This window comes from Haliotis cracherodii, unplaced genomic scaffold (genome assembly GCF_022045235.1).
Source record: "Haliotis cracherodii isolate W230 unplaced genomic scaffold, xgHalCrac1.p SCAF_1, whole genome shotgun sequence".
NCBI classification, from domain to species: Eukaryota; Metazoa; Mollusca; class Gastropoda; order Lepetellida; family Haliotidae; genus Haliotis; species Haliotis cracherodii.
This window is the reverse complement of record NW_027266264.1, coordinates 68,914,730-69,058,908: the sequence shown is the minus strand read 5'-3', so window position 1 is coordinate 69,058,908 and position 144,179 is coordinate 68,914,730. Positions and strand designations below refer to the sequence as shown.

General features: G+C 40.8%; 5 protein-coding genes across 7 annotated transcripts; all 5 read right to left on the bottom strand.

Moving 5' to 3' along the window:
* Positions 1 to 67,675: 67,675 nt before the first annotated feature.
* LOC139464740 (cadherin-related family member 2-like) lies at positions 67,676 to 82,187 on the bottom strand. 2 transcript variants are annotated; one of them, XM_071246362.1, is made up of 13 exons: positions 81,929 to 82,187; positions 81,028 to 81,217; positions 79,664 to 79,828; positions 77,335 to 77,481; positions 75,444 to 75,569; positions 75,049 to 75,219; positions 73,649 to 73,842; positions 72,256 to 72,955; positions 71,710 to 71,884; positions 71,152 to 71,172; positions 70,799 to 70,861; positions 70,356 to 70,411; positions 67,676 to 69,341 (listed from the first exon to the last, which is right to left on the bottom strand). In XM_071246362.1, coding segments are annotated over exons 1-13 (2,067 nt in total). In that variant the 5' UTR covers positions 81,986 to 82,187; the 3' UTR covers positions 67,676 to 69,339. The 2 variants fall into 2 exon arrangements, with proteins under 2 accessions (XP_071102463.1, XP_071102385.1); XM_071246284.1 differs by having other exon boundaries at positions 70,365 to 70,411.
* A 4,477-nt stretch (positions 82,188 to 86,664) lies between these two features.
* LOC139464635 (protocadherin-like protein) lies at positions 86,665 to 98,033 on the bottom strand. The gene is made up of 12 exons (XM_071246191.1): positions 97,794 to 98,033; positions 95,964 to 96,150; positions 95,390 to 95,557; positions 94,810 to 94,959; positions 92,721 to 92,849; positions 92,410 to 92,583; positions 91,589 to 91,785; positions 91,082 to 91,365; positions 89,338 to 89,850; positions 88,880 to 88,903; positions 88,453 to 88,505; positions 86,665 to 88,332 (listed from the first exon to the last, which is right to left on the bottom strand). The coding sequence occupies exons 1-12, from the start codon at positions 97,863 to 97,865 to the stop codon at positions 88,031 to 88,033; spliced, it is 2,253 nt and encodes a 750-aa protein (XP_071102292.1). The 5' UTR covers positions 97,866 to 98,033; the 3' UTR covers positions 86,665 to 88,030.
* Positions 98,034 to 99,739: 1,706 nt separating this feature from the next.
* Positions 99,740 to 108,509, bottom strand: LOC139467868 (cadherin-99C-like). The gene is made up of 9 exons (XM_071249384.1): positions 108,302 to 108,509; positions 106,663 to 106,855; positions 106,151 to 106,318; positions 105,651 to 105,800; positions 104,774 to 104,902; positions 104,282 to 104,455; positions 103,307 to 103,503; positions 102,145 to 102,425; positions 99,740 to 101,491 (listed from the first exon to the last, which is right to left on the bottom strand). Exons 1-9 carry the CDS (start codon positions 108,392 to 108,394, stop codon positions 101,053 to 101,055), a joined length of 1,824 nt encoding a protein of 607 aa, XP_071105485.1. The 5' UTR covers positions 108,395 to 108,509; the 3' UTR covers positions 99,740 to 101,052.
* A 3,347-nt stretch (positions 108,510 to 111,856) lies between these two features.
* Positions 111,857 to 127,193, bottom strand: LOC139467855 (cadherin-13-like). Of its 2 annotated transcripts, XM_071249363.1 has the most exons (13): positions 127,024 to 127,193; positions 125,147 to 125,339; positions 124,420 to 124,596; positions 123,700 to 123,846; positions 121,470 to 121,598; positions 119,934 to 120,110; positions 118,931 to 119,133; positions 117,690 to 117,973; positions 115,392 to 115,979; positions 114,874 to 114,912; positions 114,653 to 114,699; positions 114,145 to 114,445; positions 111,857 to 112,508 (listed from the first exon to the last, which is right to left on the bottom strand). In XM_071249363.1, coding segments are annotated over exons 1-13 (2,352 nt in total). In that variant the 5' UTR covers positions 127,090 to 127,193; the 3' UTR covers positions 111,857 to 112,507. The 2 variants fall into 2 exon arrangements, with proteins under 2 accessions (XP_071105464.1, XP_071105471.1); XM_071249370.1 differs by lacking the exon at positions 111,857 to 112,508 and having other exon boundaries at positions 114,144 to 114,445.
* A 2,831-nt stretch (positions 127,194 to 130,024) lies between these two features.
* On the bottom strand, positions 130,025 to 141,763 carry LOC139467847 (cadherin-1-like). Its single transcript, XM_071249351.1, has 12 exons — positions 141,704 to 141,763; positions 138,336 to 138,519; positions 137,440 to 137,604; positions 136,545 to 136,691; positions 135,638 to 135,766; positions 135,059 to 135,223; positions 134,286 to 134,473; positions 133,067 to 133,523; positions 132,153 to 132,434; positions 131,454 to 131,577; positions 131,174 to 131,266; positions 130,025 to 130,064 (listed from the first exon to the last, which is right to left on the bottom strand). Exons 1-12 carry the CDS (start codon positions 141,761 to 141,763, stop codon positions 130,025 to 130,027), a joined length of 2,034 nt encoding a protein of 677 aa, XP_071105452.1.
* Positions 141,764 to 144,179: the final 2,416 nt, after the last annotated feature.

Sequence of the window (144,179 nt, the reverse complement as noted above, 5' to 3'; positions counted from 1 at the left end):
TGTTGATTTCGTTGAGTATTGATTAATCAATGTCCAAAACATTTTACAATCCCGCTATTCTGCCGCTTAAGCAATCTTTTTGCTGATGGTTCTTCTGTTGTAGGCTTGCTTTGTTCTGCATAGATTTAAAAAAAGATTTCTAGCTACTCTTAAATAGTCAAAGTTCTGTCGTAATGATAATCTTCTAAAACATTTAAACATCTGTATTTTCGACTTTTGGCTTCTTCACATTCAATATCAAACCATAAAGGCTGCTTCCGAACATAATTATAAGTAACAACCTTCAGATGTGAGCCACAGTATCTACAAATGTTAACTAAACAATTAATAGCATCATCAATATTTTTATGTAGAGAAACCATAACATTACCAAGCATGTCTTTTGTATGTTCATCGTCAAAACACTCAATACAATTGTCACTTTTATCTTAATGCTATATATATTTAGCTCTATCATTAAGCTGCGATGAATCAACTGTAGGTTTAACACTACACTCGGGGAGGTTATATATATATATATATATATATATATATATGTAATTGATAGTAGTATATAATCCTTGTGGTGTATTATCTATTTACATATTAACAAGTATGTACAAAGAGAGATATACTAGTATTGCTGGGTCTAGCAAATGTACCACAAAATGCCTGTCTCAAGACTAACCATAATCCTTAATACAATCAAGGAAGGACTTTCTTTATATTTACACAAAGTATTTGAGACAAATGGAATTAATACCATGTGGATTCTCAAAAACTCAAAGAATCTGTTTGACTTTTTGCAATCTCAGAAAAGATTCAAGTTCCATTTTGTCCAACCATTTGATTTTTCAACTTCGTACACAACTATCCCACATGCCAAACTTAAGGAAAAACTTCATTACTTGATCCATGGGGCTTTTGTTACAAAACGTAGTGAACACAGATACAGTTACGTTTCTATATTCAGAGGTTCAGGACAACTTGGGAAAAATGAAAGCAAACGCCATCTGAAATTTACTTAGAAAACAATATGGAAATGTTGGACTTCCGCATTGGGTAAGACGTTTAGGCAAGAAGTAGGCATATCCATGGGCACCAATTGTGCTCCCCTTCTTGCGGATCTGTTTCTTTATGCATATGAGTCCGAATTTCTACTCGGATTGGTAAATTCAAAACAAGGTAATTTGGTGAAGACGTTTAACTTAAGCTTCAGGTATATCATATATATGATATCGTTCAAAAACAATGAAATAGCCAATTGCCTTCCACTGATTTACCCACGTGAACTAGAAATAAAGAAGACCAATGAGACCTCCCCATATTTAGATCTATGTATAAAGATTCAGAGTGACAAAACATGCTCCACAAGACTGTATGACAAGAGAGATGACTTCAACTATCCAAAAAGTCAAATTTCCCTATATGTCGAGCAATATTCAAGCAGCTCAAGCCTTTCATATTTTCATGTCACAACTTTTTGTGATACAATCGAGCATGCTCTTTCTACCAAGATTTCAAAGAACGTCATACGACTATTGACGTTGTTTGATCAAAGTTACAACATTCAAGGCCTCAGTGACCCGCAAAGATCCGGGGTAAAATAGGTCTTCAGCAACCCATGCTTCCCATAAAAGGCGACTATGCTTGTCGTAAGAGGCGACTAACGGGATCGGGCGATCGAGCTCACTGACTTGGTTGCCGTATGTCATCGTATCCTAATTGGGTGGATCGATGCTCATGACATCAATCACTGGATTGTCTGGTCCTTACTCGATTATTTACAGACCGCCGTCATATAGCTGGAATATTGCTGAGTGCGGCGTTAAACAACATACAAATAAACAAACAAACAAATGAAGGCCTCAATTAAGCTTCTAAAACGTTTTATGTTGAACATGTTGAGGACATTTCCAAATTTGACGCATCAGAGACAAATATGATGTCCGATGAAATTCCCTCACTATATGTTCCCGTGTTTTTTTCAGGTGAACAAGTGACTTAACTTTGCATATGCTTGTGACAGTTGCCAGCAGTGGGGCAGGACACACTCATCGTTTCGCGAACACCTGGTATCCTTACTTTTTGATGGCGATTCATAAACACATGCTCATGATAAAGTCGGAATCGTACAATCGAATCTGCTTTGTGCAGCGATATATATTGGATATAGAAAGGGTTTTGTCGATGTATTCACAAATGTATTTACCCAACACAGTCGTCGCACTAGACAGAGAGGTATCGACATAAGACATATTGTGAATGAAGACATTAACTAACACGTTCCAGTAAAAGAATTGGAAGTCCTTAAAATAACTAACTCACATCCTCTTTACACTGGCGAGACACAGAGGCTACAATGTACATGTACATGTACACATAGTTTAGTTAACTTGGAAGACGACCTTGATGCTAAAGAAATCTTGCACAAGCATGCTGGTTAGACTTGTTATTTGTTATTTAACCCATAAATAGTATCATCAGCAAATAAACCTGTCAGTCATTTGTCACTGTATTCATAACTAGTTATATGACGTGAATATATCATATAAAGTTATATTTATACTAACGTTGGAATGAACAAGTGTTGTTAGGAGTGGAGACGCAAATAACATGTCAAGTAAATGCTATGCCACTACGCGCGCATGGTCTTACTTCCGGAGGACCTATTGCTACACTACCGAGTCTGGTTCTATTAAAGTCAATAGTGAACGAAAACAGTCTCTGTTGTGGTCTAATTTGGTTAAAGTCAGTTCGATGCCGTTATGGACCCACTCGCCAGGACCAGACGCTACATTTTGCTGGCACGGCGAGGTCGTGCAGTAGTTCGATAAGATGGCTTTTTTCTTTTTCCGTCTGAACCTTTCAACACAACCTTGTGAAAGACATCATTTGCTTCGCCTTCTTCATACATTTCAGTCAATATGAAGCTTAATCCTTTTAATTTTTTAAATTACATAACATCTCGTCAGATTTTAGTAGATTCGAAAAACAATAAAAAAATTGTTGCTTTATTGTTGGAGCTGATGTTCATCAATTTCAATCAGAAATCTTTCACTCTTACTTCGTGTTATTTCTGTTATTAAGCTAGAGGAGCATAGACAAATACATTCCATAATGGCAAAACATGGTCCAAATGGATGAATGAAGATTCCAACAAGCTTCGTCCCCTCTAGCCACATGCATGGCAAAAATGAGAAATGGGAAAACGAGCTTTGATGGGGACTCCGGAACCTGGATTACAGATAGCTTTCATCTCTCTTAGCGGCTTGTTAACTTACCACAATACCCCAATCACACGACCCCATGACATACAATTCTACGCACTCCCGCAATCACTTGACTCCATGGTGTATAATGTAACACACTCCCACAATCACTTGACTCCACGGTATATAATGTAACACACTCCCGCAATTACTTGACTCCACGGTATATAATGTAACACACTCCCCCAATCACTTGACTCCACGGTATATAATGTAACACACTCCCACAATCACTTGACTCCACGGTATATAATGTAACACACTCCCACAATCACTTGACTCCAAGGTATATAATGTAACACACTCCCACAATCACTTGACTCCAAGGTATATAATGTAACACACTCCCACAATCACTTGACTCCAAGGTATATAATGTAACAAACTCCCGCAATCACTTGACTCCACGGTATATAATGTAACAAACTCCCGCAATCACTTGACTCCACGGTGTATAATGTAACACACTCCCACAATCACTTGACTCCACGGTATATAATGTAACACACTCCCACAATCACTTGACTTCACGGTATATAATGTAATACACTCCCACAATCACCTGACTCCACGGTATTTATTGTAACACACTCTCACAATCACTTGACTCCACGGTATGTAATGTAACACGCTTCCACAATCACTTGACTCAAGGTATATCATACTACGTTACACAATCACGCAATCACTTGACCCTACTTCATACAATGTTACACGCCCTCGCAATCACTTGACACTACGACATGCGTTGTTACACACTCCCGCCATCACACAATCCCACTCCGTACAATGTTACACGCCCCCGCAATCACGTGACACTACGACATTCAATCAATTGAACTACGACGTTGCTGTTGAGAAGAAACACTCAAAGGATAAAGTTATTATTATAATAATTAAAGATTAAAACGATAACACTTTGATTCTAACGATATACGCTGCATCGCTTACAGAAGCTTACCCCTCTAATTGTGTACACAACAAAACACAGTTTCGTGATGCCGGATTCAAGAAAAAAAAGCTCTCCAATGCTACGTCCTTCTAGAAAGTGACAATACGACAAAAGAAACAGGATCACGCTTGTGATTTGTGTCTATGCATGTTGTTAAACGCCGCTCCAGCAATATTAATATTACAGATGTATGATGGCTTTCTATAAATAACCGAGCCTGGACCAGGCAATCAAGTGATTGATATCATTAGCATCAATCTACGCAGTTGGAATACGATGACAGGCATAATCCAAGTCACCGAGTCTGACCACCCGATCCATCTCGTAGCCTCTAACGACCAGCAGAGATTCATGGTAACCTAGAGTCTTACCCGGAATCCCCAAGGATCGACAAGCTCGTGAGTTACCTGTGCCCTTCAGTATGTTTGGTTTTAATCATCCCAGTTGATGACACATGGGTCCACATGAAATAGGAGTAACCCAGCAGATAGCACGGTCAATAATATCGGATATACAGAATATGACGACGGTATGATGACTTTTGAAAAATGTAAATGCCAGTAAACTAATTTCGACAGAACAGTTGTTTCCTCTGCACGTTGCCCTGTATCATCGTTGATGTCTGCCTGAGCCTGGTTCACATTTCTGAAATAAGTATCACATTTGCTGAATAATGTTTGTTTTATACGTAGGCGAATGTAATAACAGAAATGCTATGATAGAAATAATTTTGTTTGTTTGTTTCTTTTTCAACGTCGCATTCAGGAAAATTACTGCTATATGACGGCGGTCTGTAAATAACCAGACAATCCACTGAAGAAATACCGCATAAATATCCAGTGTTGGCCTCTCACATTTTATGGTAAGGAAGAAATCTAGTATGAAATTGTTCTCTCCAGTATTTGTCAGGCATGTGAATAATGTGTTGTTATTTCATAGCTGAGGGTGATTGTTGTGAATACTTTATGTGAATTAATTAACCACCTCGGACCACTCACACAATTAGTCTGAGGACTGCTTCTGACTCAAGCTCTTTAAAAGTGGAAGGCTGTACGAACATTGATTTATGGGCGCGGAGCTCTGAGCAGAAGTAATTCTGAACTGACAAGTCCTGTCAGAGAGGAGAGGGCCCTCACTTCATTATTTTTTTACGTGAAACACTCGACTTCGAAGCGGGGTAGAGATAATTCTGTAGATTCCGATATTGCCCATCTCTCAGAATGTTGATTTTGGTGATCTTGGCAATGATGATCCTGTTCTATTTGCTTTCATTATTTAGAACACACAGTTGCCACCTGAGGATGTGTGTCGTGTCAGCGGAGAGGTGTGACGGAATCACGTGTTTGGCAGGATGACGGAAGTCATGGCAACCATGTTCAAAGTGAATAACATACGTGGATCTGCAAAGGTCAACCATTTTCCGAAAAATACCTGTTCCCATAATTGGCAACGAAAGAAGAATTTCTTTTAGGTCCATCGTCTTCTGCAACACTTTGCAGCTACTTTCATCGTCCTTCCAGAGAACGTGTATTTTGACTGTGAATAATGTAGGAACATGGACCACCACTCTCTCCCAAAGAGTCGTCTAAAGTTTACTCATTCAGCTGTCTATATGAATCAGATCATCTGAGTACGCCTTGATGCAACTCACGTTCCGTGTACCTCAAAGCCACAATTAACCGAGCATGTAAGAACATGGCTATATCCTAATACCCATGGAACTACTCATTAACCAATTTTCGCATATTATTACCCCTTTAGTTCACTATATCTAGAGAAGCCTTTGGATGGTTATAAAAGCGACAAAACCTTCAACAATCATAAAAAAATCGTTGCTAAAAGCAGTCCTTTCATGAGCATGTGTTTACAATTCACTATCAATAGTGATGATACCAGGTGTTCGCGAAATGCTGAGCGTATCTTCCGCAACTCGTGGCACCTGTTACAAACACACGCAATGTGAGTCAATTATTGACTTGACAAAAGATGGAAACAAATGGTACAAGACAAAATTTGGGAATTGCATCGGACATTTTTTTAAGTGGTGTCAGATATGTGACTGAAGTTATATGCAATGGTGTTAGGTGCAGTGAAGCTCTGGTATTCTGGACCTCGTTGATCAAGAAAACCCGACTTACGGACGATTACTATTCCGTCTACACAAAAACAATGAACGACCATTATTCGTTAATCCGGAAATTCTGTAGTACGGACAACTTAACATAAGCGCTGCTCTCCGGATTGATAGTATTTCATTGTACTTGTAACTGTAACCTTCAAAATATTGAAAAATAGATTAAAATCTTGAATATTGCAAATGGTTAAAGTTTGCGAATGTTGTAATTGACGAACAATTATTTATTACTCTAACTGTTTCAAGAGTTGATATTGCGGAACGCCAAGACGTGAGTTTTTTTGTAACTAATGCAGCTGTAACAACATCACACAATATTCATGATATTTTTTTGTTCAGTATAATGTGAATTAAACGGATAGATAATAATGTATATCCACAGACACCCCAGGACTTCACCAGATGTATCCAAAAACTTCTTCGACTGCTGTCTTTTTCGTGTATGTAATAGTTAGTTATTTCAGTTTGGGACGAGTAAGATGTATTCATTCAATACACTGTAAAAGCCGTGTGTATTTTAAAGATGGGAGTTACGGTAGTGTAAGCATGAAGATCAGTTTGTGGCACGGGTGTGATGTTCATCGCCTGTATGTGTCATTGTGGAGGGGATAAGGCTATCTAACTTTGAAGAGCAGTGATCTTTACTGGCTGTTAATGGTTATAAGGTAACGGCCGGTTGATCACTTCAACACACGAAAAGCTTAGCGTTGTCAGCGAATGCGAGACGGGGTAAAGCTGAGCTGGCACATTTGGGCAGAGCCGCTGCAACAAGCTTGAAGTGTCTGTGGATAATTGCCTCAATAAAGCTCAACTGGCTGAGTGGCAGATCTATATTTCCGATAAGATAGCGATTGTGGAGAGTGGTCTTGGATAAGCGTGACAGGCGGAGAGAGAGAGAGAGAGAGAGAGAGAGAGAGAGAGAGAGAGAGAGAGAGAGAGAGAGAGAGAGAGAGAGAGAGAGAGAGAGAGAGAGACGTTTCTTGTAAAAGGTCATGCAACATGCGACAGTACTAAACACAATTTACCCGTGTAGGTGTACATATACGATCAACGTTGCAAAATGTGGCTGTGCATGGCATAGGGACGTGACCTCTACATTGAACAGACATTTAAGTCAATTGCGATACTTGCCTTGTACAGAGAGATTAGAATGTGTGGTGCGATTAGCAAACAACGAGTGAGAGGCATATGACAGTAGTGGAGAAAGTGAGAGAACGACGGAGTGCGAGCGGAAGGTAGGAAGACGTGTGCCGATCTTGAATCTGGGTGTATCGGATGTTTATTCTGCATTCTGGTCAACGCAAGGTGCCAACTGGACACCGACAGTATCCCCCTGGACCTCCCCTCCACAACACACTGTGTTAACCTGACGTCAATACACTGAGGTAACGCCAAAAGGATGGACCCTGTCCCTTCACCCTGCAAGATTACATTTAACTAGGGCCTGCTTCGTGTACTGCATGGATCTATTTTCGAAAGTCCTGATTAGATCTTATCACATTGAGTACACGTACGTCTTTATATCACACTCTGTGATTAACCGTAGGGGTGATGTCCACGGCACAGGATAAGTAAAGTAAATGTGGAATGGACAACGTTAAAATTAGTACTAAAACACCAAATTGATAGTGCTTGGACTACTGACGACTTTGCACTTAAGTTTCTCACTTCAAGCAGTTAATTCATTCCCGCAACTGACAGCTTTGACATTCGTAAGCGTCTGATATGTGAACTTTAAATGAAAACTCATCAAAAACACTGTTGTGTCGAATTCGATGTAAATTAATCAACGTTCGACACATCTGGGGTGAGCCATTTTTAAATACGTGTGCCATGTTAACAAGATGAAACATCCTTGTGTCTCCGATCGATATGAACTTTGAGTCTGTCGGCGTTTTGTGCTCAGGATTGAGTTTGTGAGTATATTTCAACATGGCATTAATGCAAAAGTCCAGTAACATCAGGGGAAGATGAGAACGGGTTTGACACATTGTACGTCCTGTATATTAAACACTGAGGCTTCGGTGTTACGAACCGCCGCTTAAGCTTACAAACTGAAACATATCATATCACGTTTGTGTTCGTGTGTATGTGCGTATGCGAGCGTGTGTTCGTGTGTGTGCGTGCTTGCGTGTGTACGAGTATGCATACGTGCGTGTGCTTGTGTGTGTACGTGCGTGCGTACGTGTGCGTGCGTGCGTGCGTGCGTGCGTGCGTGCGTGCGTGAGTATTTACAAGAAATGCCAAACCAGGTACCGAGCACTAAAAATAAAACATTCTTTTAAAGGTATGATTTCGTCAATATTTAGTATTTCTACCCATCATTACTCCATAAACGCCCTCAATCAGCTGCCCTGTATATCGCTATTTACATCTATTTACATTATGTCTACTTTCTGATAGCAATTCATAACACAAGCTTATAAATATCGTCGAATAGGAAAATGGAGATTTCTTATGCTTATGGTAACGGTTTTGTCACTCTTGTTCACATCTCCAGGCAGCTAATTGATCAACGGTACGAAGATGACTATCCACAATTGTTTTCATTTAACTTGAATCAGGGGCAGATCAAAATATCATTGTTAACTGTAGTTTCGACTTAACATTTCCTCCATTTATCTGAGTCTGTGACGTTTAGCCTGAAGGTTTCAACGATGAAAGATATATAAGCAGTATCGCTTCCGGTCTTGAGTCTATCTCAATTGTGATTCAAAGTATTTAATGTTTCTGTGTTTAATTTGTCAGGACACGTGCTCGTGGACCTTCACTACTTCGGGCTTTCCTCCCACTTTAAGCTGACCCGCCGTAAAATAACTGTAATGCTGTTCAAGGCGGCGTACAACTCACTCACTTCCCTTTTTTCGGAGTATTTGAGACACAATATTCTTCGACATACACAAAAATGAAAATGAAAAATATGTCATTCGGATTCAGTAATTTTTGGAACAAAAATCGGCAAAATAATAATCATGGAAATAATAAATTACACGATAGTTGTCCTAATGGCAATGGGCTTGTAGTGCATGCTATTATCAACCCGTTCTGGTACATCTACATCTAAATGGCTTGACTCCCCGGGGATTACTCTCGCGATTAACATGTAAAGAATTAAAAGCTCCTTCTTGTTTAGAAATCCTGCTGCTTTGATTGACATATGATGGGTTTGTGTAGCATATTTGCCGCACAAGAGGTGCAATCCAATCACCGAAGTGGGGGAACATAAGTGTACCATTATTAAATAACTCGAAAAGCGAGACCACCATCTATGAATCGCATCATCTCCTCGGTCTGACTCCACTCAGAACAAGGTCAACCTGACATGACGTAAGCCCTTGTTGTAACCACGGGTTGTGACTAGCTCCGAGCGTTTGTCGGTGGTTCGATCCCCGGCCGCGTCCTACCATGCTACGTTAAAAGATGGTACTTCTTGTTTTCCCGCCTGGCACTTGGAGTTTAAGAGCTAAAACAAAGACTGACCGGCACAGATTCCATATACTGTGTCTGAGTGGGGTATCCATGTTAAACTGTGGCATGGTGTCTCAGTGGGCCAGCACTATAAAACCGGCGTTAGCTTGGACTAGTTCTAGCAGCCACACACACATCGCATGTGCATGAACATTGCTGAGGGTAATTATCGTGAACGCGATCCCCATTTTACCTCTCTTGTTTGTGTGTACAATCTGTCGGTGCGGGTTCTCTTATTGTGCCAGTGGTGAAACACCCAAACTCTACTCGTTACTGAACTGTTAGTCTTATAGGAATGAAACGTGAAGTTGTTAGATATCAAGCTGTTGTTCGTACAACGCTCCCAGATTTGGTTTTGGCTTTGCGTCAGTGTTCCGTTTTTAATCCATAACAAGCACTAGTTTACCGGTCTGGATTAATTGGTTTCTGTTGTACCATTGAATTGTAACTATTTTTGCACTAAATTATGTAGTTAACTCAACATACAACCATGACATTTTAGAATCCTGCACTCTTTTTGGTCAGCCATCTGTATCAAAATTACTTATTTCTTTTTGTGTCCTTTCTTGTGGCCGGGGAAAGGGTCTGTCTCTTTTATTCTACTCCACAAGAAAGCAATTTTAAATACTGCTTTCATTAAACAATCGTGGAGAAAAACAGTGTTCACCTGTACTAGATCTTAGCGTTGCTAGTTGATTTAAATATCATTGAGTAAATTATAGTTTCAGTTTGTAAAAGCAATTGAAACATACGCGGATGAAAAGCAGTCGTCACTGACGCCTGAATTTGACCATTCAACCTACTGTAAATATAAGAGACTCAGCCCATGATGTCTCATCACTCAACACTTTCATTATTACAAATGAATTCAAATGTATTTTGTCATTTTGTCATTTTTGGATAATTTTAGCGGTTTCGATACTCAACACTAATCTGATTTTGAAACCACTAAATGGAAACCACAGATGATTCATCTTCGTTTCCAATACCTGTGGCGATCTGCCCACTTTGCTGTACTTTACTTTGCTGTAACCGAGCTTTATGGTAGCCTGGTAGTTTAAACATTCACTCCTCACGCCGAAAGCCCGGATTCGGTTCGACAATTGAGTATTACGTATGTCCCCTGATACTTCTGAATATTGCTATAAGCGACGTAAAACCTAAATTACTCCCTAAAAGGATGATGATAGTTATCTCCCCTGACTCATGGTTATCATAAGCTAGCGAGCATTCATTCAATTTGGTTGAGGTGATAGATAGGATATGATATGATTGCGTATGTGGTCTTATTGACAGTGAGACCAGTACTTTTAACCCTCTGGTGCCCATGGGAGAATTTCTATTTCATATAATTGAAATAGACGTATTCAATCAAAATGACATCTGAAATGCCTCAACACTAAAATCACCAAGGACGTTTAAAGGTGTGACATTCATTAAGTTAAACTGGACATGTCTATCAAATTCGCCCTCTTAATACGATCTAATTATTTTAAACAAAATACACGACGTCGTCTAAAGGTAGATAACAGTCTCCAACTCAAAGAAGACAAAGCTGATGTCTCTAAATTAAATTTCATATGCATTCCATCAGAAATATGTCATCTTTTCTGGATATGTGATTTCAGAATTCCAACTTAAAACGATCAACTTAATCCTATCAGATTGAATCTCCTACTTCGGTGTTGCTGGCTGGTGTCATCTGGAACCGAAATGCAACCAAGGATAACGTGTTATCGATAATAAGGATAACAGCTGGAACGACGCCAGAAGAGCATACAGTAGGGATCAGCAAGGCTAAGGAATGAAATATATCATTGTACTGTGAGGGTATCAGTGACTGTACTAGTTTTGGGTTCTTGTTTGAGCGTGGGTTGCACCTCCTTAGAGATGAATGGGCTTCGAGGATTGTTTTGAATGGGAGCTCCTTTGAGATTCCGGGGCATAATAGGTTCCATGTGCCGCATGCTTGTCGTGAGAGTCGGGTTGGTTTTGGATCGGTAGTAACCCGGTGTTGTCTTCCTGGTTATTTGTAGTCATTCTCCTAACGTGCTTATTTATCGTGCGGTATACCACTGATCGCTGGTTATTTAAGGTTGTGGAATATCGCTAGTATATTGTTATACGACCGTACACTTAGTGTCAAGTGGTGTCATGTGGTGTCAGATAGTGTCATGTGGTGTCAGATAGTGTCAGGTGGTGTCAGATAGAGTCAGGTGGTATTATGTGGTGTCAGATAGTATCGCATAGTGTCAGGTGTTATCAGATGCACCATGTGGTGGTGGTGTCAGTGTCAGGTGGTGTCAGATAGTGTCATGTAGTGTCAGGTGGTGTCAGATAGTGTCATGTAGTGTCAGGTGGTGTCAGATAGTGTCATGTAGTGTCAGGTGGTGTCAGATAGTGTCATGTAGTGTCAGGTGGTGTCAGATAGTGTCATGTAGTGTCAGGTGGTGTCAGATAGTGTCATGTAGTGTCAGGTGGTGTCAGATAGTGTCATGTAGTGTCAGGTGGTGTCAGATAGTGTCATGTAGTGTCAGGTAGTGTCAGATAGGGTCATGTAGTGTCGGGTGGTGTCAGATAGTGTCATGTAGTGTCAGGTGGTTTCAGATAGCGTCAGGTGGTATTATGTTGTGTCAGATAGTATCACATAGTGTCAGGTGGTATCAGGTGCATCATGTGGTGGTGGTGTCAGTGTCAGGTGGTGACAGATAGTGTCATGTTGTGTCAGGTGGTGTCAGATAGTGTCAGGTGGTGTCAGATAGTGTCAGGTGGTATTATGTGGTGTCAGATAGTATCACATAGTGTCAGGTGGTATTATGTGGTGTCAGATAGTATCACATAGTGTCAGGTGTTATCAGGTGCATCATGTGGTGGTGGTGTCAGTGTCAGGTGGTGACAGATAGTGTCATGTTGTGTCAGGTAGTGTCAGATAGTGTCATGTAGTGTCAGGTGGTGTCAGATAGTGTCAGGTGGTGTCAGATAGTGTCAGGTGGTATTATGTGGTGTCAGATAGTATCACATAGTGTCAGGTGTTATCAGGTGCATCATGTGGTGGTGGTGTCAGTGTCAGGTGGTGACAGATAGTGTCATGTTGTGTCAGGTAGTGTCATGTGGTGTAAGGCAGTAGTTTCTAATTTCCTGAATAGTTGATGAAGATGCCGCCTATCTGTTCTGCGAACCAATCTTAGAACAACTGCCATCAAGTATTACGACCTATTAGAACATAACACTCATGACATCATGAACTAAAACATATTATCACATAGCATCACAAGTACCGTACAGCAGAGTAGGGGATGCCCTGGGTAGCAATATATCCTGCTCCGTTATCCTCTCCTATGCCGCTCTTACACCTGCCTGTTAAAGACCACACCTTAACAGGACTGCAACCTACAAGATCAGGGTCTTCTGTGAACGCCACTCATCACAATTGTGTAGCATAATGACTAATGGCCCATCAAGACAAGGGTCAGACCACGGGGCGCAGTGTCTGATAGTGTTGATTATTGTCTAGAAAATGAGAGGAGGTGATTATCCCACGTGACAGGAATACACTTCTCAGCTTACTAATTCTACCAATAATATCCACGGAGATCGTTCTTAAATACAGGATGGGCTCAGTTACAAATGATGATAAATGAACAGAAAAGATATATCGGTTAATGTCTTTATTCGCAAACACCCTGTTTATCATCGACTATGAAGTGAGGTGTTTATTTGATTCATGTGTGTTTTCGTTCGTACAAGAACATGTCCGTGGATTTGTGCGTTTCTGGCCACGTCCCACGTCGATCTTGGCACTGCGTAGGTCAGTGTTAAAGAGCATCATATACGACTCTTGCTTAGAAGTTGTTTGATCAAGGTTACAACATTCTAGGCCTCAGTAATTTTTGTCAGTGATACGTCAAATTTGGAAGTGTCGCCACATGTCTACCATAAAGTTTCTGGAATGTTGTAATCTTGTAAAACAACTTCTGAGCAAGAGTCGTATGACGCTCTTTAAAAACTTGGTAGATTGTACCGCAAAATTGTGAAATGTAAACACCAAGGGCTGGAGCTGCTGGAATATTGTTCGACATTCAGGGAAAGTTGACTGTTGGAAAGTTGAAGTCATCCTTCTTGTCATACAGTCTTGTGGAGAGTGTTTTGTCACTCTGAATCGTATTTATGGATCTAATGTGAAACAGATGAGGCGGTGTCACTGGTCACCTTTATTTCGTGTGTAAATCAGTGGAAGGGAATTGGCTATTTGGTGGTTATTGACCGATAGCAGATCATTGATATCCCTGAAACTGAAGTGTAACATATTGGCCAAATTACCATGTGCGTTACAGTGTCGATGGATGAAAGTCTTCGACAGACATAACTCCAATTGACGTATGGGGTTATTGCCGTGATTAGTTCCAGTGGTTAGCCATCAGGAATAGACATTCAAGGCTTTCCAGCAAATTTATCATTCCAAACGTGGGACATTCGATCACTAGTTCGTCTCGTCCAGACTGACTTATTTACAAGCTGCTGGAATATACATCTGGAATATTGTTCAGTGTGATGTTTTCGTGAACACCTGGCACCATCACTATTTGCTCATGATGTAGTTTACCCGTGAGGACCCGTGTTAGAATAGGTCGTCAGCAACCCATGCTTGCTGTAAGAGGCGACTATGCTTGTCGTAAGAGGCGACGAACGGGGTCGGGTGGTCAGTCTCGGTGACTCGTGATGTCCATCACTGGATTATCTGGTCCAGACTCGATTTTTTATCGTTCTCTGTCAGTTATAAATAGTAACCACGTGTTCATTTTAACACGAAATAGAATTGAATAAAAGTCAGTTGGTATAAAGATCGCGACACCAAATGGAAACATTTACTTTAAAAAAATAATTATGATACATTCTGATATCATATGATGTGACGTCCGATCAGATGTGAATTATTGAAGATGCTTTAACATAATCAACTTAAAGTTAATTTAGTAACACTATAAGACAGTGTCGAACGTTTTCAAAAGAAAAATATAATTCCATTACTCTTATCAGAAAATGTTTCCATAACATGGCGCAGAAGACTTCGATGTCTGGCAACTCCTTTAAGTATTTACACTAATGTGAGTTGTTTACCATAATGTTCCAACACCATGTTACAAACCACCTCTATTGTAGTTCACTGGTGTAAATAAAATGACTAAACCCTTTCCATAATCATAAAAAAGTCTCTGCCAAAAGCACAGTCCATTGTGTGATTCCGGCAATATGATGAGCAAGTGTTTATGAATCACCTGAAAATAGTGATGATACCAGATGTTCGAAAACAGGTGAGCGTATCTTGCCATTGGGGACACAAATACGTGCAAAGGCATGTCAATGTTTCACCTGTAAAACACGGGGAAATGTAAAAGTTCAAAATGGGGAAGATATTGTCTCTAGTTGAACAGCACACGTATTCTTCGTGGTTTATTTCGTTGATCCGAGTTTTTTAATGCATTTGAGTATCCATAACACTGCGAATGCATGCTTCAATATTTCATACGCAGGAATTTATATAGGGTATACTAGTCTTAATCCCAAACAAGGATATTGTCACTGCCCAGGAGGTATCACAATATTAAAAATGATTTATAAAACAATAACTATCACTGCAGAATGTTTGCATCATTGTTATATATCACCGAGTGACATGCTCGCGGTTGCACAATATTCTCATCTACAGTGCCCATGCAGATTGTGGTAAATGATTTTCATACGGCATGCGTTCATACGCCGCCAATAGCGCTGTATGAGCCATAATGCAGAAAATTTGTGGAAACAAATTGCAGAATTTTCTTTTCAGCTCTATTGTGTTTTCAAACAACGCACCGAAAAATAACACGAAATATTTAGGCTAAGACCTGTAAAGAAGAAACGAAGGTAATGGAATTTAATAATTGAACGTAATTCACCATAAATATGGAGCCAGTATTAACGAATATTGACTGAATCTGCCCATTTGTAGATCGCATTATTTCTTCTCAACATAATCGCCTCTGCTAATCGACAGCAAAACAATCCTTTGTTATTATACAATCTTAAGATGAAAACCATTTGTTATGGAAACGTCAAAAAGGGTTTATAAAATAAACAAATGTTTCCGTTGAATGCTTGGACAGGATCTAATTTAGAATCGGGCGGTTGGAAAGTTGATACTTTAACTAATAATCGGTAGCCATACTTTAGGCACACTGCTAATAGAATACAGGCTCTAGGCTACCGGCAGTGAGTGAGTGAGTGAGTGAGTTTGGTCTTAACGCCGCTTTTAACAGTATTCCGGTTATTTAGCGGCGTGTCAGCTTCATGAGATGCGAACCTTACGTTTACCACTTTGATGAAACCCACGAGCACGGGTAACATGACAAACCACTGACCTTCCAATCTTCGTGTAGCAAACAGCTGAAGGGATCGAGTACATAAAACGGCTGAAACACTCACTAATCTTGGACTGCTATTCAACTAATCTAACAGCTATAGGAGGCCAATGGCCAATTGTCAATATTTTATCACTCCTGCTTTCTTGATATGGGGTGTGTTGGGCTATCTATGGGTAGTTTGTTCCTTCGTCACGTCAAATACCCAGATCTGAATCCACACATTGGTATAATATGGGAAGCCCATTGTTTGGGTTCCCCGTAGATATATCATCTGAATAATGCTGAAACGGCTGAACACAAAACTCACTCACTAATCTGGGACTGCCATTCCACTAATCTAACACCAATACCCTCGGGAGATGTCGTCCGGATTGCCCGAATATGAAGAAACAGACACAAGGTAGTCGTAAAAGCCTTTTGATACCTTGAACCTCTCCACGGACGCCAAGAAAATAACATGCGCTGAAAGGAATACCAGGAAACTCTGGTGAATTACAACCGGTCTTAGCTAAATCTCTGGAGTTTATCACAGATAATTGTTGTCTGAGATCGCCGGAGCCACTGCAATGTCTGTTCGAAAGGTAAATAAGTTTTCTTCCGCCAATCAAAACAAGCCACCAGTACTTCCTGCACTGCACATCGCATTTTCGAGCTTGTCATTCCTCAAACATAGCAAGCCATTTAATGCTGGCCTGAATCCGTGACATAAATAATTGTGTGCGTGCGTTCATGCGTTCGTTCGTGCGTGCGTGCGTGCGTGCGTACGTGCGAGAACATAAATAGCAATTCAGAATTTGAAATACATATTCCGACAAATACCTCAATGACTTATTTAAAGTTCTGTTTTGCTTGAGATCTAAAGAGGTCCGCGTGTTGGTTATTAGTTATTGTGGTGTTCATGCATGTACATTGTGAATATGACTTTAATGATTCATACTGACTTTTCTGACCATCTATCGCCCACTTTGTGCCCGATATTAATATGTTCAGGAAACAAGATACAGGCTCTAAACAACTTCAATAAAATTACGATAGTATAGCTTGTACCCTAATATGCATATGCAGAGGTGACGAGGAGGTGTTTTACGTCGGATTTTTGTATCCATAATGAGAAACGCCCAATATATTGATGAAAAAAGGTTACCGCCAATATTTTTTATGCAAATCTTTATCTGTTATCAGATCCGAACCTGACATGTAGGTGACAATTCCCAGGACATTCCTATCACTTTTATAACCAAACAAGCCAAACAAAGTTGTGTTTGAGTATGACCTGTCCTGCAGTTTTCACGAGGTGTGCACCTCATGGGTATGCCATGTCACATTCATAACACAATTAATGTGTTCGTGATAGTGATATGTTCGTGCCTATACTGCTCACACACGGCATTCAATATTACAGGGAAGCCATGTATTAATTCACTAAGAAAATGAGCGAATTAGTCGTTTTAAAGGTGCTGCATTTAACAGTATTCCAGTTACATCACAGCGTGTCATCTTAATGTGGAGGGAAAGCCCGAAGTGATGCAGATCTCAGACGTTTACCACTTCAGTGAAACCCACCACCGGTATGGTGCTGACAAACATAGAAACATAAAATCAATGGTTTCTGGCGGTTCCAAGGGACGCATGTCTGCATTGCGGCGCCTTAGTCGACTGGGCCACCCCTGTCACAACGTGGTTTGGGCATGTCATGTCGTATTTGACGACATAAGGTGTTCACGATATATTGAAGCTGTGATAAGATCCCCTCCCTCCTCATAAACACCAGGTGTCCAAGGGTTCAGTCTGTGTTATTACGTGCTCCGTAATGTTTACTATAAGAACAGCTACATAATATGCGATGAATGTGCATTTCATTCTCGGAGGATGTTTGGAGAAACCACTTCGTCTTGAAATAAAGCGCAGAGAAAACACTGCGCCCTGAAAACGTCTTGTTTCCCTGTAATAGATACTGCCCTGTCTGCCACACATGTTACGCCTGTCCATCACTGCCGGCATAAAGTGTTCCCCTCACAGGGAGAATGGTACGGTGCCCTGGTTTTAAGTCGTATATTTCTCACGGTGCGTGGCAGTTTCAGTTTCATCTTTGGAATGGTATGGAACTGTCTGATGTGTTGGGCGTTGTCTTTTCTTTCAACTTTCACTTTTCCCTTCCATATGCGTATCAGAGTCTAAACCAGTTTACATTCTTTCTTTGGAGCACTAATGACTCAAACATATACTACTTTATATAGTTTATTTATTATGATATTGTTAACATGGAAACCCCTCATATATATTTATCATTAGCATTAATGTTTGATATACTGGTATTTTAATCTAGCCAATGACATAACATCCGACGAAAATGATGCTCGGTTCCACTGTGTGCCAATGTAAGCCTTACGTGAGCTGGTCAAAAACTTATAAACCTAACAAACAAAACCAACAATTGTGAAAGTGTTTTTAATTCTATTTTCAACATAATCTCCCTGCTTTTCAATACACTTCTCATATCAAAAGCGCAGCTTTTCAATTCCAGTCAGGAAGAAGTTTTCTTTTCTTTTACAGAATCTCTCAGACGATGAAGCAAATCGTCATAGTAGGCACCGGTAATCGGCTTTCGACTTTCTAAGTAATCAGCAAAGATCACACGCTTTGCATCCCACAATACAGTGGCCATAACTTTCTTCACTGATCTTGAAGAATTGAATTTCTTTGGTGCCGGAGAAGTGGAATTGTGCCGTTCTGTGGATTGACGTTTTCACTCGGGATCATAGTGGTAGACCCATGTTTTAGCACCCGTTACCAATCTCTTTTTACGAAATCCTCCTCAGTTAGCTCTGAATTTTCTCTGGCAATATCAGTTATTTTTTCCTTAAGATCAGAATTTAGAAACTTTGGCACCCAACGAGCAGATATCGCATTCATCGGTAAATGTTCAGGAATAACAATGGATCCATGGCTTAGACCTGTGTCTGCCACAAGTTCAGCAATGTTTAGACGTCTATTTCATATTATACATTTTTCTATCTCCTTGATTAACTGATGAAAGTTGAGGGACCTTGGGTCATTATCAAGGCTTGTTTTCCTAGCCTTAAACATCGCTGTCCAACGTTTAACAGTGGAATAGCTAGGTCACTTATCTCGATTCATTTGTGACAAACGGTCATGAATTTCTTGGTTAGTACTTTTCTCTAAAGTCAAAAACTTGATGACTGCTCGGTACTCGTTCTTTTCCATTTCTGTGTCTATTTAGACCCCTCTCACGTTCAACTGCTGTCATTAATATACAAACGGCCTCAACAGACCAAATACACTTGCAAAGAACCACTAAAACAATGTACTACATGGACTAGTTGACTTTGTTATGGCCCACCGTTGAAAGTTAGTCATGCTTACAACATTTTGACCAGCCCTCATACACAGTCACCGGATACACCAGAGCTTACGGTCTCGGTAAGCGTGATCAGACATCTGCGAGGCGGTGGCTCTATATCAAACCTACAATATACTTCAAATAACAAAATGCTACATAAAACACAACAGAGAAACCTCTGCACATATGAGTTTATTCACACACGATCCCACGCATAGAGATTTGTCAATTTACAGCAACCACGTGGAATCATGGCCCTCGTCATGGAAAGCCCAACCCAACCATTTGTACACACCAATGCGACACCGACTGGAACAAGGTATACAGAAGGAGGTAATGTCACACCGGCACACTCAACACAACGAGATGAGGTGAGGTGAAAATGGGGTATAACGTCGCGTCCAAGATTATTGCACTTATATAGCGACGTGCTTGTGTGTTTGTGTGGCTGCTTGTGCAAGTCCGAACTGATGCCGATATATAGTGCTAGCTCACTGAGATACTATGCCGCAGTTTAACATGAATACCCCACTCAGACACAGTATACTGACTCCGAGCCGACCAGTCCTTGTTTTAGCCCCTTAATGCCGAGCGCCAGACAGGGTAACAACAAGTACCATCATTTAACGTCTTTTGGTATGACGCGGTCGGGGATCGAACCCCGGACCTTCCGCTCCCCGGGCGGACGCTCTACCACTAGACCACGGAGGCGTTCTTCAACACAACGAGCCACAACAGTGTACGTACGTATTTTCAATAATGATACCATGAACATTAGCATTGACCGCCTAGGTGAAAAACCAGGCTGGCTTGAAACATGACAACAACAAAGTCAACGACAGTAAATCCTACATCTGCTCTACAATTAGCACTAGAGAACAGCTAAACCGAATGACACCATAATTACCTTACAGGCCCCGATACATTCGGCTGTCGACCCCAATGTGTGTTTGTGTCTCCGGACGGCAAGCGTCTGTGAGACTGTCGTAAAGAAAGCGGTCGGCCCATTACAAAGTATACCGGGGAGGTAACTCTACATCATTCGGAAACTGATGTGTTTGGCACAACGGTCCCCAAACAAATCATCGGAAACAGACGTGCGCGGACGAGTTGTGATTGGCTAATCATTTGATGAGCAAGCTACCATCGAACAGTAACAGGAAAGACCTTTTTAGGTGTACTCGTGTCATGTGTTTTCTTCACAGGCGCCAGAATACAACATAAAGGAGAATTTTATGAAGAAGTGGCTTTTTCAAATAACAATGCAGTATTTGTGTTAAAAACGAGTCTGAGATGTTGAAATATCACTCATTGTAAATCGCCCTCCATCATATTGTCTACATAGTAACCGGTGCTCTATAATGAACAAGTGATCAATGCAGAGAAAAGAACAAAAGCACAGCAAAATAGCAAAACAAGATGCTCTTCCCGTCATGAATGATTCATTTAGAAAAAAAAAACATTACGTCTCCAATGACTTGACAGTGATATATATTTTACGAATCAGAATAATGACCATCTATATGCAAACAAATGGACAGTTTACCTTAAAAAGTAAGTCTGTGTGGACAGCATATGTCAGTTGTGGATAACAGAGGGTTATCTTCTCCAGGATATGTTTGGCGGGAACTGCCATAGTTATGTTAGTATTGTTTGTCATTATTGAAAAGGGGCGGTCGGATAGCCCAGTGGTTAAAGCGTTCGCTCGTCACGCCTAAGACCCGGGTTCGATTCCCGACATGGGTTTAATGTGTGAAGCCCATTTCTTGTGTTCCCCGCCGTGATATTGCTGGAATATTTCTAAAAGCGGCGTAAAACCTCACTCATTCCATCACTCATTCTTGAAAGCGTAAATGAGTGAGTGGATATTTCAGAAACATCACGGCGTGTGGGAGGAAGGCAGGTTGCAGGTTGCACACTATTACCACTATATAGTAAAGCCCTTGAGCACGGGTATGGTGCAAACAAAGCAACGATCATAAACAGAGGAAATCCTGTATTCAAAGGTCTTAAAGTACAGGCATATCGCCGTCCTTATCAGTCTATCATTGAGAGGGATGTCGGCTCTCGCTTTGATGGTTATTTGCAATGTTGTCTGACATAGACAGGGATTGTGGATGTATCTTAAATATAGCAGATCATATGTAGCTTGGTGCTTTCTTATGTGCACTTGTAACATTCCTGAGCCATACTTATGTCCCGTATCACAACATCAGACGTGTTGAAGAGGTGGTTTAGCTTGTTGGCTCGATAAGCTGATAAGTCTTAAGGGAAATAGAATGATGCTCGTTCGCTGTGTCCCCTGTGGTAACACACCGACGTAAAAACCGATTGTATCATCATAAACATTTTTGTGAGTCGGGAGTGTGATTAATGATAACAAACGACATACCCTTAACGATTTGTGGTCATTAAATATGAGACAACATTCTTTATATAATCATAATAATCATATAATCATTGCACGATTTTCCCAGGTCCCGCCCCTTAAGACAGACATGGGGTACCTGATTTCAGTTTATTGCGCAGTAAGACTACACCACAGTAGTGAACTATGCCTGACCATGTTTCATTCTGAATGATGAGTGAGTGAATAATTTATATGTGAGTGACATTCTTCCCGCACCAATCTGACACGGCCTAATATAAATTGTTCATAGCCGTCCAATTTGTATATATTACTAAGTGTGACACCCGAGGTATTTTCAAGAACGCAAGTGATATGTTTACAGGGTTTAGTAGGTCCCCATTTCAGTTGCATAGAACGGGACACTGGGTGGTTTGAGGTCCGGAGGTAAATTAAAAGTCATTCATAACAGACTGACTTCATACCCCACGTGGACATTGGCGTCATTGGCGAGATTATTTTCTGTCAATTTATTTTAATTGTGCGATAACTACATACTAACAGTATGATCTAATTTTCCAGATAATATATGGCACAGCATGTGCACTGCATCTCAGATCAGCCTCTTTATCATCGGTTGCCGGAGTGCGGGCTGTGGGGTAGTACAGCGCAATGTAATGTCTGCATAGACAGACGGATCGCAGATCTGTATCAGTTTGGCTGGAGCATCCATCAGTTCCGGCGATGCATACAACGGTAACGTTGAAATGCTAGCTGGAAGATCTGTTGGAGATCTGGTTGAATGGTACATAACAATTACAATAGCACAAGGGATGTGTCAAGTGAATAGAGTTATAATGGTATGATGCTTTCCCAGGTGTTCAGAAATGTGTAAGTGTTAGTTTCATTTGGCGGAGTAGGTTGGAAAGAGTATGCTTAATATGATTATTAAGAACATGATTACATTCTTCAGCTTATGGCTTTGAATTGGAATCTAAAGGTGTTAAGGTGCGTTCATGTTTTTTTAATGAGTAAATATTTAGATTGAACGGATGTCATGCAAAATAATCACGGTTGTCATGGCGTCAGTTTATTAAAATTCGAATTTTCATTATTTTGTTAAGATGTTCTCACTTGTGAAATATATTATCAAAGGAACCGATATAAAATGACGTTATTAAGGATTGGTTATTAATAGATATAAATCATGCGTAACATGACACGACTTCATTTTTGAACGATATGTGACGTACAAGTGGATCTGTGTAGGTCTGCCCTATCGTTGTTGCGCTGATATGTGTTTGAAATATGCCAGTACTGACAATAATCACAAAGATAAGCTGATCCAAATTCTAATGATTTCTCGCAAAATATATCAAAGAAGATATTATCTATGATATTCGTACCTGTAACATACAACTTCATATGATGTAAAACCTTAATTGTATTTAATTGTGTGTGCGCGTGGTGCCTTTATACCTGGACACATGATGACAACCTGTATGGAAAGAGGTATGGCTTCAGCTTTTCAATAGATAAATAGGTAAATTAGTGGAAGGGAATTTGATGGATATTGAACAATGTCAGATCATCGCTATATCTGAAGCTTAAGTTAAACTTCTTTGCCATATTACCTTGGTCAAATTAACTTTTTTCCACTTCGCCAATATGAACAGATATTCCGATTGAAATACATAAAGAAACAGATCAGCAAAAAGGGGAGAACGATCGGTGCCAGCAGGGAGGCCTACTTCTTGTCGAAATGTAACACCCACAAAGTATACATAGTTATCAATGGGTAAGTCAGCACTTAACATATTGTTTTCTCAATAAACTTAAGATGGCATTTATTTTCACTTTTGACAAATTACCAAGAAACCCGAAGATAGATATGTAACTGTATCTATGTTCACAACATTTTGTTACAAAAGCCCAATGAATGAAGGAATTAAGTGTTTCCTTGCCATGCGAGATTGTGGTGTACAAAGCTGTAAAATGAAATGTTTCGATACTTGCAAATCTTTTGTGTTTTTGGGAATCAACGTGGTATTGATTCCACTCGTCTCGAACACTTTCTGTGAATATACAGAAAGTCCTTCCTTGATTGTATTAATGATTATCTTTGAGACAGGGATTTTGGTGGTACATTTACTGGACCCAACAATTTATCTATCGGTGTTTGAAGGAGTTTTGAAATACAGTACAAAAGAGGAATGGACACTTGTCTTCAGGTTGTAAAGTCAAGCCATGAACATTCTTTCAAGTTGTAAAGTTCTTCCTCATGATCAGTTAACATACTGGCCTTATGTGTGGCATTATTTGATAAGTCACTTTTTCCAGGTTCTTTGATCTAACAATTATTGTAGTGATGCTTACATAGAATGGCCATGTTATTTGAGACCTTGTCAGTGGGAACAACTACAAACTTTCAGATGTTGGATGGCAACTGGCTGGTACAGAACGGTTTCCTCTTTTTCGGTTTGTGCATTCTACTTATGACAATATAACGCACTGACTCTGAAAGACATTCAACTGGTTGCTTTTTTGGCGCATCTTTTGGCATGTATTTCGGCAGCATCCATGATGATTCTGAAGCTGTGATCCGAATTTGTAGGAATCTGCTCGTGATGGCCTGGTCCATATTTGAAAAGCAGACGGTTGTTATTGTCAACAAAGTCACCTTTGATTACATGACCAGCAGGCTTTGTCAAGTCCACGTTCTGCCACACGTTCCTTGTACTGAAAACCAGGATGAAATGGGAAAATTGGAAAATGAAATCGTTGGTGTTTTCTAAATTTGAAATATTCTGGGACATTTTGGGAAAATGATTTTTTCCTGAGAATGTTACTTAAACTTAAGGCAACACTTCTCTTGTTTGCAAATTTCAAATTCATGTGTTGAATGCAGTCTGATTTAGTGGTGTCTAAATCTGATTTGGCACAAACGTTTCAAAGGAACATCAAAACCTTTTTATATTTACTAGAATGTACTGTGGGCTGTACAGTCGATTCATTTACGTTGGATGTTCGTTGGTTAGAAAGACTGCAAGCCTCTTTTACTTTGTCATCATACCCTTGTCTTCACAAACCATCTTATTTATGCATGTGTTCAAAGACGTTAAGTGTCACTGTCGACCAATCCAGGAATCAATCGACTTCCTTTCATCATGTATTGCTGATGATAATCAGTCCGAAACATGCTTTGAAGCCAGTGACATGCTTACAGAATTTAAAGACTAATGAATGAGTCATTTCTGCATGGCGCATCGATGGTCTCCAGAATACTAGTCTCTAATCTTTCTTGTGATCGCCTGACCTCGCTGATACTGGGGTCAACAGTCAACGCATGTACTGGTTAGTACTTAATGTAGAAACAAGAGTCAACACAAGAACAACGTAACTGACCATAAATCACTACTTCACTGATGGACATCCAAATCACTTTCTAACATAACGAGAAAGTATGTTAGAAACATGATTACCTGTTTGGGAAAGGCTCATTGGATGTCCCAGCTCTCATGTTTTAATGTGTTATACATGTACATGATGAGAAGAAACCAAACAAGGCTCAATTGTAAACGATAACTTTTAGGTTCTGCAGTTTGATTCTTGAGTCTGACCAAGAAGATAACTGATATAGAATGGAAGAAAAAGATCTCGTCTCATGTTTAAAAAGGAAATGGAATGATCACTCATTCAGAATTTCCTTACAAGGACATTTGTATATCCAACTGTAGTATGATTTGCGTTGGGTTCTAAGCACAGTCCGGAATAGTATGTTCCGGATGAATAGCTGGATAAACGATATTCATGGAAGTTGTATCGACATGAACATGACCATATGCATGGAAGTACAAAACGTCAACACCATATAAAAATCAACCGCGATTATCTGCGGAAAAAGATTACAAAAAGGTGTAAAAGGCAAATTATGATGAAACTTGTAGAAATGGATCCCTGAAATTCAGAGATGACTTCAGGTGTAAAAGGGCAAGCATGTCGTGCTCCACCAGTAGACACAACTCACGCAATGTTCATGATGGTATGCCACCCAGAGTTACTGTTTCCCAGATCTATGCGCAGCTACCCAGCAGTAACACAGCAGTCCCTTTGCTCATCCAGTGTAAGTCTTTGGCCGCGAACTAATAATTACTGGTTCTATATGTCGGGCCTGCTTGATGAATTAATCTCACTGAGTTTGTAATATGCTCGTCATTTCATGATTAAGCTGCCGTGAGAAAACATGAAAGGGAATATTTTCGCATTTTCCTCCCAGTTTTTTCCATGTAGCCTTCGGTGAACATTACCTTTCATGTGTATGCGTGTCAGGTATCTTTTTTCAGCATTTTTCCGGGTGTCAGGAAGCAACTGCAGATTTTGAAATAATACCATTCAGAGTGATGCATCCTTTAATGGTCAGAGTAGGCGATGGTCTATGAGATGAAATAAAATGACACTGGCGTGAAAGTTATAATGTCGGGAGAACGTATTGATCGTAGAATAAAAGAGCAAAAAGCATGATGATACCTCTTGAATTAATGGACAGAATCCTAGATTCATGTTATAGCAAACTACAAAACATCTACACTGTCAGGGGAGCTTATACACAATGCAAATACATGGATACTTTAAACAAAATTTCATTGTACCTGTCTTGTATCTCAATTTTGTATCACAGAGTGTTACCAAGGATATGTACCTTGGGAATAAATAAATCAGTTCATCGTTGGTCATTCTGAAAGAGTGAGTGAGTGAGTTGGGTTTTACTTTGAACAGTATTCCAGTTAGCGTACTGAAAGAGGAATCCATAAAGTGATGCAGGTTTAGTCCTTACCACCTTGGCGAAGTCCACGGCCATGCTTTTGGTGCTGACGCCTTGTATCTCAAACCAATCTGTTCATCGAATTTTGACATAAGGCGTGTTCAAGGATTTGTGTGGTGGATCGATCGATTGAACTATAAATCATGTAACGGGAAACTCATTCGTAGAGGGAACTCTTCATAGAGCTTTAACACTTAGGCCTCTGGTCCATCTGTGTCTCTGGTTCTGAAAGAGGTTACCAAGAAAGTTACACCAAGGTTCAAGAACCACCCTTCTCCGTCCATCATTCACAGAGGTGTCAACACAAACTATCCCGCTAATTTGTAATCTTAGCCGATACAGACATAAACTGAGGCTTCGGTTGAAATACCAGAACTCATGGAGCTTGATGTATTCTTGTATGTACATGTAACATACCAGGCATACGGACCTCCAGTAATGTAGAAGGAAACCCCACCGTGATGCAGGTCAGATCTTTATCACTTTGATGAAGCCCACTTGGACGTCGCCAAATGCTTAGGCCACTGGACACCACATGCAACCAAATCTGACATTGTACGTATTTGAGCGTTATGATGTAACCAGTTGGATCTTACGTCCGACTGATAGGTTATAGCGAGTGAGTGCGATTTTAACAGCATTCCAGTCACATCACAGCGTGTCAGCTTAATGTGAGTAGAAAGCCCGAGGTGATGCAAATCTCAGGGGGGAGGGGTGATTGTAGAGTATTTTATGATATATCAAATAAAGTATCCAACTATATGATATCACAAAATACATTCAAAGATGGGAACTAGATCCTGGTCTTAACATGACGGAAAATTTTTTGCAAACGTAGCCCCCACAGATATATTGTCCTGAAAACTAATATGGTTCCAATGCAGTATTATTCATAGAATTATACCATCAAACGAGTTACTGACGGTACAAAATGGGATATAAAGAATCATTTCTTTGCAATTTTCGTTAACGAGAGGACAAACCTTAGTGCACATGTTCCTTACAAAATGAATCAAAGACAAAACTGGAATAGAACTAGAATTTTCAAAATTGACAATTTGATTAGGGTACCAACAAAAACGAAATGATGTATTAAATCATATTATAACTGTAACAAAGCAAAACATATTCAAATCAAACATTTCCGACCCCATACAAAATTACCCACACATCAAACAAGAAATAACCGATTCATATTACTGAAATAAATCATATTTACAATGTAAATACACACATTTCATGAGATTTTGGTCTCTCTGTCACCAACTATTCGTTTAAATCCACGAACTTGCACAATCCAACAATATGACACTGCAATATTTTTTGTTTGTTATCATCTATAGATATACTTTGTAACTTGTATGTATTTATGATTGCATGTGAACTATATTCTGTAAAATTATTGTTTGTGTACCCCAAAAAGAAATAAAATCATAAAAAAGAAACTCTTTGATGGTGATTCATAAACACATGTTCATGATACAGTCGGAATCGTACAATCGACTCTGTTTTATGCAGAGATTTCTATTTGATTTGAAAAGGATTTTGTCGCTTTATTTAGATTTGCGCTACTATTTGTTGATAATGTATACTCTTTAAAAGTAGACGATATTCAGTTTCGTTAAAGACATGTGGGAGAATACACAGAAAATATTTCAAGATGGATTGTATGGGAGATAAAGTGTCACGCAAAGTATAATATTTAGTGTATGAGGCAGAACACATCAGAACCCTTAAGCAAATTACACGACCTTGCGACATTGATATATAGCCAGTGGTCCTATTACTTATTGTTGGTGTCTTATAACTCCAATGTGTCTTATTGAGACACAATCTGATGATCAAACCCTAACTACTTCACGGATCTTCCGACATTGATATATTTTCACCAGACCTATTACATATTGTCGTGAGTCTCTTTTGTCTAAATGAAAACGTCAGTAAACGGTTTTCCAGAGAGTAGTAGATCCCGATCGCCATTTCTAAACTGCTATCGATTGGCGAACTTAGTGGCATGGAATGGTATTTTAAGGGAAATCTGTCGGACTTTATAGCCCACATAGACTTTAATTATTTGTGCAATATCACGGCGAGGGACATCAGAAATAGGTTTCATACATTTTACCAATATGGGGCATCGAATCTGGGCCTTCGGTGTTGACGAGCAAACACTTTATCTACTAGGCCACCACCGACCAACATGAATGTAGTCAACCAACAGGGTAACCAACCCTGATATTATTCTGGACAGCGGATTCATCATCCGTTGCCCGTTTGCTTACAGCCGCCTGTTGGGTAGTACTGGCAGGTTGATGTCTTCAAAGACAGATCTATCTTGACTCATAGCATTTTGAACACTGACACCTCACAGGTCAAATGAATCAGCAAATAGTTAAGGTGATGAATTCAACGTTACAATGACGGGCATGGAGCTTTGTTGTTGATTAGGTGACATGTTTTTTTCTGAACGGGTTTCCGCAGTGCATAATTCCCTGGTTATAATGCCATCCTGGTTATAATGCCAATGTATTTTAAGAACAAGTGTTCCAATTCCTGATTATAATTTCATTTTATTTAAATTTTGCACTAAACAATCTGCAATGTAGTTAATCAGTTGAGAAAATTCCATGTTCTAAATCAGCAAACAAATTCCTAAGTACGTTTTCACAGTTAATTCTCACACAGAGAATTATTCACTTTATTAAAAAAACAAAAACAAATTAGTTTGATGTTAATGGTAATATCCTTTCCTGTAAGCCTAAATATATTGGCATTTAGTCTTTTAAATATCATGTTAGTAATGTCTTTTTTCACCTCCCTGTTTATAATGCCACCCTGGTCATAATGCCACTATTTCCGCTGGACGATAGATGGCATTATACCCAGGGAGGGATCAACACGAACATTTACAAATTATTAAAATATCTATTCATAATGAAGATGTATCCAATAACAAGTGTCACTTGTGTTTCTTTTCCCAAATAGCATGGTTACCATGGAAACGTCCGAAAACGACACTATCTCGCCTGGCAACAGTTTTGGAAAACGAGACGTTCAGAGCTTTTTAGTGATACCAAATACATCTTGCTTTAGCTCCGGCTCCACATTGTGTCACCAGAAACCACAGCTCTAGTAAAGCCGATCACCAGAACCTTCATTTAACGTCTTCTGATACTAGATATGCAGTTTTGCGAATGGGACATAAACAGTAGCATGCGTCATGAAAAGATAATTAATGTTAAGGTTCAGAGAAATGAAACAAAACAAATACTGATATTTTGTCACAGTGCATGAATAGTGAAACTTTCACCTTTTTAAAATTTGGACCTGCACCGAAGAAAACACCTTTATTGATATTTTGATCATAAAATATACAAATAAAAAGTTTTGACTTTAGTCAAAGGTTGATAATGTGACATCTCGACCTTTTTCCAAGTATAAATAAGGTCGGGAGTTCGATCCGCCGCCGTTTAATACCAAAAGATGTTAAAAGATAATACTTGTTGTTACCCTGCCTGGCGCTCGGCATTAAGGGCCTAAACAAGAACTAAGTATATTGTGTCTGAGTGGGCTGTTCATGTTAAACCCCTGCCCACAACATCCCTCTACCCTGCCCACATAACACCTGCAACCCCTCGCCACAATCACCATTATGTTTTTTAGAAGACATGTCGCTACAGAGAGTGTTTCCAGTTGAACTTTACACATATTCTTAGTGGTGTATTTCGTGCATCCTAGACTTTTGAAATGCATATCAGTAGCCATGACACTGTCAAATAATGCTTCAATATTTCAAACTCAAGAATACATAAATAGGATATACGAGTCTTAATTCCCAAAAGGAGGTTTTAACCGCCAATGAGGTATATGATAATAACGAAATCAGGAACTACTTTTGAGTTATTTTGTTTTATGAAACAATGACAACCATGGAGGGAATATGTTAACTATGTTTACAGCGTGATATATCACCGTATGATATGCTCGCGGTTGCACAAAATTCTCTTCTGTAGTGCACACGCTGATAGGGTAAGGTGACTGTCACACTGCGTGCGTTCCTACGCTACCTATGGCGCTGTACAAGCCATAATACAGGAAGTTAGAGGAAACAAATTGCAAAACTCATAGAATAAAAACACAGAATATCTCCGCGGAGACCTACACAAGAAGAAACGAAGCAAATGGAATTATATCATTAACGTAAAACTATAAATATGGAACCAATATCAACGAATATTGACTGAATCTGTCCATTTGTAGATCGCATTACTTCTTCTCAGCATGACCGGCTCAGCTAATCGATAACAAAACAATCCTTTGTTATTATACACTCTTGAGATGCAAACCGTTTGTTATGGAAACGTCAAAATAGGTTTGCAAAATATACAAAGGTTTCCGATGAATGCTTGGACAAGATCTCACTTAGATGCCGACCATCGTCAACTTGATTTGTATTATCCAAGCTGTCAAAACCACTTAAGCTATTTCGGATTTCACTCCGGAGATGCCATCGTTCTTGAAATCGTTGCCGATGTTGATGCTAACTACTTCTCAACTGCAGGTGACAATACTTGCAAGGGAGTGTTGACATATGAATTAGACATGAGAAGTTCACAGACGTTGATTTGATGTGTGAATGCAGGTAAGCTTTACTTTGACACCAGCTGCTGTTCAGCGGTGGAATTGCGAGAAATTTGTTTGTAAGATACATGTATTAGCATTCTATAAACGAAGAATGTTGACGTTATTAGCAATGACTTAGAGATTGAAATTCAAACATGTAACTAATAATTTGCTGCCGTACTTGGGCATATTGCTTAGAGAATACAGGCTAAAGGCTACTAGCAACTAATGAGTGAGTGAGTTGGGTTTTAACGCCGCTTTTAACAGTATTCCAGTTAGATATCACTGCGTGTCCTTGGGTGGAAAGCCGTGAGTGATACGGGTCTCACGTTAACACTTTGATGAGCACGGGTATGGTGCTGACAAACGTAGAAACATAATCAGGGCGAACCGGGATTCAAACCCACAATCATAAGTTTCTGACGTGCCCAAGGGACGCAACTCTGCGCAGAAAATTGTTGAGCCTTAGACGACTGGGCCATCCGATGCCACCTCAGCAACCAATGGGGTCACGAGGACTTAACTGTTTTATGATAGCATATCAATGCTTCCTGCATACCCCAGCCGGAAGTATGCCATCACCCTAGAGGGTCATGATGTGAACATATTGCTCCGTAAGCCTTTGATCGAATTTGAGAAGCAATTATTGTGACTTCGTCATGGTACATTTATTCTAATTATGTCATTATACATAAAACGATGACGATTTTTCATCACGTGTTATGAGTTGACGTATGTCTATGAGTTTTCTCTAACACAAACAGGTTATTGACAATCAGGCACGTTGTGGCGTACACAGCAAGAAGTTTATAACAATATCTCATTCCAAGATTCGTTTCAGGATTGAAGTTGTATTGGTTGACGTTCATCAGCTGATGAAGCGCTTCATGGGGTAAATGTGCTCATAAAGTTGAACGTCAACAAATACAACTTCAAGCCTGATGTTGACAGATACATAAATGATAACAAAACAACCCATTTAAACACCAAACTTTAATTATTTTAAGCGAACTATATTAACGCAGAGAGTTGCTTTGGTCGTGACGTCCTACTTCCCAAACATTCCATGCGAGTCCTTTACTTTCACAAAAGTCATAAATGGAGGCTACGGCAATGCCATTCTTTTCAAATAGTAGTTACACAAAGTAAAGCTAGAATTGGAAAAAAATCCAGACCAGGTTGATTCTGAAAATGGATTAACATAAACATTTTGGGAACTTTTGGTGTGTGTTTGAGTCATAGTAAGGCCACATGAGCTGTTGATGACGGGGAATACCCGCTGGAGGCGACAGCGCGGTTTGAATTCCCGATGCATATTGGCCTGCACGACAGTGTGGAGCTTAGTGATTTTTTGTGGTAAATAGAGCTTTCTCTGTAACTTTGAATGGACGCTTCATCTCGGTGACCCGACATATAATAATCTGTCTGGTTTAAAAGCCTGCATCATTCATAGCCTGTATCGTAAGATTAGACCGTCCCCATTTGACATTATTTTTAGACATTGAGGAATTCCCCAAAAGTAGTTCTGTATGTCTCCGCTCGATCGACAACGTAATCACGTGACATACTGACGTTGGGAAATGAACGACCGTTAGCTTGGTAGTGTTCATCTAGGTGATGTCACCCGTTATTGTCAATATAATAACTTACCCGACAAAGTGGTTCAACCCGTCAAAACGGTTTGCAAATATTCACAATTTCCTTGGTATCTGAAGTGCCGGCATAGATGCGTCAGCAGTTGAGGTGAGATGAGTTGAAATGGGGTTTAACGTTCCATTCAATATTATTTTAATGTCTTTTGGTATGATGTGGCCGAGAATCGAACCACCGACCTTCCACTCTTCTTGTAGCCAGCAGCTGAAGGATTAGAGCTCAGACTTCCGCTTCAGCACAGACAAATTGAATGAGAACTCTTTTGGTACTCACAGTTACTCACAGTTATGTTTGAGATACCTGAAACCACCAGTGAGTAAATATTGTTTAATGCCAGTCGACAGTTTGATACACCACGATGGCCTATTAACCATCGCGCTGGGGCCAGTTTAAGCAGAATGGGGAACATTCCTGCAAATACATCCACTTGGAGGCCAATTGTCAATATTTTATCACTCCCACTTTCTTGATATGGGGTGTGTTGGGCTATCTATGGGTAGTTTGTTCCTTCGTCACGTCAAATACCCAGATCTGAATCCACACATTGGTATAATATGTGAAGCCCATTGTTTGGGTTCCCCGTAGATATATCATCTGAATAATGCTGAAACGGCTGAAGGCAAAACTCACTCACTAATCTGGGACTGCCATTCCACTAATCTAACACCAATACCCTCGGGAGATGCTGCCCAGATTGCCCATATATGAAGAAACAGACACAAGGTAGTCGTAAAGCCCACATCTATCTAGAAGTTCTTCACAGATGCCAACAAAATAGCATGCGCTGAAAGGAATACCAGAAATCTCCGGTGAATTACAACCGGTCTTAGCGACATCTTTGGAGTTTATCACAGATAATTGTTGTCTGAGATCGCCGGAGCCACTGCAATGCCTGGTAGAAAGGTAAATAAGTCTACTTCCGCCAAGTAAAACAAGATGCCCATATGCCCTGTACAACACATCGCAACAAGCTCTTACAGTCCATATTCTGATCGACTCCATTAGGGAGTCTATAAAAACCTCTCTGGTCGTGAAATAGATACCTGTCTACACTTTCTACAAATAACTCCTCAATTATTGAGTAATAACTTTATAGCCAATGGTTACTTTGTAAGCTTTCAAAGTATTTCACTTAACAGACTTTTCTGCGACTTACTATGTAGACCATCACCCCCACCGCAGGTCATCCCACTATATAACATTCGAACATGTAGACCATATATATCTGAGACCAAATAATGGCTACCTTACAGTGAATGGTAATTTTGTTATATTAACCAAATGGCTTTCGAGCCTGGGCCCCGTTCCACTAAACAAACTTAGCTCTAATTAAGGTGATCGTAAGTCGTACGGTTTTAACCTTAGACATTGTTAAGGTTGACGTACTGTTCAACGAAATAAAAGCTAAGGACGACGTATCCCCAGACAGAAGGTTGGTCTAAGGTTGCTTTGTGAAACCGGAGTAACGTTCTGCTAAGATTACCTGATCTCCAACCTTACGTACTGAGGTTAACTTCTACTGAGGTTGTTTGATTAAACTTGACCCTGGTCAGTCCTCAAACATAGCAAACCTCTCAATACAATGATACTATCATGGCGGGTAAAAAATCCAATATTTTCAAAAGCAAACAATCCAAAGACAGTTGTGCAGAGTATGACCTGTCCTGCTGTTGGCACGAGGTGACAATCTTCTGTATGCCATATCATATTCAAAACACAATGTGTTCGGGGTATACATATGTTCGTGCCTACTGCTCACACGAGACATTCAATATTATCGGTAAGCCATGTCTCATCTCACTCAAAACGTGTTCATGATTTAGGCATGTTATGTCTTATTGACGACATGAGATGTTCACGATATATTGAAGCTGTGATAAGATCCCCTCTCTCCTCATAAACACCAGGTGTTCAAGGGCTCAGTCTGTGTTATTACGTACTCCGTAATGTTTAATATAAGAACAAGTACATAATATGCGATGAATGTGCATTTCATTCTCGGAGGATGTTTGGAGAAACCACTTCGCCTTGAAATAACGTGCAGAGAAAACACTGCGCCCTGAAAAAGTCTTGTTTCCCTGTAATAGATACTGCCCTGTCTGCCACACATGTTACGCCTGTCCATCACTGCCGGCATAAAGTGTTCCCCTCACAGGGAGAATGGTACGGTGCCCTGGTTTTAAGTCGTATATTTCTCACGGTGCGTGGCAGTTTCAGTTTCATCTTTGGAATGGTTTGAAACTGTCTGGTGTGTTGGGCGTTGTTTTTTCTTTCAAATTGGTACTCCATTCAGTAACTAAACCAGTTCACATTCTTTACCATCATCTATATAATATTATTATGATATCATTTACATGGAAACCATTCATATATATTTACTAAATTATCTTATCATTAAACTTCGATATATTAAAAATAGCTCTATTTATGACATAAAAATTCCGGTTCCGATGTGTGCTATCTTTCCCCGATGACGTGGTTAGGTGCTCACAGTATCAACCATTAGTTTGCCTTTACCGGATTCGATTAGTTGCAGACCCGCCGTGATATAGCTGACAATGACGATATTGCTGACAAATGACGTAAAACAACAATCACTCACTAAGACGACACCAGACACTCGGGACTTGTGATAGAGCTCCCCAACTCCCTATTCAGGATTATTGTTTTTAGAAACGCGTTATTAGTCTTACTTTCTACTTCAAGTGGTGTCTGGCAATCGCGTGGTTAATTCGGTTAATCGTGGTTCAGCTTTAATGAAACGTTTCCGGTTGAGATCAGTTGAAGTTTCCGACTCGTGGTTCTAATGATACATGGTTATGATTCGGTACAGATTGAGCCAGTTCTGGCGAAGCTACAACACGGACCAACACTTCACTGTCACTTTCGGTTTGGAGGATGCGCATTGAAGTTGTTCAACCAGTTTGCTAAAATGTGCTAAAATGCTAAAACTTCGCAAAAAAGGCAAAAGTTCAAGTACTGCAGCCCAGCCCATTCAGCAAGTCCAATCATGACCTGTATTGGTATACTGTGACTTAAGATGGGTTTGGTTCCCTTTTGTTGAATGGTTTGCTGAATTGTCTTGAACAAAAAACATTGATTCTGATTTTACATTGTGTAAAGTGGCTAAACTAAGTTGCTTGGATCCGATTTGGGAACATCCGCAGGCCTTATTTAATGAATCAAAACGTCAATGTATCAGTCGCTATTATACTCGTATCTCTGTCACTAGACTAACATCTAGTCTCTGCAATGAACATATTTTACAGAAAAAAACAGTTGTTAAAATATAGTTATAAAATAAAATAATAGGAGCCCAGTGACTTTCTTCATCCTGATACCGCAGTAATCTAGGCTTGCCAAACATTATAGACTTGCATGTGCTGTATTGGGTACTTTTGTTTCAGGGTCTGTATGACAGACTACTCTATCACATGAACATACATTTAGTGTGTTACGATTTGGGGCACCACGTGCACGTCTACAGAAACTTACACCAGCGACTGACTGCACCTGCACACCTACAGTGATGACACGAAATACTAACGCCTTCCCGTGTTCGTCAGAAATCCGTCGTCAACCTCTCACACAACGACATCTTGGGGTAAGATACAACATTTTCAGGTAGTGTTGGTGTTGCTGGGGTTGTGACCCGCCTCTGTCTTTTGTTGAAAGTGGACCCTGTCCCTTTGTGGAGATCGCCTCCCTTGCTGCATCGCATCTCGGATGTACATGTAGGTTAAAGTATTATGTCTACTACATCATGCCAACCTCCCATATCACGTACGTTAGCATATGTCAACATTTGCAAACATATGATCACACAGTTGGAAGGATTAAGGAGGAACGAGATACTGGTTTGACCGAAGCAATGCATCAGCTGTTCAACATGAAAATATTGACCTAATATCTTATTAAACTAAGCGACAAAAGAAAGTATAGGTTGGTAATTTGTAATTTTCCTAAAAACAGCGATAACTAGTGGAAAGTGGGTATTGGGAATATGACTGCCCAGGAACAGGTACCAAAAAACACCTCACCCGAACGCGCCATCTTCGAAGCCGCTCGTGCGGTGACGAAAAATGGTGAAACAGGCGTCTGCAGGGTATAACCACACGTGATGAAAGCACACAAAAGAAATGCCACGACTGTCACAGGAGTATGGCCGAAATGGGGGCAACACAGGTCCAAATTGCCAGTAGGTTTGGTTGTACACCTTTGACAGTAGCTAGGCTGATTCAACGGTACAGGCAGACAGGGGTGACACAGGAGAGGCCTAGAACCGGACGACCCCGAGTGACAGCAACACTGGAAGACGGTCAGATACGGCTCATTCACCTGCGAAACAGATTCGTAACGGCGACGGCGACGGCAGCAATAACGTTGGGACATCCCATTAGCCAACATACAGTACTACGAGGACTTCGTGCTGCTGGAATCCGAGTGTATCGTCCTTTCCGAGGAATGGTACTGACTGCTCTACAACCACGTCGAGACTTCGAAGGGCGAGACGGGTTCGTCGCTGGCAAGTGAGAAATTGGAGTCTAGTGCTGTTTACTGATGAAAGTCGGTTTAATTTGTTTCGAAATGACGGCAGGGAACGAGTTTATCGACGCAGAGGGGAACGTTTGGATCCGGCGTGTATTCGAGAGGTCCATCCATTCGGCGGGGGAGGTGTCATGGTGTGGGGCGGTATTTGTGGAGATCAGAAGACTGATTTGGTGATTATACAGGGAAACCTGAACGCTGTGCAGTACAGAGACCAAGTACCAGTACAGGGGACATTGTTTCAACACGACAATGCCAGGCCCCATACTGCAAGACTGACTCGGATCAAATTTCCAAACCAGCTGAACGTTGACGTTTTGCCCTGACCTGCCCGCTCACCCTATATGAATCCTATTGAACATATGTGGGGCCATCTTGACAGACTGATTAGAGCACGCCATCAGCCTCCCGTCAACAGACAAGAATTGCAGCAGGCCCTGAGAGATGAGTGGCAACAGATTCCAGTCCACGTCATCAGAAGACTGACGTCATCGATGAGGCGGCGTATCACAGTATGCATTGAGCCAACTGGAGGTCATACACGCTATTGAAAGCAACTGTGTCGACAATGAACTTGTAGTCTGTCGGACAATGTTTTGGTGAAAATGAAATTTCTTACACCACCATTGTTTACCTTGAGCTTACATTACCTGTGATTTCACAATTCATTCAAACTGTGGTTCATCAATCATGTGTTACACCTCCCTAGATTTTATTATAATTCACAACAAAACCTCTTCTTGTTATTATTTCATCGATCATGGAACTCGACCTATACTTTCTTTTGCCGCCCAGTTAATTTTTGTGAGTGGACCTCATTTGCACTTTTTGAAGTCGTTGTCTGTACCTAATTCAGTATAACACAAAGGGTTTATCTAATTAGACATTGTTCATGTGTCTCGATGAAGTGTCTGAAGTCAGGGGATGATGGAGACAATTGCGGAAGATATTAACGTCCTTAATGTTTTTCAAAAAGATCAATTTTTCTGAAGAAAAAGGGACGTTCCTACAAGTAAAGCTTCAAAGGGCGTTATTATCTCTAGGCTTCAAGCGAGGACCTTATGTATGTCACAGTCCCTGTAAAGTCACACACATCTTACTCGTGGTTCAGACAACACACAACCAATTACATGAAATAGGTCGGTAGCTAAGCATGATATATGTTCACGTTATCTTGACCCTTAGAGACAGGTAAGATCAACCAGGTTATTGGAAGTAGAAGTATCACAAGTTTATTTTCTTAATACCGTTAATAAAATAGACTTGTAACATACATGTGAATATGTGTGTTCCCTATATTTGGCATTTGAGTGAGTGAATGAGTTGGGTTTAACGCCGCTTTTAACAGTATTTCAGTCATATCGTGGCGTGTCAGCTTAACGTGGGAGGTAAGCGTGATGCAGGTCCCAGACGTTTACCACTTCGGTGAAACCCACGAGCACGGGTATGGTTCTGACAAACCTAGAAACATAATCGGGGCGAACCGGGATTCGAACCCACAACCATAGGTTTCTGGCGTGCCCAAGGGACGCAAATATGAACCGCGAATCGCGGCGCCTACGCGACTCGGCCACCTGTGCCCTCTATTTTGCATTAGAAAACATGAGGGATGTATGACTGTTGACGCCCATGAAATATTTGTTAATGGTTTATCGGGCAATTAACATCATGTGTGTGTGACATAACAAACTATTACATGAATTATTATCTTCGAGGGATATCTCAGGAGTTATCTTCATTTCCTGACCACACAATGGTCGATCGACATTAACGTTAACTTAGCTTCAGGTTAAATTTTCATGTATAACAGAATGTTTTTTTTATTGTAGATAATAGCAGTCATAACAGTAAAAAATAACCTTAGGTAGATTATAGTACGCTTGATTGCAGGATAAGAACGTCCATCTGCATTGTAGGTGTGACGTCATAGCAAACAAAGTCACCTTTGACTGTCTCGTCATGAGGGTACATCGCCACAACTACTGACTTGTGGTATTTCCCAAAGACTTAAACTCTTGGTCGATTTACCATTTTTAAAAAAAGAAAAGAACAAGATTTTATTCAATTTTTTTTTTTTTCGTTTATATCAATACACATCGTCGATATGACGAAACGGAGATTTTATTTTGACAGAATAATAAAAACACGCTCCTTTCGACTGAACCTCGATCATCATAAAATTTTCATTCAATCTTTTGGCATCCCTCCATCATCTATCGGACATCATTCATTCATTCATTCATTCATATTGTGATAGAATATTTGAAGAATGTTCTGATTGTTTGTGGGCGATCGGGTAGCATAGTGGTTAAGGCGTTCGCTCGTCACGCCGAAGACCCGGGTTCGATTCCCGACATGGGTACAATGTGTGAAGCCCATTTGTGGTGTCCCCTGCCGTGATATTGCTGAAATATTGCTATAAGCGGCGTAAAATCATACTCACTCACTCACACACTCTGATTGTTTGTTCGGATTGTGAAAACCTCATCGCGATTGCGGTCACATTCTGGTAACGTAACGCCATGTATAAACCAGGTCTGTCAGTTGTCTTGATTGTCTTGAGAACGCGGGTCCCTCCTGGCTGTAACTGTTAGAATTCATCAATACTTCAGAGCATCGTCTATCCTTGCCACCAACCTTCTCGCTATGCTAGCGTCGTCCGCTCGTTACTTTCCCTGCCCGGATCACCAGTGACAGCATCAGAGGCTGCTATATATATTCATACATATGTCCTTTGAAAATATCTCTTTGATCACAATATCAAACTCCCTTGTGCAATAATGCTTATACACGTAGCTGATTAAAGTCAAAGGGAACATATTCATCAAACACTGATTTTGTACGAAGCATCAGCTCCTTCATATTAAACATACAACTTATATTACTGGAGTCATGTTCTGTTCAGATTTGTATTACGGATGAAGCTAGTGTACTTGACAGATCGTATCTCACCAGTGGAGAGCGCAATGCGAAGTGACTTCACATGTCATATAGGAATCCTGGTCTCCTTAGACTTTAAGGTTAATAGAAACACGCTCCTATTGATATGGTGGGTCGTTGTCATGGGAACGGATACATGTATAGATGAAATTATTTTGAGGAATTCCCACTGAGCATTATATAATTTCTTTCATTGTTTTCATTTTTTGCGAAAGGGTCCAAAGCAACATGACCTCACGCGAACACCATTGTCGCCAATAATTGAAAATTATGCCATCCATTGTTCATGACGTTCTGACGATTTTACGTGACGTCAGTCCAACAACATAGTAACCGAACTGTCTTCATTTGAAATTCCAAATAAATAAATACTAAATTGGTGTAAATATGTTACAGGAGGCCGTTGAAAATGAAGAACGAAGTGAAAAACGGAATATTTTACTCCGTAGCGTATAAAACGTCACACCAACCTCTTGTCAAAGTTAATAGCCTTGTCAGATTTCAGGTAGGTGTCTGTCTAACCATTAGCCCACATGCAATAGCACAATCCATTAACTGGCCACATGTATACGCTATTTGAACGGTGTATGTTTTAAAAGGTGACAGTGTAGATGTAGCCACTACCATGACCTCGGCGTTCATGTGCAATATGTAAAGTCGACTGATGACGGTAAATATCATATCTTTAATCGTCCTGGCAATCACAATGAATTTCAATGTCGACCAATGCATGGATCATTCTGAAGCCCTCAACAAACCAAGGCACGTTCTTTAATAGAATTAGCATAATGTCAAAGGTTCAGCAAACTGAAACGTCTCTTGAAGTATGAAGTCTACGAAGCAGGAGAAATGCTTTTAGCTGGACAATCAGTTAACAATTTCAGCATGGCAGTTGACATTCAATGTGGCGATGGATATTTGACACTCTCCAGACTACTCTTTAATCTTGACGGGACGCTGTAGATCTACTGATCAATACGCCGATGTTCGGGACACACACGGTCATAACAATAGTTCTCGTAACTACTTAAAGTAGAGACGAGTCTCAGCAAGGATACACTTGACTATATATCACGACTTTACCAGTAGACATGCAAAATACATTCTGTGTCAAGAGGGATAGTAAGGACTGAAAAGAAAAGTGTGTTTTAAACAGGAATGTTTGCCTCAGGAAGGCAATTTGGATATTTTATCTCCCGGGCACATGCATTAAGATGAATATAACGTTTGTTTGTTTATGACCATACCATTATGACCATACCATTATGACAATACCATTAAGACCATACCATTATGACCATACCATTATGACCACACCATTATGACCATACCATTATGACCATACCATTATGACCATACCATTATGACAATACCATTATGACCATACCATTATCACAATACCATTATCACAATATCATAATGACCATACCATTATGACAATACCATATCAACACAGTACCATGTATATGCAATGGTTTTAACATCCAGTGGCACTGTGTCCCCGTCCTATGCATCACGCAGTAGTACAGTTGTCCCGTACAATCTGCTCATCACAGAATACACCCTGGGACGCTACCAAATAATTACCGAGTTCTATTTTTTGCATGTTTCCTTGATTGAATCCGACTGAGTTTGTGATTTGCTCATCATTTAACGATTAAGCTAATATGGAAACAGTAACGGGAAAGATTCAGTAGCATATTCCTCACGTTCACATATTTACCTTCGAATAATGATTACCTTTTTAGGTGTACGCGCGTCAAGTATATTCTTCAGGATGCTATATAAAGGGGCATTATATAAAGAACTGTCTTTTATCAAATAACAATGCAGTAGTTGTGTTACGGTATGATGTTTAAATACAACTCAGAGTGAGTTCCATCCTGGAGTGGGAGTAAGGCTCTATAACTGTTACCAGCATGGTGAGACCCTCAAGTTACGGTGCTAACAAAGCAATGATCATAAACAGAGCAAATCTGTATTCAAAAGTTTTAAGGTACAGGTTTATCACCGTCCTTATCAGTCCCTCATTGAAAGGGATGTCTGACACATGGCTTGTGAATATATTTTAAATTGATTATATGTAGCTTGATGCATTCTTGTGTGTACTTGTTAATCAGACTTGTAGCAGGGGTGGTCTGGCGCGTTGGGTCTTTGGGGAAATATAATGATAAAGTAGTGATATTGTGAAATATGCAAGACCATGAATGCTCAATGATGAGTGAGTAAATGAGTGAGTGACAGTCCTCCCTCATTACGCCTACACGCCCTGGTATAACTCAATGTTCCAACACAAACTCACACTCACTCACTCATTCACTCACACACACATTCACTCTGTAAAGAACACCCACGCTCTCTAGAGACTAAAATCATTTATTGTTTACAAATTCAAACCCATTTTGTTATATTTTACTGCGTGTATAATGCCCAAGGGATTCTCAAGGAGAACGTTCCACATTGTTTCAACACATTGCTCCTTTTAGACGGAGGACACTGAGTGGTTTGGATCAGGATTGTCATGGGCGAGATTACTTTTAGTCAATTTATTTTAATTGTGCCAAAAGTACATAATGTAAATGAGAGTATAATCTAATTAACCCAAAAATATACAACACAACGTGTGCACTGCATCGCAGATCAGCCTCTATATCATCACAACGCAATGTAATGTCTGCACGGATAGACAGTTGTTAGTCAGTAGTTGGCAGTTTATCGGTTAGGGTAGACCGCCTCCGTGGTCTAATGGTAGAGCGTCCGCCCGGAGAGCGGACGGTCCGGGGTTCGATCCCCGGCCGCGTCATACCTAAAGACGTTAAAAGATGGTACTTGTTGTTACCCTGTCTGGCGCTAAAACAAAACTGGTCGGCTCGGAGTCAGTATACTGTGTCTGAGTGGGGTATTCATGTTAAACTGCGGCATGGTATCTCAGTGAGCTAGCACTATAAATCGGCATCAGTCCGGACTAGTACAAGCCGCCACACACACACACATACACATGCATGTACATCACTATATAAGTGCAATAATCTTGGACGCGACGTTAAACCCCATTTCACCTCACCTTATCAGTTAGGCTGGAGCATCCGTCAGTTCCGGTGATACATACAACGTTAACGTTGACATGCTAGCAAGACGATCTGTTGGAGATTTGGTTGAATGGTATATACACCGATACAAGGGAACTGTCTTCACTCAGTGGGTATATTAATACATGTAGTAGACACCCTTTGTAAACAAAAAAATTAATACAACAGGGCTCTTGGTTTAATATTAGTAAATGCGATTGTAATGGTATGATGCTTGCCCAGACTGTCAAAAATGTGTAAAATATTAGTTAGGTTTGATGCAGTAGGTAGGGAAGAGTAGGCTTAATATATTAAGAACATATAACATAGTTCAGATTTTGGATATTGTGTCTCAAGGTATTGAGAACACATGAATGTTTTTTTAAATGAGTGTATATTTAGGTTTAAAAGATGCCATGAGAAATCACGGTATTGTCCTCGCGTGAATTTATTAAAATTAGAATTAATATTATTTTGTAAAGGGGTCGCAATTCGAGACAATTTTGTGAAATATATTTTCAAAGGAACAGACCTATTCTTATGTAAATAAGACTTGGTGATTCATAAATAGAACTCATGCATATGTTACATACATGTAGATCTGTGTATGTCTGTCCTATCTTTGCTGATAGTATAGTCGTTCGAAATATGTCAGTACTGATAATAATGACAGAGATGGACTGGTTATGATATTGCATTCCTCTGTCTGATAAGCTTCGATTAGCGTTAAACAAACTATCTGTACATCCAAGAAATATTATCTCTGGTTGTCGTTCCTGTAACATACAACATCATGCTGTTGTGCTCTTGAAAAACCTTAATTGTACTTAATATTGTGTGCGCGTGAGGCCTTTCTACCTAGATGTATTATTGTATGAATGGTAATAAGAAAGAGAAAAAGCAAAGCGTATAAAATGTTGAATGTACTACCAAAATTTAATTTTCAGCATTTCTGTAACTTGCTTTAGTTCACATAAGAAGGGCACTATTCAAATGTATTGGGATTAAGAAAGCCATTTCTTTGTATGTGTCCAGGTAAAAAGGACGATAACGGCTATAATACCAGCTAACGTTAAGGTTCAAAACACATCTGTGATTCCCGTATCAGATACATCCCCATCGAATAACCATTTCTTGTCCGCATAATTTTTAGTCACCATCAAAGTTGGTGAATATTTTCTTTTGCCCGGCAGTTTACTTTATGTTATCACCACGCCTAATGGCATTGCGTTGTGCATTACACTAAATCTGAAGACACAGGGGCTAGGCTCGGTGATGTTTGCTATTTGATAAGAACATGAAGTGGATATTTGCTGCAGTGTTGTGGATGATGTTACCAACCTCTTTACCGCTGTAGTAGTCGACAAAACGGCAAAACCTTTTCCATATTCACAAGAAATCTATACTAAAAAGGGGCTCGACTGTAAGCCACACGTTCTGGTTATTAAGTCTTATATTAATCCATAGCCTTTGCATAAGTTAATCTTTAAATTGACATATCATTTTTATTTTGCCTAAATGTTTCAAAGTAATGGTATTTGGAAGGAGTTGTGAGTACTGGCTCTGACGGTGACAGGAATTGTTGCTAGGATATAACCAGGCATGAGGCTCTTGGTGTATCTGGCTACAGATGCTGGAGCGAGATATTTACATACTTTGCATATGTCCAATTCACAAACGTTCAGGCTCAGTGTTTTTTATGCAGCCTATTACGTTTACTTGACAGGTGCCAAATACTTAAAAAGGGAAAGCTTTCGTGGTGTCATTGATATTCTAAAATAGTCGGGTAATCTTCAGACGAGAGTTAAATTCTGCTCTTGGCGATGTTGACATGTCTTTGCTTTCTTGTTCTCCCATACGGTTTGGAAAACCCTTGTTTGTCACTTTGTCAATTCTTAAATGGCAGTTAGTTAATTGTTATGCAGCAACGATACTTGCGATCGATTACAAGGGAGATTATGTTCAGCTGCTCTATTTACTGTGCCGTTAACAATGCGTGCCAGTCACATTTGATTCCAGGTAAATATAAACGACAAAACCCTTTCCATATCTGCTAAAAGCAGAGTCAATTGTACTATACGATTGTATCATGAACATAACTGTGACTTCATCCCACATGGACAATTCACCACACTTCATCCACTGTGTAAAAATAACCAAAAATGACATGTTTAAGATTTTCTGTTTACAAATATATATTTGTTTTTTTAACATCAGTCTCCCAATTGTGCACACAAGTCATATTTGTACACAAAGTTATTACTAGTCAGATCTTCTTCTTAGTCTCCCGTTTGTTCACACAATAAAAGCATATTCATAACAATCTCTGCCAAAAGTAGACTTGATTGTACGATTCCGACAATACGAAACAATGATGACAATGATGACAGTAGGTGCTTCCCCACCGTTGGCATCCGTCACAAACACATGCATTGATTGTCTTAGCACTCATGTTTTTAATGTTTTCTACATGATAAAATATGCTTTAGATTGAGCAAATAATGTTATTGATATAAAAAGGAAGAAGAAGATATCGTCCCAAGTTTAAAAAGAAATGGAATGATCACTAATTAAGAATGTCCTTACATGTATATCCATATGAAGCTTGGGTTTGTTGGGTTCCACAGTAGAGATCGGAATAGCATGTAGTTTTACCTGTATCAATGCATGACGTTGCCATTCTTGATGGGGAAAACCGTAATTGATATTTTTAACAGTTGGATTATACGACATTCGTGGAATTTGTAAAGAAATGAAAATGACCATTTGCTTGTAAATTCAAAACGACATCACCAGATAATAATCTGTCTCGAGTATCTGCCGAAACAGATCACAAAGTGTGTGAGAGGCAAACAGGTCTTGGTGAAATTTATACGAATCAACCACTGGAAATCAGTTGTGACGCCAGGTGTAAAAGGGTAATTACATGTATACCCTGCTCCACCGGTAGCACCCGCCTCTCACACAATGTTCGCGAAACTGCAGCAGTAACGCAGTTGTCCCTTTGAATCTGCTCATCAAAGTGTACACCATGGGCCACGAACTAATAATTACTGGTTCTATATACTGAAAGAGTAGCTGAAAGAGTTCGGTCCAACTTTGAACATAATTTAATTAATTTCATGGTGTGTTTAGCTTACTATGGGAGGAAACCACAAAGTGATGCAGGGTTTAGACCTTACCACTTTGATGAAGTCCATGGGCATGGGTATGGTGCTAACGCCTTGTATCACAAGCTGATCTCTGCATCGCATTTTGACGTAAAACGTGTTCGGTGATGGGATATCCAGTTGGTTGGATCGTTCGAGCGACTGATAATTCATGTAACGGAAATATATAAAACTCATTCGCGGAGGGAACGCTTCACGACATTTTGTAAATTAGGCCTCTGGTCCATTAGTGTCTCTGGTTCTGAAAGCGGTTATAAAGTACGTTACAACGAGGTTACAAATATAGCACCGTCGTTATCAATCCATTATTCAGAGAGGTGTCAGCAAACAGTATGGCGCCAATTTGTCATCCTGACCGATACAGTCATGATCTGTGGCTTTGGTTAAATTATACCGGATGATATGGAGCTTGGTGCATTCTTGTATGTACCTGTAACATACCAAGCATACGTACTTCCAGTAATGTAGAATGAAATCCCACCGTGATGCAGGTCATACCTTTATCTCTTTGATGATTCCCACAAGCACGCCGACAATCTCCTCCACCCACCGGACAACATCTGCAACTAATTCTGACAATGTTTTAGCGTGATGAGGTATCCAGTTGGATCGTGATGAGGTATCCAGTTGGATCGTTGTATCAACTGATTGGATGTAGTGAGTGAGTTGGTTTTAGCACCATTTTCCAGGTTTCCAGTTATATAACAGCGTGTCAGCTTAACGTGGGTTGAAGGTCCGAAGTGATTTAGGTCTCAGGCGTTTACTACTTAAGTGAAACCCATGAGCACGAGTATGGTGCTGACAAACCTAAAAACATAATCGAGGCGAATCGAGATTCGAATTCACATTCATGGGTTTCTGGCGTGCTCAAGGGACGCAACTCTGCGAAGCGAATTGGGGTGCCGTAGGAGACTTGGCCAGCCGCATGTCACTTACTCTCAATGCTGAAGAGGCGACCGTGCGGCCGACAGGATGGTGGAAAAGTCATGCAATGTATCTGATGATGGGGATAGGGCTAACAGGGATTCAAACTGATATTGTACAAGGGGAATATATAATATTCATTAATTATGTCTCTTGTGTCAATAAACCGACCTCAAAATCGTTAATAACCATTATTATACATATTATTAACTATTACAATACTAGATTAAACAGCAAACGTTAAGGCTCGACTGTTTTGGTTTGGTATGGTGCGTGTGTCTTAAGTGATAATTAAAAGACTAATTAGGACACATAACTGATATCTGATTGTTTCTGACCTCTCACTGAGTCCCTGGTAGTAAGACAATGCCTGATCCTGTCAAGCATGCACGTCAAAGAGGCAGTAGTAGACGTTTGATCAGCTGATTCTGGCGAGGCTAAGGGACACAACTCTGCACAGCCAGCCACAAGAATCCACCACTGATTAGAGACAATAATGCGACAGTAAATGGGCAAGTATTTATGTGGAAAGTTTGTGTATAAGACAAATCTGTTTAGATCTGATTAAATCTTGATCAGTGTGCACGTAGGACTAGTGCGGGGTTCATATCCCAGTTTAGATAGTGTCAGTTTTGCATACTCTAGATACGCACTGCTGTTTGGTATACTCTTTAAAAGTAGACGATATTAAAATTTCTATTAAGACAAGCGAATACCCAAAACATATTTCAAGATGGAATGTATAGGAGATAAAGTGTCACGTAAAGTATAAGTAGGTATAGTTTAAAGCAGAATAGCAAGTCAACTCAAACAACTTAGACCCCCCCGACATTGATATATGTAAACTTGACCTATCACTTATTGTTGGTGTACTTTAACTCCAGTGTGTCTCGCCCGAAAAGCGGAAGGTCATACCAAAGGATGGTACTTGTTATTACTCTGTCTGGCGCTCGACATTAAGGGGCTAAAACAAGGACTGGTCGGCTCGGAGTCAGTTCTCAGTGGCACAGTATCACACACATATACACACATACACCCACACACCCACACACACCCACGTGCATGCACGTCGCTACATAAGTGCAATAATCATGGACGCGACGTTAAACCCCATTTCACCCCACCTCACCTCCAATATGTCTCACTGAGAACGCCATTGAAAGGTTTTGCATAAGACGCCTAAAAATCCTCTATCAATTTCAATGATCTTCAGACATTGATAAACGTTCGCCAGACCTATCACATCTTCTTGTGGCATTTTACTTTTAGTCCAATGAGTTTTTCTGTCTGCAAGAGAATCCCCGTAAAAGGTTTTCCAGAGTGTAGCAGATTCCTATTGCCACTAATGTCGATTGGCGAATTTTCGTTGAAAAGAATGGAATTGAAAGGGCAATACATCGGACATTATTTATTTGTGTTGGTGCTGGCGTCATTGGCGTGGTTCGCGTATGTTTCTTAACGTACAATGTGCGGTAATAGTAATTAGGGAGTGGGTGGGTATGTTTTATGTCGCGTTTAGCATTATTCCACTAATACCACGGCGCGGGACATATTCTACCCATGTGGCGAATCGTACCCGGGGCCTTCGTTGATTAGCGAACATTTTAACCATTTTGCTACTCACGCCCAATAGAAAGTGATAATAGTATGACATTAATGTAGACAACCAACAGGGTACTCTACCCTGATATTATACTGCACATCGGTCGTTGTGTGCGGATCAATTAACGCATTAAAAATCCGTTGCTCGGTTTCAGACAATCGTCCTTGGGGTACAGAGTGGTGTCTTCAAAGACAGATCTGCCTGAATGAAAGCTTTACTAACATAGAAACCTAACAGCTTAGATAGATCAGCAAATAGTTAAGGTGATATTATAAATCCCACGTTACAAACGACAGGTGTGGAGATTTGGTGTAGACAAGATGGTAGGTATATACAAAGACGGAAGAGATTTCATTTCACTGCTACAGTTATACACTAGGGAAACAAAAGCCTACAGTGAGTTGGAAGGATGTGTTACTTTTGTGTTTAGTTTTTTTACGGTATTGGACAACTGATGCCAGCATATCCCAACTCATAAATGGGCTAACTCTTTGTCCAGAGGGAATAGGCATCAGGCATTGGTCACCATTGGTCATTAATAGCTCGACGCCTCTTGGAATAAATGTTTCACGTGTGCGAGAAAAGCCCGAATACAAAGCGACAAGGGTACTAGACGTAAAGCAGTTTGTGTTATTATGTTCTTTCATTACGTCGGCAGACCAAGAGTTACGCCCAAGGGATACTTCGAACCAAGGGTACGCAACACAGCATATGCTATTTCACCATATTTTGGATATGTGAGTTGAGTTGAGTTGAGTTGAGTTGAGTTGAGTTGAGTTGAGTTGAGGTGAGGTGGGGTTATACGTCGCGTTCAAGATTATTGCAGTTATATAGCGCCGGGCATGTCCCACAAGAGTGTGCTCGAGTGTGCGCGTGCGTGCGCGTGTGTGTGCGTGTGTGTTTGTAAAAGTGTGGACTAATGCCGGTTTTTATTGTGCTTGGTCACTGAGATACCACACCGCAGGTAAATCCCCCTAGAACAGCCACGTATCAGGAACTCACCCACTGCCCTATCTCACTGTATCTTAAAACTTCATCGCTGTGAAGATGGTATTTCATGTACATTATGGACGTATATAAGAACAGAATTCCCTATGACGCAACAGAAAACAATACCAGTCACGGCATTTTCATGAGATCCAGGTATGCATTTATGAACTGAGGGGCAACAGAAATTATACCGATGATTTTTTTATGTACTTGAAAATAGTAAGAATTGTTGTTAAATGTGATTATGTCTATTTAGCGTCACTCATTCCTGCAACAGTGAGTAAAACGAAATCTGGGGCTGGGTAATGTTTTGTAAGAATAATTTAAGACATTTTAATTTAAAATCATAGAAATGATAACATCAACTGAGTGGTTTATTTTGCTCCTCGGTTTATATTACTGTTTTGCCTGAAATGATCATCACTGATGTACAATAAAACGTAGATCAAAGGTTTTTTAACTACACTGCTTGTTATTGCTTTTCTCTGCTTAGAGTAGTTATAATAATCTGCATCTGGTAGCCGATATGCCTCAAAGCCTCCTGTGGCGTTTCAATAATTGAAACAGAACGATGATCATCCTGTTAGAATGTCATCATAAGCGTACATACAAAGTAGGACCTCCATCCTGTCAGAATGTCATCACAAGAGTACATACAAAGTAGGACATCCATCCTGTCAGAAATCACTACAAGAGTACATACAAAGTAGGACCTCCATCCTGTCAGAATGTCATCACAAGAGTAAATACAAAGTAGGACCTCCATCCTGTTAAAATGTCATCACAAGAGTAAATACAAAGTAGGACCTCCATCCTGTCAGAATGTCATCACAAGAATGCAAGAATGTCTGGTGACCTTCTTGAACATACTTAGTCACAGGCACAAAACGGCGCTCAATTGCCATTATATACCCTTGAACGACATATGCTTATTTGCTTGCATGAAAGCGTAATATGACATAACAAAAGATGTTATGAAATGAAATGATCATCACTGATGTACAATAAAACGTAGATCAAAGGTTTTTTAACTACACTGCTTGTTATTGCTTTTCTCTGCTCAGAGTAGTTATAATAATCTGCATCTGGTAGCCGATATGCCTCAAAGCCTCCTGTGGCGTTTCAATAATTGAAACAGAACGATGATCATCCTGTTAGAATGTCATCATAAGCGTACATACAAAGTAGGACCTCCATCCTGTCAGAATGTCATCACAAGAGTACATACAAAGTAGGACATCCATCCTGTCAGAAATCACTACAAGAGTACATACAAAGTAGGACCTCCATCCTGTCAGAATGTCATCACAAGAGTAAATACAAAGTAGGACCTCCATCCTGTTAAAATGTCATCACAATAGTAAATACAAAGTAGGACCTCCATCCTGTCAGAATGTCATCACAAGAGTACATACAAAGTAGGACCTCCATCCTGTCAGAATGTCATCACAAGAGTGCATACAAAGTAGGACCTCCATCCTGTCAGAATGTCATCACAAGAATGCAAGAATGTCTGGTGACCTTCTTGAACATACTTAGTCACAGGCACAAAACGGCGCCCAATTGCCATTATATACCCTTGAACGACATATGCTTATTTGCTTGCATGAAAGCGTAATATGACATGATAACAAAAGATGTAATACGGACATCAATAAAACAACCTGGCCACCGTATTCACATTTTAACGACATGTATGGGGAACTTCGGGAATCCTGATATGGTTTCTTGGATTCAGTAGATATGAATGGTATCAAAATATAAGATTTTGTTCGTTTATTTATTTGTTGTTTAACGCCGCACTCGGCAATATTTCAGCTATATGACGGCGGTCTGTAAATAATCGAGTCTGTATAAGACAATCCAGTGATTGACTTCATGAGCATCGATCTACGCAATCGGGATACGATGACGTGCATCAGCCAAGTCAGCAAGCCTGACCATCAGATCCCGTTATTCGCCTTTTACGACAAGCATAGTCGCCTTTTACGGCAAGCATGGGCTGCCGAAGACCTGTTCTACCCCGCCGGATCTTCGCGGATCTAAAAAAATATAAGGAACATTATTACTGATAACAAAACATTATCCATAAAATGAAGTATGACCCATCCAGAATGTTCTAGGCTGCTGTAACGTGCTTTACAGGGATACGTATAGTTGTCATTAGTTAACTCATGGGATTCAGTAGGTGCGCTGTAAAACACATCCCCGGCAAAGCTGTTATTTTCCCACTACGCCTAATGGTATTTCCTGGTTCAACAATCACAACACAACACAATTGATGATGAAGGTGTAAGATAATGACTTGAAGTAGATCTTAGTTGCAGTGCCCCGAATAGTGTTGGTCTCATGTTACCCACCTCTTCACCGCCGCAGTCATGAGCAATGAGGGGAAGGGTAGTACGAGATGCCCTATACTTGAGCCCAGCTTTACTGTACAATACAATGGGATCACAAGCGAGTTTGTACCGTGGAGCTATTGGTTTACAACACAACCGCAACATGAATAACACTGTTCAATTGTTATGTCATACCCATTGCAAACTAAGGCTAAGTAGGGATGGTCAAGAATCTTTCTAAGTATTTGTTTTTCTTATGCTACGTATAACATATTTGTGATAATTATTATTACTGTAAACTGACAGATATGTTGAAATGGGGTTTAACGTCGCGTCCAAGACTATTGCATTTATACAGCGATGTGCATGTACGTGTGTGTTTGTGTTCCTGCTTGTACTAGTCCGGACTGATGCCGATTTATAGTGCCAGCACACTGAGATACCATGCCGCAGTTTAACATGAATACCCCACTCAGACACAGTATACTGACTCTGAGCCGACCAGTCCTTGTTTTAGCGCCAGACAGGGTAACAACAAGTACCATCTTTTAACGTCTTACGTATCTAACTCACTTTCTAACGTTAAACAGGGTTATTAGATGAACTCGTTATCCGATGGGGACTTGTTAGTAATTTGTATTTGTGCCATACCTGAGTAATTCAATCTCCAAAATGAAGAAGTATAGCTACAGCTCTTGCTCGTTAATATCAAACGTCAACGCCAGAGAATAAACAGTCTCGGTTATTTGCAGAAACAGATTCCGCTAGACGTAAAAGGCAAAATAACGGTGAAAATTATATGAATGGATCACTGAAAACAGGGGTGACACTGATACGTTTTGAAATATATGATAAAAACGGTATCTTACGGGGACTCATTCGTAATTTATATTTACAACATATCATAAATCTGAGACTATCAGCCAAGACATTCCTCTACATGATGTAATTGACATGACTAAATGATATTTTAACATGCTGCTGCAAAACAATATTTGTCATCAATCAAACACTACATTCTCAAAGCTTAAACAAGAAGTCCGTCTAGTGTCATACGAATATGAATAATATCACATACATATAGCAAACATTACTTGTACAGCCTGATGCTGGCCCTACAATGTTAGGGATATTGTTTCAGTTTGACTTGAACGAATCTTAATGTGCGTTTCCTTTGTCACTCAAACACGTCTATGATATGTCATATTGGAGTTACATTTACAGAAGAAAATGCAGAGTAAAGAAACCATATATGTCATACTTTATACAAAAACGACAAAACCTTTAACACAATCATCAGAAATAAAAAAAAGTCCATTGTACGACATAGCAACAAAATATCACTCATCAACTTATCGAGTTTTTTTCTCGGATTTGTAGATGCCCCACGAGCTTAAACATACATGAATCCCTTGCATTCATGAATATTTAAACAAAGAAAGGGACAGATTGGCATAAACAATTATAGCATTAACTACTACTCTGTGTTTGGGGAAATTGCTCATGAAATAAATTGAACTTCACTGTGAATGACCTATTATAACGTTACTACTATTTGTATACCGCGTTCTCATTTATTCATGAAAAAACACGAACCTTACGTTTTACATGAACTATTCACACATTAATCTAGTTTACGTCTGTAATCAAACGCATGTATGAATGAGTGAACGAATGAATGAATCAATAGTAGTACCAGAAGGTCAAAGTTCGCATATCAGCCAATCACATGCCATGAAAATGTATTGACACGTATTTCATAACAGCTTCTTAATATACATGCTTATCTCACACAACGTAGGTAATACAGTTTCATCTTTTAAATATTAGCATCATGTTCAGTCAGCTGAACCTGAGTCCAGGTCCATGTAAATATGCATGAACTAGTACAACCAATCGTTACATCTGAGTGATTTAAGTGCAAGTTTAAGGCCTTCATGACAACCACCCTCATTCGCCGTAACGCCCATTTACTGCCTGATCAGTGATTTAAGTGCAAGTTAAAGCCTTCATGACAACCACCCTCATTCGCCGTAACGCCCATTTACTGCCTGATCAGTGATTTAAGTGCAAGTTAAAGCCTTCATGACAACCACCCTCATTCGCCGTAACGCCCATTTACTGCCTGATCGGTGATTTAAGTGCAAGTTAAAGCCTTCATGACAACCACCCTCATTCGCCGTAACGCCCATTTACTGCCTGATCGGTGATTTAAGTGCAAGTTTAAGGCCTTCATGACAACCACCCTCATTCGCCGTAACGCCCATTTACTGCCTGATCAGTGATTTAAGTGCAAGTTTAAGGCCTTCATGACAATCTCCCTCATTCGCCGTAACGCCCATTTACTGCCTGATCAGTGATTTAAGTGCAAGTTTAAGGCCTTCATGACAACCACCCTCATTCGCCGTAACGCCCATTTACTGCCTGATCAGTGATTTAAGTGCAAGTTTAAGGCCTTCATGACAACCACCCTCATTCGCCGTAACGCCCATTTACTGCCTGTTCAGTGATTTAAGTGCAAGTTTAAGGCCTTCATGACAACCACCCTCATTCGCCGTAACGCCCATTTACTGCCTGATCAGTGATTAATCTTCTTTTCCGAACTGTCGGAACAGGAACAAATTTAGGATGTTTTGTGGGACAGGTTGCCGATAAACGCCTTGTTGTTTATGGTTTTGTCTTGTGGTCTGAACCCAATCTAATTCCAGAACGTGAATATCAAACAATAACATAATATTAGATCGACTCTAAGACGCTAGACATACCAATAGACGAGTCAAGCTTTAGTTATTGGTGGTGGTGATTGTCACTTCCGTAACTAACAAGGCTAGGGCCCACTTGCACAAAACGACCTTAGCGCTACGACTATTGTAAGCCTATGATAAACCAGGGAGTTAAGATCATCTTAGCGCTGAGATCGATTTGTGCAAGTGGGCCCTGATCTAATTTCAGAAGAAAGATATTCCCGTCCACAAAATAACATACATGTAATTATAATACAACAATAGGAAGCCAAAGAACAATTACTCGTAAACGTTTTGTAAATTCCATACACTTGTCTTCGTCACATTTCTGTATATAAGCTATTTGTTTATTAATAATATGCTGGTATAAGGGTGTAGTCGTTGCTAAACAGTGCTTGTTGTGTTAGCCTGGTTGATTATCTGGGATCAGATAGTTGATAGCTCCAGGGCCAGGAGCAGTCAATGGGGTGGTTCAGTGCAAAGTGATGTTTGAATAGAAATACCCTCCCTGACAAATACAAACATCGACTGACAACTACAAACATCTCCACTTGATCATCAATTAGTTCACGTGTTAACCCCATCATCACCACGTTATGGTTGCGAGCTCTGTGGAAGATCAGGCGAAATGTAATAAACACCGACAGTAAGGATTTCACCTCGCTCGGCAGAAAATGTATAATCCCTTTAAAGAGTTTGTACTGACGAAGCCTCGCATGAGAAAAACTAGGTTTTCTTTATCCATGCCTACCCTGTATCTCTTTCGAGCGTTGTATTTAATGAGTTAAGATAACGTCTAGCAAAAAGAGAACATGGACTTTCTAAGCTGCTCGTGTATTAAGGAACTTACGAGTTAAAGCTAGTTGAGATTTTTTGTTTGATTGTTGTTTAAGCAGCAATACCTCAGCACATGAGTGTTGCAACATCATTCCCTTTTGTTTATTGTCAGAACCCTGTTTAGAGATAACGAGTGATTCATTTTTTCACGCTCAAGTCAGCAGTATGTCTACAATGTCTCGCTGGATAGCACACATCCAGTCTGGGCCGGGCAAACAAGTGGTTGATAGCAAGAGGAACGATCTGTACCGTCGCGGTACGTTTGACGAGGTTGTTAACGGTAAAGGATGTGTGTCGTTATCAAGTACACTGTGATCAGTTTTACGAACTCTTAAATAGCAAAACGTAGATATACACCAATATTTCTGTCCAAGCTATATATTTCTATGACATTTATGTTTGCATAAAATGATATTCCGTGAAGCGTTCCTTGGATTATAATATGATATGCAAAAGGAATGGCCATGCTTCAGAGTGACACAAAACAACGCATATTCCTTCATGGCACATGCTATTTGCATGTGAGGACTGAAAGAAGCTGTTTCTTTCTACAAAACCTATTGTAACTTCAGACGTTCGCAGGCATATCATATAATATAAGGAGGTCGGGTAGTCTAGTGGATAAAGCGACAGCTCGTCACACCGAAGATCCGGTTTCTATTCTCCACGTCGGTTCGAGCCTATTTATGCTGTCCCGCCGTGATATTGCTTGAATATTGGTCAAAATCAGTCAAATTAAAAAAGTAAAATTTGTGTAACAGGATATTTGTTGTTCAATGTTGATTAACGTCATGCTACTACAAAAACAACCCGTGTAATTCCGTAAACGTTTGCCTACAATCAGACACTGCTTGAATGGCAAGCCATGTGAAAGAAATGATTACTTATCTAAATGTCCAAGTGAAAGTGATGTAAGCACACGCTCCGTAATCGGCTTCAAAAACAAACCTATTTTGAGCGTGGTCTAAATCTACTGGCTGTTGCGTTTGCAGCGTGTATTTTTCTTGTGATTGTTGGTATATACATATACATTTTCTGCTATTTCTGTTAATCCTACAAAATACTAACATTACTTACATTGTTAAATGTGTGAAACGACCCGTGATCTTGACTTTGTGAATAAGTAAGATAACGATTAAAGATCGATAATTAGATTATTTTAGGCGTTTTTGTATCACAAAATCCGAGCAAGAAGCAGGTAGACGGCCCGATCATCAATAGCGTTGAAATTGCGTAGCATGCCAAACACCGGCAACCCGTTTAAATAACCAGTGATGGGATTCCCCGGAGTGGAGGATTTTTTCGTTTGGGGGACGATTTCGTCTGTCGTTTTTTTGTCGCCTGTTTTACACTTTTTTCCGTTTTCCAAATTAATTTTGGTCAAGCATTTGTGATTAAGAATGCCCTTTTAGGGTATTAAAATCTGCACCGTTTCCATGTTGACCTTAAGCCCTGTCTCATTATCTGCCACGAAGGCCCCCGAGTGGAACAGTTAGAGCTGCGATGTCTTCGACTTCATTGATTCTGCAGATCACTGCAGGCCTGCGCCTGGGCCTGCAGGTAACCATATGCTGGAACCGTCTAATCACATCATCTAGATCTGGTGTAGAGCAAAACTCGGATAACACAAAAGGCATACCCACATCACCTAATTGTATTTTGGTATCTTTTGGGTATAAATTAGGCGATCTCGGGGAGGACACCGTCCAAATAGTACCATAGTCTTCAATAATGGGTTTATCCGTGTACAGTTTTTGGTCATGTGAGGAAGCACCAGTTAAAACGAGTATGAGTAGTAATGCGCCGTTTCAGCACAATCAATATCACAAAATGAGCTTCACCAGTGTGGATCTTCCAGGTAACGAACACAGGCCTTAAACATATAGGTTAGACCAGCTCTAAAGTATTTTTGAAATCGGTGGAAGTAGAGATCATAATACATGATGAAACATACAACTGCTGCAAATAAATGTGGGAAGAGGTAAGGCGATATTTATATCAGGTTGATTACACGCAGTGATTACGAGATACGCTGAACAAACGTTGTTTATACAGCCAAGAAACACCTCCCTTGTTAATATTCCAGGCGCATCTGAACACCTAACCAAGGCAACCAACATGTGCGCGCTTAAACACACCCTGTCACTCGCAGCAGATAATAGAAGTTACAGCAGGATCACGAGGGTACATAGGGTTTTATGTCCCGCGTCAGGTTTTATACCATGAGCCGGATACCCCGAGTGATCCTGCTACAACGAATTTATCTACCGACATGTGTTAATACCACATTTTAATGAATGAAAACAAATTCAAAAGGGATAGGGCTTTGGGGGTAAAACATCAGGGCAAGAAGTAGGCATACACGTGGGCACTTTTTGCGGATCTGTTTCTTTATATATATGAATAAGACTTTTTGCTCGGATGGTCATTTAACCAAGAAGTTTAACTTTAGCGTCAGGTATGATTAATAATCTGATATCGTTCAATAACCATGAAATAGGCAATTCAATTAAACGGATTTACCTATCTGAACTAGAAAGAGAGAAGACCAGTTAGATCGCTTCATCGGTTTTATATTTAGATCTATGCATAAAGAGCAAGAGTGACAATACACGCTCCACAAGACTGTATGACAAGATGGATGACTTCAACTTTCCAATTGTCAACTTTCCCTTAAAGTCGAGCACTCTTCCTGTAGCTCCAGCCCTTGGTGTCTGCATTTCACATATATTGAGGTACATTTGAGCATGCCCTTTCTTCTAAGATTTCAAAGAGCGTCATACAAATCTTGCTCAGAAGTTCTTGTCCGACGCAATTTCTCTATTTGGACATATTCCAGTATGTTCCCGCGTTTTTTCAGGTGAACAATTGACTTGCCTTTGCATGTGTTTGTGACGGCTGTCACCTGTGGGGCCGGATACACTCACCTCTAGCGAACACCAGGTACCGTCACTATTTTATGGCACTCATGAAAGGCAACCTCGCGTGAGTGCTGGGTAACGACAATCGCTCTTTCCCCGTGTGGACCCGAGGTAAAATGTGTCCTCAATACACCATTGCTTGTCGTATGAGGCGACTAAATTTGGCAACCTGTTTGCCGTGGGTTGCGTCCCTGTATCGGTGATGGAAGGGATTCTTGTGGTTGAGGGCACAGGAGCCAGGAACAGTGTTCCTTTTCCCAACACACCACTTTGACCCTAACTTCACCTAGGTGGATGGTAGAATAGGCCCGGTCTTATCAATCGGCTGGTCACGCCTTGCCCTGAGCATGGATAGTTCTTTCGACATCAAATTATAATAACGGACTTGGGTTATTTGAATTTACAATTACATTATTGTGTATTAAATTTGCCCTGAGTACAATGACAGAAGGGGTGGCGCATGGGCTAATCTGGTATATAAACCACTGAATTCTGTGTTTCTACAGAAAAGCGTCATGAACGAACCAACCTGGCTCTTCTTCTTTCAGATTCCATAGCTATTCCAGTTGTTTTTTTGCAGTATAACTCCCTGTAACCCTGGTGGTTCAGGCGGGCTTCCAGTGAACCATCGTCCTTGTTGACACTCCATGGCGGGTGGGGAGCAGAGATGTTGAAACCTTTTCTTACACCATGGCTCTTCCCAATCCATCTGGTTCATCAGAGAATAAGCGTAGACATGTTGAGTCTCTATCATCTGACGAAGGCTTGTCTGAAATTGTTGACTCGTGGCTAAGGTTCATTGTGATTTCATCTTCTGATGAAACTCCTTTGAAATTGAACCCATTTGCTATCTCCTTGGGCATTCAAGGCGTCTGTTAGTGGAATGTGCACGGAGACAACAATCTGACAATCTCTTGAAATTGAAACAGTTTGGGAATACAGCAATTGTTGTCCCAGTGCACAAGCACTGAACTGATGCACAGGCATAGTCAGAAACATCCTCGTTGTCTTTCTGACATGAGTGAGGAGGAAAAATCAAGGAATAATTGCTGTGAAACGATTTACAAAGAAAGATGTTGGCACTATTACAAAACGGAACACTTACCAATTTACATTTGCACTTTCTTCTATTCCAAAGAGTATAAAAGCTGGACACTTTAACATTGGAGTGGAGGTATATCCACTCCGATGCTTCAAATGTTAAAAGTTTGGTCATGGGGCCATGTTTTGCCGTAACCAAACGGTATGTTACCGTTGTGGTGGAGTTCATGAGAGCTCTAAGTGCTCCAACAGCATCAAGTGTGCTAACTGCAACGGAGAACACTTGGTCTCATCCAAACATTGTCCCTTATATTATCGTGAAACAAAAATTCAAAGAATCAAACACACTACCAATATTTCGTACTTTGAAGCTAAAAGGTTGCTGCCTCTTCCTACAAATTCAACTTTAACATATTCAGCAACAGTTTCCTCTCCAGCTCCTGTTGCCAGAACTACCATGTTATCGACACCATGTCAAACATCGATATCTTGGGTAGATGAACAACTCATCCTTGATGGCCATACCAAGTTTGTTCCTTCACTGCCAAATATCTTCACATCAGCCTCACAGACAGACATTGTATCACCAAAGCCTTCAGAAGAACCATCTTCTGAACCAGAAATTGTCAGTGAAACTGTACGGGGCAAAGCCCACATGTCTGCCAAGAAAATAAAGCAATTGAAAAAAGATCAGGGCCATTCAGCATTTGTAGGTGCTTTCTACTCAGTCATCACTGTAAAGGTTCATAATCAGTTTTGAACCTTTGGAGATGGAGGTCAGTCCTTCACTCCCAGTCCATGGGGGTGGACCCCCTCCCCCGCTCGCGATCTCCACTTGAGCCACCATGAACAGCTCAAATACTATTATTCAGTGGAATTGTAGAGGACTAAATAATAAATTTAATGATTTACAGTTATTGATACAGGATTTTAAACCATCATAATTAAACATACTTAAAAAATACCGATAAGCTTGATATAAGGCAGTATAACTCATTTCATGCTTCCTCACCTCCGGGTGCTAAACTGGAGGCCCTCAATCTTAGTGAGACAGGGCGTCATAATTAGCCCTGTTCCACTCAGTACCCCACTTCAGACTGCCGCTGTCCGTGTTTTTACTTTGCGCTCTCTTTATGTTACTCCGTCAATTACATTTCGGCATGTTGATTTCCAGGCGCTCTATGACCAGCATCCCAAGCCCTGCATAATCATGGATGATTTGAATAGACACAACCCCCTTTGCGCCAGTGCGCATACATGCAGTAAAGGGAAAGTTCTGGAAGATTTTATTTCTAACAACGATATCTTTTAATGATAATTCTGACACATATTTGCCGATGTTCCTGACCCTGTACAACTGCTCTCTGATGAACTTAACAAAATAGCCGAAGTCCTCTGCAACTCCAACACATCCGAAAACCATGGTTTACAAATGAATGCAAACAAGCAAGGGAGGCACGGAAAAAAGCTGAACATTATTTCCGTCGCCATCCTATGGTACATAATTTGAATAAATTTAACATTTTAAATGCTAAAGCCAGGTGCAAAATACAAAATAATCGTCAATCTTGGCAAATAAATGCAAGAACACCCATGTCAAAGGTATGGAACATGATACAAGAAATTAAAGGTAAGCGTTCTAAAAATAGCATCCACCATCTTAAGAATGGGGATGAACTGTTAACTAATAAATCGGATATTGCAAATAAACTCGGTGACACGTAAGCAAAACATTCTTCCTCCTCAAACTATGTACCTCAATTCCAAAAATACCAAAAACAGAAAGAAAAAAAAGATAAATCAGATAATGGGGACGATTATTATTAAATATTTTCGGCCCATGAACTCTATACTGCTCTTGGACAGGCTCATGACATTGCTTTACAGATGGATACAAGGATGGTGACGCTGTTGCCAGCGCCAGTGTCATTAAATCCAGCACTATCTCATCCCGATTACCAGATAACTGTTCTATTTTTACAGCAGAAGCAAATGCTATTTTCAGCACTTAAATACATCAACAGCCAATCTTCACATAAACAGTTCATAATTTTTTCAGATTCTCTTTCTTGCCTCCAGGCTATCAAAAACATGTCTTCCACGCATCCACTTTTAATAGAAATTGTTGAACTGTCAATGCGACATCGTTTTTCGTTGGTTACCCAGTCATGTTGGAATCACTGGGAACACAATGGGTGATGCTGCTGCAAAAGCAGCACTCAACAAATCTGTGACGCCACTTCGTATCCCATACACCGATATCAAACCTCTCATCAGATGTTACATCCGAGATATGATGCATAAGAAGTGGGACACCCAGGAAGGTACAAATCAATTACATTAATTAAACAAACAATCGGTTACACCTACTTGTGCTGTCAGTCCAGATTGGAAGAGGTCATCATACGACGATGTCCCACTGGCCATAGCAGATATACACATGCAAATTTATTGAAAGGTGAGGATCCTGCTTACTGTACCCATTGTGTTGAGAGAATCACGGTCAAGCATGTCCTCCTTGGCTGGGTTGATTTTTCCTTCACAAGGAATAAATATTTCAAATCATCATCATTTAAGGATCTTTTTAATACTATCAGTTCTCATTTAATGTTAGGTTTTTAAAAAGAAATTGAACTTATTGATAAATTCTAAATTGTGAAGTTGAAGTAGCGTAATTTTTTTGTTCCCCCTGAGAGGATATGTAAGGCCACATCATTCAAAGTACATTATTCATACCTCAGTTTTAAACGTAAAATATTTGTTTTTTATAACTAATGGCTTCATTGCGTACCATCATGCGTGTTTGAATTATCATTGCCCTGCGATCGTCCACACAGGGACAGACACATAATGAACGTAGATACGTGAAGTGAATGTTGTTTTATGGTGTAGTCAACAATAATCCAACATAACACTGCGGGCTGACTGACAATAGCCGACAGGTACGACGACATAAAATAAGCCAGGTCCCAAAGAAACATTGTGGCCACTTTCGTCCCACGTGTAGCCTCTTTCAGTTTAAAGACTGTATGAAACCTCGATAGTCAGGAAACATTCTTGTGGACTATTACTGTAGGTGGCGTGTCAGCCTCTATGCAACAACGCATTGCATTGTACGCGTTCGTTTATCCGGAAATCTGTATATCGGAACAATTTCACTTGGACCAATGTCATTCTGATTAACGAGGGTTCACTGTATCAGGCAGATAGAGTTCAAGAGATTCAAGTGAAGCGATTAACAAAGGCTTGATGCTGTCCTGGAGGGGTGGTCAGTGGTCAGTGAGTCATAGGATCAGGTTATCGTCTTGCATAAGTCATCTCTCAGTTCATCACACAACTATACTCGTGCCTCCCAGCGGGAGGTCTGTTCTCTTTAAACTGTGGAATATACAAACTCACCATGTGATCATGTGGAAATAGGCTGTGTGGAAATCAAATACAATATTGTATATTTTATTCCACGAGCAAAGGAGCATGATGGTGGAGGCGGAAGGACAAAGGGATTCCTAACTGATTATTGGCCACCAGGCGAAACATATTCTCACTAATTACGCTTCGGGGTTTTAAGCTCAGTAGGTGTTAACGGATGACACGCTCATGTATCGGACATCAACACCTTGTACATTATAAAAGGCCAGAGAATAACCAATCTTGATTTTCCCACGAAATGTATTCCATTGGGCGTAAAAGGGAAAATATATGAATCATATGACACGAGGTGTTCGCGAACAGGGTAAGCATGTTCTACCCTTACGGTAGCACCCGTCATTCACAAAATATGTTTGTAGCATGACACGACACAGTAGTATTCGTGTCATATACGTAAATGTTCGATTGAAGAGGCCTGGGATGTTACAGTGAACCTGAAATCAGTTTATTCAATGTCAATCACCTTCTGCGCTAATTCTCCAACTCACTAGATTCTGCGTGGAATGCATCGAACCAAGGATGCACTGACTATACTACCCTATCCCGTTTGCCTACTTTACCAGCACCGCTGTATCCAAAGCTTACCTGTACCCAAAATCCTTGGTACCCTGCGCACAGTTTAGCCCTGGTAACCTTGCACTGTTACTGACCATCTTCTACAACACTTGTACACTCCCACAACAGTCTTCTACACCCGAACACACTTGTACACCCCCACAACACACTTGTACACCCCCACAACACACTTGTACGCCCCCACAACACACTTGTACACCCCCACAGCACACATGTACACCCCCACAGCACACTTGTACACCCCCACAACACTCTTGTACACCCCTACAACACACTTGTACACCCCCACAACACACTTGTACACCCCCACAACACACTTGTACACCCCCACAGCACACTTGTACACACCCACAACACACTTGTACACCCCCACATCACACTTGTAACCTAACCTGGCCTTCACGGTCCCTGCAGGCTGTCCACAATATCCTTGAACCCTGTCCACACCCTGCCTACGGTGTCTCTATAGCCCTCCCGCAATATCTCTATACCCTGTCCACAACACACCTGTATTCTACCCTGGTCCTCACGGCCTCTGTGCCCTGTCCAACGTCCAAGTAAATGTGCACCTGTCGGTCGTCTTTGTTACGCAAAGCACTAACAGTCCTCCTCCTCCTTGGTATCAGTTCGAGAAGTTCACCCGTTCTCCTCGATGCTGGTAATGTTGGTCCTTCAGACGGTGAGGTCACACACATGCCTGTAGGACAATCTGAACATGAAATATACATTACACACCATACAGTAAGAGACGATTACATCAACTTCGCAACACAGGGGCTGCCCGGAGGGGATGAACGAACAGGAATACGCTCATCTCCTGCTAATGAAACGAGAAAGAAATGTCCCATTGTAGAATAGACTATCGTGTGGTGTTCTTCTACGATCAAACTCCATATATTCTTTCATGGCATTAAGGTAACTGCATTTAGTCGAGCCTCGTTTCAACGAGTCTCATATCCACAGCTTTGGAAGTCGATGACAAAGCATGGGAGACAGTAGTCGCGCGCTGAGGACGCTTTGGGGGTTGATTGAAGCAAATCAACATCTCTACTCAAAGCCACAGCGTCGTAAACGCAAATGTAATATGTTGGGTACATTAATTAAGACATAATAATAGATTGGGTATATACAAGACAAATAAACAAAAGCATTAATTTAGAGCGAATCAAGGGTATTGAACAGCGTAGAAACCTTATGTAACGTCATGTATTGATTTTGGAGGTTTCTTGTATTCGTTTATTGATCTCTAACGATGTTTATTACCGGGCTCTGCTATGGTCTTTTAACACTACCTCATAGCATCTCTGCAGTCAAGACCCGTTAATCCGACATGGTTGGTTGCATATGATTGTGTCGGATTAACTAGTATGTCGGATAAACCCAAATGTAAATAGCATCGTGTGCTCATAGCTTTCGGCCATGGGAGCCGTGCCAATTTACATTTGTCAGAGGGGTACTCAAAAGTACGTGATCTAGACTGCCAGTTGTCGGACTTTCATTTTTGTGGAAGCCTCGGTGGCTGAGCGGGTTAGATCGCTGACTTAGTGTGCTGGAGATTAGATGCCTCACTCTGGCAAGTGTGGGTTCGAATGCCGGACGGGACTCAACCCAAAAAAGTACGAGAATCTGTACTTTACTAAGAAAGTGTTATCCCAAATATAACATTTGTTACATTTAACCACTTTCTAAATGGCATTGGGTATTTATAGCCTATCAAAGAGGTTAACACAAAACTACGGTTACGGGTTGTATGACTGATTTAAAATACTTTATAAAGCAGTCTGGAATGGGTGTCGCCCGTTTTCTCAGTGGCTAATGTCGACTTCTTGTTTGTATGTCGGTCAAAGTTCGCGAAAGGTCGTTCTGACGTTACCTGTGATGGGATGTTCTCAGCGGTAGCGGGGTCTTGTATTTGATTTTAATGAGATCGAGGTAATCTAAGCATGTTATTAATCCTGTTTTGTATATCTAAAACATTAACGTCTGTTTATTGTTAAGCAAGTTTATCACTGCAGCCGTTGTAATATGCAGCTACCAGCCGACTCGTCTGTCATTAAGTTCCAGGGCTGTCTACTCGCGGGGATGTCCCTCCGAAATAATTACCTGACATGCCTGGAATAACTTTTCTGAAGTTATTACCCGATCCGATCCAATTTAGTTACTGCGAATGGGAGGGTTTCCCTCTGGAAATTTTAGAAATTATCATTTGAAGTAAATTATTGTTGAATAGTATTACAATGTGTTTGTAAGTGATCACGAACTGACATGTGCAAACGCGACCCGGTAGAATAGGTCTTCAGCAACCCATGCTTGCTGTAAAAAACGACTATGCTTGTCGTAAAAGGCGACTAACGGGATCGGGTGGTCAGGCTCGCTGACTTGGTTGATACATGTCATCGATCCCAATTGCGTGGGTGGATGATCATGATATGAATCACTGGATTGTCTGGTCCAGACTCGACTATTACAGACCGCCGTCATATAGCTGGAATATTGCTGCGTTAAACAACAAACACACAAGCAGTCCAAGTAGAACCTCTGGGTCGACTTTTATCCTTCAGACCTCAATAATGTTACGAGTGAGTGAGTGAGTTGGGTTTAACGCCGTTTTAACAGTATTCCAGTCATATCGCGGCGTGTCAGCTGAATGTGAGAGGAAAGCCCGAAGTAATGCAGGTTTCTGACGTTTACCACTTCGGTGAAACCCACGAGCACGGGTATAGTGCTGACAAACCTAGAAACATAATTGGGGCGAACCGGGATTCGAACCCACAATCATAGGTTTCTGGCGTGCCCAAGGGACGCAACTCTGCACAGCGAATCGCGACGCCTTAGACGACTGGGCCACCCGTGCCCCCAATAATGTTACGAGAGTAGGAGTATGAGAGAGTATGAATTTATCGACACATTCTCCAACTAATTGATCAGCAAACTCCAATCAGTATTAAGGCGATAGCTTGTCAGTGGTGAACTAATACAACTCGTAATGCCACACACACGATACGACGGATTTAGATTCTTATCATCCTTAGCAAGTGTCCAGGTGTTTGCAGACCATGCACATCTCGGGGATTTTGACCATTCCTGGTTATCAGCTGATGACATACTACATCACACAAATCCGTTGAACTGATCATGATTATATATAAATCTGAAGCCTGTTGATTTATACTCCGTCATACCAAATATACATGTTTACATGGTGCCAAGTTCCTGTATTTTACGTACGGTTCTCATACATTAAGCACTGGCTCGCAGTAGATGGCCATGCGCCTCATGTGACTGTCACTATTTCACACATAGGCCTAGGCATATCACTAAAAGTATAAAGATTTCAAAGCTGTTCATTTATAATGGTAACACACACTAGACACTGGGGATCGCGCCCCCAGCAATGGTAGACGTGTATTTCAAATCTTGGAGAACAAAGCACCCAGTAAGCAGCTGAACAGGAAGTAACTGACTAACAAATTAACAAGACACCAAAAAACAGAAGACACTATAAATATTTATTGTATATGCGCAGCATTATGGTCTTGTCAGACAAATATATTTACATGAAAAGCCACCCTTAGTCCATATTTCAGAGTACCCGGGCAGTATCGGAAGGTATCATACACCAGACAATCACGAGTGGCACGGATATATTATCACAGTGTTCGCAAAGATGGGTAATACTTCAGGCTTTATTTACATGCGAGTCGTGCTGGCTCTAGTGCTAAGCATCCACACAGGGTCCACGGAATCAACGTACGGGAATAATATTGTCATCAGTACTCTGTCCACTATGATACTGTAATTCTAGTGCTGCCTGGGGTATTATAATGGTCGCTAGTGGACATGGATGATCTTCAGTGTCACTACATAGTGATTTGAAGGACACATGCGTCACATATTGACAATAACGACGACCTTTCACCTCATGGTGAGAATCCGGAAAAATAGCAAATTGACGACAAATTTAAATACACATTTCCAAGAATGCGGTGTAAATATATTACAATATTATTTCATGTCACTTTCATTGTTTGCATTTCATATGCTATACATGTATTGGTCACATGTATGTCGTGTTTTGCTTTGTCCACAGGCGTGTGCATCGGTCTCGGATCTATCACTTGCAGTGAAACCCCATTTGTCCGGATCCTGTTAATGTGGACACTACAGACGAATGCTGTTTGGATAGGGACATTTCTCCATATATATTCTCAGTAAGGCGTGCAGGAAAGGTTACCTCATGACTGTCATACCTTGTTCCACGCCCTTAATGCACGAGATCGCATATAGTCAAAGTTGGCGTATAAATAGAGTGTGTCGACTACATGATCACTTAGTTCCAAGTCAAATAGAGATTCAGAGGCTGTTCAATTGGAGTGTTTTGATCACACTGTCACATTATATGGTTTCCAATTGAACAATAAAGTGAGCGTTTCCATCAAATTATCACTTAAGAATTGACCTTCACTTTGTGTGAGTTCATTGGAGTATGAACCTGCATAGAATGAGGGCCAAACTGTATGAACGTCGGAGCTTGAAATACAAGTCTATCATGTGGATGTAGTCCGTCAGTGTTTACGTCATTTCAAGAACACGGTCTCGTGAAAAACGTATGAACGTCAAATTGTGTCGTTCATACACTTATGAACGTCAACTTCGCGGTCATGTGACCGACCTCTCGTCCAATGGAAAAGCCGAATATCGTGTAAACGTCAAATTAAAGAATTATTTATTAATAAACTGCCGGGCAACAGAGAGTATACACTTGAACATCGGATTTCACCCCAAATTTACAAATTGAAACGTTATCAAAACGTTACTAGTCTGAAAACTGTTGCGAAACACTGCATGCAAACTTAAGGTCCAAAACACAACTCCAATACCCGTATAAAATACATCACCATCGAATAACCAATCCTTGTTTGTTTCCTATTTACCACCATCAAACATGGGTGAATACTATCTTTTGCCCGCAGTAAAGTTGAAATGTCGACATTATGTGACAAAGAGAGTGTGATGATAACATTTTCGTAGTACAAATAGAATCGTAGATGAAGTGTTCGTATGGCACTGTCGACGTCCGCGGCGGTAACGTATGGTGTAGCAAACTACAACTTCCCATGCTTGCTGTAGGTAATCACATGTACGTCGACTGACCGCCAATGTCTGCGGCGGGTTTCGGTGCGGAACCAGTGGTGTTTCCTAGAAGATAAACATTAGCAAATTAAATTGTTCTTTTGGTAATACTATTTTTATTGTGGCATTAATATTAAAGCATTACCCGAGCTGCCAGGTGCGAAAACAACATTACAACCGATTAATCGACTTTGTCAGTAGATGAGAACGGATCGATAGTGCCACATGTCATTGTTAGCTGAAGGGAAGTAACTCTTCAGTCTCAAAGGCAATCGTAAATGCTGTGCTTAAAAATTCATTGCTGATCCATATATACCAAAACTGCTTCTTGGGGAAGTGGCATTTTCAATAAAATGACTTCAGAAGTTACAGGCAGGTGAGGTGAGGTGAAATAGGGTTTAACGTCGCGTCCAAGATTATTGCACTTATATAGCGACGTGCACGTGTGTGTGTTTGTGTGGCTGCTTGTACTAGTCCGGACTGATGCCGATTTATAGTGCTAGCACACTGAGATACCATGCCGCAGTTTAACATGAATACTCCACTCAGACACAGTATACTGACTCCGAGCCGACCTGTCTTTGTTTTAGCCCCATAATGCCGAGCGCCAGACAGGGTAACAACAAGTACCATCTTTTAACGTCTTTTGGTATGACGCGGCCGGGGATCGGTTACAGGCAGGAATATATCCTGTAATTGGTATTGGATCAACGTCCAGTGAGGTGAGGTGGGGTGAGGTGAAATGGGGTTTACCTCCCGTTCAAGATGATTGCATTTAATATGCGACATGAATACACATGTGTGTAGCTGCTTGCACTAGTCTTGTACCGACTTATGTCAGTTTTGCAGTGATAGCCCACTGAGATATAACTGCAGTTTAACATGGATACTCGACTCAGATACAAAAAAATGACTCCAAGTGGACACGTCCTTGTTTTATCCCTCAATGCCGGGCGTGAGGCAGGGTACTAACAAGTACCATCTTTTAACGGATTTTGGTGTGATGCGGCCAGGATATCAAACCACCGACTTTTCGCTCTCCGAAGATACTAGATTCACTAGACTTACAGTAAGACTTACAGTACTTACGGCCGCCCCAGTAGTCAAACTGCTGGTTCTGTTGAGGTTTTTCTGGCCTGGAACAGATTGTATCACATATTGAACACGAAACCACACCGCAGGACTCAATATGTTTGGATAGGATAATATTTAGTTGCTCTTCACAGCTAGATGCTACTGACCGCATAGACGACAATGCACGTTCATCATTTACTTGTGTTTTATAGTATACTTTTTAGTCCATATAACTAGACATTACCTGTGTTATTTAATATCATAAAATCAAAGTGATATCATCACGACTATACCTCGCGAGACTTAAACGTTATTTCGTAGAATACTATAAAGGTATTTACTAAAATTGGTCGACACTATGAATGATTCATTTCCTTTAAAACACCTATATATTCTAAATTTACTCTTTCTCTTCAGTTTCTCATGATCGCGGCCAATGTCCCACTCACGTTCTTGGTTTTTCTGGAGTTATCTGGCGTGTTTTACGATTTGGTGATGGCGGGCTCCAGTAGCTGAAGAATACATTGTTAACTGTAAGCGTAAAGGTGCATGGCTGATAATCAATTTAACTTTACTTTGCATTACTAGACGAGTTAACATTTCAATCTCGAGAGAAAGCACCTGCAGCATAGCAGGAATATTGCAAGAGAGAGATAACTGTATTTCAGTTAAACCATAAGGGGCACATGTACTAAAACGCACGACACAAATATAAATCTGATCAGCTCGGTTCAAACGTCATCTAACTCGGGATGATTGATACACTGTGTATCAATGACTATCCTTGCCTATCAGTACTCACTTTTTCTCTGGTGGCTTAGTTCTGGAAAAGAAAAATTGTAAAGTAACATTTAACATTTATCTAGTTATCACGCGACCTAAAAACAGAAGGCGCGTACATCATTTCGTTTGTTTGTTATTTAACACCGCAGCAATGTTCCAGATATATGACGGCGGTCTGTAAATAATCGAGTCTGGACCAGACAATCCAGTAATTGACATCATGAGCATCAATCCACGCTGTTGGGATACGATGAAATGCATCAACCAGGTCAGCGAGTCTAACCACCCGATCCCGTCAGTCGCCTCTTACGACAAGCATAGTCACCTCTTACGGCAAGCACGTCGAAGCACGTCGATGCAATGCGTGACTTAGACATTCCCCACTTTGGTGAACAAACGAACACGTAAGAGTGCAGACAAACCAAACAACATTATCAGTATTCGAACCAACGGTCATAGGATCTGGTACGCCCGAGGGAAACGAATTGAGGCGTCTTAGCGGATGGGCCATGCAGTCACCAGGAGTGTGCAGTGACCTTGAGGTGCACAGATAACTAACGTTAGCGTCATTACTCACACTTGCGGTTTGCTAGCGGCGCTTGTGCTAGGCCCGCAGCAAGAGGTGAAGGCCGACGGGCAGCAAGACTTGAACAGGAAGTAGCCAGCGATGAACAGAAGGGGAAGAAGAAGACAGCCTATCACAATGGCGGCAATCGCCCCCGCGTCAAGAGTGCCGTTTGAAGAGGACGTTACTGCAAGGAAGGTTTATCAGTGTAACAACTTAGCGATAGTGTTCGGCGATAGTGACAGATGGCAAAATAGAAACCAAATACAAAATCCTTGTGATTGTTATGTCATTAAATATATTCAGATATGACGTAATCGACCATAATTTAATATGGACCGCAAAAGCTGCGCTAAACTTTTACGCTATTAACATAGGCAGATAAATAAACATAATTGGTTTTGTGGAGAACAGTTGCAAGGTCAGATTGCACAATATGTTCTTGTTGTCGTGCTATACTTGACAGATTTTATAATCTCTGTATAGAATTACAACAAGTAAGGTTTCCATCCTCTCATTCAATACTGCAGTAGTACCATGACATTCGTGAAATAGTACCTGAAGAAGAAGAGGATGCCGAAGATGATGAGCCGGAACTGGAGCTGGAGCTAGAGCTGGAGCTTGAACTTGAGGAGTTGCTGGAGCTATTAGAACTACTGCTGCTGCCGTTGACGACGACGGGGGCGACTGTGGTGGGGCAGGCCGACGTGGTGAGGGTGACTGTGGCAGGAATAACACTCTGTCGGGGGCCTGGCACTGTTCCAAGGTCGGTGGCATGTACAGTCAGGCTGTAGCTCTGACTGGCTGCTATCAAACCAGACGCGTAGATAGTGCCATCAGAGCTCACACAGAGAGGGCCATTACACGACCCGAGAAATCGGACGATATTGTTGCCATTTTTAGCAGAGTCTTGGTCTGTGGCTGTGATCGTGCCTAGATTTGAGTTGATTATGGAACAGCCAGTAGCGGAGAAGGTGTGGGTTGTCTGGGTGATGACAGGGGAGTTGTCGTTGATGTCCTCTATGATCATCCTCACAGTTGCGTTAGCAGTGGCCCCCGCACGATCTGTCACTCGGATAACTAGTGTGACGTTCTGGGGGTCCACCCCCTGGTCTACGTCATATGTCCCTACGGATATGATATTTCGCGTCTGCTGGTTGATGTCGAATAATTTTCTGTCGTTACCCGCAATTATCTCGTAGGTGTGGGTGTCGCCAAAGTCGTCATCGATCAGGAGAGTACTGAACGCGACGTTTATCTGAGAACGTGGTTGTGAAAATAAGTCGATGATTTTCGATATAAGTAACATTTGCATACCACAATGCTAAACATTTATGTTTGAAACAAAATGCAATAGTGTCATAATTATTTCAAAATAATTCCCCCGATGCTTGAATTGTACCTTCAACATACTCACAGTAAACCTTGAGTAGGTTCAGGATGGGGCAAGAATAGGACATGAGCAATGTCAGAGTTTAGCAAGATACGTCTTGTTGCAGGATCAGAGCATGGACGGGGCGAGATCAAAGTATAGAAAGAGAGCAGACCAGAGCAAGACCAAAGCTGTGTTAGAGTTGATGGTGAGTGGGATCAGAGTATAGATACAGCAGGACTGAAGTCAACATTTATGAGGCTCAGAGCAGGGCAAGAACAAGGTCTGACCAAGGCTTTGTAAGAGCAGAGTAAAATTATAAGACAGGTCTTTATTACCAAAAAATACATCTAATGTCGTTCAGGACATATTTGATTCTAACTCAAATTGAATAATAATACGAATTTATACAAGATTAGCTACAGGGTGACACTCGTATGCTGTTTTTTGTTTTGTGTATTCAAACTGGCTCACGTTACAGATGAATCAGCTATTACGCTTACATCCGTTTGCATTTTGAATTGGACTTATGCCCTAAAATACGTTTTTGTTATGCCATGGTAGGAGAGGGGAACATACCGTGCCCTCGTTCACCGCCGTGTACACTAGATCAGGCCGAAGTTTGGGGATGTCGTTGACGTCAGTGATCCTGATGAAGAGGAAGTGTCCATCAACTGACCTGCAGTACTCGTTGTACGGGAAGACGGAGATGTTGATGTTCTGGAAGTTGGCGTCTTCGTAGCTCGGCTCATTTACTAGCATCAGGTCATTGTCTGGAAGTATAGGCAACGAGTCAGTGATAGCTTCAGGTCATTGTCTGGAGGTATAGGCAACGAGTCAGTGATAGCTTCAGGTCATTGTCTGGAGGCATAGGCAACGAGTCAGTGATAGTTTCAGGTCATTGTCTGGAGGCATAGGCAACGAGTCAGTGATAGCTTCAGGTCATTGTCTGGAGGTATAGGCAACGAGTCAGTGATAGCTTCAGGTCATTGTCTGGAGGCATAGGCAACGAGTCAGTGATAGCTTCAGGTCATTGTCTGGGGGTATAGGCAACGAGTCAGTGATAGCTTCAGATCATTGTCTGGAGGTATAGGCAACGAGTCAGTGATAGCTTCAGGTCATTGTCTGGAGGTATAGGCAACGAGTCAGTGATAGCTTCAGGTCATTGTCTGGAGGTATAGGCAACGAGTCAGTGTTTCAGGTCATTGTCTGGCAACGAGTCAATGAGTCAGTGATAGCTTCAGGTCATTGTCTGGCAACGAGTCATCGAGTCAGTGATAGCTTCAGGCCATTGTTTGGCTATTAGGCTATTTGGCTTTTAGCTATTCAGATACACGAAGACGATAATCATCAACTGATTATAACTATTGATGCAAACTTTGAAACCTTTAGGGTATATGTTAACTGTCCTGATTAAGTTATTAATGCTTACAACTGGTCTAAGATACAGAAAGCATGTGACTGGGAAACACCGTAAATTCCTCTTATTTAACCTCGAGTACTGAGTTCTATCCTTTAGTATGAGTAATATCCTTTAGTATGTATCGGAACTATAGTCGTTCGGAAGATAAGCTTTCATGACTAACTGAGTTTTACTGTGCACAAAATGATCGATTGATTGATTAGTGAAGTGATTGTTGTTTAAGGTCGCCCTCAGCAATATTCCAGCTATATGTCGGCGTGCATAAAGTGAGTGAGTTGGCTTTTAACGCTGCTTTGAACAGTATTCCAGCTATATCACGGCGTGTAAGCTTAGTGTGAGAGAAAAGTCCGAAGTTATGTTGGTATCAGACGTTAACCACATTAATGAAACTCACGAGCACGGGTATGGTGCTGACAAACCTAAAAACATGATCGGGGCGAACAGGGACTGGTATCAACAATCATACTTTAGGTTTCTGGCGTGCCCACGGACGCAACTCAATACAACGAACTTGCCATGGACTCCTTAGGAGGCTTGGCCACCCTCATGTACTTACTCTCAATGCTGAAGAGCCACCGTGCGGCCGATGGGATGGTGGAGAAGTCGTATCTGACGATGGGGATGGTTGGCGTTGCCAACATTGTGATGAGCGTCGACGGAAAGGACGTGTCTTCCGGAAGGCTTATCTCGCGGTTCAAATTAGACACCGATGGCGCTAGGTAGGGGTCTGCAATAGATTGTTACCATTAAATGTTTCAAAATAATTGAATGATTGAAAATATACACAAATACGAATTATGATTTCCATGTTACTTATATGTATTTGTAATAAATCAACATTGTTTTCGCTTATTTAATACACTTATAATACCCAATACATTTGTACCGGGTTTTGCTCATATGTACATGAACATGTTCACGTGATATGTTACATGTGTGTTGCACACTTACTACTGATTGAGCAGGTCACAACAGCGGGTCCGACACGGTTGGATTTGAAGTCAGTCACATACACGTGGAAGGCAATGGTTGAAAGACACAGCATATCCGTTGGGAACCTGTTCCGGATGTTGCCACCTGACACAAAACAAGACACAAAACAACTATAGTGAGACACAAAACATCTATGTTAAGACACAAAACATCTATACTGAGACACAAAACACCTATACTGAAAAACAAAAGATCTAGATTGAGACACAAAAAATCTATACTGAGATACAAAACATCTATAGTGAGACACAAAACATATATATTAAGACACAAAACATCTATACTGAGACACAAAACATCTATACTGAGACACAAAACATCTATACTGAGACACAAAACATCTAGATTGAGACACAAAACATCTATACCGAGACACAAAACACCTATAATGAAACGCAAACATCTAAGTCGGGACAAAAATCATCTATAGTGAGATACAAAATATCTATACTGAGACAAAATACATCTAAACTGAGTCACAAAACATATATACTGAGACAGAACTCACCTATACTGAGACATAAAACACCTATACTGAGTCACAAAACACCTATACTGACACACAAAACATCTATACTGAGTCACAAAACATCTATACTGAGACACAAAACACCTATAATGAAACGCAAAACATTTAGATTGGGACAAAAAACATCTAGATTGACAGAACTCAACCTATACTGAGACACAAAACACCTATACTGAGTCACAAAACAACTATACTGACACACAAAACATCTATACTGAGACACAAAACAACTATACTGACACACAAAACATCTAGATTGAGACACAAAACAACTATACTGAGACACAAAACATCTATAGTGAGACACAAAACATCTATACTGAGTCACAAAACAACTATACTGAGACACAAAACAACTATACTGAGTCACAAAACATCTAGATTGAGACACAAAACAACTATACTGAGTCACAAAACAACTATACTGAGACACAAAACATCTATACCGAGTCACAAAACAACTATACTGAGACACAAAACATCTATAGTGAGACACAAAACATCTATACTGAGTCACAAAACAACTATACTGAGACACAAAACAACTATACTGAGTCACAAAACAACTATACTGAGACACAAAACATCTATAGTGAGACACAAAACATCTATACTGAGTCACAAAACAACTATACTGAGACACAAAACAACTATACTGACACACAAAACATCTAGATTGAGACACAAAACAACTATACTGAGTCACTAAACACCTATACTGAGACACAAAACACCTATACTCAGACACAAAACACCTATACTGAGTCACAAAACAACTATACTGAGTCACAAAACACCTATACTCAGACACAAAACACCTATACTCAGACACAAAACACCTATACTCAGACACAAAACACCTATACTGAGACACAAAACACCTATACTCAGACACAAAACAACTATACTGAGACACAAAACACCTATACTGACACACACAATTCTGAGACATAAAACACATATACGGCACTGTAAGTCGAGCCGTTCGGACAGCCGTAGGAATTCCAGGATCAAATACACCCCTATCACCCAACGCTTGTTTCCCATGAATGTACTAGCTAACACCCTGCTGTGTCTGCAACCTGCTGAATCATTTACAGTCAGACGTGTATAGCTTCAACATTGCTGAATGCGGTGTAAAATGACATTCGCCTACTCGTAGGCAATGCAAGTCCTTAAATACTGCCGGCATATCGACATTTTAACAGTAAAGTGTAAATTCCGTTCGTGAGTTAATAGTAACTTATTCTGGCAACGAGTTACTGCTGCGGCAGCGTAACATTTTGGCATTATTTAACGAAGGCATAAAGCTGTGGTCACCATTATCGATGTAGTAGTCTCCCGTCGATGTAGTAGGAAGGACCGTCATGGTGAAGTTGAGGTCGTCAGAATCGTTATCAGTGACGCCCACAGTACGTATGATAGTTCCAGCTTGGGTGAAGAGTCCCGATATGCCACAGCCATTATCTGAAACAATACCACCGTTGACATCCCGAGCCATGTAGGCAGTACCACCAAGAATCGTAACTAAAAGGATAGGATGGTCACAATGTGGGACCCGACTGCTTGGGTGTCACCGTGGCCCGGCCGCATGCTCATACTATCAACCACTAGTTTGCCCAATCCAGAATCAATTACATCCCAGCCGTAATGACAAGGCTCTAACATTGCTGCCTGCTCCCTACAACAGTGCATTTACTCACTCTCTCCCCCAGCTACAGACCAAGACATCTGGTCATCACTCCACAGGTCCGTATTACCATACTCAAAGGCAAGCTCCTCACAGCGATAGTCCGTTCGCGGAGTTCCCTATACTATCGCTGCCACCAGTCAAAACTCCCCCATTGTGATAGGTGACCCCAACCATGCTTGGAGTTGAACTCGCAACCGAATGACCGTTATGTTTACAAACAAGTGACGGCTGTCGTGACGCCGAATACACGTACCGCTGATAAATTACTTACTTTGTTTGTCAATTTGAATTTCTATTTCATTAAAACTATCATCTTTAATTGATATAGTGAGAATGTAAGGGAGAAGTTGGTTGATTTTCCGTTAGTCTGCAATCTCGAACCAATCTGATTATTAAAACAACAAAGTAAATTCATCTGGAAAACATGGTCAGTCGTAAACCTTTTCAAAATGAAATATGATGGCATTCCCAAAGACATAAACAAAAGTATAAACGTTACTACATTTGGGGTTAGAGGGCAAATTTCAAGATTCTTGTAATGGCCGCGCCCACACTGGTGGCAGCGATGTTACCGAGAGTGTAACGAAGGTGTCACGTGGAGGGAAGGAGCTTGACTCAAAGGGTGCATAGATTAATCGATTGACGCATAGCAATTGTCCATGGCCCGATGACAGCATACTAATGACAAACCATAATAGCTGATATCATTGTATTACCCTACTGTTCCCATTCGTGACGAATTCGTGTTATTCCGGGACAAGCCGAATACTGATTCGTGGCCCTCTCGTGGCCATTTTTGCGACTGGGTTCCGTCTAAGCACAAACGGCATAGTTAAAAGAATTGTCATTATGTTGCGTAATGAATCACGTATAGTTCCCCTATGTCATATATGTTCCAAGATGCTATTTAGGGACTTACGGTATTTATACAGCATGATTGAACATATTTAACTTTGTATTGGGCATATTTTTAGATGCAAGACATGTGCAAAATCAAAAAGTATTCCTGAGAGATTCTTTGACCGCAGTACCTCAAGTCATACGCACATTCTGATTGGTTTGTCGAATTTTCGCATATAACATTCATCGATAGGGGGACGAATCTTCTTGCAGGTTACGGAAAGGGGCGAGTGGCGACGTTTGTAATGCTCCATCGATGGCACTGTACAATACGTTAACTTATCATTCGTCCAATCACATATTCAAATTTGCCTTCCTCTCCGGAACCCAGGGAATGGCGAAAACGCCGTGTCGAATAAAGAAAGATTATCTCCCTTGTTGCAATCTGAAGTGAGTGAGTTTGATTTAGCGCCAATTTGAACAGTAAATCAGTTACATCACGGCGTGTCAGCTTCGTGTGGGAGAAAGGTACGAGAAGTATCACACACCGGAGACGCTGAAACTATGGTTGGTTGGTTGACTGTTTTACGCCGCACTCAGCAATATTCCAGCTATATGACGGCGGTCTGTAAATAATCGAGCCTGGACCAGACAATCCAGTGATAAACACCATGAGCATCGATCCACTCAATTGGGATCGATGACATGCATCAACCAAGTCAGCGAGCCTGACCACCCGATTCCCTTAGTCGCCTTTTACGACAAGCATAGTCGCCTTTTACGGCAAGCATGGGTTGCTGAAGACCTATTCTACCCCGGATCTTCATGGGTCGCTAACGCTATGGAGAAACCCAAGAGAACGTTATGACGCTGGTAAACCTAAATCTGGGATTCGAACTCACGATGATAGGTTTCTGGCTCGCATAAGGGACGCCATTCCACCTAGCCAAATGAGGTGCTTCAGAAGGCTCGGACAACCGTGCCCGGAATATCGGAATTCCGGTTTATCGGAATGGTAGTTTGTACAATGGCAGGAATAGAACAATAGTAACAAGAATGTTCATAGACATTTCCCAAATACATGTATTGTGAAAGGAACAATCTAAGCACTATCACCTATCGGAGTGTTGAAGACAGGTGGATGGTTGGTGACCACTCTTATTTCTACATCCGCCGTGTCATTCGCTCCTGATTCATCTCTGCAGATAGCCGTCAGCGTGTACATCGCGGTGCCATCAAAGTCCACCAGACCTTGACTTGGCAGGTAAAACAGTGTGAACTCTGTAAGTACAAAGAGTACAATCAGTAGACCATGTGCGTTAGACCTCTAGATCACCCAAATCTTCTTTGTTGCATTTTTTATTTTAATAATAATAATAATAATAATACCGTCATTGTGTGATTTTGCATAAAAATGTAGATTATGAAATAAATTTAATGAGACTGTTCAACACATTGTCAGTGGATGCCCAGCTTTGGCACAAACACAGAATCTTAAGCGACATATGGTGTAGCTCGTAGCTTCGACATGCTTGTGGTTTTGACACAGGGGTCCAATCATGATACGACGTATGTAGAGGGCAGTCATGGAAAATGATAAATACAAAATTCTTTGCTAATTTTGACGCTAATGTGATTGACATGATTCAGGAAAGACATGGCAAATATGCGGACATCGCTTTCGAAATGTCACGCTTGCCTCCCAAGTACCATGTCCGACTCCCCATTGTTCTCGGTACCTTCGGTTTGGTACCTCCCAATCTGTTGACTGACATTGAGAGAGTACCCGGGTTTGCTACCAGGAATACAGCCCTTCTGACAATCTGGGTAATGCAGAAGGCTGCAGTGTTGGGGAGTCTTAACATTCTCCGAAAAGTTCTGTGAGGCTCTAGAAGGTTAATCGTTACCATCTCATCCTACCGGGTACCCATTTACTGCTGGGTGAACAGAGACCGATTTCGATCAAAGTCTCTTACCTATGGAGACACGGTACTACACGTGCTTCGGTGTGAGGCAGGACCGAAGCCCTAGAAACTCTCAGGACTCAAGCTGTCGGACACGGTCACCCATCCAACCACACTCCGCAGCCAACGTTGCTTAACTTCGTCTGATTTGTGACCTGCGACACGTGCCCCTAGAAGTAATGTGTCCATACGGCCCCCGGCAAGTATACTTGTCGTAGCAGTCGACTGCATAGATCGGATGGTCAAACCGACTGCCTAGCTCGTCGTCTATAATATTAATCGCCCCGGTTAGAATTGGTCTTTAGGAACCTATGCTTGTCGTAAGAGGCGACTGACGGGATCGGGTGGACAGACTCGCTGACTTGGCTCATGCATGACATCGTATCCCAATGACAGATCGATGCTCATGTGGTCACTGGATCACTGGATTCTGTGGTCCAGATGGGATTATTTACAGGTCATTGCGACATATTGATTACTGCGGCGTTACAAAAAAACAAAACCAAACAGACTTACGGTCAGCCTTTGTTTCCCTGATGATGTCGAAGCAGCCTCCGCAGGGCGAGGTGGGGGTGATGGACAACACCGTCACGGAAACCGCAGATGTTGGAATGTCACTGACGCATTGAAATGGATGGAGTATCTTTCTCAGTGTGAATCCTTCTTCGACGTTCACGACGATTGGCTTCTCGCCTATCGTTACAGCCTACAACCTCAAAGCAAAAATTGAGTGAGTGAGTGAGTGAGTGAGTCGGCTTTTAACGCCGCTTTTATCAGTATTCCAGTTACATAACGGCGTGTCAGTTTAATGTGGGAGAAGAGCCCGATTGTGATGCAGGTCTAAGACTATTTTGGTGCAACCCACGAGCACGGGTATGGTGCTGACAAAAAATATAATATAATCGGGGCGAACAAGGATTCGAATCCAGCAATCTCAGGTTTCTGGCATGCCCAAGGGACGCAACTCTGTATAGCGAATTGCGGCGCCTCGGACGACTGGACAACCCGTGCCCCGTATGTTTTCAAATACAAACATTACAAATATATGAACATTATCTAGGGACTGGTCCTTTATAATAGTGAGGCTGTGTGTAAAACAGCGCTACAAGTATTGGGGGTAGGGAAGGGAGGGGTAATCGAAAACATGTAACATGTATTTGGGGGTGGGGTGGAAACATGAGAAAATGGGGGCAGGGTGGGACGGCCAAATAAGATTCGGCCCCAAGACCAATCTAACTATCCTCCCCCCCCCCCCCCCCCCCTCCCCTCCCCCCCGGACACACCAAAATAAATTACCAGTCCCAAAGAAACACACGCAAATCTAACATATCATGTTATAAATCATCTAACGATCGGCCATTACTGCTGTTTGTGTTAATGTATACCAGTACAGAGAGTGAGTGTTCGGAGTACTCACCGCTGAAATAATCGCAGCCAGCTCCAGGAACACCGTCAACGCCAACAGCTTTTTCATTGTTGCTACGTCCTCCCTAACCACTACAATTACTGACCACAAATACCTTTGACTTAAACAACAGCTTGTCCTGAGAGTGTGGTCATATCATTCCGAAAATACAACAAAAGGCGAGAGTTGTGTCCCTTGGACTGCCTGACGGGCCAACGTAAACGTGTGTCTTAAATTATGTATGACGAGGCTGTATTTTGCCTGACATCGGTCACATTTGTAATTACAACAGTGGCGGTATACAGGTTTCTGATCAGGACATAAAAGTCAAACGTTATTATATTCAATGACGCTGTCAGGCATGTATTGACGTTTAGTCAGTCGTGACCGTCAACAACATAATGAATAGTTCTAACGCGGTTTACCCTTTCTCATTGTCCGTTCTGAATGTACTTTTCTTTTGATAATCCCCTCCCATCCAATAACACATTATTTATGATACCTCTTCTTTATTCAGACTTCTATCCCACATTTAAAGGCTGTGGCGTAGATATTAATCTCCGCATTTAAATATGTCACACAATGTTGACATGCCGAGGTGTAGTCATGGTGAGGCTGACACCGGGGTCTCGGTGATCTCAGACACAGTGCTTAACCGCACACCGTCTTAAACATTTATTAATTTCCAGCTGAGGTATGGTCGATAGCAAACACACATAATACCAGGCTTAGACATTCTTCTACCATTCAGAGATAGCTCAATGGTTAGAGTACTCGCTAGTATAAGCCTCGGGTTTGATTCCCAGCAGGGTTAGAACGCATAAAGAAACATTAGTTCCAAACTTATTTACCTTATATATGCTTTATTTCCTCCTTTCAGATTTTTTTATTCCTAAGGCTACATGTCATTTAAAAGACAACAATTCTTGTTTTATTCTTATAATCAAAATAATTATATATTCATGCCTGAAACCGCCGGACGTGGGTTCGAGTGTAGACGTCTTTGACCTGCGTCAATATCCCCATCCATATAAGCTCACACGCTATGATGTAATACAGACAGGCAGACACACAGATTTGTCACAGTCTTACCCCTATAAGGGGCGGTCGGGTAGCCTAGTGGTTAAAGCGTTGGCTCGATTCCCGACACGGGTACAATATGTGAAGCCCATTTCTGGTGTCCCCCGCCGTGATATTGCTGGAATATTGCTAAAAGCTGCGTAAAACCATACTCACTCACTCACTTACCCCTATACATAACAACAATGTTACAAACTATACTAAACATATGGGCCTCAACATACGGAGTTAAGAGAGGCATATGAAAACTAGAAGCTGTATAAAACTCTTTATGTTTACAAAAATAATGTCATTGCAGATTTTGGCTATAAACGGACATAAAATATTATCTGACAAAATATAAACTGTTTTCTGCACATCACACAGGTTGATAAATTTTGACCTTAATTTGTCGCACTTGTTTAAAAGACTTCGCCGCTCAGCATTATGCACTGGGCAATTTAAAAACACAAGGTATTCATCTTCAACAACATTAAGACACTGCAAACATGTCAATTCCTCTAACAGCATGTTACTGTACCGTCCGTTCAATTTGAACAGGAGCGGTGCCACATCTAAACTTAGCCAAAACCTGTCTGCCCAAAGCGGCGTTAAACCTACACTCACTCACTCAACCCCAATCCAAGTAAAGATCAGCGTAGATGACTTAGTTCAACGTCAATGACGTTGACGTATAAAATGGTGTGTCATTCAGAAGCGTTACCGATCAAGCCACCCTACCTAGCGACACCTTTGTGCTTGTTCACCTTACACCGGGAGAACAGTATACCGTTCGAATACAAATGTAGATACGTAAATCTGAATGCAGATACACAATGAATCCGATTGAGATCACTTGTCAGAGGTCATCCCTCTCTTTGTGTGTACATGTGGGCTAACAGATTTCATTTTGCAGGCCAAGGTTTTGACTCATATCCTGTTGACGGCCTGGGACGTTAACGTAGTTGACGAATGTTGCACAAGCTGTGATAATAAAGGGTTCCCGTACGGAATATATCGACACAAAATTGCTTTATTGTGAATATGATCACATAAGTTTCCAAACCGACAGGGAGGCAGGACTAACTTGGCTGCTATTGCAGACCATGCTGTCACCATGTGTCATACACAACTCACGCGAGCGACTGTTTTTCTGTAAGCAAGGCTAGGACGACGATGATCTGGTCGCTTGTCAGTTCCAGCGAGTTATGTACGAACAAGGAGTGACTATAAGAAGTGACATTTCAAACTGTTGAGGTAGTAATAAAACACTAATGGTATTGAGATACTATTGTGATAGTTGAACCGATATTACAACAGTATTGCATGGTATTGAACATAGTTACCTTGCCATAATCCTAGTTTTATCGAAATGGTATCAAGCCTCATGCATCAACCATGTTCCTACTGCGGTAGATTGCTGTGGAAATTATTAGAGTGTTAATGGTTGTGCTTCTTATTAAAGTTTGGTTCAGGTGTAAAAACGAACGGTATATTAGTCAACAAGGGTGTAGCCGCCTATACGTGTGTTTATATTGCTTTACAGTTTTCGTCAAGTACGGCGGCGTCATCAACATTCGAAAGTTCAACTTGTCATTTATGTATTAGATATCACAATGCATCCCTACTTTAACCCCCGAAACACTGCTATATATTTGCCTGCGCGGTCAATACTCACACACAATGCAAAAATTAATGCTATTATATTAATGCAAAATGCCTCAGATGTCGCCGATTTAGGTCAAATGTGTTTTAAAATGTACGCCCGGTGAAATTGCTTTATAAACGTTGTTAAACCAAATGGTTTTTTCCAAGGTCTATTTTTTACACTTACTATACATTTTATAATTAAGTTAAAAACATAGAAAATATGTAATACATGTTTTAGTGTAAAGTGTCTCCTCGGCCTATACTGCCTTGCATAAAAATATAAACATGTGTGACACTCAAATAAATAAACAATTCATTCATTAAAATCAGGTATATGAATCCAGCATGCGAGACAATGTCTTAGTTCACTCAAGGCTCTAAATGCTTGAAATGCGTATTGGCATAAACTGGTAATAGTTAGGTACATCGTTAAGCTTAAACTAGAAGCCGTCCTAGTGGTCGTACTGCTGTGCAGCGTAAGGCAACCAAGAAACATTTATTATATTTTATAAGGGGTTTGGTACCGGTAGAGTCAGGAAATCCTCACCCTTCTTGCGAACACCTGGTGTCATCACTGAGTATCAGTGATACATTCATATTATTTTTATCACTATTTTGCCTTTTAAGGTGCAGTGGAATCTGTTTCGGCAGATAATGGAGACTGATTATTACAGTGAGTTTTTCACATCATGTATGTGTGTGCGTGTGCGTGTGCGTGTGCGTGTGCGTGTGCGTGTACAGGTATTTGTTCTGCAGCGAAAGTGGAGTTATTCACAAACATAAGCTGCACAACAAACATTCATAGCCGGACGGCTAACAGCTGCACTCAAACAAACTTAATGACAAGTAGTGCAGTGTATGAATGGTTTACTACCGCAGTCGACACGACACACCTACTCGGTGGGAGCGACGTGACAACAAGGAATGGCTCAATGGTAAGAGCGTGTGAGGACAACACTCATGTTGATGTCTCTGTATGTCTGAGACGTCAACAGCCATGACGTACATCGTCACTGCTTGACTATGTTATGGAATAATTATCTGGTTGAGGGTCAGTGTAACAGAATAGGTTGTGAAATACAGGTACACCCAGACCGCCAGTACACTTGACAAATCAACACAGACATATCAAACCATGAAGTACAAAGCCCCTTCAAACAGGACGATTATTAGCAGCTGTACTGTTCGGATCACCAAGGTTTCACTGTTACTAGTAGCACGTGTTATTAACACAGGGAATTATTCGTCGTCAAAGTTCTTGACACTTACTGGCTGTCACTCGGCATTAACGGGACAGGGTAAGATAAAGACAAGCCGGCTCGGAGTGGGATATCCATGTTAACATGTGGCATGGTATCTCAGTGGGCTATAGCTAGCACTATAACACCGCCAGAAGCCCGGACTAGTACAAGCAGCCACACACACACACACACACACACACACACACACACACACACACACAACCACAACCACACAACCACACGGGCATGTATGTCGCCATGTAAGTGCAATAATCTTGAAAGCGTCGTCAAACCCCATTTCACCCACCTCCTCACATATACCATATCAGGATCAGGGTTCTTTCTGGACGGGCGCGAATATGAATGCAGCAGATGCTTCCCAATCAGCATTACCAATATCAACACATACCGTTGTGTGACCGAATATAATACGCATCAGTGTTGGGTAGGGTGCTACTGGGGAAAATACAGAAGGTCTCGTAATGGTCAAAGATTTGAATAACTGTCCCATTATTTCGTATACTTGATAAAGGCAATGGGTCAACGTCCCATTTTGAGAGTCATTGTGTGTTAACCAGTTATACCTGTGATTAGCATCCATGTATATCTAACAAGAAACAAATACATGCTTTTACCATTCACATCATGAGGTGAAATATTGTCTGTTATGAAATGACTGTTTCTTTGGAAGGTGGTGTCGCAATTTTACATCAGTAAACACCCCTGCACTCGATCTGGGGGCAATCCCACTCTAAATCCCAGCGCTTAAAGACTAGAACAGGTGTTTCCATAAGAATACTTTATTTACATGATATTACTCATACAAATATTTACAAATGTAGATATGCAATATGTCCAGAACACAAAACTGTAACACAACAAGTTGTATATAATACAATACACCACAAAATCTGATATATCCGACATATGTAATGAACCACAATCTATGACCTATCGGACATATATTAAGATACAATGCATTTATTTGTACTAAAGTTTTGATGTATGTGCGATTTGTGTCACCGCTGGCAATGCATTGGTGGATGTGCTGCCGATGCATCACATACGTAGTTAACATACTAACTAGTGCTTCTTCAATTGATGTTGCTTGCCTCTAAGTTTGTTTGGATTTATTGATGGCACAATAATTATCTGATTTGGAATCTTTGGTTTGGTTTGTTGTTTAACGCCGCATCTAACAATATTCCAGCTATATGATTGCGGTCTGTAAATAATCGAGTCAGGACCAGACAATCCATTGATTGAGATCATTTGCATCGATCTACACAGTTGGCATACGATGACATGCATCAAATAAGTCAGCGAGCCTGACCACCCGATCCCGTTAGTCGCCTTTTACGACAAGCATATTCGCCTTTTACGGCAAGCATGGGGTACTGAAGACCTATTCTACCCCGGATCTTCACGGGTCCTTTCAGATATTGAGGAACCAACATTGATATGCATTTCATATAAAAATCTAACAAAAACCTTCAAGAGGTAAAAGCAATAGCAATTTAAACAAGGTATGCGAACGAATTTTTCCGGCAATATATTCAGATAGGTAGGTGTAATTACAGTGCTACAATAACAACGGATATTTCACAGTGGCATATGAAGTAAGTGTCATTTATCATCTATTTTAATTATTATCCCGGCAAAGTGACAACATAGAGCAAATATTTCACAACAGAATTATCTTTAGGATCCCGTTAGTCGCCTTTTACGACAAGCTTAGTCGCGCTTTTACGACAAGCGTGGGTTGGTGAAGACCTATTCCACGGCATCTAAGTGATTAAGTTTGCCCCAATCTGTGAAATGTTAGCACGTGACGTTAGTCATCATTTAAACCGAATCACAATTACCACTGAATACTTTGTCACGTGTCCACATCAGTAACACTGTTTTACTTCATACATATTTACAATCATATTTCACCTTCCTTTATTTTGAAACATTACTTAATGTATGCGTAAAGAGAATATCATTTCAATCGGGGATTCCTAATGGATAACCCTTCGTTGTAGGAATAGAAATAAAATCCTTTAAACAGTAATGTTTTGTTATAACATTTTCTGACCACAGGCCTCGGTCTCTGAAACGGTTTAATACACCAACGTCTGGAGTATGTCATTCGCCCTGTGCGCACGCATACGTGAGACAACTAATTATATCTAACGGGCGCTGTACCCACAGCCCGGTATGTCGGGGGTGCTGGAAGCACCTGCCTGACCGAATTAGCGGGTGCTGTTCTGACAGAGTACGGGGGTGGCGCCACAGGGTACGATGTCCGGACAACCTGTCCGTTGGGCACGGGTACAAGCTGGCGCACTGTCCGAACTGGAACCGGCACCCTCTTCTTCACACGGAGGAAGGGAATCTTTCGTCTGACCCTGAGGAAACGTTGTACCACGGTCGGTGCTGCCACCGCTGCCGCTGCTGCCGCCCCTCCAGCTTTTGCCTTAACTGATGATAATAAAAGTGGAAAAGGGTTGCTGGGATCATACAAGGTGACTTTCATATTTTAATTTAGGTTATTTTAAGTTTTGTTGATTCGTTTTAATGGTTCATAAGAGCGTGTTTTACCTTTTTTCTTCTTGATGGTATCGAATCTCTTTTTCTTATTGGCCGCTGATTGGCTGAAATTGGAAAACATAATTAATAATGTCATAATTATCATGTTACCGTCAAAAAGTTTCAACCGTGTATAGTGTTAAGAATATTGTCAATTACCATTCTTGGTTTGTTTGTTCGTTTGTTGTTTAACGCCGCACTCAATATTCAAGCGATCAGACAGCGGTCTGTTAATAATCGAGTCAGGACCAGACAATCCATTGATTGATATCATGAGCATCGACCCACGCAATTGGGATCGATGACATGCATCAACCAAGTCAGCGAGCCTAACACTCGATCCCTCAAGTCGCCCCTTACGACAAGCATAGTCGCCTTTTATGGCAAGCATGGGTTGCTGAAGATCTACTCTACCCCGAAGCATGAATGTGTTACTCACTCAGATGAGAACGGTGCTGTTTTTCTGAAACAAAAAGACATAAAACGTCAACGCAAGAGAATACTCGATTATCCGCCGAAACAGATACTATTTGACGTTATGGACAAGAAAGTTGTGAAAACTATATATATGGATCACTGAAAGTCACCAGGTGTTCGCAAAAGATTGTAATTTGTCGAATCTGTTTAGAAGATGGAGATAATTGTTTCCTTTCACGTGAACATAAGGTCTTGTTTGGCATTTAAACGATACACATCAGAGCCCAACAGCACCAACCATAGAGAAGGATAATTCGTGAGGTGTACAACATACTGTCCTCAAGGTGCTACCGAGGGCGATGGTATACTGGGATGTTACATATAGCTGTTGGTAATACACCCATCACACTGTCTTACTTTAATTCTGTTTCATTGAGTTGACCACTGTTACATATATTACAATAATCTTTGAAGTATTACTTCTTTCCACAGCAACGTCGACAGCAACAAGCCAGTAGAGTACCCAGCAAGATGGCACCTAATATCCCTCCTAGTATGCCGAAAATGACGTCGAAGTTAGTCGTGGCTGCATTTCCTGACAAACCTACTGCGGCGGTGGTCGCAGCTACTGTCGTATCGCCGCCAGTATTATCATTATTATTATTATTATTATTATTATTAGCATTAGGATCTACAGCCGCCGTTGGTGTTGGAGGGCAATCTGATGACGTCACAGTGACCGTGGCAGCGATTTGTGACGTCAACGGTCCTGGGAATTCCCCTTGGTCAACGGCACGCGTGGTCAACACACAACTCTCGGGCTGCAGCAACGTCTTCAGGAGGTGCACTGTACCGTCGGCGTGTATTTGTAAACAGTCGCTTCTAGCTGGGGTAAATGTGATGAGGTTGTTGCCTTTGTAGTCAGAGTCATCATCGAAAGCCTCAAAATTCACTGGAAGCACTCCAGTACCTGTGCATTCAGTCACTGTGTACCTGAAAGAGGATGTCATGCTCATTGTGAAAAGGTTGGAGCAATCTCATTCGTGGGAGTATGGGTAAGAGGAGCCTAGTGATGCCCAGGTATTACATCTTCTTCCTGTCTGAATGAGAGGACATACATATTGATGGCACTCAACCTTATCTTCTGATATTGTTTTGTTTGTTTGTTGTTTAACGCCACATTCAACAATATTCCAACTGTATGACGGCGGTCTATAAATAATCGAGTCTGGACCAGACAATCCTGTGATTAATATCAGGAGCATCGATCCACGCAATTGGATCGATGACATGCACCAACCAAGTCAGCGAGCCTGACCACCCGATCCCGTTATTCGCCTTTTACGACAAGCATATTCGCCTTTTACGGCAAGCATGGGGTACTGAAGACCTATTCTACCCCGGATCTTCACGGGTCCTTTCAGATATTGAGGAACCAACATTGATATGCATTTCATATAAAAATCTAACAAAAACCTTCAAGAGGTAAAAGCAATAGCAATTTAAACAAGGTATGCGAACGAATTTTTCCGGCAATATATTCAGATAGGTAGGTGTAATTACAGTGCTACAATAACAACGGATATTTCACAGTGGCATATGAGTGAGTGAGTGATTTGGGTTTAACGCCGCTTTTAACAGTATTCCAGTTATATCACAGCGTGTCAGCTTAATGTGGGAGGAAAGCCCGAAGTGATGCAGGTCTTACACGTTTACCACTTCGGTGAAACCCACGAGCACGGGTATGGTGCTGACAAACCTAGAAACATAATCGGGACGAACCGGGATTCGAACCAACAATCATAGGTTTCTGGCGTGCCTAAGGGACGCAACTCTGCACAGCGAATCGCGGCGCCTTAGACGACTGGGCCACCCGTGCCCCCCAGTGGCATATGAAGTAAGTGTCATTTATCATCTATTTTAATTATTATCCCGGCAAAGTGACAACATAGAGCAAATATTTCACAACAGAATTATCTTTAGGATTGTTTGAAGTGTACGTCGTCACTGGAGGGGTTACGATGGGAAGAGGTGTTTGGCTTGGTTACCGCTGAAATCTGCAGAAATCTGTTTTGACTCCTTTTTACCCATCTAAAGTGAATTCATGGGAGTCGGGGTAATAAAGGCAGGTTGTATAAAGTAACTGAGGAGGCATTAAGTGTAGCAGAGGTGTATATTGAAAATAATGATAATCCTATGATTAAAGATATATTCTTATACGTACGCCAGGCCAGACCCATCTTGCCGGAAGTAGGGTCTGTTGTCGTTGATGTCTCTGATGTTCAGGTTGACGGTGACGTTGTCCGTCAAACCCTCAAGGTCAACTGCTTCTATGAGGAGGGTACGATTTAATTCTCGTACGTTGTTGTCGATGTTGTAGCGAGCAGTTATTTCCCCAGTGTCGCGGTTGATCTGGAAAATGCCCTCGTCATTCCCACCCACAATCCTGAACTGGCACCTGTCTCCACGATCCTCGTCCTCGCACAGGTAGCCTGGGTTCACGTAGATCTGGACAAATGAGTATACGTAACTTCACTTTAATAATGATATTAGTACCAGAAAATTGGGGTAGACCTCTTTGGATAGAAGAACGATAGGTTTTCAGGAAACACTATCAGAAGGTTGACAACCTTGTTTGTGTATTTCATCAACAGACTTATACATCATGTCATTTGCCGGCATTTCAGCATGTGACTTATGCATCTGTATTTCAGCATGAAGTCTTTCTTACCGATTCCTCGTTGACCTGCTGGTAGTAGACTTTCGGGTTGAGAACAGGGGGTTCGTTGACCTCAATGGGGCGTACGTGTAGATACTGGTACACCAAGTCACAGTTGCCGTTGTCGGCGGATATGTTGAGGTAGATATCGGCGAAAAATGGGTTTTCGTAATCCAGTTCTTCATTCAAGATAATAGATGATCGACCGTCTAGAAAATGAACCATTTTGTTTGAATTTATTCACCAATATAGGTCTTCAGCAACCCAAGCTTGCCGTAAAAGGCGACTACACTTCGTAACGGGATCGGGTGGTCAGGCTCGCTGACTTGCTTGATGCATGTCATCGTATCCCAATGGATCGATGCCCATGATGTCAGTCACTGGATTGACTGATACAGACTCGATTATTTAAAGATTGTCGTCATATAGCTGTTATATTGCTGAGTGCGGCGTTAAACAACAAACAGACTTGGTCGGCTCTTACGACAACCATGGGCCACTTTGACCCTACGCGTCACCGTCAACAGTGTTACGGCTCTATGGTACAGCGGTGGAAATGTGTAATCGTTTTCCGCCTTTTTTAATTTTGCACAACTGATAATTCATAATACAGTTGACAACAGGAACAAAATGAGAGAGTGAGTTGGTGGGCGAGGTTTCGCGCCGCTTTTTAGCAATATCCGAGCAATATCACGGTGGGGGACACCAAAAATGGGTTTCACACATTGTACCCATATGGGGAATCGAACCCGGGCCTTTGGCGTGACGTGCGAACGCTTTTACCACTGGGCTACCCCACCGCTCCTGGAACAAAATGAACCCATTCCACTTACTTTGAATGGAGAACAGCTTTTGAGCTTGAGGCGGAGTCACGCTGACGATGCTGTAGACGATAGCTGGCGAAATTGTAGGCGGATCCAACGTGTATATGGAGGTTCCGTTCGGACAGTCTTCTCTTACCGAAATTGTACGGTTCAGTTTGGGATCTAGTGGGCTTTTCATGAAGCCTGCAAACAATCAGAAGCGTATTATAAAGGGCACCATTTAACATGGCATTAATTAAAAACAGCAATGTCTTTACAGAAAAGACGAAAGTATTGGTAAGATAAATTAATGTGTATAAGCTCCTTAAGGCAGCGCCCACCTGTTATTTCACACGTGACTGCTATAGGGCCCACATTAGGGTTAGTGCCGTCGTTGACTGACACAAGGAAGGTTATGGACGGGTTGCATTCCATCTCCAGATTCTTCTTCGCTCGAATATCGCAGGTAACTGAAAAATGTTAAAAATATGAATTTCATGATGCTTCTGGCTTCCACACATCCTGCATCTGACTACAGCATATCACGCATCTGACTACACCGCATGATAGAAGTGATTACTTGATGTAGGTGTAGTAATCTGCACATGGTGGAGGTAGATACACCACATAATGCACCTGACTAGAACACACCAATTGCATGACTACAACATGGTGCACCTGGTAACAACACATGATGCAGGTGACTACAACACATGATGCAGGTGACTAGAACACACCAATTGCATGACTACAACATGGTGCACCTGGTAACAACACATGATTCAGGTGACTACAACACATGATTCAGGTGACTACAACAAATGATGCAGGTGACTACAACACGTGATGCAGGTGACTACAACACATGATGCAGGTGACTACAACACATGATGAGGTGACTACAACACATGATGCAGGTGACTACAACACATGATGCAGGTGACTAGAACACACCAATTGCATGACTATAACATGGTGCACCTGGTAACAACACATGATGCAGGTGACTACAACACATGATGCAGGTGACTACAACACATGATGCAGGTGACTACAACACGTGATGCAGGTGACTACAACACGTGATGCAGGTGACTACAACACATGATGCAGGTGACAACACATGATGAGGTGACTACAACACATAATTCAGGTGACTACAACACATGATGCAGGTGACTACAACACATGATGCAGGTGACTAGAACACACCAATTGCATGACTACAACATGGTGCACCGGGTAACAACACATGATGCAGGTGACTACAACGCGTGATGCAGGCGACTACAACACATGATGCAGGTGACTACAACACATGATGCAGGTGACTACAACACATGATTCAGGTGGCTATAACACGTGATTCAGGTGACTACAACACGTGATTCAGGTGGCTACAACACATGATGTAGATGACTACAACACATGATGCAGGTGACTACAACACATGATTCAGGTGGCTACAACACGTGATTCAGGTGACTACAACACATGATTCAGGTGACTACAACACGTGATGTAGGTGACTACAACACATGATTCAGGTGGCTACAACACGTGATTCAGGTGACTACAACACATGATTCAGGTGACTACAACACATGATTCAGGTGACTACAACACATGATGCAGGTGACTACAACACATGATTCAGGTGACTACAACACATGATTCAGGTGACTACAACACATGATGCAGGTGACTACAACACGTGATTCAGATGACTACAACACATGATTCAGGTGACTACAACACCTGATGCAGGTGACTACAACACGTGATGCAGGTGACTACAACACATGATGCAGGTGGCTACAACACGTGATTCAGGTGACTACAACACGTGATTCAGGTGACTACAACACATGATGTAGATGACTACAACACATGATTCAGGTGGCTACAACACGTGATTCAGGTGACTACAACACATGATGCAGGTGACTACAACACATGATGTAGGTGACTACAACACGTGATGCAGGTGACTACAACACATGATTCAGGTGGCTACAACACATGATGCAGGTGACTACAACACGTGATGCAGGTGAATACAACACATGATTCAGGTGACTACAACAGGTGATGTAGGTGACTACAACACGTGATTCAGGTGACTACAACACATGATGTAGATGACTACAACACATGATTCAGGTGGCTACAACACATGATTCAGGTGGCTACAACACGTGATTCAGGTGACTACAACACGTGATTCAGGTAGCTACAACACGTGATTCAGGTGGCTACAACACATGATGCAGGTGACTCCAACACGTGATGCTGGTGACTACAACACGTGATTCAGGTGGCTACAACACGTGATGTAGATGGCTACAACATATGATGCAAGTGGCTACAACACATGATGCAGGTGACTACATTTAATGAATTTAGGGAAAGATCGGTCTAGTTACATACTTGGGTCAATCTCAAAGTTGCTTGACGGTGGTATGGTTGTCATAGAGCAGAAGAGTGTGTCTCCATCAGGGTCTGATATGGTGGTCTTCAGAGTGTTGTAGACCGTATCTCCTGCACTCGTTAAGTCAGCTTTTATAGGCGTTGGGCACACTGTAAAATATATATGGCCATGTACAAACCAAATGATATTTGTCGTATAACTGTTATTATACATCCCTTTGGGGATTGTAGGATAGAATAGGTCCTTGGTTACCAATGTTCTGCCTACAAATTACTAGTATATATAGATCGGGCGGTCGGGCTTGCTGACTTGGCAGATTGCGTTTGATCGTACCCCGAACGCGTGAATCGTTGCTCAAAATATCAGTCACTGGATTGTCTGGTCCAGACCAGATTATTTCACAAACCGCCGTCATATAGCTGTAATATTGTTGAATGCGGCATTTACAACAACAAGACTAAACAGAATGACTGTGTATTACATCAACGCGAAACGAAAATGCAATTATACATTACAAACATACTTGTGTTGCTGAAATAAATCCTTTACTCAATTCTCACTGACGGGTTACAAGCTTACTCTGTTGTGCATTGTCGATCCTTGGCGGTTCATTGGTGACCACCTTGATCAGGACATCGGTTGAGATAGCCGGATCAATGTCGTTAGTACAGGTAAGAGACATTCTGTATTCTTGAGCCAGGGTGTAGTTCAGTTTGCCTTGACTCGGTAGATAGAAAACACACCAGGCTGGAAAAAAACCCGTAAATCTGAACCGTTGTCAGCAAACGCTGATTACACCAACACTTAAAGTGTTAATTAGAAGAATACTCAACATTGCACTGGACAATAAGTCCTCTTTCAATAGAAGGAAAGCTCATTTCAACTTTCCAGAAGTAAAGGGTCGATTTACTTCCGATGCTGACGAAAAATAATTCCAGAAGTGGATTGTTCTAGATGTCTTTGTATTCCGTAAATCAGGAGAGAGTGTATGTGTTAATATTATGAGGTTACTGTGTTTGGTAGCACGTTCCTACTTTAATTTGTAGGCTTGGGAAGTTTTGAAAGAAGGATGCTTTGTCTTCTGTTATTAAGTATGAAGGAAACATACTTGATTTCGAGGGAGCATACATTGTCACCAGATCATGTTACTTACTGCTAGCCGATAAAGCGTCAATTCCTGTGTAGACATCGAAACAGTTTCCACACTGGAATTGGTTTGTAACTGAAGTTTTCCTGACAGTCACGGGCTTGCCAGCGTCGTCTACACAGTCCACACACACAATGTTGGTGCGTGTTGTAGTAGACTCAAACACGGTTCCCTGGAGAGAGGTCTTGAAGGACTGAAATTAATATACTTCATGTTGTACATTTTAGAAGAGTAAGATATATGTGGATGTATTTATGACTTTTGGCTTTAACGCCGCTTTGTACAGTTTTACAGTAATGCCACACTATTGTTGTACTTGCTTTACGGATTTGATCTGGGGAAATACCGGTTGGCAAGTAAAACAATGCAATTCAGAGTTTGTTTTAGTTTTCTCATACACGACAAGTCAGACAGACAGTATATTCAATATAGAGGCCACTGGCCAAAATACAGACATTACATTTCTGTGCGCTATAATTTATAGACACCAGGAGAAACATATTGAGTCGGTGTGGGGGTGGTGGTGGGGGTGGGGGTGGGTGTTGGGGGTAGGGGGTGAGAGGGAGATGGGTATTGATAGGCGTGGTGGTGTTAAATGAATAGTTTGTTCAGAAATATGCCCAAAAAGAATAGTTTGTTGGCAGAGGAGAAAACAATGAATAGTTTCTTTGGTGGAACACTTGTGCGCTAATAGTGAAAATGAACACATTGTTTGGTGGAGCTCAGCTAATAGTGGGTCCTTGTTTCCAAAATTATTTTTTCTGATGTAACATGCAAAAAAAAAATACATCATACGGTTTTGAAAATGTTGAATGGAGCAGTATATTGGTAATATGAAAAGTTTTGTTTCACAATTTCAACAATTTTTACGCAGTTACGGTGTATTAAATTAAATCGTTAAAAGTATTCAAAATTAAATTAAATTTTACAATGTGTTCAATGAATGAAGTCAATGTTGGTATTATATGGAGTATATCGTATTACTTTGTTTAAATTTCGTTGTTCTGATTATGATTTAAATATTTGGTAGAAGGTTTAAGAAGACAGTTTACGCCCATTGTTTGTGATGCCAATATTAAAGTCCGATTTCTATTTTTGTCTATACTGTCTATTTTATGATGATTTGAGAACATGTTCCAACCTTTCCGTCATACTTTACATTGATCCATATATTTACATATTAAAATATACGTGAAACCTATTCGCTAACTTAGGTGACAGTGTATCTTTAGCATGCCTTAAGCGTAGCTGTTATCCATGCTGTTTCTTCGACAGGTGATTTGTTGTTAAGTCATGATCATATAAAAAATCAAAATTGTCCCAAATCTCTTTTTCCCTAAGCTACAAAGATTATTGTATTCTGGACAGTATCTGCTATTCTTTTTGGAAATACCGCGATCATCATAAATTATCAACAACGCTTTGGATGTATTTTACTTGCCCGTGTGTTAAATACAGGATATGACATAGACGTTGCTACACTCTCATGGCAAACAAACTGGAAACTATCACTTATAGTACCCTTTCATCAACTGTTTATAACACTTCGGTGAAATATACACGCAAAACAATAATCTTCTATGAGTGCATACTTTTAAATGAAATAAACAAACTTATTATCAATATTATTAAGAAATACAAAAAGCAGAAAACGATTGGCGCTTCATATATTATCTTCGTACTATTTAATTGACGACAATAATGATAATCTTGAATGTTTTGCCACACTTGAAAGGTGGTATTTCATCGAATGTTAACTGAGGGGTAATGTCAAGACAAAGAACAATAAACAAAAGTGTGAGTCATTTTCCATATCACAGAACAACAAATACTCACCAGAACCGAAGCCGAGTACGTAAACAGGTTCACAAAAACGAACCCCGCCAATATTATTCTAACTCTCTCCATTGTTGCTGATTTCAGTACTGTCCCACGTCTGGTGTTTTAGACTTCAGGTCATCTTTGTAATAATTCCATTGCAACCTGTTTCACCATTACGAGTAAACAAGTCTCGCGATACCTCGTCCTCTAACGGTATTTTGTCAACGTTATTACCATAACAAGGTCAGTAAGGTACAAGTGTGTCGTAGAGCGAGCGGACTTGCTATGACATATTCATGCTTTCAAAACGATCAGCCGAGTAATAGTGAATATGCGTATCTGAATTGACAATGAGGATTAGTTTGAATGAGGAGGTTGAATATATCAGACATATCTTATATTACTAAATTACAAAGACGACATTCAAGAGATCGATAATGTGTGCGACTGACCATTTTTATTGTCACCCTTTTGAAGAATCTTTTGTTGATGTCAATGGCAATATATTGAAGCTAAGCAGGGGGTGAAAGCGTTCTGTGAACACTCGGTAACTCAGTGATGCGTCAAGTGTAATGCTATTTGTTAACATGTGTTGAAATATATTTGAATCCAACACACAGCTATTTAATGAGATATATGTCAGATAAAACATTGTCAAACGTTAACTCTTTAAACGGGATCGGGCGATTTCTGTCATTCCTTACCTAAAATATTTGTTTGATATAAAAAGCAATAAACAGTCCATAACAAGGTTTTTTAAGTAGGACCGGGTATTTATGTCACTGGTTTAAACAGACGTGTTAGTTTACATGTATTAACAGAAACTAACCCAAAGTACATAAGGTTGTTCGATAGAGCCAACTAAAATATGGATCCGGTTGCTTGCCCTGTTACTCTGCTGGCGTCATGGCACGTCGTTCATGCTATCAACCACTGGGTGGCCTGGCCAAGACACGATTATTTACATAAAACTGGAAGATTGATGACAGTGGCGTAAATCAACAAACTATAAACAGTAAACGTTTTGTCAATGTGGTTGATTCCAGACCCGTGAAGATTCCGGGATAGAACAGGTATTCAGCAACCCATGCTTGCAGTAAAAGGTGACTATGCTTGTCGTAAAAGGCGACTAACGGGATCGGGTGGTCAGGCTCGCTGACTTGGTTGATGCATGTCATCGATCCCAATTGCTTGGATCTATGCTCATGATATTAATCACTGGATTGTCTGGTCCAGACTCGATTATTTACAGACCGTCGTCATATAGCTGGAATATTGGCACGGGAAATTGGCTTCTTACAGTGTACCCATGTGGATAATCGAACCCGGGCCTCCGAGGTGAAGAGCGAACGCTTTAACCATTACACTACACCACCATCAGCAAGCCTAAGAAGCATTGACACTATTTAAAAAAAACATTGAAATGGCATTTGTGGTCATCGACCGTATTTTTATGACGTAAAGGATCCTGCAGACACAAAGTGCTGCCACAACACTGCGGGAACAGTATGAGGACGTTTCTGTTGTATCAACATGACCTGCTTCAGACACCTTCCACTAAGTCATTTACCATCATATTGTCACCATCATAAACGACTTGAAAACATCGTGGAGCGAAGCACAGTTTTGTAATTTTGTAAGTTCAGTGTTATATATGTGAATGATGCCAATTTTAGAAAAAAGTCCAGCAATATTACGACGTTTGGCATCAGATATGGACTTCATAGTGGTACCCATGTGGGAACTCAAACTAGGGACTTTAGCATGAGGAGCGAACGTTTTAATCACGAATTGTCCGAACTGCCCAACTTTCATAATACGATTGGAATATAGCTGGAACAAACAATAACAAACCATCATGTAAATCATTGTAACGTCATCAGTACAGTGAATGGAATGACATCCGTGGGCGTGCTTCTCGTGTCGGTGTTGGATACAGGAATAGAGATGGTAGTTGTAGCTTCTTTATTCATTTGAAAAGTATCGATCATGTCCAGACTCCATCACCATGGTACACAAACGTAACGGTGATAGTGGGTACAGTATTTGGGTTTGTAAGACGTTCTGAGCACATCCAGTCATACTAGGTAATGTCATCTGAACACCGGTCGTAGACGTTTGATGGTTATCAAACCAAGTATCATACTCATGGTAACAGTGTTCAGTGGGATGTGAATAAAGACTGGAAGCGGACACATATAGCGGTAGCCCAACACAGCACGGCACACTGCAGTAGGATCGGCTACGCAAACAAGTTCAAATGATGAATATGTGTGCATAACATGGAAAAGGTAAAAGATAAAGGTAGTGTTTTTTCAGTCATGTGTAATACAGTACTACTTTCAGGATTTCTGACTCCATCGTTATCTGTCTGAAGGTCACGACCATAAATCAAAGCATGACATTATCCCTGATACAAACATGATCGTGCTCTGTCATTAAGTCACCATACAGTTCTATTACAAGGGTACCTAAGCTCTGTCACAAGCAATGGGAACTCCGTCACAAACAGACCATTCAACTCTGTCACAAATAACAGATACCGGAGCTCTGAAATACCTAAGCTCTGTCACAAGCAATGGGAACTCCGTCACAAACAGACCATTCAACTCTGTCACAAATAACAGATACCGGAGCTCTGAAATACCTAAGCTCTGTCACAAGCAATGGGAACTCCGTCACAAACAGACCATTCAACTCTGTCATAAATAACAGATACCGGAGCTCTGAAATACCTAAGCTCTGTCACAAGCAATGGGAACTACGTCACAAACAGACTATTCAACTCTGTCACAAATAACAGATACCGGAGCTCTGAAATATACTTATCAGGGTTCTGTCACAAACAGACTATACAGCTCAATGGTACCGGAGCTCTGTCACGTACATATCAGACCTCTGTCACAAACATTAGCGGTTGGTCAAACTCGCTGACTTGGTTGATGCATGTCATCGTATCCCAATTGCGTGGATCGATGATTAAGGTATTAATTACTCGTCCAGATTCGATTATTTACAGACCGCCGTCGTGTATCTGGACTATTGCTCAGTGCGGCAACAAACCAACCAACCAGCCACAAACATTAGAGAGTTCTGTCACAAATAATTCACAGGTCATAACAAATTGGTTCAACAAAACAAAATGCAAGCGACAATTTTAAATAAGTACACATCAGAAAGAAAATTCAGTTGAAGTATGGATGACACAAGGTGCTCTCGTGGTGGCCGATAAATCAATTCCTGAACACAGAATGTTAACGTTAGAATCAACATGCTACAGCATGTATAACAAAAGAAGAGCAAGGGGTCCGCCTAGAAGGTACAACACTGGGCCATTGTTATTGACGGCAGTGCTCGTCGTCGTCGTCGGCGGCTCAGTTGTAACTGTTGTCGCTTCAGTCACATACTCGGTGGTCGGAGGCGCTGGTGTTGGAGGGCAATCTGATGACGTCACGGTGACTGTAGCAGTGATTTGTGACGTCAACGGTCCTGGGTATTCCCCATGGTCCACAGCACGAGTGGACAGGACGCAACTCTCGGGCTGCAGCAACGTCTTCAAGAGGTGCACCGTACCATCAGCGTGTATTTGTATACAGTCGCTTCTAGCCGGGGTAAACGTGATGATGTTGTTGCCTTTGTAGTCCGAGTCATCATCTGATGCAGCAAACCTGACAGGGAGTATCCCGAAGCCTGTGCATTCTGTCACTGTGTACCTAAACATAAAATGGCTAATGGTTTTGATACATGAACTTTATTATAAACGTTCTCATAATGAACAACTGTTTGGTGTCTCTTGCCATGTGGGCTACACTTCACAACTTTGAGGTACAATCGATAATGTTATATTCTTGGAAGATTGTAATGAGCCTCATACGACTGCAAAAAAGTTGTTTGATTAGGATTACAACATCCAAGGCCTAAGTAAACCTTTGAAACGGTTTTATAGTAGACATGTGGAGGACAGAAAATGACAAAAAGTATGCCCGATGCAATTCCTCATTTTGAAGTGTACCAACTGACTTGTCTTTGCATGTGTTAATGACATATGTTGCAGGATATGCTCATCTTTACGAGAACACCTGGTATCAGCACTATGTGATAGCGATCCATGAACACATGCTCATATATTGTCAGTAGATGCCCAGCTTTGGCACAAACACAATATCTTAAGGGACATGATGGACAGTCTCGATCCTTTTATTACCGTCGGGGCCATGCTTGTCGTTTTGACACATAGGTCTATCCATGGTACGCTTATGTAATTGACAAGATTCAGGAAAAACTCTTAAACTACGGTATGTTTCCACACCACACAGGGGCACGGTCAAACAGCTACATTATTGAGCGTTAACTGTGATATACTCACGCTATTCCCCCTCCATGTGTAAAATAGGGTCTGTTGTCGTTGATGTCTCTGATGTTCAGGTTGACGGTGGCGTTGTCCGTCAAACCCTGAAGGTCAACTGCTTCTATGATGAGGGTCCAATTTAATTCTCGTACGTTGTTGTCGATGTTGTAGCGAGCAGTTATTTCCCCCGTGTCGCGGTTGATCTGGAACCTGCCCTCGTCATTCCCACCCACAATCCTGAACTGGCACCTGTCTCCACGATCCTCGTCCTCGCACAGGAAGACGGGGTTCACGTAGATCTGGACAAATATATAGAACAGTATGGCCATTTATGGTTGAGAACAATAATCTTTAAATTGTATTTCCATGGACATTATGCAAATAATCTACATTAACACATATTGGGGACACGGGTAGCCCAGTCATCCAATTGAGCAGCAATTAACCGTGCAGATTTGTCTCTCTTGGGCACTCCAGTAACCTACAAACGTGGGTTCGAATCTCGAATATGTTTCTCGGTTTGTCAGCGCCACGCTCCGTGATCCTGTGCATACATCCTTCGAGATACCAATCAGGGATATATTGTATAAACAGTTATATGAAATCCCTTTCAAGCTCAAAGTTCATGCAGTTTGGACCATCCTCAAAATAAATATGCCATTGAACTGACACTAAGTGTAACTCACTAAGTGAAAGTTAATTCGTATTTGTTCATGAAGTATATACTATATATTGTCTTTGGGAAGACGTAAATGATATAAGTTGCAAGGTAGCGTTTCTTTCAGTGCACATGTTCTTATGGGGCAAACTGTATTTGTCTGAATATATAGGCAGACATTCATTCATAAATGGCATGTAGACTGTGCTTGCGTAAAGGACTCTTGATAGAGCCGTGTTAACACAATCGTTTAATAGAATAAGGTACTTTACACGAAAATGGACTACCTTTACCAGAAAGGTTATAGCAGTACATAGTGACATTCGTGATCCTTAATCTCTTCGAAGTAAACTATTGGCTGCTACCAGAGTTTGATAATTATGCCACAAGGACAATCCGATTTTGGATTTTTTGGAATGGAAGATGCAGAATTTAACAGGGAACAGTAAGAAGATAGTAATCCTTTGGTATATTTCATCAACTGACTTATGCATCTGTGTTTCAGCTTGAAGTCTTTCTTACCGATTCCTCGTTGACCTGCTGGTAGTAGACTTTCGGGCTGAGAACAGGTGGTTCGTTGACCTCAATGGGACGTACGTTAAGATATTGGTACACCAAGTCACAGTTGCCGTTGTCGGCGGATATGTTGAGGTAGATATCGGCGAAAAGTGGGTTTTCGTAATCCAGTTCTTCATTCAAGGTTATAGATGATCGACCGTCTAGTGAACAGAAGCGCGTGAAAATGTATTTCTGTGATGAATTTATATATAATTAGTTTCTCATTGATTTACAAGGCCTGTCCATACAGCATTGATTTGTAACAACCTATGGGAACAGCGTCAGAACTTAGCTGGTGTGGCGTGCTACAAAATATGGAATCTCATCACCTTATTTTCTCGTGGATGTTTGAGTTGCATAATAGAATTAAAAAAACAAAAACATTACAAGATCATGGCATGATTCTGTAGGAACTTAAATAACCAATATATCTTTTATATGAAGAAAAGATTTCGACATACTTTATGTATTCAAATTGTGAAACATCTTAACATTAACATTTGAAGTAATCCATTCATATAATTTTCACAGCTGTTTTGCTGTAAAGCCCAATAGAATCTGTTTCGGTTGATAATCGAGACTGGTTATTTTCTGGCGTTGACGTTTTATATTAATTAGAAGAGGTTAGAACTGTGAAATTTTAGCAAATTCTTTAAACACATATTACATTTGCTGCTTTCATTGTTAGCTGACAGTTACTGGATTAACTGATTGAGTATGGTTTTATGCCGCTTTTAGCAATATTAATACGGGGGACACCAGAAATCGGTTTCACACATTCTACCCAGGTGGGGAATCGAACCCGGGCATTCGGCGTGACGAGCGAACGCTTTAACCACTAGGCTATCCCACTGCCTCGACAGTTAAAGGAAGCACTGTAACCAATTGGTAAGCACTGTTACCACTTACTGTTTGTGTTATGCAGGCCAAGACACTTACTTTCAACAGAAAACAGGCTGTGGGCTTGAGGAGGGGTCACGTGAATGATGGCGTATGTGACTGCAGGGTTGATTGTTGGGGGATCAAAGGTGTACATTACAGTTCCCTTGGGGTGATCCTCTCTCACAGATATTGACCGGTTCAATTTGGAATCAATCGGTGCTGGGAGGTAATCTATAAAGTACAGAGTCAAACAATCATATCTATTTGATCATGTGATTATGTTTTGGATCAACGTTTTATAATAGACGACTTCCAACTATTGTATAGATTTGCCTCACTTTTACTATGCAGTCATCGAGGGCTAACTTCATGTGACTTAACTTGACATTTACGTAGTAGAATGTACACTATCCATTTGTCTGGCATCTTAAGTGTCATTACAGTGGTGTCTCTGTTTGAGCATTTTAACATGTTGCTTGTTTTACATCTGGTAGAAACAATCGCTTTTAATATAATATCTCGACACTGTAAAGGCTTGTAGCTACGCACTGGTGATATCACACGTGACCGATATAGGCCCAACGTTAGGGTTGGTGCCGTCGTTGACTGACACCAGGAAGGTTATGGACGGATGACATTCCATTTCCAGGTTCTTCTTCGCTCGAATGATGCAGGTAACTACAATAACGATAAGACATATGTTTTGCAACATCAGTGACAATAATGCTGGCAACAATGGTGAAGCAGATGGAGCTTGCAACAATTGTGAGGTTCAGCGCAACAAGGAAACAGGTGAAACTTGCAACATCAGTGACGATTGTGAATGTAGCAATGAAACAGACGAAGGTTGCAACAAACTGACGATAGGGAGACTCAGTGCAACAACGAAACAGATGGAGCTTGCAACATCAGTGACAATTGTGAATGCAGCAATGAAATAGATGAAGGTGGCAGCATCAATGGCGATGGCAGTTATAACCTACATTCCAATACAGTAACACTGACAACAATAATGATGGTACATGCTTACAACATTAACCATTGGTGAGCACAGACTTGCAGTCATTGGGGAAATATAGTATGAAGAATATTAATAAACAATGATACATAATGTAATGTTGTTTCCAATATTTGATGCAATGGTTAAAGCAGAACAGCCAAATTTGTATCAAGGAGTTTCTTCCAGTCGGTTGTAACGTGTATGTCTGTACACCTGCTGTCACATACACGATCCTAATGCATGAAAAAATAATTATGATTCAGGCTGTCTAAAGAAATAGAAATTATCTGCCACCAAAAACACATTGTTGCAAGATGATTGTAACAAAAATATATTCTAGACTCACAGTTCCCAGGCAAACCCCTCCCCTCCCCCCAGAATAGCAAATGGTCGGTCCCTTGCAAACGGCTCAACGACGGAACATACCAGGGTCTATCTCAACGTTTGTCGAGGGAGGTATGGTGGTCATGGAACAGTAGGTTATGTCCCCATCCGGATCTGATATGCTTGTATGGAGCGTATTGTAGATGGTGTCGCCAGCGTTCGTTAACTTTGCGTCTATTGGCGTTGGACAAGCTGTAAAACACATTACATGTTATTAACACCTGGTAAATTTAAATAAAATGAAATGGCAAATAACATTATTTATATATTGTTTTTATTTAGCTCCATGAATTTCTGCAAGAAATGAGCCTATTCCAATATAGGTCTTTAAGTGACCCTAACACCATATATCGTTTAATTAAACATTTGTGTACGTTTTACGGTGCATCCTATAATATCCACGTACAGTGAAATCCCGGAATGACGTTGGAAACGCCAAATGTGATACAAATGTAATACTCCAGACCAATGATTCGCAAATTCAGAAATTTTGAAATCTGAGCAATTTTACTGTGAACGGTATAACTTAGATGACATGTTACTTTGTTGTAGACTGTCAATCCTTGGCGGTTCATTTGTCGACACTTTGAGTAGCACACTAGTTGTGATGGGTGTGTCTACGCCATTAGTGCAGGAGGCGGTCATCGTGTATTCTTGAACCAGCGTATAGTTAAGTTTCCCTTGACTCGGCAGATAGAAAATGCACCAATCTGTAATATAATGCCATAAGCAAATATGTGGCATACAGTTGCCAATATAGGCATATATATTTCTGGCGTGAAAGATATCAATAATTCAGTTATCGCTTTCCTAACATTATTCATTTCAAGAATACATAATGAGGGTAAGCAAAAAAAATAAGAAACATGACTGTCATCATAAATGTATGTTTAAGTTGCTTTTTAAATTTAACATTTACATAACCAGACTCTATACCGGACATAACAAAAACTTATTGAAAGCCACTAAAAACATCGTTTAACGGCATGTTTAACATAATTCTTTGCAATTTGGCTTGGCCTTATGTAGACAACAAAACCATCTACCATCTTACCGTTGACCGACAACGCGTCAAGTTTTGTGTAGATATCAAAACAGCCCCCACACTGGAACTGGGGTGTTATCTGTTCTTTTCTTACTGTCAGGATCCTGCCCGCGTCCGGCTCCTCTGTACAACCCAGGCACACCACATTGATACGAGTTGAGGAACCCTCAAAGATAGTTCCTGTTAGGGAGGTCTTGAATTGCTGAAATTACAAGTACTCCAATCCATCCACTGTGTTATTTAAATATGTCTTTGCAAAATACCACAATTGTTTCACCGAGAGAATCGAAGCATCTAATTTCTTAATAATGTTCACAGCCACAAATACACAGCCACGACCTTGACCTTACCCATGTGTTGCCTTGACCTTCACCTTCACCTACAGCTACATGTACTCCATCCCAACGGAATGGGAATTTGTTTTAGTGGTACTGAACTACCTACAGTTCTTGATTATACGTTTGTTTGGGTGTAATATTTTTGTTTATTATCTATTGCAGGATAGATTGTCTGTAAAATCGCACTTCTGTGACGAACGAGTCACACCTAGAATTGCATGATAACTTGTCTATAGAATAACACTTCTATGACGAAAGGGACATAGCTAGAATATTGTTTGATATAAATCCCTATCGACAGTTAAAAAAACTTTGATCTTACAGTGACTATTCCTGCGAATATATGTGCTGATCTGACTCTCTGTGATAACCAACGTACATGTATGGGACATCTGACTTTGTGACTGACTGAATATGTAATGTTATCTGACAATCACCACGTGCCCAACTGACCAGTGATCCTCGGTCATCTACTGCATGCTGTGTGACATCTCCGTTTGTGACATCTGGCAACTGAGTAACGTCCCTTTATGAGACTGATCCTCAATACATCTACCGTCATATCCATCTGGGTATTTAACAGTTGACATTCAGACCAACATTCAATCATTGCTCCATCTTGTATTTCAGTTCAAATAAAGCTCCATGAATATCCAAAGTTGATATCAATTATAGCATCGTAGGTGCAAAGAGTATACTAATAAATATTTGCATATAGCAACCTGAGCTAATGAGTGGCAATACTACAGCATTATCACGATGAGGACATCTTCCCCTGGCAAGGACGTTCACTGACTGTAAAGGTCCAGTTTCCACCTTTGCCGAATTAGGCTTGAATGATAAGATTCCATCTATCATATAACTAACATCTGCTTCAAACAAAATGGCGGCGCCCAGTCAAGACGATCAGATCGATGATCAAGATATTTACTGTATTTAAGTGCATGAAATATCATGAGCACCTTGATAAAAAAACATCTGCAAAATATCTGTTGACGCCCAGTACACATCTTTTGCAAATCCTGCACGTTGAAATCCATGATGTTTACAAACCGTAAGTCTATTTCGTCACGCGATTTTGATTGGACTATGCATAGACACGTTAGTCCAGCCAAAATATAACTCCATAATTGCAGCTTAGTTCGCCAAGGGTGGAAACTGGTCTGTAAACTCCCTTGTCTCGGGAAGATGCTATGGAGAAGGCCCAAATAGAGTGAGTGAGTGAGTGAGTGGAACAGACCAAGATCAGGCAACACGCATAACAACCAAGAAGGGAAGCGGCAACCAGAGAATGAACGATGGAGACTCACCAGTATAGAGGATGCTGGGTTCTTCAAGAGAAGAAGGAAAACTGCGAAAACATGTCCAACGCCCTCCATATGGGTCCGTGTTGACGCTGTCATATAACTGACATCTCTTAATTCGTTGATGATGTCGTTACAATGGTAACTACCAGTATTAGTATTGCGGGCAGTAAGTCATACGATCGCTAATCTTCCTGAACTATCGCCAGACTATTTCTTTCATCGGCCCAAGTGCACGAAAGGTACAATGGCAATTCATATATATACAAACAGGTCACTCTGACTGAATATATGAAAGCCAAGTGGCGTGTATACATTTCGTTGTCTCTATGTGTACGTCATCTTCCAGTATCTGTAATGTGTTCAATAGATAAGTGGTTGAAAGGGACTTATACCGATTGACAGTGTATTGAAAGTTCTTTTGTGGAGGCACATTGCCACATGTTGATGTCTTCGCACGAGTTAAAAGACGCTTGTAAACAGACGTGTCTTAAACGTGTGAGTGAGTGAATAAATGAATTGTAAATAACGTCACAGTCGAAGTTATTCCAGCTGTATAACGACAACCTGTATCTCGAGTCGGGACCAGACTTGGGTCTTCAGACAGCCCAGTGACTGCAATTGTGATCAGTGGTCCACGCCATCATAGCATAGAGACACTAAATGAGCCAGCCAAGTCACCGAGCTAGACCACAACTCCGCTTGGCTTGGGTTAGCTTGGAATCCGAAGGAGTTAAACAAAAAATAAGCATAGTACAGAATGGTATAATCCGTCTGATACTCTTACCCCAACATTGACAATGACATGTCCCTTCAAACTGATAATAACAACATATCTTTTAATGGTCTCTATAATTATCTATGGTAACGTAATCTAAGTAATATAAAAACAAATGGTTTGTTTTTATTAAACACATGTGTGGTCTACAAATACAAATATATCATGTGAAATGAAAACCGTCAGTATAATAAATTGCTTCATTTATTCTTCCTTGCCAACGAAGCAATGGCAGAGAATGTGTATCATCATACAACGGTGAGGTGAGGTGAAATGGGGTTTTAACGTCGCGTCCAAGATTATTGCACTTATATAGCGACGTGCATGCACGTGTATGTGTGTGTGTGGCTGCTTGTACTAGTCCGGACTGATGCCGATTTATAGTGCTAGCTCACTGAGATACCATGCCGCAGTTTAACATGAATACCCCACTCAGACACAGTATACTGACTCCGAGCCGACCAGTCCTTGTTTTAGCCCCTTAATGCCGAGCGCCAGACAGGGTAACAACAAGTACAATCTTTTAACGTCTTTTTGTATGACGCGGCCCGGGATCGAACCCTGGACCTTCCGCTCTCCGGGCGGACGCTCTACCACAAGACCACGGAGGCGGTCCTCATCATACAACGCTTTAACCTGTAGCACGACTGCTTCTTTGTTGCAGCCAAATGTCTTTGTCTCGGAATACTTAGTACCCCGTACTTAATTAGTTGTTTCAAGTCATTCGAAACCTATTTTGTTAGCTCAAATGTTATCAAGACATATCAATCTAAGACTTGCATTTAATAATTATCTCTATCAAAACACTATGTACTTTTACCAGGAACAATAAAAAAAAAAAAAAATAATTTTTTTTTATCTCTATACACAGAAGCAATTTCTCGGTGTCTCAGTACTATTTCTGCCTCAGAATCTAGATTTTTCTTGAAAATAGACAACAGACCATAGATCACATATGACAGCTTTTCGTACTGATTTAGCTCAGGGGAATTTGCTTCGTTCCTGAGTGAGTGAGTTAGTACAATTTTACGCCGCTTTTAGCAATATTCCAGCAATATCACGGCGGGGGAGATCAGAAGTGGGCTTCACACATTGTACCCATGTCGGGAATCGAAACCGGGTCTTCGGTGTGACGAGCGAACGCTTTGACAACTAGGCTACCCGACCGCCCCTCGTTACCATCTACCCTTGTGGGCATTCACGCTAAAGATCAACTCTTCCAAGCACTGTGAGTTGCGTTTCCTGTTATCAGCAGTGCGTAACTGGCATTTCTTCCCCTAGCAGAGAGTCCAATGAAACATTTGTACATCCATCAAATTAACCAATATGCATGCCACATTCTGTAAAACTGTTTCCAGTTCTGTGGTAGAATCATTCTGAGACGAACTGTGTTGTCACTTCCATCGTCAATCACAACTGCTCCCGTAGGACATTCACCGGTGTCACTTATGTTTACGATCATTACGCTTTGCGAGTATAGTTCGCTATGTCTGTGTTGCTCCCGTTCAGTTTGGACTGAGATTATTCTCAGGGTGCCGTTGTTCAAAACAACCTTAGCGTCTATGTTAAGTTATGTGAGTTGGGATCACCTTAGCGCTAAGATACCTTTGGACAACGGCACCCTGGGCTTTTAAAACATATCTTGATAGATGTCAGTGTTCAATGCACGCCTCATTCCAGAAATCAACGATGGTAATGTCTCTTTGTTCAGATTTAGAAGAATTGGGACATGTACAGTGTTTTCAATTTAGAGTCAAGTTACCTCAAATGTAAATTAAAATTAGAACCAAAAACGCACGCGCAGCGTGAGGTTTCAAATGTTTGGTTAAAGCGGTCGTTTAAATCTAAAATAGTGCAATCGTTGAATGGTTTAGTTCATTGTTTTGAAAGGGTTGTCGATTTCAATTCTTGAAACACCGATAATAGTCTTTAAACAAATAATTGCGCTTTATGCGCGTGAAGAGTTTTATTAAGTCAATATACTCGCATATATGGTAAGTATAGAACTCAGAGCACAGAGTTCGTAAGCCAGCATGGGTACCACTGCAGAACAGTAGGAAATGTTTGCAAGGTTTAGTTCTGCACTATTATGAAACCACACTTGTGACGCAAACAATTATGACGTCACAGTCGGATTAAAAAGTGTAAGTTTTCCAGCTGTCTGATGTCCCCAAAGCTTTTAATACACTCTCGATTTCTTTCGTGTTTCTGCAAACAATGCATTTCAACATTCTTTGAAAAGTGTAGTCATCGCAACTATACATTTTACAATCTATAAATGTAAATATGGTTATTTTAAAATGCCTACCGACAATGACAAAATTTATTCTCATTATGTTTGTCAAATCGGCTGTTTCAATCAGAGGTAGTTATTGCGATTTGAGGGCCGGTTGGGTAGCCTAGTGGTTACTTGTGGTGGAAATACATAAATAATTAAGTGAGATCATATACCTTGATGACACCTTATTGACCCGCGATTGTACACACATGTAGTTTCTCTCAAACATTAATGTAGCATGGTATAGGAACACGCCTCTGGACATTAACACTTCTTAACTGACATGGAGGCATATAAACAACATCCAAGATCCCTTCGCCATTATTGAAAATCTACTGTAACAAATGTTATATTTGGGATAATACTTTCTTTGAAAAGTACAGATTCTAATACAGTCTACTGTCTACTATCGGATAAACGATCATTGTAAAAACATAACGCCATAATTCAAATCAAGTTTATTATGTACAAACGCGAAATAATATCATATTTCATATCACAGACACTTATAAATTATCCATTGTTGTGAAACTATAATTTAAAATATTAACAGCACGAAGAAGTACACACCTCTGACAATTAATGCAAGACCGAGCAGTAGTAGAGAGAAATGACTCAACAGAAGGAGTATGATGTGCAAGATCACAATGTGTGGTAGACATATAGGACTTGACGGTCATAGCACAACACACACAGTCACTATGCGTAGGGAAATATAGGACTTGATTGTCACAGCACAACACATGCAGTCACAATGTGAAAGGGAATTAAAAGGACTTGACTGTTGTGTAGGGACATATAGGACTTGACTGTCACAGCACAATACACGCAGTCAGTACATGTGGAGAATTAAAGGATTTGACGGTCACTGCATAATGCTAACGGTGACTATCCGCAGAGGACATGTGATTACCCTCTTCTCCACCCAATCCATACAACTGTGTGTATGCACATGTGCAGCACGTGCATCGTAAGGTTGACTAACGATAGTTGTAAAGGCGCTAGTAGAGATCTGGCATTAACCCATCTGGCAGGGAGATGCAGGATACAGACGAGCAAATTGCCTCGGACTCATCAATGCTGGTTGTGTACAGTCATACTTTCAGGATCTCCGACCCCATCGTCCTGTTCGGCTGCATCGTGTTCAGTTGTAGGCTCTGAAACAACAGTAAACATTAAACATCAAACTCTGGGAGGTATTATTTACTCAGGTCACAGTCAAAACTAATACTTCAGAGAGTTCTACTCTTGTGATGAATGGTTGTTTGGGTTGTTGTTTAACGACGCACTCATCGCAACGTTCCAGGCCACTCATTCCCGTGACTAGATTTTTATAGGAAAAGGGAGATAGAACCAGTGGTCGTACATTGGATGTTTACGTAACCCCACACGAAGTATGATAGTGAATCAGGAGCACTCATCAATACCGACACGACAGGATATTGACTAAATAGTGCAAAAAAAGTGTTCAGTGAAGCCACGTGAGGCCTGAACCCGTTAAGGTAGATGCAATTGTGACAACTTTTGTAGGGAACGTCAACATATGTTTTCCTCCATAAATAAACTGAAGGACATTATTCCTTATATAAACTGAAGGACATTACTCCATAAATAAACTGAAGGACATTACTCCATAACTAAACTGTAGGACATTACTTCATAAATAAACTGAAGGACATTACTCCAAAAATGAACTGAAGGACATTACTCCATAAATAAACTGAAAGACATTACTCACTAAATAAACTGAAGGACATTACTCCATAAATAAACTGTAGGACATTACTCTAAAAATAAACTGAAGGACATTACTCCATAAATAAACTGAAGGACATTACTCCGTAAATAAACTGAAGGACATTACTCCGTAAATAAACTGAAGGACATTACTCCATAAATAAACTGAAGGACATTACTCGGTAAATAACCTGAAGGACATTACTCCATAAATAAACTGAAGGACATTACTCCGTAAATAAACTGAAGGACATTACTCCATAAATAAACTGAAGGACATTACTCCATAAATAAACTGAAGGATATTACTCCATATATAAACTGAAGGACATTACTCCGTAAATAAACTGAAGGACATTACTCCATAAATAAACTGAAGGACATTACTCCATAAACAAACTGAAGGACATTACTCCATAAATAAACTGAAAGGACATGACTCCATATATATTCTGAAGGACATTACTCCATAAATAAACGGAAGGACATTACTCCATAAATAAACTGAAGGACATTACTCCGTAAATAAACTGAAGGACATTACTCCATAAATAAACTGAAGGACATTACTCCATAAATAAACTGAAGGACATGACTCCATATATAAACTGAAGGACATTGCTCCGGAAATACACTGCCTGGCAAAAGTAAGTATACACCGGTGTTTGGTGGCAGCTAAAAATGGGTATCAAGGCTGTGTTTAGTTAGGACCTTAAATTTGCAGTGTTTCAGAACAGTAACGTGTTTATAACGTTTGTATTGTTTTCGTAATAAATCCAATTTTCAAGTGTATACTTTCTTTAGCCATACAGTTTATGATTCGTTGATCCTGACATTTTTAAATTGATGAATTCATTGGAAACGGAACCTCTCGGATTAACGAGCTCTTCATGAATTTATTTATCAGTATCATATATTATAATATACTTTGGACACAGACCAAGGAGGTTGATTAACGACGCGTCTTCTTTGAATAGATATGATCACACTTCACCATCAACAGATAAAACACGACACTTAACAAATTGGTATGAAATGTACACTATATCCACTCACTAGTTGACCCCGCCCTGTACGGGCTTAGTGTTGGTCCCCGTGGGGAGGACTGCGCCTGTAGGGGCGTTCTGGTATGTTGACAGCAGAGAACCTGGACCTTGTGGGTTCTGTCTGAAGGGAACAGCTTGGTTCGGCGGAATAGGAATCACTTGTTTTATCTTGACATTTTGCTTTAAAGGAATCAGTCTTCGTACACGAAGGTAGCGGTTGACTTTAGCTTGTGGCACAATCGAGTTTCCATAGGTCACTGGTGCCGGAACCACAGCTGTTTGAATAATTTCTTCTTCCTCCTCCTCAATTTCTGTATGAAGAAATAATTGGTTCCTTTCTATTTAACAATTTTCCATTATCGACAACCATTGTATCAACACTCGTTAGAACCAGGCACATATCGTTATCAGGAGGTTAAGAATGTCTGATACAAAATAAACTCATATGGTGAACAATGAAGAAAATGCTTCACCTTCATGTGTTTAGAATTACCTTTACGTGATTCAAGAAGTCTTACCCTTTGATGCAGGTTTAAATTCATCCTTCTGTCTCGAATATGCTCTCCTAAAATGAGGACAAAAGAAAAGAAAATTACTATAAGAAATACAATCATGCACATTTTGAGGCTCTTAAAGTAATGGTTAAAACTGATGACGATTATATAGTAGACCTCTATTTGACACACAACTATGAAACACGCTGGATGCAAGTTGCAGGTCAGCTGTAGGTCATACATACTCTTGGGAGAAAGGTCGGATGTGCTTCGGAGTCGCCGCTCTGCCAAGAACAAGAGAAATCAGTTAGTGTGTGAGTTTTAACGCATTCTTTGGAGGTAAAAGTTGACATATAAAAACTAGTTTATTTTATACTTTTATCAGATTTCGTATGTTGATATGTATCTGTATCATTTTTTTACTATTTTTTTGTACTTCAACTGAATAAATATCAAACGCACATATCACATACACATTAATTAGGAAATCTGCTCTTGAACATTATCATTTATATCGATATTTTAACATCCGTGTTTACATTTATTGAAACAATTCAGGTTTCGTGTGTGCTTTATCAGTAAATGAATGGATCTGGCCAAGTTAAACCATTAATACATAATTATGTCAAGTAAACCTTAGTTGAAGGTTAGAGGAAACAAAAGCCGTCAATTTACTTAATAGAAACCCCTAATCACAATCAAATCAAATGGTTGCCAATCTCATAATTACAATATCAACATAGAATAGTCTCGAAACACGCACCTGTTACAGCCACAACCCTCCGACCAGGAACTGGAGCCTGTGCACGGCTTAGCGCAGAATCTGTAGATCATGTAGGCTAGCGCCGCCAACAGCAGCAACCCAAGGAGGCCAGCTAATGCCCACAGGAATATGTCACCGAACCCTGTGCCCGCTGAATTTGCTCCAGACCCCGCAACAGTGACAAGGCTGTTGAGGCCGGCAACGGCGTTAGCGTTTGCATTTGCGTTTGCATTTGAATTTGAATTTGAATTTGAATCCGCCGTAGAAGCGGCGACTGTATTGACAACAACTGTGGTTGGAATCACTGTGGTACAAGCTACAGTTGTCACAATCACGTTGCCCGTGGTGGTGGATGTCAAGGGTCCCGGTACCTCTCCCAGGTCCGTCACTCGTGTGCTCAGTGTGCTTGTGGTGCCTAGCGGCGGAACGGCTTTAATCAGAGCGGTACCATCGTTGAAGATTTTGATAAAATCATTTTCAACCTCTGTGAAATGGAAGACATTATTGTTCCTGTAGTCTGAGTCCACGTCTGTCGCCATCAGGATAGTTCCAAGATTCCTGGGTGTGTCACAGTCCATCAAAGTGACACTGTTAGACAAGGGAAGGTTACGTTAATACATACATTATCTCAACAATATGACAATTAAATGTAAGTTCATTAAGACAATTGACAAAATGTCGCGCTAACGGTAAGTCGACACAACCAGAGTATCGATAGCAGATCATAAGGATTCGGAGGGACAAGGAAGCTTCTTGGTCTTTTAAAATACACTGCCGATGTTTTTGATACAGGTATTATAGGTGTGTTTTGGACCTTCAGCTTGCAGTATTTCAGCAACTGTTTTCAGTCTATTAACGTTTGGTAAACGTTTGTAATTGAAGTTTGAAGTGTATACTTTCTTTTGCCTGTCACTTTATATTATTAAATCGAGTCTGTATTGTGAATAGATGTATCTTTCCTTTTGACTACGGCCTTGACTATTAACGTCTTTTGTCTTTTAATATAGTGTAACATAACATCTATTAACGTAACTTCATAATATCGATATTCATAGTTTTATGGTAATTGGGAATCGTTATGAGAGTTAGTGAGTTTGTTTAGCGCCGCTTTTAACAATATTTCAGTTAAATCGGATAATTCATCTAAATGTAGGAATAACGTCCCAGGTGATGAAGGTCGAAGACCACTTTGGTGAAACTCTGAGCATGGGTATGGTGCTGACAAACCTAGAACTATAACATGGGTGATTCGAACCCATGGTCACAGGTTTCTGACCAATGGGCCACCCGTATTCCTGGGAATTTTTGTGACCTAATAGTCACTAAGATCATCGAAAATAAAATGAATTATCCATAATTTTAGACAATATGAAATATTTTCAGTTCAAGTTAACTAGGGTTTAATTTTAGAGAGTCTGATTATATTATCCTGTAACTTTTTACAGTCTTTTTACTTCCCAATACTGACAACAGTGTTACTTCAATCAATCAATAGTTTATTCGATATGAAGGCCAGAGGCCAATATATAAATAGGAACCGAAAATGATGCCATGATAGGCTACGGACAGAATGTATTACTAATGCTACATAGTCTGGTTTAAGCAGCAACAAGCCGTCTGCACGAAGAATGTCGTAATGCACCATGACGCTGAATTGGGCATGTGTTGTTAATACGGACCATTGTGTCATCTTGAAAAGGTCAATGATATGCGTGTAACTCTTTACGTGTGACAATACAGACAAATATTACAGCTTTAACATATACGTGAAACTAGTCACCCTAATATGTAAATATATATCATTGTCACACTTTTTCTGGTAATTGCTGAAAAATATTGGTCTGCATGCACATTATCCTCAAGAAGACTTGCTACTCATATGACCAACATCAACAATTTGTTTTAAACGTTCCATTTCATATCAACTAAGCAGTTTGTCTCACTGACTACCAATTAACGTATTGTGGTCGCCCAAAAGTATCGGTTACAGTTTCTGTAGAAGATGATGCCAAAATTTCGTCATCACTTCCAAAGAACAAGTTGTGACAGCCATCTGTCTTTGGCATCATTAGGATGGGACGTACTTTCTCAACAACCTTCATTTTCATTTTTCGAAAGCCCCCATCAGTGACTTTACGACAGTAAACATATCTAAATATTACAAGTGAACATAATTTCGTTTCATTTCAAGTATTCTTTTCAGTTTCTCACATTATTGTGATGGTAAACCCAACTGTTCAGAACTTCAAATAGTCATGTATATTGCGGCAGTCACACAGCTTTAAACACTGTACTTACGAAAACACGGCCATTGTGAAAGTTGGTGCGTTGTCGTTGATGTCCTCCACGATAATGTTGATGGTGGCGTTGTCTGTACTCCCAGCTCGGTCCTCTACCTGCACCAGTAAGGTCCAGTTCTTCTCCCTCGTGCTAGGGTCAAGGTCAATGGTACCAGTGGATGTGATGAACCCGGTGGAAGGGTCAATTGACCACAACCCCTCTTCGTTGCCCCCGATGATGGAGTAGATGTCGGTGTCGCCAAAGTCCTCCTCTGTCAGCAGCCAGCCCGGGTCGATCAGCACCTTACACGGACAGGGAAAACAATAGTATATACAACGTTTCCATTGCACAATTACCAACTGATGAAACTTTTATTATCCAGAATAATTAAATTAATAAATATCTGTTTGGTATACATGTAGAAGGGTAAATGAATGTAAGATAAATATCAAATCAATTCAAGGTCTGTATGAAAAAATTGTATGTTCTATGGAAAAGATTACGAAACATATTACATTTTATATAGTGTGCAAAAATAAAAGTTTTGTAACTTCCTCAAGCCAAGCCATACACCCATCCTTCCATTATATATAAGTAGCCACAATGCTACCACTTTACCTTATTAATATAAAGTTCACTGATTCAATATTGTATTTAACTGCATGTTGGTTTGTTGTTTAACGCCGCACTCAGCAGCAATATTCAAGCGATATGACGGCAGTCTGTAAATAATCGAGTCTGGACCAGACAATCCAGGAATCGATATCATGACAATCGATCCACCCAATTGGGATCGATGGCATGCATCAACCAAGTCAGCGAGCCTGATCACCCGATCCCGTTAGTCGCCCCTTACGACAAGCATAGTCGCCTTTTACGGCAAGCATGGGTTCCTGAAGACCTATTCTACCCCGGATCTTCACGGGTCTTTAACTGCAGGTACCTTGGTGAGTGAGTGAATCGGGTTTAACGCCACTGTACAAGTATTCAGTTATATCCCAGCGTATCAGTTGAATGTGTGGGGAATTCCTGAAGTGGTGCATTACTGCGAGCATAAGGATGCTGACAAACTAAAAATCAAAATGGTTGAATCTAGAATTCTAACCCACGATAATAGGATCCTGGATTAAGCGTGGTAATTCTGCCAAAGGGGCCAATGTCACGTAGTAGATGCTGGTGTCAGTATAACGAATATTAAAGATATATTTAGAAAAGCAGCACTGGTGGGTATTAGAGCGTTTTTATGCTTTGTGCCCTACCCCGCCTTCGTTAACAGTCTTGCTGACATTCTTTGGAAGTAGGACCGGGGGGTCGTTGGCATCGGTGGTTCGGATAAAGAGGAAGTGTTCAATAGGATCGCAGAAACCGTTCTGAGGACGAATCGAGATGTTGAAGTTCTGAGTAGTTGGGGATTCAAAGTCCAACTTCCTTTGTAAAATAAGGCTGTCCAAACCCCGTGTATCTGTAACACATGATATTGTTAGGCAAGAGCGAAAAGAGCGACAGCTTTCGTATTTGACAGAATTTATTGGACCATAAAATTTCCACATTTGGCTAATATCAATGTACATCAGTAGAATGACGAATGCTAGTGATAGAGTAATGCTGTTTGTCTCCGTACATCTGGGAGGAATGTTCAGCACCATGTCATATATATTCCATAGACAAAAGCCAGTATTTTCCATATTTTTGGTTTACAGTGAAAGTGACAGTTTAATATTGAAATAAAGAAACAGTAATTGATTACAACTGGCATGTTTCGTAACTGATTCATGGCATTATCCATTTGACAAGCCTTCATATTGCTTCTTTGTTTGTTTGGTTGTTTAACGCCGCATTCAGCAATATTCAAGCTATATGAGGGCGGTTGCTTCTTTGTATCGAACCGTGAACGTCCGGGGTAAAATAGATCTTCAGCAACCCATGCTTGCCATAAAAGGCGAGAATGCTTGTCGTGAGAGGCAACGGGATCGGGTGGTCAGGCTTGCTGACTTGGTTGATGCATGTCATCGTATCCCAATTGCGTGGATCGATGCTCATGATGTAAATCACTGCATTGTCCGGTTCAGACTCGTTTATTTACAGGTGTATGCATGTAGACGTTCCACGCGTTATAGTCCCGAATATACCGTTAACACTAAAGGATCCGGACCAACGAAATGTCACGTATATTTTGATTTTATCACTTTACTTTGATTTTCCTCTTTAAATACAAGTAATTACACGTGACTGTACATTGTATTTAGCCAAGGATATTCTTACTTGTAATGTTGATAAAACTGCGAGCACTCGTAGGAAACGTGTCGAAGTCATACGTGACTATTGGTGTGAGTGGTGTTGTCCGTAGGTAGGGAAGTACTACAGCCGACCCCACCAGTGTGTCCTCGCTCAGGCTGATCTCCTTGTTGACGTTAGATATGGTGGGAGGCGTGTTTGGATCTGGAGAGGTAAGATGCAGAACCAGATGTATTGCTTCACATCCTGTCTGAGAACAGCAGAGCTATACCGCGTTATAATGATGACAAGAGGGACGTAACAGTTGTAAAAATTGACGCATTCGTTATTAGGGAACGTACATGAAGCATTCGTTAGTATTGCAATCACTGAAGTAACACATACATGAAAAACACACACTGAAATACTGTTACTTCTTTCATAAGAGACTGCCTCCGTGGTCTTGTGGTAGAGCGTCCGCCCGGAGAGCGGAAGGTCCAGGATTCGATCCCCGGCCGCGTCATACCAAAAGACGTTAAAAGATTGTACTTTTTGTTACCCTGTCTGGCGCTCGGCATTAAGGGGCTAAAACAAGGACTGGTCGGCACGGAGTCAGCATGCTGTGTCTGAGTGGGGTATTCATGTTAAAGTGCGGTATGGTATCTCAGTGAGCTAGCACTATAAATCGGCCGGAGTCCGGACTAGTACAAGCAGCCACACAAACACACACACGTGCATGCACGTCGCTATATAAGTGCAATAATCTTGGACGCGACGTTAAACCCAATTTCACCTCACCTCACCTCTTTCATAAGATTAAACAAAAGTGCTCGCTTTATGTTCTTCAAACTTCTAACTGCCAATCAAAGACTTCATCACAAGCACTGTTCAATATGGAAATAATATATCAATGATATCTCATGACGGTTCAGAAATCCGTTGTGGAACCAGTACACGTTTAGAATGATCACCGGACACATCATGGGACACACTCCGGCGCAGTGGTGACTCAGCATAACACCACTGCCACAGACTAATTTGCATATCACGTGACCGGACTTTTCTCTTGTTTGTAAACAAACGCGCTTTTTCAGAAATCAGTATAGAACGGACTAATGCAAGTTTTTTTTTGGCGCTTTACATATTGTTTTGCATAATTATATAGATATGCTACTACAACTGCGACAGTGAGTTGCATGACAATATATATTTATACATCAAAGTGACCCTATCGCTATCTCTCCGTATGGCTTCGATGACAGCACGTGGAGCCGTACAACCAATGTAAACGAAGGATAACTACGCAAAAACAAGTAGATTTTCACGAATTAGCATACTTTCTTAATGGTCTACAACCATTCTTTGACATTTGTTCATGAAAATGTGTAGACTTGTCAAACATGAAACGGATGAAAAGGATATGCAATATCTTGAATGGACTGTGAAAGATGTGACGAATCGTCACATGGCGCTGGCCTGTGGCAGAGGTACTATGCTGGCTGGCTGCCGGCCGCATGGAACTCTGGGTAGGAGAGTGTTACATGTTAACGGTACTTGTGTCAGTACTATTACACGAGAACTTACTGTTTACATTGCAGGTCGCAACGAACGGCCCGATAGCATTTCCGTCGGTATCTCGTGCGTTGATTGTGAAGGAAATAGATGGGTTACAGAACGTCTTTAGCTCTTGTGTTGCTCGAATAGTGCCTGTGGCTGAAATACCAAACAAAACACGTACTATGTGGTCATTCAGAGGATATTCTACATCATATTTCTTTCCAGACAAAATTTCCTGTGTAGCTGAGGTCATTAGAGAACCATGTGTGTGGTGTTTATTTCTGATTTAATTTATATCAGATACATTAATCTTGTTTCAAATTTCAAAGCGACAAGAAACTTTTCCCTTTATGTCGAGCAATATTCCATACAAACAAGCATGCACCTTTTGCGAAGTTTTCAAAGAGCGTCATGCCATTCTTGCATAAAAGTGTTCTGATCAGGGTATTCAATTCAGTGTATTTCGTAAGTGTAGGCCATCGGTCCATGACGACATTTGTATTGCAATCTGCGTGATGTCCACTGATCTTATTGTACCGACTATAATGTACTACGAGGTGACATCGCTTGATAAATATCAATAGCTAGATGTTAAATTAATTTACATTCATTTGTAGACTTTCGGATATTCAATTTATGGAGTCCACACACAATAAGTTTACTGAATATAGTTCTATTCCAGTTTCACTTTGATCCATTTTGCAAGGTTGTCATTTGCAAAAATTGCAAAGAAATTATTTCTTATGCCCCATTTTACAGCAACTCGTTTGTGGTGTAATTCTTTGAATAATACTTTATTGGAAACATTTTTGTTTTGAGGACACGTTATATCTTTTTCAGTCATGTTAAAGGCAAGATCTAGTATCCACCTTGAACGTATTTTGGGGATATAACATAGTTGTAATTTGGTACCTTATTTAATATATCAAAATTATTCTACCCCCCTTCTACACCATGTTTTCAAGGAAATATGGTATTAAGTGCAGTTGTGACTTAGATGTTAGGGATATTTTATTACACTTGAGATATTGTTTTATTGCTTGAATAAGACTAGAATACTCCCGAAAATGTGTTTTACAGTCGTATATTTGTTTTAGGTCTAAAAGAGCGAGAAAGATTTCCACTCTCGTCTATCAAATCATTTCTAAGATTAATAACACTTCACGGTTAAAGGGTTATATTATTAATCCAATGCGTGGTATGTGTTGGTGTGAATGGAACAAACGTTTAATCAAAGATATCTTTTGAGCAGTGATTGTATGTTTGATATAAGACACTCTTATACCTCCCTTCATAAGGTTTAATTATGATATTTCTACTGATTTCGTCTGGTTTAATTTCTCATATAAAACGAAAATTCTTCTCAATTTCTTTCACCCATTTCTGCCAAATTGTAAGTAAAAATAATACAGAGTAGAGTAAAACTTTTTATCGACCAATCTAGATTCCACCTTTTGCATATTGTGAGCCGTGTGAGCCTATCCACCATACGTTTGTTTTTCTTGTGTTATTTATAGGCCTGAAAAAGTCGCATATGTTTGAAGAGTTGTCATTGTGTTTTTGAAGACATTCTTCACTTCCATCTAATATGAGAGATATATCGTCTGCGAATTGTGAAATTAGATATTCTATCTCATCAAAATTTGTTCCGGTTTTTTATTAGTGCGTAGCATTATTTCAAAATTTCAGCGCATTACAAGAATGTATAAGGAGATAAAGGGTCTCCCGGTCTACAGCCACTTGTTACTTGTTTAAAAAAAGCTGGAGTTAAACCGTTTACTGAAACACTAGATTTTATATCGTGATAGAAGGTTGGTATCCAGTGCTTTGCAGAAGGTTCAAATTTTAAAAACAATCAAAGCTTCTTGAATGAAATCCTATTCTAATGAATCGAACTCCTTTTCAAAGTCTGAAAGTAATAACACTCCTGGGATGTCAATGCAGGCAATATTGTCCATAATATTTTAACTTTACGTTTGGTCGGATACACACTACCCTTTTCAAGAAGACTATGTAAATTCTGTTCATAACAAAAATGATTGTGGATGTGTATTTTTCAGAACAATGTTTGATTTGCCTTTGTATGTGTTTGTGCTACTGATGAGGCAATATATGCTAACCTTTTCGCGAACACTTGGTATTATCACTATTTCATGATCACATGATTCATACACATATGCTTATGATATAGACGTAAACGCAATTTTCGCTTTTATTGACAGTTTGAGAGTATTTTCAATAGAAACAATGAATGTACTTGATTCGATCTCAAACAGGTTGGAAGGTGGGTCGCTGGTCATTGTGTAGGTCACCGGGTCATTGTCCGGATCCCCAGGATTCCAGTTGAACGGCGGACCAATAACCTGTCCAGCTGTGGTGGTCTGGGCTTCGATGTTACATGTCCCTGGAATGAAGATCACAGTTCATTGTGTGTACATATTTCTCTCAGTACTATATCAAAAATGAAAATAAAATAGGCATATGTTGACGGAGAGAATATGGGGATCACAGAAGTCAGGGGAATATCAAAAGATACTACACAAAAAGTGTTTGTCTCTAAAAGTATCGCCCCACCCCTCTCAAAAAAATAATTTTTATAATGATCGGTCCTTTAAAATAAATGGTCTACGTACCAACCATTGTGATGTGGTAATGCCAATGGCAAATTGTTTCTTTGTGAGGGCAGTCAGGGTTTGTTTTATTTGAAACTGAATATAATTTCAGTCAGGGACTCAAAACATATCATGAAGACTGGAGCTATGCTATTGTATTGGGACCCACTATGTCTCAGATTGATTGATAGTTTGTGATTAACACCATGATCGAGCATCGATATATACATTTGGGATACGATGACATACATCAACGAAATCAGCAAGCCTGGCCACGAATCCTGTTAGTCGCCTCTTACGACAAGCATGGGTTGCCAAACCGACTAATTTTCCGAACATCCATCTACATCCTCATCTACACTTACCAGAGAATATTCCCAATGTGTTAAAAAAGGGAGGTTCATTTGTCCGGATCCTGACATCGATATCAGCCTCCACTCTGTCACCAACGGAGTCCAGACACTCGACCGTGACAGTGTATCGACGTTGTCTTTGGTAGTTCAGCGTCCCCTGGCTCGGGAGGAAGTACAGACAGAAGGCATCTGAGGACATCACATGTACAGTTTTAGTTTAATGCTTGCCGAAGTAATTACCAGACATGCGCTTATTATATTTCTGTATATATATAGATTCATAGAATTTAAAGCTTTTCTTCCTTATGTATGCCCCTCAGTTAAGAATATCATTTACCCTCATGGACATTTACAACCTGAAATTTGAAGGTGTCACATTTATGGAGTTTGCTTGATGGCTATAGGTTGTGGATATACAATCTCACAATGTCTCACAACGTCAAGACACACGTGACGAGATGTGTTGTGGTGTGGAGTGAACAGAGGTGGAATAGTGTCGCGTGGTGAAGTTATGGAATGCCATTTTCAATAGAAACAATGAATTTACTTGATTCGATCTCAAACAGGTCGGAAGGTGGGTCGCTGGTCATTGTGTAGGTCACCGGGATGTGTTGTGTTGTGGAGTGAACAGAGGTGTCGGGTGGTGAAGTTATGGAATGCTTGGAAAGACGTAAAGTAAACGACAGTGATGAAATGGAAATATAGGTAGCGAGAGCAGAGTAAAACAAGTAAATGTTACTTAGTGGCTGGCCGTTGATGTTGTCATATACTTGGAAACAGTTGCTACAGGCGTCGTTGGATGGTGTGACAGACTTCCGAGAGATGGAGTAGGGTCCACCGGCGCCGCCGGTACATGAAATGCACTCCAGCTCGAACTCTGTCGGCTCCTGTTCATACAGGTTCCGGCTCACAAGGGGCTGATTTTGGATTTTCTTGATAAAACAAATACACGTAGTCAGACGAGGTGCACAAAACTGAACGAAACATTTACATCTTGTGTGGACAGCTATTACAAATAACATGCTCATGTTTGCATTCTAGCATCGGCGTTTCTCTTCAAGGGGCAAGAAACTTCTTCACCTCACATTAATTAATGACAGTTACTGGTGACATAATTTTGTCGTTTTGAAATGCTCTTAAATTGCATTTACAAGCATCATTAGAATCACACCGTCCCATAAATTGTTTGAGTTTGAAATCCACAGATATTAGGTGAAAGTACAAAATCAATGATTTTCAATAAAAAAATACAGTTAGGGTACAAGGAGGAACATTAAAATACATACAATTAGAACGTTTATTGTAACTCCTCTACTCATCTGACTCCAGCGCTATCATCATGCTATGACATACAGCCCCAGACCAGCATAGTGACCGTAATTCAGTCTTTCGAAATGTCCACCGTATGACTAAATGGATTCTACAAATATGTGCAAATCCTTAGCTGTTATAATAATTAAGTTCTATCATAAAACCATTTACATGTATCATTCTAAAATATGAAATGTCGTCTTTATTGTCAATAGGAATGTTATTATGTAATTAGGTTGGGCCAATATTCTGTCACTGAAATTCTCTCAAGATCAGTCGTTTGTAAATTATTTAGCTTACCTCCTTGTCCATTGGAAAATTAGCTAGATATATGTTTGAAAACATTTCAGTCGTTTATGTTCGGTAAGTGTGTATATCTGACATAAAAGTGTCATTAAATACCATAAGGTAACTACTAACTAATAAGTACTCCTTCTAATGTCAGTCGACCGTCTCCGTGATCTAGTGGTAGACCGTCCGCGTCATACCAAAAGACGTTAAAAGATGGCACTTGTTGTCACCCTGTCTGGCGCTCGGCATTAAGGGGCTAAAACAAGGACTGGTCGGCTGGGAGTCAGCATGCTGTGTCTGAGTGGGGTATTCATGTTAAAGTGCGGTATGGTATCTCAGTGAGCTAACACTGTAAATCGGCATCAGTCCGGACTGGTACAAGCAGCCACACAAACACACACACGTGCATGCACGTCGCCATATAAGTGCAATAATCTTGGACGCGACGTTAAACCCCTTTTCACCTCACCTCACCTCTAATGTCAGTCCAATGTCTGTCACAATTCTAGTTATTTCATTTAATGATTGTTCCTTCAAATCGATATGATATCAAACCATTAATAAATTAAACAGTTAGTTGAATTTTGGAGGTTGCGGAAGAATGTTTCAAGTAAAAAATGCGGTTATTGTAGCTATGCGTTCCAAGTGTATGAAGCCGGCCAGTATTATTTCTTGAAATGTTTCCAGCTTACCTCGGTATCTGACATCCAAGAAGGCCACATAGCGAAGGTGTTAAAGACAAACTAGAAACCACATGGTGTCCTATAAAGTAATTATTCCATTCCAAACACTTTACATTGACTAACATGACCGTGAAGGTAACAAATCAACGACTTTGAAGCAAACACGATATTTTACTTATTTCATGATTCTAGAATTATGATTGGATATTGTTTCAAAAATATTTGAATAGAACATAATTTTATACATTAAGAAATATGCCATAACATAATACCTTATTATTGCAGTGCCAAGTTTTAAAAGTAACTTCGTTAATTTGTAAGACATACTTACCAATGTAGTCATAGTCATTGTCAAAGGTACCACCCACAAGAACACAATGAGTATATGACTCCCCATAGTTCCTGGTTAGACTGCACTCAGTAAAATGTTGTTTATAGCAGAAAACCAGGTAAACTTCTACATTCTCAGGGCTCCGTGTTTACCGATGTCACATATCAAACGCCATATGTATTCGTGACGTCACTTCCCTTCAATCATTCGTCTGTATATGGGTATTCAGTATAATACGTGTGAATACATGGGATCGTTAACCCTTTATACAGTGTTGGAAATAAATATAAAAGTAGATATATTACATTTGTGGTATCATGGTTTTCCCGTTAAAAAACATGTTAATGTCCATGGCCAATATGTTCGTACATATATCTATGTAGATGGTGAACGTTGTAGTTTGTATGTGTTTTAAAGTATTATATTAAAGCCTAGATTCTGCCAGTGTTCAACAAAGTATTGAACAAATAGAAAGCTGTCTGACAAAACGTTATTGAAGTGGTGTGATAAATAATATCAACAACAATAAACCCTTTACTATCAGCACAGTTGATATACAAAGGCTGTGTGTAGTGGTAACGGTACGATCAACGTAAGGGATCACTAAGTCTATTCATGGGTATGTCCCAACCGTTTCTATAGAACAATGAACAGTGAGGAGAGGTCGGTACCGCATGACTGGGTTTTGTATATGAATGTCTTCACATTCACTGCATGCTGAGAAGTGTTTAACAATGTATGTTTACGAACGTTCATGGGAAAATCAAAAACGATCTTATACGCTGATCGTTAAAAACTTATGCGTATCGACGGCAGGATAGAAGGGAAGCAACTCTGTACGATTTACGTGGGGATACGTAACAAGAGTTATATCCCTTGTAGTGTGAAAAGTGTTGCCTGATGGTATTGATTCCATAGTTACTGCACACATTATACTAACATCTAGTCTCTGAAATGAACCTATTTTACAGATAAAAAACGTTGTTAAATTGTAGTTATGAAATATGATAAAAAGGAGTCAGAGACTTTTAGAGATACTGCAATAAGCTGGACTTACATTTCACGATCAGATTATTATTAATGGTGGGCATGAAGAGATTGAGAAATAGCTGGGGACGATATAGAAGGGGAGATAATCAAATTAATCTAGATACATCGAGAGAGAGAGAGAGAGAGAGAGAGAGAGAGAGAGAGAGAGAGAGAGAGAGAGAGAGAGAGAGAGAGAGAGAGAGAGAATATGATTGGTGATAATGTAAACCTATCCTTCCGAAAGTAGTTAAGAAAGGACAGCTACAATCTAACCTGAAGGCGGACAGGGGATGCCTGTTTGTCCCGTGTGGACAGTGGGTTAATATTCTACTCGAAGGAAGTCAATCATTCAAACATCCGATTGTTGACATGACTATAGTTAATCTGTTATGGCATGATAGATTAAATAGAGTCATATGAAAAAATCAGCTATTGTTTTTGAGTAGTACATTAGCTAACTCAGTCATTTGTTAATTGCAGGTGTGGTATTACAAAGCAACGACGTTGACTAGATCATCAAGACACATCTTTATTCCAGACTATTTGTTGTATTTATCAAAACACAGTGGACAGACATATCAGCATGCATTTAGCCTATGTATATATGTACCGAAAGTTGCTTTTAGTGACATTGTATGAAGTTGCGGACATTTGCACTGCGGTGTTTTTACATGTGTCAATAGAAGGGTGCACTAGAGTTGACATATAGCTTGGCATGGTGACTACTGTGGAACTTCCCTACCACGCACATTGCACGGCGTGGTGAGTAAACAGTCCATACTCCACTACCGCGCAGAGTAAGCAGTCCATACTTCACTACCGCGGATATTGCACGGCGTGGTGAGAAGCCAGTCCATACTCCACTACCGCGCAGAGCAAGCAGTCCATACTCAACTACCGCTCAGAGTAAGCAGTCCATACTCAACAACCGCGCAGAGTAAGCAGTCCATACTCCAATACCGCGCAGAGTAGGCAGTCCATACTCCACTACCGCGCAGAGTAAGCAGTCCATACTCCACTACCGCGCAGAGTAAGCAGTCCATACTCCACTACCGCGCAGAGTGAGCAGTCCATACTCCAATACCGCGCAGAGTAGGCAGTCCATACTCCACTACCGCGCAGAGTAAGCAGTCCATACTCCACTACGGCGCAGAGTAAGCAGTCCATACTCCACTACGGCGTAGAGTAAGCAGTCCATACTTCACTACCACGGACATTGCACAGCGTGGTGAGTAAGCAGTCTATACTTCACTACCGCGCAGAGCAGGCAGTTCATACTTCACTACCGCGCAGAGTAACCAGTCTATACTTCACTACCACGCAAAGTAAACAGTCCATACTTCACTACCGCGCAGAGTAACCAGTCTATACTTCACTACAGCGCATATTGCATGGTGTGGAGAGTGTTGTGCAACCAGTCTATACTTCACTACCGTGCACATCGCACGGTGTGGAGAGTGCTGTGCAACCAGTCTATACTTCACTACCACGCACATTGCACGGTGCGGCAAGTGTTGTGCAACCAGTCCATACTTTACAATCGCGCACATTGCACGGTGTGGAGAGTGTTGTGCAACCAGTCTATACTTCACTACCGTGCACATTGCACGGTGTGGAGAGTGTTGTGCAACCAGTCCATACTTCACTACCACGCACATTGCACGGTGTGGAGAGTGTTGTGCAAGCAGTCCCTATTTCACTACCACGCACATTGCACAGTGTGGAGAGTGTTGTGCAAGCAGTCTATACTTCACTACAGCGCACACTGCACAGTTATGGTGAGTGGTGAGTAACTAGCCTATCCTTCATGCAAACATCGCACTGCATGGTGAAACTAGTCTATCCTAATCACTCAGATGCACAGCATGGTGCTCGCTGTGTACCCTGTGAATCCATCACTACCACGTATATACAATGTGCAGAGCATGTCGTGCTAATTGTCCACTTCACAATAAATATTCAGCAGAACGGGTTACACAACGCCGCTACTCCAAAAGTCGAATGCATCAGGACTGAAAATAAAACAAAATGTAAATATTAGGGGTGATTTTTGGCGGTATTGTAACTGTAACAATATCATTGAGATTGTTTAAAGTACTATATCGATATTTCTTTCAATATTTGCAGTGATGTTGTGATTATATCCTGAGCATATATTCTTTCCATCCGTCAGGTGCCATTGGTTTATTGTCGACTTTGTGTCAAGGCTAACAATTTCTGACATTTAAATGACTCTCTTATCACAGTCAAACCTTCCTGTAAAGTCATAAATATACTGACTAAAGCATACATGTGAATTATTAACTGAGGCTGGTGATTATATGTATGTGTTTTAAGTCCTTCAAAACTACTAGTATTTAAGATTGGTACAAGCATGTCAACAAATAAAATTTTCATCGAAATATTTAAATGGACCCATAGACAATCACAGTGCGACGTAAATGGCCCTTTTGAACACATTCCAACCAGTGACATTGTGTCATTCATGGTTATATTAGTGCATATATTCCATTTATATCACGGTGTGTCAGCGTGATGTGGGAGGAAAGCCCGAAGTGCTGTGTCCTAGAATCTGTATTGTATTTGTTCTGTTATCAACACGAACAATGAAACCAACGAAAGCTATTCAGCAACAGTCTAGCAGACATGAGAGAAACACTTGCAGGAATTATATTTTTATAAAAATCGCAATGCATTGTGGTAGACATTTAGTATAGCAATTATCGCTAGAAAACATTTGTACGAAAACAATTCTTGCCGTAAATACAAACAATCTAATCGACGATATATATGTAAAGGATAGAACGTGTTTCCTTGACTTACTGTCCACTTTCTGACAAAATGCAAAATGCGGTAACATTAAAATAACGTCATTTGTCTGAATGATACCGGCGGCGGTCGAGTAGCCCAGTGGTTAAAGCCTTTCCTTGTCACGCCGAAGACCCAGGTTCGATTCCCGACATGGATACAATGTGTGAAGCCCTTTTCTGGTGTCCCCCATCGTGATATTGCTGGCACATCGCTAAATGCGGCGTAAAACCATACTCACTCTCTCACTGAATTATACTACTTTTTCAGACCATTTCTTGATAACGAGTAAGCTAGAGAAGACAAATTGTACCTTGATTTCTTTTGCTTTTTTGCTTTTTTCTCTGCTTTCTTTCTTGCTTTTTCCTCAGCTTTATCCTTCGCCTTTTCCTTTGCTTCTGGTGATCTGCAATACAGTATACATGTAGCACAGATCTGTGAGAAGGTGAACACGGTGAATTGTTTAGCATTGGTCTGAAGTGGGGAAGTGGGGGATGGAATTGACATACATGTATCTGCATTGGTTTTAAGTATTGGACGACCATTACTCAGTCTGCTTCAGCATATTTCCAAATCCTCCCCAAAATACTTACGTCTTGTTCTTGCAATATTTACTCAAGCAGTAAGCGAGTCCTGCCAGTAAACCAATAGCACCAAGTCCTCCGAATATAAGAGCCATTACATTTGCTGTATCGCAGAAGAAACCATCACACGTTCCTGAAACAGTCCATGGTGTGACAAGGTTAACACGTACTTTGTTCAATGTCAAATATACACATTGAGAACATTTAGGTGATCTAACGTGATGCAATTTGTTATGAAGAGTTGCCTCCCTTATGCGTGCCAGGATTCGCTGATCATGGTAGAAATGATAAATCTGCTTTGGTTGTGATCCAACACCATCACTGCGGTTGACACCAGGAATGGGCTTCCCACATTGTACCCAGTTGGGGAATTAAACCAGGTTCTTTGGCTTGACTAGCGAAAGCTTTGAAACCCCACCATCCCTAGGCCTACTACTTCAAGAATGCACATTCATTTTACAATGTTTCATTGATGACGCCAACAGAAAAGCACGTCATGCAATTTCCAATATCACCCGTTGTCGTGATTGAAGGTCAAGGTCACAATAACGTTAACCGTTTGTCCAGAAGATGGAAGGACAACGACATTGTGTTGGTGATTAAAAGGTATAACCCTTGAAGTGTTTGGGGAAAGACTATTACCACTGACCAAAAACGAAATTAGCACTACATCTGATATCGGGAATTATAACTGATTCATATGAGTACCTAGGTTTACGTCAACAAGTGGTGAAGTAGTAGTTGTAGTTGTAGTTGATGTCGACGTTGCCGCATTCCCTGTGCCGCCGTTGCCCGTGTTGGTGTTTGTCCCAGTCCCAGTCCCAACCCCGCCTCCTGCGTTGACAATAACAGTGTTGACGGTTGTGACGACGCATGCTGTAGACCTCACCGTCACAGTCGCAGGGATAACACTCGTCTGTTGTATGGGGTATGTCCCTCGGTCCTTAGCATTCACGGTCAGTATGCTCGTCTGTCCAGCTGCTATAGCGCCTTCAGAGAAAAATGTAAATACAGGTACCTAGTGTTGGAGTTTGTGAGTGAGGGAGAGGGAGAGACGGAGAGAGACACACAGATAGAGAGAAATAGAGAGAGAGGACACAGTGAGAGAAAAGAGAGAGAGGAGAGAGAGAGGGAGAGAGAGAGTGAAAGACAGCGGAACAGAGATAGAGGGGTCACAGAGAGAGAGAGAGAGAGAGACAGACAGACAGACAGACAGACAGACAGAGAGCGAAACAGAAATTGAGGGAGAGGGAGAAAGAGAGGGAGAGGGGGGAGGTATATTTGCAACCACTCACTCTACAACGCACAGGAAATCTCTCCACAGATTGGCGGTCGGGTAGCCTAGTGTTTTAAGCGCTCGCTCGTCGCGCCGAAAACCCGTTTTCGATTCCCCACAGGGGTTCAATGTGTAAAACCTATTTCTGGAATCAACCAATCACCCTGTCTCTTAATCACACTTGTGAGAACAGACACACTGGCATATCAACTGTAACCATTAATTTACTGAACATTTCAACAACACAATACGCAATCGGGATGGAGATTGGCTGATAACATCATTATTCCCGAATAACATAACTGGCATACTTTTAACCCAACTTTACACACTCATAATCACTCACTTTTCAGGTAAACACTCCCGTCCTCCGTGGCAGCCACGTTGCCGTTGGAGGTGGCTTCTATGTACACAACATTGTTGTTGTTGTAGTCGGAGTCAAACGTATCCTCTGCCACTAGAGTCGCCAGCAGCGTCCCGATCCGGTCACACTCCGTCACGTCCACCGTCAGCGATGTCTCTGTGAAGACAGGGGCATTGTCGTTGATGTCCTTGATAGTGATGTACAAGTCAGCGGTGTCCACAGCATGACCCTTGGTGTCATTGACCTGGATGGTCAGGTTAACGGTGTCCTTCATACTCCCAGGTGCTCCTGTGTCGATGTCGTACTCGATGGTGGAACTGATGACGCCTGTGGACTGATCTATGGTGAAGTAGTTCCTATTGTTGCCACTAATGATGCTGTAATAGTGGGTGTCGACAGCATCTTCATCTACTACTGTGAACCCCGGAGAGAACGTTATCTGCATCACAGGATAAGGGCAAATAATGTACATTCATGCAAACACAGCATGAGGGATACCCCCAGGTTGGTGTGTTAAGTTCATTATAGAATGTTAAATGTATAATGCGATATTAAAAGTGATCTATGTCCCAGAAGGTGTTTATTTGAAAGTAGTGAGTGAGTGAGTTGGGTTTAACGCCGCTTGGATCAGTTTTTTCAGTCATATCACGGCGTGTCAGCTTAATGTGAGGAAAGCCCAAAGTGGTGCAGGTCTCGGACGTTTACCACTTTGGTGAGGCCCGCGAGCGCGGTGTGGCGCCGACAAAACTAGAAACATACTCGAAGCGAATTGCGTTTCGATGCCACGATCAATAGGTTTCTGGTGTGCCTAAGGACAGCAAATCTGCACAGCGAATGGCGGAGTTTTAGACCACGTTTGCCACCCGTTCCCCCTACGTGTGTAGCAAGCTGTAGGTATCTATCTGGGAGTTTTGTATGTTTGTGTACTGTGTTGTTCTATTATCAACAGGACCAACGAAACCAGTAAACGTTCCTAATATAGCATGCTTGTGAGAAACGCTTGCAGGAATTATTGGGAACGCGCAATGCTTTGTGGTAGACTGTCAGTATATCAAGTATTACTAGAAAACATTTATATAGAAAGCAATTCAAGGTGTGTCCTGTTCTTTTGAATCTATATGTAGGTGTTAAGAATCAAAGCGTTTGGATCTTGCGGATTATAATATTACTAATAAAGCTTTCGTAATAAGGAACATCTTACAAATCCCTCGTACAGCTCCTTGGACAGCTGTTTCGGGGTGAGACTGGGGCCGTCGTTGTCGTCGGTCACCACCACGTGGATGTAGTGCAGTATGGGGTTGCAGTAGCCGTTCTCTGGCAGCACCGTTATATTGATCGATTTGAGATTCACATTTTCATAATCAAGTGGGTACGCCACCTTTATAGTACCTGGAACAACCCCATGTTAATGACGATAATACAGCATGTATTGTTACTGAATACACAGGGTTGCATCTAGGCACATGTCCAGGGAAAACTATACAATCAGTAATGCTGGGACTTGTACAATGGTTTACTATACGGGGAGTGTCTACAGGGCACCAAACAACGAAAACCAATTTTAGAAGAAAACACTTGTGAAAAATGGTCTTCTCTAGAAAACACTTGCCCAGGCACTTCGGCCTCAAGAGATATTAAAACTACACTGAATATTATTACTTCAACTGGCTTATATATCTGGGGTAAAATCATTTACTGGACACAGAACATGGAAACATATTGAATTGGATACCTTCAGCAACCTTCAATTGTCGTGGTAGTTTTGAGATATGTTTTATGTGTTTCACACTTAATTGAACAAAATGCATCTCCATAGTTTTTAACAATTTTGGGGTAGAATTTTTGCCGAGAACATTCTGGATTCAAAGTAGGAAACTTCCCAGAAACCTTACTTTTCACACTGTGTACTGCAACTAAGGATCATTGATACAATCGAATGTGATCGTGTAGTGTGAGGATCTTTTACATGTTTACCATCAGTAAAGCTAAACATTGACAAGGCTTCCTCTGGGTTTGTGGAATAGTCGAACGTGACAGCCGGTGTTGTTGGCGACGCCGTCAGCGTGATGATGTCGCCCGTGGTATTCTCCACCACGTCTATGTCCTTGTTGGCGTTGGAAATAGTCGGCGCTACGGACGCTGAAACCACATGTAACGTGCCATGTATCTCACGGGCAATGTATTAACGTACCTAACGTAAAGTGTACATATAACATGACTGGATATAGGGGATAAATGCTACCCAGCTAATAAAACATTTCAGAAAGACAACATCATGTTTGTCAATGTCTTTAAACGATAAAAGAAAATAAACCTTAGTCATCAAATACCTTTTACCAATATTTTTCAATAAATATAACTGCACATTATAGTATGAAGAGTATACTTTCACTTCCCATGAAAAGATGGATATATCAGTAAGACACCATGCGTTAATATTTATATGGCCTTCATGCCGGTTTCGAACCAGAGAAATGCCCATGTTACGCATCGTAAGGACGTGTACACAGCTCGTCCAACATTGAACCACAGCCCTGGTCTCGAACTACGTACCGGTGAAGGCACACGTAACAGTCAGCGGCCCTACAGCCGGGTTCTTCTCATCTTGCACTTTGATGCTGAAGGTCACAGACGGGTTACATTCAAATACCAGCGGGTTCTTCGCCCTGATGATTCCATCACCTGAAATGATAACCGCCTACAGTAAGATCCTTCAAGGAATATGCTTTAATAAATTATACCTGTGTATGTGAGAGGCGGTGGGGTAGCCCAGTGGTCAAAGCGTCAGTTCGACGCGCCGAAAACCCGGGTTCGATTCCCTACATGGGTACAATGTGTGAAGCCCATTCTTGGTGTCCCTTGCCGTGACATTGATGAAATATTGCAAAAGGCGACGTGAAATAATACTCACTCACCTGTCTATGAATTATTTAGAATGATTACTTGTTAGGATATAAGATCGATTGTAATAGCTGCTCTCTTTTTACTGAATGGTTATTGGGGTGGTATAACGTCACAATTCAATAACGATACGTTAATGATGTCAACATGTACCAACATTACATCTGAACAATAGGCAGACAACCACATGGAGCAAGGCCCAATCTAACAAGCTTCTTTTTTTCAGACCAAAGTAACACATTATATCAGTGCTTTTCATACTTAGAGTACATTTTAAAAACAATTCTCGGAAAATGGATGTCCATACGCTATAGCACATGCCGCTGAATGCTCAATGTTAGAGGGACGTTGATTACTCGTGATAACTTTGGTTCTGAATGCGTGTACTCAGCGTACCATCTATGATGTAAAGCAATGCTTGATGTCCGCCACATCCTGTGTACTCAGCGTACCATCTATGATGTAAAGCAATGCTTGATGTCCGCCACATCCTGTGTACTCAGCGTACCATCTATGATGTAAAGCAATGCTTGATGGACGCCACATCCTGTGTACTCACTGATTCCTATTTCAAAGTTGTCTGTGACGGGAGTTGTGGACATGCTGTAGTAGAGAGTGTCGTTGTTGGGGTCGACGGCGGACCCGCCATCGAAAATCACCTCGCCCGCCACCGTGTTTGTTGGGAACGGGTTCTGTTTGCACTGGTCTAGATAGAACAGTTTCATGATACAGAATGAAAGAGCAACAAAAACATGGCCATGATAACAAGTCATCTCTACAAAAAGCAGATTCCGACTTTTATCAAGTACACATGAATCAATCTTGCACATGCATATAAGTTACTCGGAGACACTCGGCATATTCCGGTACCAGAGCAGCACAACTTCGCACAACATGAAGGCCAATTTGGAAAACAGCTCATTACATGCTTAACAGAACTTAGATGACTGTGTATTCACTGGTAAATAGAAACACCATAGGGGTAGCAGTTCCATTCAAATTGAACCGTACCGTCCAGCAGTGCAGAACCATCAACAAAATTAACATTGACATTGAGATTATGGCCCACGTCCGTGGCTCATTTAAGAAAACTGTGGAATGCCTTGACATGCTTCACAAGAGGATCATCAAACAAATAAATGTGTGCAAAAAGTGCCCAATACAATTCTCATGAAGAGCCGCCATGTTAATCAAACCACGCCCTCCCATTATGATTGGTAGACATAAGCGATTGAAGAAGGGGCGAGGGTGGTTGGATCTTGTGTCTGGCATGATTCTTCATGTGAGGGTGTCAATATCCTGAATTTCTTATTTCGTCCAATCAACATCACCAACAGAATACGAAAGGACGGATACAGCGTAAGTATTTGTGGCTTTTACTTTATTACATCATATTAGTATTGTCATTAGTAATAGTATTATTAGTATTATCAATAGTGTTATATTCATGCTACCTGTGGTGAGAGTGAAGGTGGGTGCCTCGTTGGTTCTGACCCTGATCTCCACCACAGCAGTAGATGCCTCTCCAGCTCCGTCTGTACATTCCACCTCCATGTTGTAGGACGGGGCCCTGCGGTAGGACAGCGTCCCCTGACTCGCCAGGTAGTACACGCAGTATCCTGAAACATGCAGGCAGTTCACCCTGGGTAATCCGGATTAACTGTCTTGAATAACTCACCCCGTTTTGATCGACGTATTATTGGCATGGACTATATTAAATATGTATTCGTCCGGACGGTGATGTTTCGGGAGTAACACGGTTTGAACGAACGGGTTGTTACTGTGCACACTGAATTGAGACGTTGACATTCTATATGACATTACAGCGCCATACTGGTGGTGAACAATAATAGGCAGAGTTGTCATCAGAAAGAACGCGTTAGCTTAGTTGATGAAGGCAAATCCTCAATTTCACTTCATAAAAAGTAGTAGATGTGATATTGGTATCTTTATCATGATAACCGGAAGCAGGTCATTTACAAAGTAGATGAAATCTCGCCACGCGAGATCTCGCAAAGGACTTCCCCACAAACCCTTCTTCATCATGGCCTCAATCGCCTGAGTAGCCAATTTGCCAAGTTACCCTTTCGGTTCGTTTCTGTGACAGTATATGAACCACAAGCGTGTAAGAAAAGCATCAGATTCAGACCATGGTCATTCACTAGGTGAATCTGATAGCCATTCTAGCTCTAGTTCCGATTTTGACTCTGATATTTATTCGATTATCGAAACGTCTTGAAATAAAATAGTCACAACGTTGAATGTGTTCCTTTTCTTACAAAGTGGCTTCAGTCGCTTTGTCACTTTACAAGGCAAATACAAAATGCTAAAAAAGGTCAGGATAGGATACCTTCATCTGGATTTACTTGGTAGATGTTGAAGCATGTTCCACATGGCGAGGATGGGGAGATGCTGATGCCACTGACCGCGACGTTCAGGTCGCTGGTACAGTTGATGCACACGAGTTTGGTTTCAACCTGGGTGCCTTCATCGATATTGCAGACAATTGGGGTGCCACCTATCACGGGAGGAACCTGTATAACGGCAATACATTAAGAGTGAGTGAATTAGATTTCAATTGTATCACCATGTTTTCACCCAGGCGACACAGGTGGCAGCTGAAACCTACGAGCACGGGTATGGTGCTGATATACCAGGGATCGTAAGTATCTGGGATTCGAACCTGAGAATTTAGGAATACAACTGATAAGATATCTATTGTTTAGGATATGTGTCATTCAGTTGCATCAGAACGCTCTGTGGCATTATTAGCAGTACCAGCCGTGAATTGGTCACAAGGAACATAACAATTATATCGAAGCATCACTACATGAATTGTTTGATCAAGGAACCTGGTATAACTGACATAAAAAGTCAGTGTGTTAACTGAGGAAGAAATCTGCCAAAACTATGCATCGGTACTATCAACGTTTGATTGACTCTTAAACCTGAAGACATGTCCATTCCTCTTTTGTCATGGATTCGAAAGCACCATAAAAAACTCTTCGAAGAGAGATATAGTGCTGGGTTCAACAAGTTTACCATCAAACTCCTGTAACCATAATCCTTAATACCGTCAAGGAAGGACTTTCTTTCTATCATCCAAAACTGGCTCCCACAGGAGATATCGCGTGGATGAGATCAAGCGATATCTACCCTGTAGATATCAAAATGTAGAAAACTGTAGATATCGCTGCAATGAAATTACATCACAATGATTTGCAGACCATTGTGACGTCACTGGTTACCATGACGTCACAATCAAATGACATTACTAATGGCTCTGCTACTGAAGCTATTAGCAGTACCTTTTACACTGAAGACACTGCTAATTACTGTCTACAAACTGAAAAAGTTGTAAGAATGATGTTGGATGATAAATAAAATCTCACCCTCGTGTCTTTTGATATCAAATATATCAACACTCGTTGATAAAAGTGGCAAAAGTCCTCGGCAAGCCTCGGAAGTTTTTCACTTTTACCGTGTGGTATATACTCGTGTTGATATATTTGATATCAAAAGACACGAGGGTGAGATTCTCTACACAAATAGAATTAATTCCATGTGAATTCTCCAAAGGTCAAAGGATTTGCTTGACTTTTTGCAATCCAAGCGAACCAAGCGTCATACAACTTTTGCTCAGAAGTTGTTTAATGAAGTTTATAACATTCAAGGGCCCAGTAAAGCTTTAAAAAAGTTTTATGGTAGACATGTTGAAGACATTTCTAAATTTGACGAATCAGTGACAAAAATGATGTCCGATGCAATTTCCTATTTTGACTTGTACCATATGTTGCCGTGTTTTTTCAGGTGTACAATTGACTTGCCTTTGCATGTGTTTGTGACGAGTGCCACCGGTAGGGCTGGATACTCTCACGATTTCGCGAAAACCTGGTGCAACCACTAGTTGACAGTGACACATTAACTCTTGTTCATGTCATATGGTCCGAATCGAAAAATCGACTCTGCTTGGGGAAGAGATGTCTTATGAATATGGAAAGGGTTTTGTCGCTTTTATATACATAGAAACGTGGTTCAGGTCACTAGCTCAAAGATTACAGGATTCAATAATTAATATTATTGTACAAAATGATTATCAAGCAAAGTTTTTTTCAGATCTCATTCCAAAAGGATATCTACTCTGAGCACTTACAGTAGCAATATTCAGACAATAAGTCATGCAAAACCATTTGCCGGATATCATCAAACAATGGAACGACCTGCCATACTATATAACAAATGCTGAAACTACTGGGATTTTAAGAGATTATTATAGAGAAACGTCAAAGTACAAACTCGCGCCTTCTCTTCTGATGTAGTGATCTGAATATCTATAAATTATAACGACACATTTCAGATAACGCTTCTTCTTCCCATGCGTATCCGTACACATGTCTTCTAGATCTCTACTGCGTCTAGCTATGTCTCAAATATACTGCTTTAAGAAGGGAAGTGTTCTTAAATGCCAAAGGGAACTAACTGGATACAGTATTAAGAAGAAAATGCAAACGAAACTCGCATAAAACAATCAATCTACACATTTTGAAATCGAAATACTTAGTTGTACAATGATGTATTTAGCATAATGTATCTATTATGTGCAGCGGGAAGGGGTTGGAAATGAAATGAGTGAGACAATTCAAACCCTGGACCGCCGATGGTTCACATCCCCAGGAAAATCCGAGAAGAAGAGATTATTTGTTAAAATAAAATTGAGAAGATATGTCAAATATAGGGCAAATACAATTATTGGCGCGTTTACTCCTTTTGTACCGATGTGGACTCGACTAGTGCCTCGTCAATTTCGCTTGTTTCTCATGCAACAGTGAGCACGCTTACTATGAAAAACAAATTAGGGTATTAATATAAAATCATTCAGATGCAAGTGCAGTATTCAGTTTATGATCAAATATACAAGCTCCAAAACAAATATGCTTAATCACATATCACAAATAATTTGTACTATTTTAAAGCATAACTTTACAAAAATACCATTTCTATGTGTAAGGCCTCCGTGGGCGAACTGGTAGCGAGTTCGGAATAGATAACGACGTGTCTTAAAGTATTTTTTCTTTAGGAAATGTAATTCAGGTATGATATGTTAGATCAGGCTACTATATTGGAAGTAGATTTTTTAAATTAAAGAACAAACATGTTATTACATTGTTTGTAAAGACCTATTTCTGCGGAGTGAGTAAATAGTATGTATGTACCTCCCTCTAATCAGCATACTGACCCTTTGTGATCGATACACACAGGACACACGACTGGAGGTAATTTCAGGATAGCAATGTACAGACAAACAAAACAATAGGATGCCACTCTATGCTTTGGCAGGTAATGAAGTGCAAACCCTAGTGTGCATGCCAGACTGAGTTAAAAACCAGAAGTCTTTCTTGCCAGAATTTCTTTTAGCATCTCATGCTGGTTACATATAAAATTTGAAAATTTTGCTTTTACGTACGTGGTATTCAAAATACAGAATTTTAACCTCACATCATTAAAGTACTTTTAACACTGTCAGACTTTCAGGGTAGCCTAGTAGTCCAAGCGTTCGTTTGTAAAATGTATTTAACCAGTGCTCTGTTTTTTCCCCAACGTGATATGTCTGGTATATAGAGGAAAATTGCGTTAAACAAAACTCACTCACTCATTCCATAAATGTTAAGTGGATAGAAAACAATCATTAGCTAGTACGTACATATGTAAGCTACTTACCCCAAGTGTTTTACTGACAAAGAAGACGTACAGTAACAGGACTGACCAAAGAAGTTTCATGATTTGATCCCTTGTGTCACATGTAACAGTCTTCAAATTTTACATGGTGTATAACGGTGTACGAAGGTGCCATGGGGATTGCACAGAGGAATGGTGACAGGAGAGTCTGAAACGAAAACTAACTGACGTCATGTAGAAATAATATTTGCAGAGGGTTTTCAAAAAATCAATTCTATGTTTAATCAATACTCAATCACACATGTACAATAAACATTGACAAATGTGGGATGTGTATATCTCTATCGTGTGTGATTACAAGTTTGTATACGCTGCTTTCTGACTTGCCCTCGTTATACATGTGAACACGTTCGTGTCAATGCTGTTCATTCATGGGCGCACGTTTCAGGAATTGCTCAACACAATGGAACATAGACTTATCATCAATACATCCATTTATCGAATAGTCTAATTTCGTACATACGTTGACTAAATACAGGTGTGGGCTGGTATGATGATTGACTTAGTCAAGAAAACAACCCTTTGTAGTACTGCGAACCTAAACTTTGGATTGCCCAAAAGTCGGGGCGAGCCGGGCCAAGACGTTATCAACGTTATCATTGGCTGATTGGTCCATTATCAACGACGATAATCACTTATTTTTGTTGCAACTTACACATGACATTAACGGTCAATCACAAGTCACAAACACGCAACATAATGAAGTAAATGACTGAGTTGGGTTTAACGCCGCTTTTAACAGTATTCCAGTTATATCACGGCGTGTCAGCTTAATGTGGGAGGAAAGCCCGAAGTGATGCAGGTCTCAGACGTTTACTACTTCGGTGAAACCCACGAGCACGGGTATGGTGCTGACAAACCTAGAAACATAATCGGGGCGAACCGGGATTCGAACTCACAATCATAGGTTTCTGGTGTGCCCAAGGGACTCAACTGCACAGTGACTCGCGGCGACCTAGACGACTGGGACACCCGTGCCCCCACATAATGAAGTATTTGCGAGGAAATCGCTTGGTAATCTGGGCGCCAAGCGGCCTGTGCCTACAGCTGAATCAAGAGCTGTGTTTTAAATGTTATTATGAGGCACTTCTTGTTGGGAGTTACAATCATGCAATTTAAAATTGAAATTCATAATTATAAATGCTTCATTATAAAATTCTGTGTTGGTTTAATACAAAAATTGCTTATGAATGTTGTAAATATTGACATAAACGTCCCAGCATTGTATTGGAACATCCTTCACATCCCCAGGGCTAGCATATCGGTAAACCTACATGTCCACTAACCCCTTGACTCATTCCCTTGGTCTTTGCAATCTCACATTACCCACCCTTCCTTTGCATTTGCCAATTTTATTGGCCACGCTTTTTAATGGAAAAGATGTCTCCATGTCCATTAAAACTGGCGTCGACGTTGGTTTTCAGGTATTACGAGTTACATGAGTTACTTTCCCCTTATGTCGACGTTAATGAAAATCAAGGGTGCGTAATTTGCCACGGGAATGGATCCAGGGGCAAGTGTAGGTGTACCGAAGTGCTAGCACTGGAGGGTGTGTATTGGAACAGTCTAAAATCTGAAGTTGATATATTTCAAGTATGGAGAAGTGTAAGTTAATATTACTACATGAAAGGCACATGAAAGCGACGTGACAGTTTGATGTTGGAGGGACGGCAGAAGTAATCGCTGAAATCCACGAACACGGGTATGGTGCTGACAAACCTAATCACATAAATCAGGGCGAACCAGTGTTCGAACCCATAGGTTTCGGCACAGCCTTAGGGAAGAAACTCTGGGCAGTTATGTGTATTCCCACCACACGTGTTTTAAAGATATTATTAGGGATATTTAATGTAGTGTGTGTTTCTACGTCTTCATACAATTGATTTGGTAACCTCCCAATTTTCAGACATCCTATTTGTCAGAGGTGAGGTGAAATGGGGTTTAACGTCCCGTCTAAGATTATTGCACTTATATAGCGACGTGCATGCACGTGTGTGTGTGTGTGTGTGTGTGTGTGTGGCTGCTTGTACTAGTCCGGACTGATCCCGATTTATAGTGCTAGCCCACTGAGATACCATGCCGCAGTTTAACATAAATTACCCTACTCAGATACAGTGTTCTGACTCCGAGCCGACCTGTCCTTGTTTAAGCCCCTATATGCCGAGCGCCAGACAGGGTAACAACAAGAACCATCTTTTATCGTCTTTTGGTATGACGCGGCCGGGAATCGAACCCCAGACATTCCGCTCTCCGGGCGGACGCTCTACCACTAGACCGCGGAGGCGGTACCATTTGTCAGACAGCTTTTATCAGGATTACTCCAGGATGGTCGGTCAATCAATAGTTACCCGTTTACCTTTTATTAAAGTTGAACAGACCAGAAAACACACATTTTGAGGAATTTACACGATAGGTTTATTATGCAGTTTTAATCATAAAATCATACCAAAAATCACAC

Bases quoted from the DNA above. Each gene is read 5' to 3' on its own strand.
- LOC139464740 (XM_071246284.1), bottom strand. From the start codon at position 81,985: ATGAAAAAGCTGTTGGCGTTGACGGTGTTCCTGGAGCTGGCTGCGATT. The intron at 75,570-77,334 runs GTGACCACAGCT...GTTTTGTGTCAG, and splicing joins AGACTACTACATCGATAATG to GTGGCAACATCCGGAACAGG. The intron at 71,173-71,709 runs GTGAGTAATGAC...TTTCTTTTCCAG, and splicing joins GCCGCTAGCAAACCGCAAGT to AACTAAGCCACCAGAGAAAA.
- LOC139464635 (XM_071246191.1), bottom strand. From the start codon at position 97,865: ATGGAGAGAGTTAGAATAATATTGGCGGGGTTCGTTTTTGTGAACCTG. The intron at 92,850-94,809 runs GTATGTAACTAG...AACATTTTTCAG, and splicing joins CAACTTTGAGATTGACCCAA to TTACCTGCGATATTCGAGCG. The intron at 92,584-92,720 runs GTGGGCGCTGCC...GATTGTTTGCAG, and splicing joins AGTCACGTGTGAAATAACAG to GCTTCATGAAAAGCCCACTA.
- LOC139467868 (XM_071249384.1), bottom strand. From the start codon at position 108,394: ATGACAGCGTCAACACGGACCCATATGGAGGGCGTTGGACATGTTTTC. The intron at 104,903-105,650 runs GTATGTTCCGTC...TCGTTATTGTAG, and splicing joins AAACGTTGAGATAGACCCTG to TTACCTGCATCATTCGAGCG. The intron at 104,456-104,773 runs GTGCGTAGCTAC...TGTACTTTATAG, and splicing joins GGTCACGTGTGATATCACCA to ATTACCTCCCAGCACCGATT.
- LOC139467855 (XM_071249363.1), bottom strand. From the start codon at position 127,089: ATGGGGAGTCATATACTCATTGTGTTCTTGTGGGTGGTACCTTTGACA. The intron at 117,974-118,930 runs GTAGGGCACAAA...TGTCCGTGTAAG, and splicing joins AGACTGTTAACGAAGGCGGG to GTGCTGATCGACCCGGGCTG. The intron at 115,980-117,689 runs GTAAGTACAGTG...CTTGTCTAACAG, and splicing joins TTCACAATGGCCGTGTTTTC to TGTCACTTTGATGGACTGTG.
- LOC139467847 (XM_071249351.1), bottom strand. From the start codon at position 141,763: ATGAAACTTCTTTGGTCAGTCCTGTTACTGTACGTCTTCTTTGTCAGT. The intron at 137,605-138,335 runs GTATCCTATCCT...TGCATGTTTCAG, and splicing joins CCAAGTAAATCCAGATGAAG to GATACTGCGTGTACTACCTG. The intron at 136,692-137,439 runs GTAGCATGAATA...TGTTCTATCTAG, and splicing joins CACCTTCACTCTCACCACAG to ACCAGTGCAAACAGAACCCG.